At 36.5% G+C, this 144,179-nt stretch overlaps 5 protein-coding genes, 3 long non-coding RNA genes and 1 pseudogene across 14 annotated transcripts; 5 read left to right on the forward strand and 4 right to left on the reverse strand.

Moving 5' to 3' along the window:
• Positions 1–43,350: 43,350 nt before the first annotated feature.
• LOC147497569 (uncharacterized) lies at positions 43,351–45,817 on the reverse strand. Of its 2 annotated transcripts, XR_015197156.1 has the most exons (6): positions 45,772–45,817; positions 45,380–45,642; positions 45,203–45,299; positions 44,923–45,093; positions 44,740–44,844; positions 43,351–43,515 (listed from the first exon to the last, which is right to left on the reverse strand). It is a non-coding gene; the product is annotated as an uncharacterized LOC147497569 (long non-coding RNA). The 2 variants fall into 2 exon arrangements; XR_015197155.1 differs by lacking the exon at positions 43,351–43,515 and having other exon boundaries at positions 44,289–44,844.
• Positions 45,818–50,743: 4,926 nt separating this feature from the next.
• Positions 50,744–56,826, forward strand: LOC147497570 (Adenine nucleotide alpha hydrolases-like superfamily protein). Of its 2 annotated transcripts, XM_086560008.1 has the most exons (5): positions 50,804–51,101; positions 51,671–51,787; positions 56,082–56,206; positions 56,285–56,403; positions 56,596–56,826. In XM_086560008.1, the coding sequence occupies exons 1-5, from the start codon at positions 50,921–50,923 to the stop codon at positions 56,702–56,704; spliced, it is 651 nt and encodes a 216-aa protein (XP_086416134.1). In that variant the 5' UTR covers positions 50,804–50,920; the 3' UTR covers positions 56,705–56,826. The 2 variants fall into 2 exon arrangements, with proteins under 2 accessions (XP_086416135.1, XP_086416134.1); XM_086560009.1 differs by lacking the exon at positions 51,671–51,787 and having other exon boundaries at positions 50,744–51,101.
• A 2,509-nt stretch (positions 56,827–59,335) lies between these two features.
• Positions 59,336–63,176, reverse strand: LOC147497571 (uncharacterized). The gene is made up of 2 exons (XM_086560010.1): positions 63,040–63,176; positions 59,336–62,954 (listed from the first exon to the last, which is right to left on the reverse strand). The coding sequence occupies exon 2, from the start codon at positions 62,916–62,918 to the stop codon at positions 59,604–59,606; it is 3,315 nt and encodes a 1,104-aa protein (XP_086416136.1). The 5' UTR covers positions 62,919–62,954; positions 63,040–63,176; the 3' UTR covers positions 59,336–59,603.
• Positions 63,177–69,349: 6,173 nt separating this feature from the next.
• Positions 69,350–70,597, forward strand: LOC147497572 (uncharacterized). The gene is made up of 2 exons (XR_015195176.1): positions 69,350–69,786; positions 70,026–70,597. It is a non-coding gene; the product is annotated as an uncharacterized LOC147497572 (long non-coding RNA).
• Positions 70,598–71,994: 1,397 nt separating this feature from the next.
• Positions 71,995–75,099, reverse strand: LOC147497573 (ADP-ribosylation factor 2-like). Of its 2 annotated transcripts, none has more exons than XM_086560011.1 (7): positions 74,894–75,099; positions 74,569–74,729; positions 74,407–74,477; positions 73,930–74,049; positions 72,648–72,766; positions 72,405–72,486; positions 71,995–72,266 (listed from the first exon to the last, which is right to left on the reverse strand). In XM_086560011.1, exons 2-7 carry the CDS (start codon positions 74,714–74,716, stop codon positions 72,261–72,263), a joined length of 546 nt encoding a protein of 181 aa, XP_086416137.1. In that variant the 5' UTR covers positions 74,717–74,729; positions 74,894–75,099; the 3' UTR covers positions 71,995–72,260. The 2 variants fall into 2 exon arrangements, with proteins under 2 accessions (XP_086416137.1, XP_086416138.1); XM_086560012.1 differs by having other exon boundaries at positions 74,842–74,985.
• An 85-nt stretch (positions 75,100–75,184) lies between these two features.
• LOC147497574 (uncharacterized) lies at positions 75,185–79,184 on the forward strand. 3 transcript variants are annotated; one of them, XR_015195175.1, is made up of 4 exons: positions 75,185–75,976; positions 77,201–77,329; positions 78,070–78,197; positions 79,047–79,184. It is a non-coding gene; the product is annotated as an uncharacterized LOC147497574 (long non-coding RNA). The 3 variants fall into 3 exon arrangements; XR_015195173.1 differs by having other exon boundaries at positions 77,201–78,197; XR_015195174.1 differs by lacking the exon at positions 78,070–78,197 and having other exon boundaries at positions 79,047–79,182.
• A 4,581-nt stretch (positions 79,185–83,765) lies between these two features.
• Positions 83,766–104,279, forward strand: PDF1B (peptide deformylase 1B). The gene is made up of 6 exons (XM_086560015.1): positions 83,766–84,008; positions 84,195–84,333; positions 84,430–84,622; positions 86,059–86,169; positions 92,558–92,620; positions 103,989–104,279. Exons 1-6 carry the CDS (start codon positions 83,816–83,818, stop codon positions 104,130–104,132), a joined length of 843 nt encoding a protein of 280 aa, XP_086416141.1. The 5' UTR covers positions 83,766–83,815; the 3' UTR covers positions 104,133–104,279.
• Positions 98,626–103,519, reverse strand: LOC147497576 (polygalacturonase At1g48100-like). Of its 2 annotated transcripts, none has more exons than XM_086560014.1 (7): positions 102,365–103,519; positions 101,463–101,594; positions 101,140–101,370; positions 101,013–101,057; positions 100,725–100,932; positions 99,509–99,699; positions 98,626–99,229 (listed from the first exon to the last, which is right to left on the reverse strand). In XM_086560014.1, the coding sequence occupies exons 1-7, from the start codon at positions 102,704–102,706 to the stop codon at positions 99,170–99,172; spliced, it is 1,209 nt and encodes a 402-aa protein (XP_086416140.1). In that variant the 5' UTR covers positions 102,707–103,519; the 3' UTR covers positions 98,626–99,169. The 2 variants fall into 2 exon arrangements, with proteins under 2 accessions (XP_086416140.1, XP_086416139.1); XM_086560013.1 differs by having other exon boundaries at positions 98,626–99,239.
• A 32,512-nt stretch (positions 104,280–136,791) lies between the features above and the next one.
• The window catches only part of LOC147497577 (pyridoxal 5'-phosphate synthase subunit PDX1-like), an 11,225-nt pseudogene continuing 3,837 nt past the window's right edge, over positions 136,792–144,179 (forward strand).

Raw genomic sequence — 144,179 nt, forward strand, 5'->3', positions numbered from 1 at the left:
CTTTTGATGGCCCATAGAGCACGGTGCTCAAGTTCAACCGCGGATGATGGGTTTTCCAAAAGCGAGGCGATCTGGAGGAGACATCCCTATAGGTGTCTTAAAAGTCGCTCTCAGATGCCCACAAGGCATCGATAATCGTAGAGACCGATCTTTCCTAGATAGATTGACATTTTTCCAAAATGGATTTTATTTCTCGATTAGAGACTTCTACTTGACCACTGGTTTGAGGATGATACAGAGTTGCCACTTTGTGCGTGACTCCATATTTCTTTACTAATGATTCAAAAATTTTATTGCAGAAATGTTTTCCCCCGTCACTAATTATAGCTTTTGGAACACCAAATCGAGAGAAAATATTTTCTTTTACAAACAAAACGACCGTTTTATGATCGTTAGCACGACATGCCAATGTCTCAATCCATTTTGACACATAGTCAACTGCTACATGTATGTATAGGAAGCCATGAGAATTTGGAAATGGACCCATGAAGTCGATGCCCCATACATCAAAGATTTCCACAATTAGAATGGGATTTAAGGGCATCATATTGCGTTGAGTAATGCGACCTAACTGCTGGCAGTGATTGCATGCTTTGCAATGCTCATGTGCATCTCTAAACAAGCAAGTGGCCAATAAAACCACATTGTAGAACCTTGGCCACGGTTTTCTTACCACTAAAATGACCACCACAAGATTGTTCATAGCGTAAGGATAACATATCGTTGTGTTCCCGGTCGGAATGCAACGGGCGGATTAGTTGGTCCGAACAATACTTGAAAAGGTAGGGATCATCCCGCAAATAGAATTTTACAAGATAGATAAAACTTTTTCCGGTCATTACTGAGACCAAGATAAAGGAACTTCCTCGGTAACTAAGTAATTTACTATGTCTGCATACCAAGGGGACGAAAAATAGAGTACAAGTGTTCATCTGGAAAGGAATCACAGATAGGTTCGGTATCAGTATCAACATCAATCGACAAGTCTTGATAAATGGTCTGCAACCACATTTTAAGCTACCTTTTTATCTCTAATTTCGAGAGTAAACTCTTGCAAAAGGAGAATCCATCGGATCAACCTTTGTTTTGCATCTTTTTTCGCTAACAGATAACGAAGTGTCGCATGGTCAGTGTAGACAATAGTTGGAGAACCCATTAGGTAAGGACGAAACTAATCTAACGCATATACAATGGCGAGAAACTCTTTCTCGGTGGTGGTATAGTTACGTTGAGCTTCATTAAAGGTTTTACTCGCGATAGTAAATGACAACCGGCTTATCTTCCTCGGCGTTGCCCTAGTATGACTCAATAGCATAGTCGCCGTCACATTAATTCAAAAGGTTTAGACCAATCGGTGGTTGAATTATGGGAGCGGTAGTTAAAGCAGTTTTAATACCTCAAAGGCTTGTTTGCAACCTAAACTGAAATCAAAAGCGGCATCTTTAAGCGGGATTGGTTAAAGGTCTAGCAACCTTTGAGAAATCTTGAATAAATCTCCTATAGAAACCTGCGTGTCCTAAGAATGCGCGAATGTCTCGAACTGTTTTTGGTATAGGAAGTGAAGCAATTTTTTCTATCTTAGCTTTGTCGACTTCGATTCCGTCCTTTGAAACGATATGTCCTAAAACTATTCCTTTAGTAACCATGAAATGACATTTTTCCCAATTAAGAACAAGGTTTTTCTCTTCATAACGTGTAAAGACTTTTTCAAGATTTGATAGACAGCTATCGAAAGAATCTCCATAAATTGAGAAGTCGTCCATGAATACCTCCATAAACCGTTCAACCATATCACTGAAAATATGAAGCATGCAGCGTTGGAAAGTACCAGGTGCATTGCAAAGGCCAAAAGGCATTCGTCTATATGCAAATGTACCAAATGGACAGGTGAACGTTGTCTTTTCTTGATCAGCAGGGTCGATGACTATCTGAAAATAACCTGAATAACCATCAAGAAAACAGTAATAGGCATGACCGGCTAAACGTTCGAGCATCTGATCGATGAATGGAAGTGAAAAGTGATCCTTACGAGTGACGGCATTAAGTTTGTGATAGTCAATGCATATTCGCCATTTTACTGGGATACGAGCGGAAATGCATTCATCTTTATCATTTCGCACAACTGTAATGCCAGATTTCTTTGGAACCACATGTACAGGACTCACCCAAACACTATCAGAGATAGGGTAAATAATACCCGCATCTAGTAATTTTAACACTTTCTCTCGGACCACGTCTTTCATGGTAGGGTTTAGGCGACGCTGTGGTTCACGCGACGTCTTAGCATTTTCTTCCAGGTGTATGCGATGGGTGCACACATTAGGTTCAATGCCTTTAATGTCATCGAGGGACCATCCAATAGCAGAACGATGTTGTTGAATGACATTAATTAAACGAGCTTCCTGATTGTCAGTTAATTGTGAAGAAATAATAACTGGGTGACGACCATCGATCAAGTCGTGCGTATTTTAATTCGAAGAAAGTGGTTTTAATTCAGGGTGGGCGGAGTGGGTATTAAAGATTCTTGAGGAAGGTCATCATCCATGTAGTAAATAGATTGATGATCATCCAAGTTACTTGACATCACCGCTGTAGGGTCAAATAATGGTATGCGACTCTAATAACTCATTTACTTCTTGTGTGTAATCATCGCCCCTCAAACTCAGATTAAGCTAAAGGAAAGAAATTGGTACACTTCATCTTCGTGAAAAGAGTTTGTGAAATACTCTTTGCGGAATGTCTGTCAACCCCACACCTCACCATCAATGTCAGACTCTGGAAGTTGTTTCATCAACTTGAACACATTCACCTCGACCGAAAGATTTCCGAAGGACATGGTCATGGAACCATCTCTACAGTTAATAAGAGCATTAGCAGTGGTGAGGAACGGACGTCCTAAGATGATAGGAATGGAATCACATGCAACTTCTGTATCCAAAATAACAAAGTCTACAGGATAGAAGAAATCTTGGACTTTTACAAGGACGTTTTCCACAATTCCTTTTGGATACTTTATGGAACGATCGGCTAACTGTAGAGTCATAGTGGTAGGTTTGAGCTCATGAAGACCTAGTTGTTTAAATAAATAATATGGAAGTAAGTTCACACTAGCTCCTAGGTCTAGTAGTGCAGTAGCCGTGTATTTGTCACCTAAGGTGCATGAAACCGTTGGTCTACCAGGGTCCTTGTATTTTATTATACCATTGTGTTCGGTGATGGAGGGAAACTGTTCAAATGAGGAACGCTTTGTTGAGGAACATTAGTTCTCCTTTTGTGGTGCACATATCTTTCAGAAATTTTGCATGTTTTGGTAATAATTTTAAGGCATCGAAAAGGTAAGTTGATTGTTAAATTTTGAAAAGTCTCTCAATTTCAAAGAAAAATTCTCATCAAGTTTATTCTTTGCCAAGCAGCAGAAATGGTGCCTTAGGGCGGAATTTGGCAAAAGGGTCTACTTGCTTGTTTCTTACATTCGGAGGTGTTGACTCTGTTAAATCTGGGGAATCTTCCGTAGGTTCATTATTAGAAATAGATTCCTTGGAACCCTCTTTTTCTTTTGGTTGATCATCTGGCATACGTATCTGATTGTCTACAGTTTTTCCAGATCGTAGAGTAGTGATTGCATGCACCTCACCTTGGTTGGGGGTGCTTGTACCAGGGGCATTGGTCAGTTCAAAGGCTGTGTTTGCTGGTTTATTGGAACTACTTGTGTAGGAAACACGCCTTTCTGACTCTTTTCTTGCGCCAATTGCTGAAGTGATTGTTGGATAGACGTTAAAATTTGAGACTGTTGGTTCATGTAAGCCAAGAAAGTCTCATTTGTCCTATCCGTAATGGTTGGCGCAGGTTGTGCAACAGGTAGTAGTTCTCGATTATTGCTTAGAAGTTGTTGATTATAGTTGGGATCTGGATTATCTGGAACAAGGCTGCGGTTGGTTTGATAATTAGCATTGGAATTATTTGGAAATTGACCTTGTTGGTATTGTTGATTATTTCCTTGGCGGTATGGAATAAAATTGTTGGTAGGGCGAACAGGTGGATTAGCGAAACCTGGAGGAGCCCCCATTTGTTGGTTATTTTGGCGCCAAGCAAAATTCGGATGTTGTCTCCACGGTGCATTGGGAATGTTGAATGCACATGCCTCTTCCGATTGTTGAGTAGGGGAAGCATATAACAAGGGACAATATGCATCAGGATGGTCAGGACTAAGACAAAGGACACAAGGGGCAATGTCAACGTTCATGACTGGTTTTGGTAGTTGATCGTTTACTTGAACTGCAAGGGCATCTACTTTTTTAGTTAGGGATTCTATCAAAATTTTTATTTCGGGATCGGGTTTTACCTCAAAAATAGATGTGGCCTTTGTAACATTGTCCTTTGATGACCTAGACGACTTCGATGTTACCCCAAGTGTACCCTTTTTTGCTTGTTTTTCAAGAAAAGTATAAGCTTCAAGAGCTCCTTTGTCCATGAAGCAACCGCCGTTCATTATATCAAGAGTTTCTTTTTGATGATCGAAAAGACCATTAAAGAATGAACGAACAAGGACGACTTTTCCCGTTGGTGATAAGGACATTCTAACGTAAGATCGATAAAACGACTCCATGCTTCTCAGTAAAAGGATTCATGAGGATTTTGACGAAAGAATTGAATTTTCTGAAGCATTTCAGTTGTTTTTTTCTGAGTGTAAAACTGAAGCATGAAAGCCTGAACTAGTTTATTCCATGTGTCTATGGATTGTGATTGTTGTTCTGCTAGCCAGATTGACGCTTTTTCCGCTAAAGTGAATGGAAACAGTCGAAGCAAGAGTTGTTCCTTAGAGACTGATGGATGATGAAATGTTGTTGCCAATTGTTGAAGCCTACGAAGATGATTGTACGGTTTTTCGTGCTCCAAATCATGATATATTGATAACAAACTGAAAACGTTTGGTGGGATACGAAAATCACCGATAATGTCCTCAAGTTTGATGCAGGAAGAAGGTCCTTCCTGTAATGCAGTATAGAAGTCCGAGAGGGCTTCTCTGGCAGAGTGGAGGATCGTCGGCCATAATGACGAAGTTGATAGCGACGAAGGATTGTGATGAAGGTAATTAGCAGAAGAAGAACAATTTTTATGTGAGAACTTACGCAATTGCTTATCGTATTTTTTTCGACGATAGGTTTGTTCAATTTCTTTAGTGGAACCAAACCTTAATCTCATGCAAGCATAAAATTAGATCTTACTTACAGAAGGAATTATGAGGACTCGAATTTTATTATTATCTTAAGCATTAGGGTTGAACAACATATGCCTAAGCTGCTGCTAACGTAGCAGGGAAGTTAGGAATACGTGTGCATAAACCAACGGCCAGGTCACAAGAGAGATATGAGGGAGGCTTTCCGCGTGCAAGCACGGTTCTAATTAAGTAACCTCAATCTTTCAAGTTTCCTAGACACCATTGGAATATGATTTAAGATTTATGGAATTAAAATTTATGCAAAGGTGGTATTAATTTTAATTTAATTTAATTTAATTTAATTTTTTTTTATTTTTTTTTTTTTTTTTTTTATTTATTTTTTTTACTTTTAAGATTTATGCAAGGGTTAAAATACAAACATGCAAATATGATCTACTCATACAATACTAAGTGCAGTAGCATGTGAAGATACTCTACTCATACGTATAGCTATACGAATAGGCAAGCTTGTGTCATCGATAAATATTTCCATACGCATGAGGGCAAATATACATCAAGAATAATGTGATATGTACGCTAATTTGTAAATCGATATTACGTAAACGTATATCAACAGTAACAGGCGAATTTGAATCACTCATACGTATCTATATACATTGGCATACGAATACAGTATACATACGCAGAATAGACGACAAAACTAAACATGCAAAGTATTATACCTAAACTAAAATACGACTCTTGTATTGCATAATAAATCGATTTCGACAATACTCATTGAGATTGCGAATGTCCTATAGAGAGCAGCTTTACCCCGTAGGGTTTAGAAACAACTTACCCAACTCAGATTTTAACCCTCGTTGGAATGTTCTCCTCTTTCTTGACAAAATCGACTTATTAGACAAGACCGTGTACGTATACGTAGAGAAATATCAAACATGTAACAAGAAACATTTATACGTAGAAAGACATATACCCATGCAATACAGTACCATTAATATGTAAATATACATTCATATGCAATTCATGTCCGTGTAATCGTATATAAATATTTACCGGTATACGAACTTGATTCATACATAATTCAAGGCTAAAACTTAAATAATAATCCATAAATATTTTCTAATACTATATACATGGCATACATGCAGAAAAAACATAAAAAAAAATTACAATAATACTGAAAATTGGAACCTGTAGCTTCCCGCGTTTTCGCCCTTGAACTGAAACAAACGTTTCAATTCGTCGACGCGATAAATCCCGAAGGATTATCGAATTTTTCAGGTACAGGGCCAAATATTTAGGCCTGGAAATGGATCAAGGTAGATCTGCAGATGCTGGAGGTTGAACAGGAGCAACAACTGAAGAAATTCACCCGCGGACGCGGGTCCCACTCGCGCACGCGACTCCACAACCGCGCACGCGTGTCCAGTAATTCAGAATACTTTCAAATTTTCTCAGAAGTCTTATAATCGTCTGTATTTATCTCTCCCAGTCCTAACTTTTGGCACCTGAAAGTGGAACGAATTTTTTTTTCGATTACAGGTCAATCGCGAGGCAAAAATACGAAAAAAACAACAAAAAAAACATAAACGAACGAAAAGGAAGGGAAGGAAAAGAATGGGGGTTCCCCCTTGATGCAACTTCCGATCTTTAGCACAAGTTTTATGGCTTTAGAACAGCAGCGGCGCCATTTGATATATGCTTGGAGAACACTAATTAGAGTTTGAACTCTCTAAATTAATGTAAAAGCAATCAAGATTCCTTACTCACGATCTTCGTTTCGTAGAGTTTGAATAAGGATTCGAACTAACCTAAAGCTTAGAACAACTAAAAATTAGATGTTACAATAAAGGGAAATTAAGGAGTAAGGATATAATATAAATGTTAGATTTTTCCTTCCTACACAAACATTAATAAAAACATTAACAATGAAAACATGCTCTTAATACCGAAATAGAAATTTGAAAGAGAAGTTGGAGAGTTAATCCTCCTCATGTGAAACTATCATTAGTGTTGATTTGAAAAAAGGTTTTGATTCTTCCTAGACTCATAGACAAGTCCCTAATGGAAAAATAGATTTGATCCCTAGCATGCATGGCTCACTAAAGAGCTCATACATGCTAGCAAGTGAAACCAAACAATGACTTATCTCTAAGCTCATTGCTTGATTCCTAACTAAACTCTACACCAACTACCATTTTGGGGTAGGATGTAGAGTTAGTTGTTCTTCCTAAACCTACCAAACCAACAACAATTGGTTTACCCTCACATGAGTTGGATTAACTCCCCAAAAGGAAGTTAGCTCATGATCCTTGGGACAAGGATTTATAAACTAAGAAAAATACAAAAGAGAGAGAGAGAGAGAGGAGAAAGATGAACAATCAAACTCACTTCTATTTCTTTTCTAGAAGAAACAAGTGTTCCTCCATTAAAACTATTACAAGCTTTTTAATAAAAACTAAAACTAACCTTACATTTCTTTCACTAAGGAACTAAAATAATGCCATGTGAGGAAAATAAGTCAAGGGAGTAAATGGGGTGTCCCCCACCCTTGTCTAATTTCTTCTCCATTTGAGAGAAATCTCATTTCCTCCCACGTGAATTATCAAACCACATTAATGAATTTTTATCCACCACATTAAAACAAAGTGACACCTTGCCTTTTTTTCACTATTAACACCTAATCTAATTTATTACATGCAAGGTGTCAACTTTGCACCAATAATTTGTTATCTTTGTCTTGACATGCTCCATGATTGATGACTCATCCAATCTTGTGGCCCCGCATAGTGGGTCCATGTGCAGTCCAGTGGCGGTCCGGTATTTTGGGCAGTGTTACAATTTCCCGCCTATGCGTAGAGTTCATCGCCCTGATTGTCTGAGCATCTCTCGTCGCATTCGAGTCCCCGGTTCGAGAGGTAGGAGCTTTGGAAGTTTGATGCTTCGTGTGGATTTGGAAGAATTCAGATATCGCCGTTCCTCGTGGTTTTTATTTCAGTTTAACCAATATTTCCATGTTTACTGCAAATACCTGCAAAAGTATGAAAACATATTTATTTCATGATTATTAAACACATAATTAACCAAATTTATATGTCTCAATGGGGTTTCATAATACACTTTTGGGTGCTTATCAGTAATCATGATGCGTGAAGGCGTGCTAAGCACGCATGTGAGAGGGCATAGCAAACACGTGCCAGTTGGGAGAAAACACATGTTAACACCAGGAAGTGAGAGAAGGAGGGGCCGCAGATCAAGCAAGTTGATGATATCTCGGACCCCTGAACAAAGTTCTTCACTGGGTTCTGGGGGCCGAGAGGGGGCATCTGTATCTACCAAATTCATGACCATGAGGATGACATGTCCCATAGACCGAGGTAACTTAAGGCACCAGAGAGTGAGAGCACAGGATACAGGCCGCGACACTTGAGGCAATAGTGGACAGTTAGCGATCATGGGGAGGGAGAGGTGGAGATCGTGGAATCGAGAGACGGTTAGCGGTTAGGTAGTATAAAGAGAAAAGAGAAAAGAGAAAAAAAAAAAAAAAAAGGGAGGAGAAAGGCTTAGGATTTTAGAGGTGAGAAAATCTTATCATACAGAAGGTAAAGGAGGTTTCTAAATAAAAGTCATTCCTTTCCAGCTTAGAAGTTCGTCTATTGTAGTCTTATTCTTCTTCTTTCTTGAAATTCAACATACATACATCATATCTTTCAATAATCCAAGGATCATGAGCTAAAACTCTCCAAGGTGGAAGGTTAATGATGATCATGTGAGGATTCGTATATGTTTCTTAGAAGTAGGATTAATTGCTTTGAACTTAGGACCCATGTAGCACCCTACCCCAAAATGGTAGTGTCCGACCAAACTTGAGGCCTGGAGGTTGAGAATGACTCGTGTGCGCCACCCTTTTTATGCCTGGGATAGCCGCGCGCGCGAGTCCTATTTGACCTCATGTTCCTCTAATTGACAGGAGTATGTTGTATGAATCTATGAGTTGAGATGGTATTTCAGAGATAAAATATCAGTTCAACTCCTCATGCTAGTAAGATGGACTTAGAGATGAGTTTATCTCGCTAGGGATCGATTCTTAATCTGTTTGGGATTTGTTAATGAACCCAAAATGGATTATAAATTGTAGTAATCCGATTCTAGAAGAAATATAATGAGACCTTGCATGAGTAGCATAACCCCCTACCTTTTCTCTCTTTTGATTTATCTTGTCAAACATCAATTTCGATATATTTTCGTGTGTTGCATGATAAGTGTCCGATAGGAATTAAAACAATCAAGACTTAGCATATATCAAAAGCTTACTCACTAGTTTCCTAAAGAGCACAATAAAGTTGTAATGTTGTCCTAGACTTTAGGTTGGAACGAATCCCTACTAGAACTAAACAAACGAAGAACCATGAGTAAGGACTTGAGTTAACACCGAACGGAGAAGAATCATCGACTCTTTACACCGCAAAAAAGGGTTAACATCAAATGGCGCCACTGCCATTCTAAATAACAAAGAACCATTGATTACAAATAGGAATTGCTCCAAAGGGAAACCCCAATCTCATTCCTTTCTTTCATTTCATTTTCTTGAGTTTTTCATAATTTTTTTGAATTTTCCCGCATTTTGGTACTGATCCGAGATCTGATTTTTGGTGGCACTTACAGGAAACAAAAGTTAGGACCTGGAGCCTAATCTATACAATGACCTAAGACTTCTGTGAAAAAATTGGCTTACTGTACACAATTACTGCGTGTGCGCGATATCTAACTCGCGTCCGCTAGCACTCCCTCGCGCGCACTGGTTGATGTTCTCTGTACTTGATAGTTTTTCAACAGCAGGACCTACTGGTCTTTCTCATTCTAGGAAAAGGCCTAAGTTTCTACAATTGTAAGAGCTACTTCACAATTCCTTTTGGTGATTCGGGACGTCCACGGGTTGAAACGACTATTTCATTTCTTTGGCAGACTTGCGGGACGCTAACAGGTTCTAATGTAAAATTATTATTGTATGATTCACATGTGTTATCTATTATGTCGTAGGTAATGGACTATTATTTGCGTATTAGGTTTGAAATATGTATAAATCATGTGAATACGCCTGTTAATATATAAATTCAGTTAAGTGATTATGAATTGCATATTAATGTATATATACACGCCCGTGGTACTGTTTTGCATGGTTATATCTATCTATACGTATAGGTGACTGTTGTTGCATGTTTAGTATCTATCTACGTAGGAGTAAACTATCTTGTTTAATAAGTCGATTTTGTCATTAAAGAGGAGAACATTCCAACGATGGTTAAAATCTGAGTTGGGTAAGTTGTTTCTAAACCCTGTGGGGTGAAGTTGCTCTCTATATGACATTCGCAATCTCAATGAGTATTGACGAAATCGAATTATTATGTAAAACACAAGTAGTATATTAGTTTATATATAATACGTTGCATGTTTAGTTTTTACGTATCTACTACGTCTTTGCCTATTAGTATATATGCGCGTACGTCTAGTCTCTTCGCATGCTACCGTATCTAGATACGCATGAGTAAATACAATTTGCATGTTAGTGTAGATATACATATACATAATATATATCTACCTATTAGCCTACATATATGTATTACTGATGTGTATTTGCATGTACGTATCGAAGTATTTATTGATGATACAACCTTGCCTATTATTATTTCTATACATATGAGTAGAGTATCTTCACATGCTACTATATCTAGTAATATATGAGTAGGTTATATTTGCATGATTGTACTTAAATTCTATACGTATGAGTTATATTTGCATGATTGCATGATTGTACTTTCTCCCTTGCATAATTTTTTTTTTTTTTTAAAAAAGGGACCTTGCATAAATTTTAAATAATAATAATAATAATATTAATATGTAGTGGCTTTATCCCTTGCATAAATTTTAACTTAAAAAAAAAAAAAAAAAAAAAAAAAAAAAAAAAAAAAAAAAAATCCCATAAATCTTCATCATATTCTAACGATGTCTAGGAAACTTGAAAGATTGAGGTTACTTAATTAGAACCGTGCTTGCACGGAAATCCTCCCTCATATCTTTCTTGTGACCTGGATGTTGGTTTATGCACACGTATTCCTAACTTTACTGCTACGTTAGCAGCAGCTTAGGCCTACGTTGTTCACTTCGAATGCTTCCGAAAATAATAAAATTCAAGTAATAATAAGTTCCTTGGGTGCATATAAGATCTAATTTTATTCTTGCATGAGATTAAGGTCTGGTAATAATAAAGAATTTGAACATACTTATCGAAGGAGAAAATACGATAAGTAATTGCGTAAGTTCTCACCTCGGCATAGTTCTTCTTCTATTAATAAAAATCATCAAGATCCCTTGCCGCCATTAACTTCATTCGTTATGGCTGACGAAACTTCACCAGCTGAGAAGCCCCTTTCGAACTTTTATACTGCATTACTGGAAGGACCTTCTTCCTGCATCAAACTCGAGGATATTGCCGGCAATTTTTGAATCTCACTTAACGTTTTTGGATTGTTAAATATATCATGGTCTAGATCATGAGAAACCGTACAATCACCTTCATAGGATTCAGTAAGTAGCCACAACATTTCACCATCCATCCATTTCTACCGAACAAGTCTTATTTAGGTTGTTTCCTTTCACTTTAGCTGATAAAGCCTCAGTTTGGCTAGCAGGACAGCAACCACAATCCATAGAAACATGGAATAAACTTGTGCAAGCTTTCATGATACAATTTTATACTCAGAAGAAAACTATTGAAATGCTTCAAAAAATCCAATTCTTTCATCAAAATCCTCATGAATCCTTTACGAAAGCATGGAGTCGATTTACTGATCTTCTTTTAGAATGTCCTCATAATCAGCTTGACACCGCTGTCCTTGTTCGTTCATTCTTTAATGGACTTTCCGATCATCAAAAAGAAACTCTTGATATAATAAACGGCGGTTGCTTCATGGACAAAAGAGTTACTGAAGCATATACTTTTCTTGAAAAACAAGCAACAAGAGGTACATATTGGGGTAACACTAATTCTTCTAGGTCATCTAAGAACACTGTTACAAAAGCTACATCTATTTTTGAGGTAAAACCCAATTCCGAATTAAAAAATCTGATAGAATCCCTCACTAAAAAAGTAGATGCTCTCACAGTTCAAGTAAACGATCAACTCCCAAAACAGGTCATGAACGTTAACACCTCCCCGTGTGTTCTTTGTCTCAGTCCTGACCATCCTGATGCTTATTGTCCCTTGTTATATGTCCCCCCTACCCAACCATCAGAAGAGGCATGTACATTCAACATTCCTAATACACCTTGGAGACAACATCCGAATCTCGCTTGGCGCCTGAATACCCAACATATGGCTCCTCCAGGTTTCGTCAATCCACCTGTTCAACCACCCAACAACTTTATTCCATACCACTAAGGAAATAATCAGCAGTACCAACAAAGTCAAAATCAGTTTCAAAATAATTTCAATGCTAACTACCAAAACAACCGCAGCCTTGTTCCAGCTAATCCCAGTTCTGGCTATAATCAACAACTTCTCAGCAGTAATCGTGAACTAGTCCCTGTTGCACAACCTATGCCATTCGCTACTAATAGGACAAGTGAGACTTTCTTAGCTTACATGAACCAACAATCTCAAATACTAACGTCTATTCAATAATCACTTCAACAATTAGCGCAAGAAAAAAGTCAGAAAGGCGTGCTTCCTGGTCAAGCAGTTCTGAACCCTAAGCCAGCAAACACTGCCTTCGAACTCACCAATGCACCTGGTACAAATGCTCCAAACCAAGGTGAGGTTAATGCAATAACTACTCTTTGATCTGGCAAAACCATTGACAATCAAATACGTATGCCAGATGATCAACCAAAGGTAACCGGAGGTTCCAATGAATCTGTTTCATATAATGAACCTACGATGGAAACACCAAGTCCAACAAAGTCAATAACTCAAAAATTGGGAAACGAGCAAGCGGATCCCTATGCCAAATTTCGCCCTAAGGCACCGTTTCCTGCTCGTTTGGCAAAGAATAAACCTGACAAAAATTTTGATGAAATTCGAGAAACATTTAAGAATTTGACAATCAACTTACCTTTTCTCGATGCCCTCAAACAATTGCCAAAACATGCAAAACTTCTGAAAGATATGTGCACCACAAAAAGGAGAACAAATGTTCCTCAACAAACATTCCTTATCGAACAGTTTATGTCCATCACCGAATACAATGGTATAGTCAAAAACAAGGATCCTGGTCGACCAATAGTTCCATGCACATTAGGTGACAAATATACGGCTACTGCGCTACTAGACCTAGGAGCTAGTGTGAACTTACTTCCATATTATTTATTCAAACAACTAGGTCTTCATGAGCTTAAACCTACCATGATGACTTTACAGTTAGCCGATCATTCCATTAAGTATCCAAACGGTATTGTGGAAAACGTCCTTGTAAAAGTCCAAGACTTTTACTATCCCGTCGATTTTGTCATTTTGGATATAGAAGTTGCCTGTGACTCCATTCCTATCATATTAGGACATCCGTTCCTAGCAACTGCTAATGCTCTCATAAACTGTAGGGATGGTTCCATGACCATGTCCTTCGAAAATCTTTCGGTCGAAGTTAATGTGTTCAAGTTGATGAAACAAATTCTAGAGGTTGATAATGATGGTGAGGTTAACCTGGTTAACACCCTTGTACAAGAATATTTAGCAAACTCTTTTTCTGACGATGAAGTACACCAATTTCTTTCTTTTGGTGATTCTGAATTTGAAGTTGATGCTTATACACAGGAACTAAACGCGTTATTAGAGTCAACACTAATTGACCCTACTACCGTCCTATCAAGCGACTTGGACGAACATCAATTTGTTTGTTCTATGGAAGGCAACTTTCCTCAAGAATCTTTAATACGTACTCCTCCCACCCCTGACTTAAAGCTGATTCCTTCGGATTTATAATACGTACATCTTGATCAAGATGGTAGTCACCCAATTATCATATCATCACAATTGGCTGACGATCAGGAATCCCGTTTAATTAATGTCATTTAAAAACACCGTTCTGCTATTGGATGGTCTCTCGATGACATTAAGGGCATTAACCCTAGTGTGTGCATCCATCGCATACATCTTGAAGAAAATGCAAAGAAGTCGCGTGAACCGCAACGTCATCTAAAAACCACCATGAAGGATGTGGTACGGGAAGAAGTTTTAAGGTTACTCGATGCAGGCATTATTTACCTTATCTCTAATAGTGTTTAGGTGAGTCCAGTATACGTTGTTCCCAAGAAGTCTGGCATTACAGTTGTGCGAAATAATAAAGATGAATGCATCTCCACTCGTATTCCAGTAAAGTGGCGAATATGCATTGACTATCGCAAACTTAATGCGGTCACTCATAAGGATCACTTCCCACTTCCCTTCATCGACCAGATGCTTGAACGGTTAGCAGGTCATGCATATTACTGTTTTCTTGATGGTTATTCAAGATATTTTCAAATAGTCATAAATCTTGCTGATAAAGAAAAAACAACGTTCACCTGTCCTTTTGGTACATTTGCGTATAAACGAATGTCTTTCGGCCTTTGTAATTCCCCTGGTACATTCCAATGCTATATGCTTCATATTTTCAGTGACATGGTTGAACATTTTATGGAAGTCTTCATGGGCGATTTCTCAATCTATGGTAATTCTTTCGATAGTTGTTTATCAAATCTTGAAAAGGTTTTTGCACGTTATGAAGAGAAAAATCTCGTTCTTAATTAGGAAAAATGTCATTTTATGGTTACAAAAGGAATAGTTCTATTTTCAGTGACATGATGTATGTTTCATATTTTCAGTGACATGGTTGAACATTTTATGGAAGTCTTCATGGGCGATTTCTCAATCTATAGTAATTCTTTCGATAGCTGTCTATCAAATCTTGAAAAAGTTTTTGCACGTTGTGAAGAGAAAAATCTCGTTCTTAATTGGGAAAAATGTCATTTTATGGTTACAAAAGGAATAGTTCTAGGTCATATTGTTTCAAAGGACGGAACGAAGTAGATAAAGCTAAGATTGAAAAAATTGCTTCCCTTCCTATACCAAAAATAGTTCGTGACATACGTGCGTTTTTAGGACACGTTGGGTTATATAGGAGATTTATTCAAGATTTCTCTAAGGTTGCTCGACCTTTAACAAATCTCCTGCTTGAAGATACCGTATTTGACTTCATATTCAATTGCAAACAAGCTTTTAAGACCTTAAAATCCGCCCTGATTACCGCTTCTATAATTCAACCACTTGATTGGTCTAAACCTTTTGAATTAATGTGTGACGCGAGCGACTATGCTATTGGAGCTGTCCTAGGGCAACGCCGAGAGGACAAGCCAATTGTCATTTACTACGCTAGTAAAAATCTTAATGAAGCTCAACGTAACTATACCACCACTGAGAAAGAGTTTCTCGCAGTTGTATATGCCTTGGATAAGTTTCGTCCTTACCTAGTTGGTTCTTCCACAATAGTCTACACTGACCATGCAGCGCTTCGTTACTTATTAGTGAAAAAAGATGTCAAACAGAGGTTGATCCGATAGATCCTCCTCTTGCAAGAGTTTACTCTATAAATTAGAGATAAAAAAGGTTGCAAGAATGTGGTTGCAGATCATTTATCATGACTCGTCAATGATGTCGAACCCATCTGTGATTCATTTCCGGATGAACACTTGTATTCCGTCTTTTCGTCTCCTTGGTACGCTGATATAATAAACTACCTAGTTACCGAGGAAGTCCCTTCATCTTGGTCACGTACTGACCGAAAAAAGTTTTTATCAACTGTGAAATTTTATTTCTGGGATGACCCTACCTTTTCAAGTATTGTTCAGACCAACTGATCCGTCGTAACATTCCCGACTAGGAACACAATGACGTATTATCCTTCTGCCATGAACAATCTTGTGGTGGTCATTTCAGTGGTAAGAAAACTGCAGCCAAGGTTCCACAATGTGGATTTTATTGGCCAACACTATTTAGAGATGCACATGAACATTGCAAGGCATGCATCCGCTGCCAGCAGCTAGGACGCATTAGTCAACGCAATATGATGCCCTTAAATCCAATTTTAATTGTGGAAATTTTTTATGTGTGGGCATCAACTTCATGGGTCCCTTCCTAAACTCTCACGGCTTTCTCTACATATTAGTAGCTATTGACTACGTGTCAAAATGGATTAAGGCAATGGCATGTTGTGCGAATGATCATAAGACTATCGTATTGTTTGTAAAAGAAAATATTTTCTCTCATTTTGGTGTTCCCAAAACTATCATTAGTGATGGGGGGGAAAACATTTTTGTAATAAAATTTTTGAGTTATTAGTAAAGAAATATGGAGTCACTCACAAGGTGGCAACTCCGTATCATCCCCAGACCAGTGGCCAAGTATAACTCTCTAATAGAGAGATTAAATCCATTTTAGAAAAAAAAATTAATCAATCTAGGAAAGACTGGTCTCTCTGATTATCTGATGCCTTGTGGGCTTATAGAATGGCTTTTAAGACACCTATAAGCATGTCTTTTACCGCCTCATTTTTGGAAAACATTGTCACCTATCGGTTAAACTGGAGCATCGTGCTCTATGGGCCATCAAAAGCCTAAATTATAATACCAATGCGGCCAGCGAGAAGCGAAAATTACAATCAAATGAGCTTGAGGAGATTCAGAGTGATGCATATGATCTCTCGAAGTCTTATAAAGCCAACATGAAAAAAGTGCATGACAAGCACATATTGAGAAAAGATTTCAAAATTGGTCAAAAAGTTTTGTTGTGCAACTCAAGATTACATATTTTTCAAGGAAAATTAAAAACTCGATGGTCTGGTCCTTTCACTGTCTCTGCTGTCACCCATTATGGGGCTATCTCTCTGAAAAATTTAAACGATAACATCAAATTTCAAGTAAATGGCCAACGCCTTAAACATTATCATGAGTTGCGATCTCCAGATGTCGAAAAGACCCTTCTCCAAGATCCAGTCTATAGAGACTAATAGATTTGTTGGTGTACTTCCTTCCATGTGTTTAAAATAGGGAAAGTACACCATCAAGGTAGTCGGGCCCTCTTCTATTTTCTTCTCTCAAATCTCCTAGAGTGTGTGGTTGCAAGCGCCGGAACCTTAGTCCACATAAACTCTATTTCATAACTGAGTATAAATGCCTTTTGATAATCGAGCAAACGTGCCTTCTGGTAAACAATGGGTACCAAAAATTTCCCCTCCTTCCTTCTCTTCCCTTTTCTATTCTCTTCCTCGCGAACTTTAGCTCATCATTTGGTGTAAATCTCACCCATCTCGAATAGATAATGGTCGTAGTACTTTTGCTCGTAAGCGATGTGCACGAAGGATGGGGTGGTGTATTCATTGTCAAACACCTTTCTGTCTAAGTCTTGAATTACTATCTGATATTAGCCGATATAAGGTATATTTTTGTCTGATACCAGCTGAGCAGGATAAACTTCATCGTCACCCAATTGCTCCCACAAGTTGGGATACGTCTTGAGGATCTGACGTTAAAAGACTCACATTCGTCTTAAGGATCTGACGTTAAAAGACTAAACATGTATATACTCATGTCTTTTATTTTTCCCTTTGCACTAAGCATTATGCACAAAGAGAGTCGTGACTTGCAACATTGGATGTTCCCTAATTCGGACAGTCAATAGATTTCACCAGGCCAACCCCTAGCAGTTTGCTATTTGATTGCATTTCGGGGCAGTTTGAGGCTATTCCATATGTATTAAGGGTAATATTATTATTAGACTATTGCACAATGGTCAAAGATGGTACTGTCCTGAACCCTAGGCCCCCAAAACATAAAGGTTAAGCCACAGTCTGGCTGGATTGGGTTCGCTCTAGAGCCGACATGACAGTTACCTGAATTTACTGTTTGTGGTGATTCTTCTGCACTTTCAGTGTTGTTGACACATTCATCTCCCCTTGTACATTTGTACATAAAAAAAGGGGGCGTTTTGTCGTTACAAGACTCAACCCCCAAAAAAATTAAATTAAATTAAATTAAAAAAAAAGGTTTGAATGTGCACTTGCCATTTTCCATTGAATGGCAATTTTAATGCTGATCATTTTGGCACCTCAGTCCTTCCATTTGGAGTTGAAACGAATCGAGATTTCAAATTGGAAGTTTCGAACATTTCGGGACATAATGGGAATTTCCAAATTTTATATGGGCTTGGGCCAAAAATTCCAAACCAACCCAAGTCACATGCCCAGCCAATAAAGCCTTCACGCGATACACACCACGCGTCAGCCTCTTCCAATTCTTCCCCCTTAAAATCCGGATCTTGTTCCCCTCTCAAACCCTCGCGCACGCGGTACCCTTAACCTAAATTCGTCTCGCTCACGCGATCGAAGCTTCACCAAATAAAAATATTTTCCTACAGCACCTTATATTCAATTCGTTCACCCCATATACACCTTCAGAAAATAAATTCAATCTCTCTATGGCCGGAAATCGACTGAGTTTAATATGGCTTATTCATGTATTTCAGTTTGATATGATTGACTAAGTTGATCTAAAGGTAGTATATAAGTTCCAGGATAACACACCAAGATGGCCGAAATGAAAACTATTGATGTTCCAGCTGATAAGCACCCAAAACTGTATTATAAAACCCCGTAGAAACGTAACATTTCGGTTAATTTTGTGCTTAATAATCATGAAATAATCGTATTTTCGTGCTTTTGCAGGTTGAAGCAACCAACGTAAATATAATGATAAAGCCAGTATTTAAGCACGGAATAGGGAGTATATATAAAGCTTTCCAGATTAAGCCATGTGAAGCCCAACAAATTCGGACTAAAGCCTAAATACTCAAACATGACAGAATCAAGTAAGACACGGAATTACGTGCATAGAAATAGCAAGCTTCCGAAGCTCCTATCTCTTGAACCAGGACTCCGAATTCGGCAAGTGAGCTACTCAGACGATCAGTGCGCGACGAACTCTACGCAAAGGAGGAAAGTTGTAAAAATGCCAAAAGACCAGCCCGCCACTGGACACAGCATGTGGACCCACTATGCGGGCCTACAAGATTTGATGAGTCATCATGCAAGTCAAGACAAATGTGTAAATAATTGGCACAAAGTGGACACCTTGCATGCAATTAATGAAGTTAGATGGAATTAGGTGCTAATAATGAAAAAATGCAAGGTGTCAAAATGGTTTTAGTGTTTAGATAAGAAGATAGTTAATTTTGGGGGTTCATGGGAAGGAGAAGGAATTCTCTCATATGAGTAAAGAGAAAGAAAGCTAGCATTCATTCCATGTTTTTAATGTAATTTTTGCCTTTTTAGAGCTAAGCCTAGTGCAATAGTGTTAATGGAAGGTAAAGGAGGTTTCTAAATAAAAGTCATTTCTGCTTTCTAGCTTAAAAGTTTGTCTCTTGTATTCTTATTCTTCTTCTTTCTTGAAATTCAACATACATACATCATATCTTTCAATAATCCAAGGATCATGAGCTAAAACTCTCCAATGTGGAGGGTTAATGATGCTCATGTGAGGATTCGTATATGTTTCTTAGAAGTAGGATTAATTGCTTTGAACTTAGGACCCATGTAGCACCCTACCCCAAAATGGTAGTGTCCGACCAAACTTGAGGCCTGGAGGTTAAGAATGACTCGCGTGCGCCACCCTTTTTATGCCTGGGATAGCCATGCACGCGAGTCCTATTTGACCTCATGTTCCTCTAATTGACAGGAGTATGTTGTATGAATCCAGGAGTTAAGATGAAATATCAGTTCAACTCCTCATGCTAGTAAGATGGACTTAGAGATGAGTTTATCTTGCTAGGGATTGATTCTTAATCCGTTTGGGGTTTGTTAATGAACCCAAAACAGATTAGAAATTATAGTAATCCAATTCTAGAAGAAATATAGTGAGACCTTGCATGAGTAGCATAACCCCCTACCTTTTCTCTCTTTTGATTTATCTTGTCAAACATCAATTTTGATCTATTTTCGTGTCTTGCATGATAAGTGTCCAATAGGAATTAAAACAATCAAGACTTAGCATATATCAAAAACTTACTCACTAGTTTCCTAAAGAGCACAATAAAATTGTAATGTTGTCCTAGACTTTAGGTTGGAACGAATCCCTACTCGAACTAAACAAACGAAGAACCGTGAGTAAGGACTTGAGTTAACACCGAACAGAGAAGAATCATCGATTATTTACACCAGCCGTGAAATAAAAATAGATAACTCCATCTTCGAAAGCAAAGGTGAAGCTGGCTTATTAACCTGTGAGGAGGTACAATGAGAAATGAAGACTAAGAAAATGTCCTAATAGTATTGGAGATTTCAAAGGATTACTATGTTTAGCCATTGTTCTGAATGGAGTATTATGACATACCTTGTCGATTCCAATACATGTTAATTGATCAATCTATACCAAACATATAGATACCTAACACCATGGTTTCCAGAATATGCAATAACAACAACATACTGTTAGTTAAATAATCAATAAGTTTAAAAAAAAAATGGTCTTCTCATAAGTTTTCCCCCATTATCCTTTACCTTCAGCAATCCCATAAAAGACAGGCGGCGACAAATCAAATATTCCCCATCCATTAGCTTGTGTAGTGAATTCTATTATCAAAGAAAATAATGTATGAAGACAACTTCTACACTAATTTTCATTGATATCATAAGAGACAAATAACTGAAAAATAAAGATAAATACAGAAAATTAATACGGCCGTGATTTACATGCTTGGTACTTCAATTGTTAAAAGGCATACAAATGAAGCATCATAAGCTAGTAAGTGGTTAGGTTTTGTTTTATTGTATCAATAACAATAAGATAAGTAGAAGGCATCTTCCAGCTAGTCACATCCACACCCAGGGAAAGAATCCACAATATCCATGACTGTACACCATATATGACATCTGGTTATATAGAGCAGCCGACGCATTGTTTCTACATATTTTATTGCGTCATCATAAAAGATTGATACTGACATTGCATTCTAGCCTCTGCTTAAGATAGTTATATTTAAGCCAAGAATAAATGGAACACCACCTACTCAAGAACCTTTATCCAAGGTTGACAGGTGGTTGTTGTAGTTTAAAGCACGTGAAACTGCAACATAAAACTTTTAAACCCAAATATAAAACAAAACAATTAGAATATATTAAACCACTTACATATTCGAAGACGGCTTCCAACTTCTGAATTAGTATGAACGATTAATACATGTTAGGAGCCAACATGGATGACCTGTATAAATAAGTCTGTGCTACACAATGCTTCAAGGAAATGGACCAATAGATGGACCCCAGAGGAAGAGTCGAATCTCCTTGATCTCTTCTTTGGTGGGAATATCAATGAGATTGGAATTCTCCTTCTCAATGATATTTTTCCCACAACCTGTTCATCACACTATGATAAAATGTAAATTAGTATCAAGAATAGATCAATGTTACAACTAAATCATATTTCGTTGAATCAAGCAGTAATGTTGAAGGCATATGCATGGAACTTACATTGAATGAGTCACTACTAAAAAAGTGACTTTTAGCGTCCAACATTTTGCTGCGGCCAGTGTCATCGTGGCTAGTTCCCACTTTTTGCCATGACAAATAGAATTGATGGCAAGAGGTTCCCTTTTGCCTCAACTGTGCCTTTCCATGACAAAAAGTTGCTTTCTTGCAACTAATTCAACTTGGTCGTGGCTTTAAGTCATACCTTTTGCCACGAGTGGGTATTGGCCACGACTTCAAGTGGGCATTTTGTGACGATAGTGGCAAGAAGCTTTTTAAGTTAGCAATATTTATTTTCTGAAAGAAGAAAACGTGAAGAAAACAAATTCCCGCGGTCTGTTTTATTCTTTCCCTCCTTTTATTTTGGTGAAAAAATTGAACCCCAAAACTTCTGAAATATAACAAAAATAGAAATCATAATTGAACCCCGAAACTCCTTCACTGCTTCAACCGCCTTCTTCACTGCTTCCGGCTCCTTCTTCACTTCTGCATCCTTCTTCGCTGCTTCTCAGGTATAATAATTCTTTCTTCCCTGCTAACAATTCTTAATTGATGTTTTGGGTATTCAATATAATAAATTATTAGAAAGTCCTAAGAAAAATTGTTTTGTGGTTCATTATTTCAAATCTAAATCATGTAGAAAAAGTAGTTAAATTAACTTGCAGTCTTATATCGATCCCTTTGTTTACTGTGTTTGTAGATATGTAACATTCAATCTTTCGATAAACTGGATGTATATATGAGTTTCTAATCCTTTCTATATTATATGTGGGTAAAAAGTATGACTTTGTAAGTTTAAAACTTTAGCCTTTATTTGATTAGCGGGTAAAGTTCATACCTTGTGCATTTATATTATTAGATTAGCTTGTTGTAGATGATTTTTAACCCTCCTATATTCGTTTTTCTATATAGATGATTTTTGTTGTCAAATTGGAAAGTTTAATTTAGTTATGTTTGTACAAATTGTATGCCTATATCATAATTATATACTTTGAATGTTTAATGAAGTTGGGTTAATGTCAGCAAGTGTGAGTGATTGCATGCTAGTTATATTTAAATTGATGTTGGTCATTTAGATGAGAATTACATCTATATCGTTTTGCTCTTTGTTCTTTGCTATTTTGTTTGCGCTCAAGTACATGTTTTTAGGAAAGAACCCTTAGCTATTCATATATCCTTGCTTTGTGTCAATTTTATCACTTTTGCTTAGTGCTTGAATGTTGAATTGTTTTTATCTTTAATTTCTTTACTATTAGTACTAACGTCAATTGTTCCGGTTAGGCAAAGATGGTGCATTCTGAACTTCTGTCACCTCTAGAATATCTTAGTCTTTTTGGCTCTTGTATATTATGATTATTATCCTTAAGTAGAGCATCTATGTTAAACTAGCTTGTCTGGTAAGCTTCCTATTATCAAACGTCATAGACGTTCAGTCCTTTTTTGGGGCCTCAATTGGTTTTGAGTCCAACTGAAATTCTATTATCCAAATGTTATGTGTTTGGGCACTGAACAATAGAGAGGAATCCAGCTAGTTTCTTTGTTAGAGTAAGTTACATGACTAATTTATATCATTGTGTTATTTGTGTAGCTTGTTGTCTAACATAATTTTTATACTATACCATCTAGGCGTCTAGGTGTTGATGGCATATTTAGAAAATTTCAGTAGCATAATGTCATTTTGTCCTAAATGGAATGATTGTGGACTAATTTGTTTTGTGATTGTTGGTTTGGTGGTGTGAAATCTAGCTTCTTGGGTTATGGTAGTTAAATCTACTTTCCCGTTACTTCTAGTGCTCACTCACTTTAGTTGAGTATTGGTTAGGTACTTAGGTATGTTTATGGTTATCACATGCTTAACTGATGTCGTTTGTTAGTTTGTTAGAAAACAACGTATGTACCAGGACGCCTAGATATTAGTTCACCCCCGATCTCACCTCGCCATGAATCGAAATACCGAGAAAGAAAAAATAGCAAGTACCAAGCATTTACATAATTGAATTTGTGAGGCTTTTTCAATTCATTGAATAGATTTTTGAGTATATTCTTTATTCAAATCGATTATTAGTAGAAACCAACTTTTCAATAGGTTTTGGGATTTGGTTAAAGAGAAGAGGATATAAGGAATTAGAACAGGTAATAATAAGAACCTTTTCTAGTGTTTTGGTTTGCTGATTAGGTAGTGGTCTTGTTCTTGCCATCTTTATGAGTTCTTGTGTTTGATCATTTTCCTGTGCCTAAGTATTTTTTTTGTTGTTACTTAATGTATGTAGGATATGATATTCTTGGTAAACAAGCTATTGTCTTATTTTTTTTTTTTTCATGTAGTTGTTGTTCTGTACTTGCTACTTAATGGATAAAAGTTGGATGGATCCGACTGTGGGAAAATGTAGTCGTAGGTATATACTTGGTTGTGAGAAATTTATTGAGTTTGCTTGGAATAATCGAGTCAAGGAACTTAGTGGTGAGATTAACTGCCCATGTGTTAGATGCATTAATCTTTTGCTATGGCCTAAAAATGTAGTGGAACATCATATAAAGAATCGGGGTATACTACGAAGTTATGTGCGTTGGACAAAGTATGGGGAGAGTGGGTAGGTGAATACTGAGTCCAATGAGGGTGATGATATGCATGCAATGTTGCAAGATGCATTAGGATTTCAGAACATGGTTAGTATAGACAATGACATACCACCTGGTCTGAATTCAAATGAGTCTAGTTCCAGCGACACTCATACGGATGAGCCAAATGAAGAAGCACAAAAGTTTTACAAGTTGTTGAAGGAAGCAGATACACCCTTGTACCCGGGCTGTACTAAGAGTTCAAAATTGTCTTTCCTAGTACGATTGCTTCATGTAAAGTGTCTTAATGGCTGGAGTAATCATTCGTTCGACGTGTTGCTTGAGGTATTGAATGATTCACTTCCAGATGACATCAATATGCCCAAGAATCATTATGAATAAAAAAAAACAACTTTGAGATCTTGGGATGGAGTGCATTAAGATAGATGCATGTCCAAATGATTGTATGTTGTATTGGAAGGATAATAAACTGGTCATGGAAAAGGATAACTGTGATATATGTGGTGAATCAAGATGGATCATGACTTCATTGGAGTGTACAGAGAACGGAGTTAGTTCATCTACAAAACCTAAGAAAAAGGCTACTAAGGTTTTGCGATACTTTCCCATAAAACCAAGACTTCAAAGATTATTTATGTGCTCAAAAACTTCTAAAGATATGAGATGGCATGCAGATGATCGTACGAAAGATGGTGCTTTGAGGCATCCAGCTGATTCCGAGGAATGGAAAAGTCTAAACATAAGATATCCTTCATTTGGTTTAGAATCTCGCAATGTTAGACTCGGTATCGCTAGTGATGGTTTCAATCCTTTCGGTAGTCCTAGTTCTATTCATAGCACTTGGCCTGTTGTATGCATTCCGTATAATCTGTCGCCATGGATGTGTATGAAGCAACCTTTTCTTATCATGGCATTGCTAATTCCTAGCCCTAGTAGTCCTGGAAATAACATTGACGTGTATTTGCAGCCATTAATTGATGAGTTAAAGGAGTTGTGGGAAAAGGGAGTTGAGACGTATGATGCCTCTTCAAAACAAAATTTTAAAATGCATGCAGCTGTCTTATGGACTATTAATGACTTCCCAGCATTTGCTAATTTGTCTTGATGGAGCACTAAAGGAAAACTTGCATGTCCCTCATGCCATGAGGAGACTTGCTCAAAATGGTTGCAAAATGGGAAAAAGTTTTGTTATATGGGAAGCCATAAATTCTTGCCACTTGATCATAGATATTGAAAGAATAAAAGTTCTTTTGATAACAATACTGAAATGGGAGTTGCCCTAAGTCCCTTTACTGGAACTGATGTTCTTGCTTAATTAGATGGGTACAGCCAAATTACATTTGGTAAGGCGGAGTGTGATAAGGTTGGGCAGAAGAGAGGTCGAGATGATAATTATCTACCACATAATTGGAAGAAGATCAGTGCATTTTTTTATCTCTCTTATTGGAAACACCTTCGTGTACTTCATAATCTAGATGTCATGCACATTGAAAAGAACAGCGGTGAGAGTTGGCTAGGGACATTGCTGAATTTAAAGAAGCAATCAAAGGATAACTTGAAGTCAAGGCAAGATTTGGTGTTAATGGGTATGCAAAAGTCACTTCATCCAATAGCTAAATAAGGTAACAAATACTATATCCCCCCTGCGCCCTATACCTTGTCCTTGACTGAGAAGAGGAAGCTTTGTCAATTCTTGAAAGGTATTAAAGTTCCAGATAATTTTTCATCAAATATCTCGCGACGTGTTCCGGTGAAAGAATGCAAAGTACTTGGCCTAAAAAGCCATGATTGGCAGGTTCTAATGCAGCAACTTCTTCTAGTTGTAATACGTGGAATCTTACCTAAGGAAGTTACATTAGTTCTTGTTGAGCTCTCTAATTTCTACAAGTAATTATGTTCGAAAGTATTATGGGTTGCAGAGTTGGAACGTCTTGAGCATCAGATTGCTGTCACACTATGTAAAATGGAAATGATCTTTCCTCCATCATTTTTTGATGTTATGGTGCACTAGCCTATTCATTTAGCTGGTCAAGCTAAGCTCGTTGGACCCATGTACTATCGTTGGATGTACCCAATCGAATGGTCAGTATATAAGATAATAGTAATGGTTACTCACTTGTATGTATTTTGTTAAAATTTTGTTTATATTTTATATTTATTCAGGTACTTATACACCTTGAAGAAGTATGTTCGTAATAAAAGCAGACAAGAGGGATCTATTGTTGAAGGGTATCTTGCTAATGAATGTTTAACTTTCTGCTCAAGATACTTAAATGTTGGGATTGAGACTAAGTTCAACTGGCCAAGGAGGAATGAAGAGATCCAAGTTGTTGGACCAGATGGAAAGTTTTCTATATTTTCAGGAAATAGTCATGCTTTAGGGAAGGGAATGTTTTGGACTCTAACAGACGATGAGTGGGAACAAGCTTGTTTGTATGTGCTAATCAATTGTGAGGAAGTGGTATCGTTTGTTGAGTAAGTCCACCTTATTGAAATCGGTCATTTATTAAAAGAAATATTATTTATAAACCTGTCATATATACTCATTATAAATGAAACAATATTTTGTATAGGAAGCACAAACAAGTGATTAGGGATGAGCTCGGGCGGCGGTCAAGTGCTAGGAATGTGGACCGTATTCATAATGAACGATTTGGTAAATGGTTTGAAAATCAAGTAAGTGTTAGTTGTATGTATGTAGTTAGATTGTGTACGTATATCAGTTTATGTATATTTCTGTAAATTATTAGTAAAACAGATGTTGTTAACGTAGTTTTTATTTATTTATTAATAAATATCGATCATTAATTCAAGATGCTGTTAATGTCTACCTCGCTCAAGCTAAAGCTCAGTCTGCTAGCTCAAGTCGCAAGTCAAGTAGTGTAGATCATTGACAAACAGAAAGGAGAGTTAAACTGATAAGGATAAGCCTGAGGTAGGTGTCGTCAGGAAGTCGCTTCTCCTATCCCTTTGCCCTCTATTCTTCCTATAGCTTTCCCTGTGGTCCTTTAGATTCCCAAGTAGAAATCCCTGCTCTCTGGTTTTGCAGTGAACGGAATAACGTCAACGAATGAGCTTGTGGTTCACCGAGACGCTAAACCGGTCTGTCATAAGTGCCCGAAAGGGCCCTTGATTTTCTGCTTTCCTAGGGAGCATCGCATTCAGGTCGTTCTGTTGGCAACTGCCGTTCAGGCGGGACAACGAACAGTTTATTGTCTCCCTCGTACCCATAAAAATGGGAAGATTGTCAGCATCGAACCTTCTTGCAGTTCTACTACTAGATGATTCATCACCATTGAATTTAGATTTAGTAGTGGGTTCCTCAATGGATCACATACTGTGAGGAGGCTAGTGGACTCACTGTTAGCTCAGTGTGGCTGCTGATGCTAGACCGGCTTATGCTCGCCGTCAAGCATTATAGGGAGGAAGAAAGGGGAGCAGTCTGTCGGTTTCGATACCGGCAGTGCAGTGATTACACATGTCTTCTGACAAGCGGGAGTTGGTTAGGAGCCAACCGTTTGCGTGGGGTCTCTCTATGTAACCTATAGGCTGTATAGCATAGCGGGCTGCTATTGCTAGGTAGTCTGTTTGTCTACGTAGCTTTTGCAGAGTTATTTGTACACTGCAGCCCCTGACGTTAGGAATGAATACGAAAGACGCGGTTTGTTACCAGCAGTCTAAGTTTTTAAGTTGAGATCCTCCCACTTCTAGCTGATCACCCCCTGTTATGTCTGTATAGATTGAAACTTCCATCAAATGTAGATTCACAGAATTTTCAAACTTCCCCTTCAGTTATGTTATACACATCACATCAGCCAGCTGAAAATTTAATGTCCTTATCTGTTTATGCAAGAGCGTGTGTTTGTGTACGTGGAAAGAGAGAGAGATACCATGATGCTACTTCTTCAAGTGCAAAGAGAACCCCGCCAACTGGAGCACGGAAAGCAGCGGCTGCACCACAAGTGATCAAGTCCCGCCAATCACGGTCATTTTTAAAGTATCTGAGCCATTTCCATGTCAAATGGTACTTGCATGATCCACCCTGACCAAGTAAATTGGCTATACAAGCTCCTGTATGCAAGGATCAAAATATTGAATTCGGTGAATAAATCGATGTACCCAAAAACCGATATATATCGGATATATCCAGTTTTTTTGTGACCAGTCAAAATTTTGTTTTGTATGTTGATATATCGGAAATATCATCGATTATATCGGAAATATCGTCTATTATATCAAATATATCGACAATATATAGATCAAAGTCAACAATATTTGGTCAAAGTCAACAATATCGGTCAAAGTCAACAATTTATATCATATATATCAGTCGATATATATCGTTATATCATAAATTCCGATATATATCAGAAAAAAAAGATTCAATATTCGGTGGATATATATCGGATATATCGATGTCGGTGTACCAAAAAAACGATATATATCGGCGCTATTTTGTTCCTTGCCTGTATGTACCATAGGCCTCTCCTTTCCCACAACAAACCCGCCAGCAACTCCAAAAATGGAGCCAAAAATCTGCAAGATTTGAAGCTTTATAATTAACTACAAAACAGTGACTTAACTAGGCAACTTGAAACTCATGGACATTCAGAATCTAAAGAACAACTTGCTCCACTCCTAGGATCAACTGAATACGTTAGGAAAAACTGAGAAGACATACCATGTACGGTGTGCAGATTTGCTATTTATTTAGGCCATGAACATTTCTTCGTCAAAAAGACAGTGAATTTTGGTTGTGTTTGCAATTTGGTCAATCGTTGTCATTCCGTTAAGTTTTCTCATCAGAATAATGATGTGGAAAACCAAAATTCATATAACTTTTCCATACTCAACGGATTAGCAGTTACATAGTGAATACAATTCTTAAAATTTAAGGCAAGTAATTTGGAAAAGCCACATATTTAAGCCACAAACACACCTTTACAAAGAGAGTGCTCGGAGCCAATATAGCATTAGCATCCACACCATTAAGGCTTTCACCTCAGGTATACCAAGATTTTAGGAGCCTAAGACTTTAGGTGCAACTGAGCACTCAAGTCAGTGACTTAAACCGGCCCTAGGTCGGGGGGTGTCGTTGCACTAGAATCGTTAGTACGGATTCGCAACCCCATTGGTAAATATGCGTTCAATAAAATGGGAAATCCTACTATAGTAATGCCAATAAATCACATCCTTGTCTCTAGTGCTCCCTGCATTCAAAAAATCCTAGTGGCTAAAATGAGAAGGAGACTAGAGCTAGGAGACTGAAATGAGAAGGTACAACATCTTCTCTAGTACAGCATCCTTGTCTCTAGTACAACATCTTCTCTCTTTCCTCCATTCCGGTGGCTGAAATGAGAAGGAGACTAGAGCTAGGATTAAGTTAAGGGGTAAAGGCTCTATCAAAGAAAGAAAAGCAAACCATAAGCCTGACCCGTCTGATAACGATGACTTGCATGTTTTGGTAGAGGTAGATAACCAGAAATCGCTGGATGCGGCAGTGGGGATGGTTGCAAAGCTACTAATTCCAATAGCTGATGGAATGAACGAGCACAAGCGTGCCCAGTTAAAGGAGCTTGCTGAACTGAATGACAACTAGTGCACCACATGCGGAGAATAAGGGCACCACCTGTCTTTTTTCTCTTAGGTGTACTGCTTAGCAAAGCAAACGGTAGGTCATAGACTGGAGCAGACGGACCCTGCTACATTGTGATTAAATATCTTCACTGCACCACCTCTCACTAGTGACGGGGCATCCTATATATTTCTATAAATTATTAGTAAAACATATGTTGTAAATTTTCTGCCCCCCTCCCTCCCTGTTAGGATTTTTAGTTGGACTGCTCCTCTTCTTATTTTGCTTTATTCTTTCAAGTCGATGTACCATCTAGCAGTTCAACATTCTTTTAATTCAAAGTCAAATATGTATAGGTATTAAACTAATAAGATGTATCCATGCGTATATTAACTTTATTTCTTCTTATTTGAATAGGTCCAACAAATGAAAAAGGATGGGGAGTTGGTCAGCGAGCAACTTCTTAGTTTAGCATATGGTCCCAGTCGATTTGCTTCCTGTTTCATGGGCTGTATTGCAAGTGGGTATAGGTTTCACACAAAAGTTTGTGAGTCTCGAAGAAAAACTCAGAATAGTGGAGTTTTTGTATCGGCAGAAACATCGAAGCTTTGCAAGCCGAAAAGACATGAATCCGTGACCGGTAGTGTTGGTTATTATGGTGTGCTGAATGACATAGTTGAGTTGCGTTATTGCAATGAGAATAAAGTGTTTATGTTCAAATGTGATTGGTGGGATGTTATGACTCGCGCAGGAATAAAAGTAGATGAATATGGTTTCACTACTCTAAACTTTACACGAACCTTAGCTACAAATGAACCATTTATTCTAGCATCTCAAGCTGAACCAGTTTTTTATCTCCAGGATAATTTGGACGATAATTGGCGAGTTGTGTTGAAGACTCTTCCAAGGGACTTGTATGATATAGGTTCAGTAGTTGAGCCGAATCAAGATAATATTTCTTACATGCAGCAAGATGTAGATAACATAGTTGACAACACACACAACATTAACGGTTAGACTAGGAGTGAGATTGATGGAGTAGAAGTTGTTGTGAATACTGTTGATGAAGATGTCGTTGACGTTGATGAAGACTTCATCAATGATAGTGATTGTGATGAAGACATCATTGATTATAGTGACGAAGATTATATGTAGTTTGCATTTTTTATGTTGTTTTTTGTTTTGGGAGTGATTATTATGTGATTTTAGTTTGCTTTGTTTCTCGTCACCTATAATGTCATATATATACAAATATTTTTCAGTAGTGACCTTTTTTTGTAACTTTTTACTAACAATTCAAGATGGTATCACTAAACAATGTCATATATATCAGTTTCTACTATCTTCCTTGATGGATTTAATTTGACGAATTGCTTTCTGTGACGATTTAGACAGGTGCAATGGTAAAACGACTACGAGAAGATCCCAGTGGTGGCGGTAAGTTTAAATTTACGTGAACCTTCGATCAATTTCATTATTGTTTGATGTGTAATTAATGTGGGGCATATGTGGACAGCTGGAACGTGGGTTAGAGGCACGTCTACCCTTCCTAAGGTATTTGACCAACCAAATGGCTCAAAGTTGGAATTGTTATGGAAAGACAAACAACCAGTGGGGCCTCGGAAACATCCAAGCTTGTTCTCTGAATCTATTGGAGTATTAATGGCAACGTCACGTCGATTTAACTGGACGAAAAATTGGGAGCTCCAAGATGTAGGCCACAAACAATAGTTATGGGATAACATTAAGGTATGGACTTTTGGAGTTGTTGCACATATACTTGTTAATAGAAAAACATTGTATGTTTCATTTCTTAGTAGAAATATGATTCCTCATAGTATAGACATAAATGCAGCATTGCTTAAGCTTTTTGTCTCTCATTTTAGGATTCATGGGAACTTGATGAGACTTGGAAGGAGCCCACTTTGGGTTCAATTTCCTCGGACGAATTCAGAAACAAAAAGAGTAAATGGAAAAGGAAATTTTATACCCCCTACACCACATATGAAGAGCGTGTAAGCCATAGGCCACACCAACTATCACAACAAGAGTGGGTTCAGCTTGTGGAGTTTTGGGATACTCCGGAGCACCAAGTAAGAGAAAGTGTAACATTTAACTTATATATTTTTACATAGTATAATACTAACTAATTTCAATTCTTATGCATTATGTATTATGTGTAGGCCATTTCTGAACGTAACAAGGCTAATCGTGCTAAGCAAATAGCTAAGCACGCTGCTGGAAGAATAAGTTTTCCTCAGTTTGAAGAGATAATGGTACGTATGCTTATTATTTTTATATTCCTAATATGGTATTGAATTAGATTAGTAACAATTAGTAAATTTCTTTATGTTTGGTTAGAGTGAGGAGCATGGAACACCCCCTTCCCTAGGAGATCTTTTTGTGAGGACTCACACAAGTTCAAAAACGCATGACGCTCTTGATGATCAATTAAGAGATTACATTGTATGTATCAGTTTGATCTTAGTAATGGCTTTAACTTGAATATCCTAATCGGTTGTATTTAATATAGTATATGTATCTTTTTCCTAGAATATGTAGGAGAAAATGAATCACCTAGCAGGTAGAGATGAACATAGGGGCACAACTACCTCTCACAAATGAGATTTAGGGAAGTGATGCCTCCAGAGCGGCATGGACGTGTGAGGTTGAGGGGACGAGGTGTAACACCAACCAGCTACTTTGGCTCCTGATTATCTTCGGACAATCAGGTGAATGACCTAGAAAACCAAGTGGTTGAAATGAAAAGAGTAGCAGAAGAGAAGGAGGAGGAAAGACAGCGTGAGATTGAAGAGATGAGGAGGCAAGCACAGGATAAAGATAAGCAAAGGGAACGTGAAATGGATGAGATGAAGAGACAATTTGATGCACGAGATGCGGACATGGAAGCAGGACTAATGCAAAAGCTCTTGGAGATGACTACAACTCGTTCGCGTCTTTCTTCCAATTAAGTAAGTCAATCCTTAACTTGTCATCTGTCCTGTCCTCTGTCATATGTCCCTTGCTTGTTTCTTGTTTATTTGTCTAATCCTATTTTAAGTTTTATCAATTCCCCCTCTTTCATGTTTATCCCTTTTGTTAAGAAGTATGCATTGAATATATGATTATAGACCAGGTCTTACTTCAATAGAGCCCAATAACACGATTGAATTCCCTCCAGCTAGTTTACCTGACATATTTTCACTACTTAGGAAGGCAGATAGAGACATGTGGGATTCCATATGCTTCTCTTTAAACATGAGAAGTTCAACATTCACGGGAATACTTGATAATGTGCCCCTTAAAGTTCGGGAAATTTCTTCTTCATTCCTGTTAGTTTGTTTGTCATTTGAGACCATCACCATATCGGGGAGCACAAAGACCATAGTCTAGCAAACAAGAAGATGGACATTTAGCTATGTTTTTGACCATGAACATCAAGCTGATAAAAACTTGATAACTATTGTCAAGTCGAGATAGACCAGTCTACACATAAAGATTTTTCATGGGCGTTGGATTCTCATGGATGGGGATCTTGGTCCACAGAAGCAATTGTCTACCCCCGGGCTTGCAGCATGCGTGCAAACTACTTTCTTTTTAGAATTTTTTTAAGTAGTGAGGATGTTGAAGTTTTATCACACACACATATATGGCAAGTAGCTTAGGTGGAATGGCACTGAACTTAAGCAACACTAGCTCAAATGAGGCTTGTTTTCTGATCTCTCATTCCTTTAACTCTTTAAGGCAAGTAGCTCTTTATCATGATCACTACCTTCTTACTATCATGATCACCCTATATTTTGTCAGTAGTTAATTAGTTTACAATGTATTTACCTCTAAACCATTCTAGAGTCTTTGATTGCCTTAACTCATAGGTCTTAATTCCCATTGATGTACGTATTCATTAATTTGGTATAAAACTTGTTTTGCTGGGTTTAGATGACATGGATTGACTGTTGTACTCATTCTCTTTTCTGGTGCTGCGTTTGCTCATTCTTTAATATCAGTGGCTTTGAATTACCTTCCAATTCAATTTTTGGTCTTATTTTGTCGGACGACTTGGACTGTTTAGAGACGTTAGAATAATCCTCTTATGTCTCAACTTAATTATTGGTAATTCAAACTCTTTTTTCATATGTGATGCCTATGTTCTTTTGCCTTCTAGTGGATGCATTTTTGAAATTTGAATATATAGAAGTTAAACTGGGGCATTATTTTTTTGGGCAGCATATCTGAATTTTGAGAAATTCATTTCTTCATTTTGCACCTGATATCACCCTATTGATTATCATTCAGAATGTGTGTTGGTTCTAATGTAAGCTTTGTACAGGGGACCAAATGCTCTCGAGCAAAGAAAGGGAATATGAGCTAAAGCCACTAGATTATATATCTTATTTTTTTTTTTTTCTGTTCATGGCTTGATACATGTTGGACATGGCTACAATCTAATCATTGATTGGTATGTGTAGGCTCAGAAGATATATGGTAACAAATGGCCAATTTTGCGAAGGCGGTATCAGTCAGGTATGTAAACATGCTTTCTTGTCTATGGATGTTTCTTTTCTACTTGTGCCTTGTAAACCACTAATCTACAGAACTTTGTTTCATAGACATTTCGAAAGTTAATTTTCTTCTTCCATTTAATTGTCTAACAGATGGCTAATTCCCCCTATTTCATGTGCATCCCTTTTGTTTTTGCAGAATTGATGGTCGAGGAGGCTGAGCTAAATATTGTAGGAATGCATATGCACGATCAGTTTCGACATCACGAGGATTTATTTTTATTTTGGTCCAAACGTAATATTGGCTGGATATATAGTAGCTAGGGTTGTACTTGGTTGACTTTTGTACTTCATGATGGATTTTTAGTGAAGTTATTTTGTGGTTTTTTATGTTTTTTGCTAGACTAATTACTCTTAAGAATATAAGGAAAAAATTGTTGGTTTATATTATATAGTATATTTCATAATTACCTGTTTCAATGTAGAATGAAATTTGACTTTGTATTCACTATCGTAATTTTATGTTGGTATAGTCTGGTTTGTTTATGCTAAATTTTGTTTCAAAAAAAAATAATAATAAAAAGCTAATTGCTGCAAAAAAAAATGCGGAAAGAAAGTGAAGCAACACTTCTTGCCGCGGCCAGTTGCTGCAAAACAAATTTAGTGAGTAATTGAAGCAACATTTCTTGCCGCGGTCTGTCGTGGCAATTAGGCATCCTTTTGTAGCGGCCACCACTGCGGCAAAATGTATTTTGATATTTAAAAAATAAATAATTAATTCAAATTTAATAAACATTTAGCAGCGACATGACGGCGGCAACATGTCTACTCTTTTTTTGCCGCAGTGGCACAATGTCGTGGCAAAAAACTTCTTTCCACACCTTGTACTGCCTCGGGAGTGGCTAAATGTTTTCCTGTGGCAAAACACTTCTTGCCATGAAATTTATACTTTTAGCCACCGGTTCTGACCGCGGCAAAAACGTGTTTTTTTAGTAGTGAGTATGACATCCATATTTTGACTCCCTCATGAAAGCCAACACTTAAAAGAGTCTGCGGAAACACATAACAAAATGGTATCACAAATCTATCAAATCGTATTTCCAATCGAGATGCAATAATACCTAAGAACACAAATTAGATTATAGATTACGATGTTGAATCTATTTAAATGCAGCGGTTTTTTACCAAGAAATTGATGGAATCAGATAAATATTTCTCCTTGGAACTATGTACTCAAAATCCTTCCTAATCATTAACAAAATATTGATTTGAAAAACGGATTCACTATGAAATTGTCATGACATATAAAGTGAAAGAAGAACTCAATTATTAATATGTGTGTTTCCATTATAAGAGAACATTGATTGTTTGGTTCCTTACCCGAGCAAAATAAGGCAAGAGTTCATGCTTAAGAGTTTTACATACCCCAACTATGTAATCCATTGGCTTAGCCAATATATCAAATAATGTATTAGCCTAACCTTAATATATCACATGCAATATATCAACATTTGTCTAAGTCTACATTAGCTCAGTAGACCTCTGGTACAATTGGAATAGTCACCAATGGAATATTAAGAGAGTAATACCTCACATTTGGGATAAGATGTGCACTTGTCGTACATTGCACTTCAACAGTACAATAGAAATGAACATTTTGAATACTAAAATATGGTCTTGTTTAGAGAGCATCTTTACTTGAAAGTCAAAATCATTATCTCAGTGAACAAAAATATTTGCCATAAAGAGATAACCATGTCAATTAATAAAATGCGTCTTAGAAATAAACGTATGATCTAAGCATTTTCAATACGCATTTTCACCACCAACTTCAAATACAAACCGTGTGATCTACTATGAACATTAAAGTAGATGAGAAAAGAAAATGAAATTAAAAAATAATCAGAAAGAACACAACATTGCAAACCAAAAGGCAAAATTCTCATTGGTCACAACTCGCAAGTGTAGAAAAGTTTTAATTCCTTCATTCGATATATACAAACCATGGGGACAAATTGGATTGTTTTAATTGAACAGTTAAGTAATACTCAAAGATTCTAGATTATTCATTAATTAAATATTTTCATACCTTGAAAGTGTCTTCATCAGTTCGATCGTCTTCTATGTACAATGAAACAACGTCAGGGCCATTTCCAAATCCTAGAGTATTAAGTATACAATCCAGAGCATGACCTTTTTCCCATTTTATAGATAGGCGTATCTCTAAAACCTATTAACAATAAATACAAAATGAACAGTTGTGTACACATACCAAATCAAGTCAAAATAGAATTTACCTCGACAGTTATTCCAATGGCACAAAAGTAATTGGACTCTATATCAACAGTAGTTGTATTAAACATTCCCGTCTCTCACCCATCCAAAGTTCTATCTAAAGCTTTACTATGCTAATAATTAACCATTTTAAAATTAATAAAGAAGCATACCTAAGAGGACTAAAAAGAATAGACAAAGCAACACTATTTTCAATTTAGAACTATTTCTCAAAAGAACTGATAAGAGCCCAAAACTGTAGTTTTAACTCTTTAACAGTCATACTTTTAGACCAATTATGTGAGTAATAATTAAGAGTTAACACTGATTACGTGTTTTTATGCATTTCAGGCTTCAAAGTCCATTATGTGCAGAAATGTGCCACTTTAGCGAGATAAAGGAGCAAAGGTCGGTTACTAAGGAGTTCTATGATTAAAGGCCAAGATTCAAGAAGACAAAGCCTTTCTAAAGCCAAAGCTGAAAAGTCAAAGTCAACACGGGCGTAAACAAAGACTCAAAGTCGCTAGAACTTCTTCCGAAGGCCAGATCTTTGGACTCGGACCTGAATGGGGCCTACTTTATGTCAAAACGACCGGCTCGGAAAGAGCTTTCCAATGGTATAAGCCTTGACCCAATCAGAGGAGCAAAAGTGGACAAAAAGTCTATGGAAGCCAACTGCAGCTGAAGAGGCCTTTTTGGACTGAAAGAATTGGGTTTTGGGCCTGATTCTCTGGCCCAAAACATGGCTCCAAGCCCATGCACGATTTTTGGATCTGAATGTATAAAAACAAAAGCTTAGCTCTTTATTAATGGTAGATAGTTAGACCTAGATTAGATTTAGATTAGTTAGCCTCTATTAATGAATTCTAGATCTAGTTTTTCATGTAGATTAATTAAGTTTAGTTCCATTTAAATTATTGTATTAGATTAAACCTTTGAATCTTATTCTTCATTTTGATTAGATCAATAAAGTAGTATTTTTATCAATTTCGATTTTTTTTCATTTCCATTTCTAGATCTAATTTCAATTCCTGTCCTTATTTCATTTTAGTCATTAAATTAGATTTCATTATTGCTTAATTAAGTAAATTTCAATTCTTTATATCATGTTTAGTTTAAATATAATCGAAATGATTATGTAATGATTCTCGGCTAAACCTCCATTAGAGGGGGTTGAGAAGCCTTGATGAAAGCTTGATTCGAATATCGTGAGAATCGCCGTAATTTCCTTTCCACTCTAGAAACGATTAGTTCACCATGAGAATGGGTTTAATCGCTCACATGCTAGTTATGAATTGGTAGGAATGCCATGTGTAATTAGGGATTAGAAAGAACCAAATTGTTCTGCAAAGCGATTCATTCGATTACTGACGATTAAATCGTTAATAGGATTAAGTCAAGTTAAGGTGGAATCAATCCCCCTCTAACTCCTTATCATAGAATCAATGTAGCATTCCCTTAGTTATTCCCATCGTCGACTAGTTGCATTTCGTGGATAGTTGCATCGTAGTCTAGTTGCCTTTTTCGTAAATCTCTCATTGACTTTAAGTAGAGTACTTACTCGTGAGAACATAGCATGCGGAAGGACTAAGAGTGGAACGAATCACTCTACTCCACTATATCTCATAGGATTGAGAGTAGAATCTTTGATAAATTAGGCACATAAGATCGTTTTAGTTTTACTTGCGTTTTAATTTCATCGTTCATTTTATGAGTAGACTATATTCTTTTTATGTTTAATCAAGAACATCTGGCTCAATAAGTTTGAACACAAATATATGAAATTCTAGCTCGATCTACAACAATATGTCTTTAAGCAGTTCTTAGTTACTGAGACACACATATCAATACCGTCAAAGGTTGATCAATTTTGATTTGATAGAGTTGAAAAACATGGATTTGCATTCAACAGTTAGAAAAAACTTATTGTATTAAAAACAAGAAGAGGAGACTGATTTTAGATCTCATAACTCCATCAAGAAGAGATAAGTTCCAGATAAGCAAAGGACAAAATTGATTAGCCCATTGGGTTCCTAAGGCACAGAGCACACTTCCATTCAAATATATGAAGCAGTTTGTTTCTTCATTGCCCAACATTCTACACCAATGACATACATGCTCGAATTACACCTCCACTTCAACCAAGCTCTTCTTGTATGGGTAACATCTCCCCCAGTCTTCCTATTTAATGAACGATGGACCTACAATATCGCAGATTCGAAGGTGATCACTTTTAAACATTATTTCCCCATAGTTCTTTTCAAAGCATCGCTTCCCCTAATGTTGCACTACGTATTTCGTTGGACTCTAAAGCATCTATCTAATCATCATTTTCTTTCCTCATAAAATCAAGCAATCAACTAATACTACACCAACTGCAAATAGCATGCATAAACCAAGGGACCTCTTTTTGGGTGGGCAGTCAACTAAGTGTGTAATGTTTAAAACTTCATCAGTTTCAATTCTTTCCTCGTAAAATCAAGCAATCAACTAATTAATAGCATAAATCCCATCGAAGTAAAACTATAGAAATTTTGAAAAAAAAATTGTACCTTTAAATTTGATGATTGGATTATTGTGTACGTGTTAAGGAATAAAGAGTATGCACTTGCGAACATCTCAGTTTGATGATTAGAGAACATCACCATGGTGAGATTTGAGAGAGAGAGAGAGGCCATGAGAAAAGGAACGGTTTTAGAGTTAGTCGTGCAAACCTTTGTCATTTGGGTTTTCTACGTGAAGAAGAAAGATGGGTTTTGTGGAGTCGAGTTAAACTTTCTTGTTTTTTCTCCATTTTTTTCGTAATACAAATTTTAATTATTTGAGGCAAGAGCTAAGTGAAAACATTATATCTAAAATTTTAATAAGAATTCTCAATTAAATAAGAACAGACTTGCTCAAAATTGTAATTTACAGACCTTTGTCCACACCCTACGAAGGAAAATTAACAATTTAAAAAATAAAATAAACAAATAAATCGTACCTGTAATCAATTGAAGGAACTTCAGCAGCTTTTTCGAGATGTATAGCTCTAGATAGGGTTTAAAAACTACAACTTCTTCAGCATGACACTGCCTTTGAGCATTTGGGGTAAGATTGATGTCATGATTTTTCTATTTAAGAAAGAATGACTCTACATTGTTCCTATTTTTCTTTGAAATCTGCTTCACCTTCACTTTCTCAGCATCTTGATTTGAGATATAGAGTTCCGGGTGGGGTTTAAAGTAGTGGGTTTTAGCCTTGCATCGATACCAAGTTGCTTCCATATAAAGGAATCTCCATAGATCAGGGTGTTTTGATTTGTTGGATTTTGGAAGAGTAAGAGATGGGGTATGTAGTATTGTGACATGCATATGAGATAGATAGATGCGATGGGAGATGAGAGAGAGAGAGGTAGGGAGGCCAAAGCGTACGAAGGGTTTAGTTAATCCATCAAAGTGTTTTTTACTTCTATTTAGTTTTTTTTTTTCTCGACAGTTTTTTTCTCCTGATTTCTTGTAATCCCCCTGTCGACGTGGACACCTTCAGAGCACTCGAAAAGGAACTACTATATATATATAAAGATATGAACGTTGCACTAAACTCTTATTAGTATAGTAATTCCCGCTGCAAGCGTGTACGGTTCAACCGTGCAACATTTGTTCAGGGTGTGTGTGGGGTGGGGTTATCTCTCTTCCCTTAAAATTTTGAAAAACGTGTGTTTTTGTACAAAAATGTTTGAAAATCATGCGAAAATGCATTGTTATTGCCCCGACCCCCTTGTGTTTTTTGACATAAAATTGAATGAGTCACCCAAGTTATTATTAATGCAACTCATATGAAATACATCATTTAATATATTTTTTAAGAAAAATTCAATAAAAAAGATCTTATTATAACTCTAAGTATAGTATTGGAAAAAAAAAACAATCGCGCATGTTTTAATTACTAAGTATATATATATATCGGGCTGGCTACGTCGACATACAGAAATGACATATGGAATTGACATACGCAATCCAAAAGCGGATTTGCACATTGCTTTAAGGGCTGATTTTTTGTAGATATTATCTCCCTACCATGGATAGTATCTCCACAAAAAATCAGCTCAATCGGATGTGTCTAGTCTTATCAAAAGAGTGTTAAAATTCTGGACCGTCAGATAAATTTATAATTTGAACTCAATTTTTGGTAGGGTTAGACATGTTCAAAGGAGTTGATTTTTTGTGGAGATGATCTCCATGTTGTGGAGATCACATCCCCATAAAATTAGCTTTTAGTTCATTATGTAAGTAGGTAGGATTGCGTATGTCAATTTCGTATGTCGACGTAGCCAGCCCGTATATATATATAGCCCGGCTCCTAAAATAACCTTAAATACGGACCAAATCTAAAATAACCCAAAACTTCACTTATAAAATGATTTAAAACCTAATCTTTTGTAGATATGATCTATTAACCACAAATAATATTTCTACAAAAATTCAACTCGTTAGGACAAACGTGCAACAAGCTGCGCCGCAAGTCTTTTTTAAATGGCAAATTTTATCCTCCTAAATACAAATTCGTTAGAACTAGCTGTCATTACGTTGCAGTGCATAACTTTCTGCAATTTCTTAATCAACAAACTGTTGTGCAAAGAAACCAAAAGTGTCAAAATTGAACGGAATAAAACAATGTTGATTAACTCTACAAACTTTCTTGTGTTTCTCAATTTTCTCTGCTGCTGTTCTAGTAGATATTTCTCCTACCTCAAAGATTTCATTCCTAAGGCTAACTCCAATGGTTTGGTGCACCAAAACACCAAACCACAATAGCACAGTAGATACAGTTAGTGGGATAGCGAAATCAAATCCAATGGTTTATTTTTCCAGCCGCCAGTGACAATGGCGTCCAACACAAAATATTAAATATCGGCTAATACACATGGTTTATGTTAGTACACGTGTTATCAGGACAAACGTATTCATTCAATAATGTTAAATGTACACATTAGACACTAGAAGTGCGAGAAGTAGATCGTTTAACAAACCTATTTAATTTGCAATCATGCGAGAAGCTATAGAAAGTTAAGCTTTAACCAATCATCTATTTTTTTCAGAACCAATCTAATAATATAAAGTTTGATGTCTCGTCATTTAACAACAATGATATGAGACTTGATTGGATCAAGCTTTTCTATTTTTATCTACAAGTTGTACCTCAAGTTGTACACTTGTGCGATGTGTGCATGATTGTTTATTGAGGTCATCGATCAAAATTAGCAATCAATAGAGTTATTAGTTTGGAAATGAGTTAGATTCTACATTCTGTTGAATTCTCATGCGCCATTGTGAGTGGCGTGTAAGTTATTATTTAAATTAAATCACATTCCTAACCGCCACTGGCTACGGCGTGCAGACTAATTTGGATTTTTTTGATTGCCCGCCATTGGCAATGGCGTACAGAGCATACGCTATAACGTTAAAATTGACTGCAAAAATAGAGAAATTTATAGAGATAGCGTTGGCGGTATAACGTTTTAACATACCATTGGATCATATTTTACGTTAAATTTGGTGTTTTGCCGCACCATTGGAGTTAGCCTAAGCCCTACCAATAGAAAGACTCCAGTTACATCAACACATGCATGCCTCTCAATTTTTTTTTTTTTTTATTTTTTTATTATTATTATTGGCAAGACTGTTTTAAATTAGATCAGTAATAGTAACTCGAATACTTCAGATGATTGCGGGGTTCGAATCCAAGACCTCTGGTATCATCACCCAATAATTTTACCAAAAAACTTATTTTGAAAATTTAATTGTTGATAAGGACAAGTATACATTGTCTTCGCATGTGAGGACGTTTTTTTTTTCCGAATAAACCGTCTGTTGATGTTTGCGTGTGAAGACGTACATGCTACACTATGTCAAGCATTTTGTTTTTACATTGGTCTGCCCCATTTAGGCTTGCTTCTTAGTTCTTACTTCTTGGCCAAAATAAATGATTAGGAAATAATAATTAATGAAAATTGTTGTGGGCAGCAATTATCTATTCTAATTTCTACCTATATATGAGGGGCGTGAGGAGCCGCCGGTTAAGCCGTTCGTGCCAGTCTTTTTGTTAGTTTCATCTTTTCCAGCCTGCCCCATCCAAAAACAAACCCTTTCGGCAACTCTTTATTTTTTTTTGTGTGTTTTTTTGTATTTTTTTGGCCCACATGCAACTATATCGTAGAGGACTAGTGTACTTAAAGAAACTAGCAAGATGCACGTGCTATGCACGCGATGTTAAAAAAAAATTGCCGAAAAGTGTAAACATAATTTTACTTCGCCATTTTTTATTAATCTTCAAATTGGGTTTTTTGGAAGCTAGCAAATTTTGAGAGAAAGCACACAAATTTTTTTTGTAGGAGAGTGTGTACGTACGTGTGTTGTGTCTTGAACTCTCAATAATTAGACCACCTAATTAAACGGGAAACCTGATTCTACTAACATGTTGTGACAATATATGAAACTTTAGGATCTCTCGATTAACAGCAGGCTAATTGATTTAGATGAAGTATAGTAAATAAAGAACAGTTATAGAAAGGCATAAAGCAAGGTACGTACAGATTCAAGTATGAATGAGATTTCTTGATGAGTAGCCGAGTAAATGTGCATACCGTGGTTGGTCCTCAGAAGCCTTGAGAGGCCCTTAGCGGTGTCTTGACTCTTTCCCAATCGATGGGGACTTGGACCCGAGAGTTCACAAATGCGTAATTGTTTTCAATAAGTAATCCCTTGGCTCTCCATGTGAGTTTTAATAGCATAAGGGAAACCTTTTACAAAAGATGCATAAAAGGACCCAACAATGAATCAGGGATATATGTTTTTTAGAAACCTGTGGTTGGTCCTGCAGCACCAAGCATGTAATTCTTCAATCAATGTAGAGTTCAAACTTGCTAACATAAAAGGAATTTAAGAGGAACTTTATAGTACTTCTAAGAAATTAAGAGCCGAATATTTAGCTACTGCCCAATAAGTTATTACTCAAACGATGTAGTGATTAGAGATCACAAAGAAACCAAAAATATCCCCATCACCACTGACATGGCCTTGAATCTGAATAAACATCGAGCACTATGCAAGGATTATCTATGTAGATACAATGACATTAGAAAGTAGATATCCACCTTCACCTCAGTGTGCAAACCATACTGTTTACATACGCTTTTTGGAGAGCATATAGATCAATGTATTCATATGATAAAAAAGGTGAGCACAAAAAAGGCAGTGCACAGTCTACATCTTCATAGATCATATTAAACAATTTGTAACAAATGCCAACACCTATTAGCATATGCACTCAGGGACCTCACTACCAATCTGGAATAATATAAAAATTATAAATGTCTAAAGGTGAAACGTGATAGTTTATAACTTTCAAATTTGCTAACTACAAACTTTTCTTCATTCGACACTATAACAGTTTCCCATAATTTGTTCAACAATGTAACAGAACCTGCCTTTAGCACACTTCAATCATATTCATAGAATAATTCCAAAAGATGTAAAACCTATTTGTTGCGGTATTGGGCTAACGCGTACAGTTCTTCTCACTTAATTCCAACGAATGAACATCACAAAGAAAACAAAATCAACTACCAGGATAGGCTGAAAACACAATTAAAAAAAAAAGGTAGAGCAAGAAAGAAGACCTGCTTTCGAAAGGCTGCAGTTTGGAATCTAGCAAAGATCAAATATGTCAAATCTAGCAAGTCAGGAACAAATAGGTTATGGCTACTTATCATACCTATTTGATCTTTGAAAGTTTACTGGTGAGTTAGGAATTAGACCTTATAGAAAACAAAATAGAGAGAAATATTGATTTGCTCTAATCAATTGGTTTGTCGGATATCCAATTTGACTATTGCCATGAAAACAATCAAGACTCCATGTGCTACAGGCAAAATAGACTGAAGCGAGTAACCCGTCAGAAACAAATAGCAGTAGAATTTGAGAAATATTAACAACACATGCGATGTCCCCTCTCCTTAACGTTATTACACCTCTGATAATATGATATGGCTTCAATACAACCAAACAACAAAACTATTGTACGGAAGAAGTAACATACTTGTGAGGAAATAGCTTGAGTCACTGTATATTCAGTTTCAGTCTCGAACTGCCTCCACAAAGACTTGCATTGAACTGGTGTAATTAGCACATCCTTTGGGGAGACCTAAGAAAACTTTTCTTTAACACAATACTCAGGAACTATGACCTAAAGACAAAAACATAGAAAGAAAGAATATAATACTTCTTCCCATGTGTTTGAGGCAAGCGGATCTGCAGAGATTCCTACACTGCTCTGTTGAGACCCAAGAACAGAAACAATTCCATCCATTAGAGAAGAAAATAGTACATTCTCAATCTTATCTGATTTGTCTTCCAAGCGTAATGCGACCATTACAAACAAAATCTTCAAGGACTGCAACACATTAATAATAATTTTCGTTACAACAAAACCACATGCATATGATTATGAAACTCAAAATCCTGTGCCTAAAGGTATAAAATAGTATTCAGAATAGTAATACCGCAACACGTGTATCTTTTGTTATTTTCCTACTGTTTTCCTTCCCAGTCCAAACCCTTGGCATTTAATCATTGTCATGACTGAACACTGTTGAAAACCTAAATGTAAAAAAAGATGGTTAAAAACAAAATAAAGGAAAATGAAGCAGATACAAAGTTTATAGGATGAAAATAGGTACCTATCCTACATTCGGATCAACACCTTCCCAGCTTCTTCTTTTGCTTTTTTCTCCACAAGACTTCTCGCGAATTGCCATAGATCCAGAACCATTCCATTATAAGTCACTTGGTCCAACTCAAAACCAGAGAGGGAAGTTGAGAACTTTGCAAGAGCAGACTCAGTTTCACATCAAAGTAATCTTCTAATTGATGCCCAAGTGTCTCGACCAGAAACATCTAATAGGGATTCCACGGGTTCAATGAGTGCTTCACTGAGTTGTTTCTACAAATCATAAAAGCATCATTGATGAATTTTCAGTTCAAAGTAGCAGGTGTATCAAGGACGATATTTCTATGGGTTCAACATGCTTTAATTGGAGCAATTACAAAAATGAAATCTTAGGTACAACACCTAATATTTGGCTTTCAACTCTGACAATTAATTTCTCACTATGGACGATGTCTTTGATGTGCTTCTATATCACGTCAAAGTTTTTCTCGACTTTTGTAGGATCCTAGTTGGCTGTTGTATGGCAAAGATCCGAAATCAAAACACACATGAGCTGGGTATTAAGCATGTATATCGGCAACACAACAAACATAATTTAATACTTCAAAGGAAACTTTTTCAGTTGGACATCACAACTCATGGTTGTAAAGAAGTTTGTCAACTGTCTATAGCCCAAGAATGAGCATTATAATTTACCAAATTGGATAACTGTAGATTTGAGTTAAGCCCACCTGCAGCTCCTTTATCAAATTCAGACATGCAAGACTGGGTAGACACACGAACTAATGCAACAAATGTTTCTCCTTTGTTAAATGAAATTTCTAGTCTTTTCTTAAAATGCTCAAAAGCTCTAGACCTTAGATGCCCCAACATGCACTGGTGAGCAAGCTGCACATACAACACAATACATAAACATCAGTTATTACAGGAAAGACAACTTTAAGCTACAATGCACAAATCCTTATTAACACACAAACCTTCTGCGTTATTTTTTTTTAAACAAACACGTTTTTATATTGAGTTCCCGTAGGGCCACAAGTAACACAAACCTTATTTACTCAGCAATACAAATATAAAAATGACAGAACTCATGTCATTTTACTCTCGATGATAAAAGCGAAGATCACAATGCTGAAGTTGGCTGAAAACTAATAAAATGTTGAACTATTGCCAATGACCACATTATATCTTGTTGCATCCATAACTCAATTCTGACTCCTTTAAATGACTCCCTGTCTCCCTTCCTAACTGGACACAGTTGAGTTTTTATAACACATCAATTTTTTATGATACTGGTTTAAGTAACTTACTTTCTTTACTAACCTTAAATTTGTAATTTGCACTTCGGAAGTATGGTTTCAAACATGAATCCAAATAAATCTTCTATTCTGCTCTTGGAAAAGGGCACTCAAGAACCCAGTTAAGATACGTTGTGGTTAGTAGTCTGCCATCCTCCAGGGTTGTGGTTACTATTCTGGAGTACTCTATCCACCACAATGTCTTGTACTCTCATCACTTAATGTTTCATCCGACCTCTTCACAACCTTCTCACACTTTACTAACTTGATAACAACTTGATCTCGTGTTTGGCTATAATTTAATCTAGAAGATTATCAAAACTGTCTTTTAGATTACACAAAATAAAATTGATATTATGAAATCAAAATGTTTTCAAGTCTACACAACTATTTTCTTAATTTCAGAGGAAAAGGGCATCAGAAAACTTAAATCAGAACTCTAAATTTCTGAGTAAGCCCAATCTCTGTCACACAAATCCCACAAGTTAACAATGTCAGCACATAAGCTCACAACATTATCTTGAGACCTAACACTCTGAAAGAAAGGTCTGTCACAAACCAACATTACAAACAGAAAGATTTAATAAATGAACATTTTTAATATTGCCAAAAACATGAAAGCTTGATATTGCATTTTTAGTCATTTTAGTCATCTATTGAGTGCCAGGACCATTTGTTTGGTAAATCAAAGTTTGGGATGGTACTATATGTCTTTGGTCACAAGAAAAAAGAGAAGTATCCATCATGAATATATTTCATTTCAATTGGAAACAATACCAACACCGTTTCCTATCCGAATTAATCAGGATACATGCATAACAAAATTACCAGTTTCTATTGGAAGAGGACTAAGAAAGGTTACCTACACGAAATGTACAAATCAATGTAATGAACATATAAGAACTTCCTGATCTGTCACTCCACTTACTTGGACACGCATCAGATCTCTGTCAAAAGAGGCTTAACTGTATTGCCTTGCGATCACTTTTCTCAACACTTAAAACTTCACTTTTTTGCCTCGGTAAACCTGAGACACTGATACTTTTCTCCACTGACAGTGATTGGTTATCTTGAGTTGATGCGGTGCCCATTAAAACACTCTTCTCTTTCTCAAGGTTATCCTTTTTCCATCTTCAATCTTGCCTCATGTCGAGCAATCTCAGCCTGGTAGGTTACACAAGGTTTGAATGAAGTACAGAAGTCATAAATGTGGTACTTAGAAAAGTAAGCAGAATCAACATTTCATTTCAGTACTCACAAAATGGAAATACTTGAGCAATAATTTGAAATTATCATAAATCGATAAAAATTGAAACACTAATTGTTGCTTCCTTCCCAAGTCCTAATAAGGAAACTATTTTTAACAATTTGTATTGTGAAGCCGAATAAGGAAGATGAACATAATAAGGAGAGAATGAATGGAAAGAACCTGAGCGAGAGGAAACGGAGTAGTCACCTCTTGCCAACGGAGGAAGATAGAGAAAACAATGGATTAAATCATTCAATTAACTTGATAGAGCTTAAATTTCTCAAATTTCTTCTTGGGTGATGCTTTGGTGAAGAAACGAAGTTTCAGGAAGACTCAGAGAGGTGGATATTCATGATGGACCATGCGGATGTTTTAGTCTGTCAAGGGAAAACCAAGTTCACACCTTACGAAAAATGATTTGTTTAACTACATATATATACGAAAAGTATATATATAGAAGAATATCTTCTCCTCATAGATGGGACGATTCAACATCAGCAGATTATTGTTGCTAACGTAGAGTTTGAGATTGAGAGGGAGACGAAAAGGGAAAGAATTAATATATTTATGGTAATTTAAGTCTTAATTTATGACTAATAAATATAGGCGTACAATTCATATAGTCATATAGTGCGTGCATTTGGTTTTCAACCTGAATTTACACGAATCTCCTTTGTGAGTGTGTTATAACTTAAGGGTATAGGACAGTGGGTAAAGCCACCAGCTGGCACGACAAAGATTAACTTCGGATGGAGTCAGTAAATGCCGGGGAGCGAGATATGGGGAGTCTTGAGAAACCATGAGGGAGCACCTTTGATTGTGTTCATGGGTAATACCAATCTCAGTCGAGTGATTATACAGAGCTAAAAGGGATCGGCGGGATCGATAGCGACTTGCTACATGAACCGTAAAAAGGATCATGTTGAGTCGGACTCTTTCTGAAAGCGAAAATGTGATTAATCGAAAGGAGGACTGTCCTTGGTATTGTTGGGACCTAGTCGAGTCCATTAGGAAAAGCATGCGTCTCTTTGAGACAGTGGAGGTAACTCATGTATACAGGGAGATTAATAGAGTAGCCGATTGGCTGGCAAAGTCTAGTACAGAAAGGGATTGTATATATCCTGGTGTGAGGCTAGGTACTGTTTTTAACACTCCTCCACTTGTCTATGAGCTGTTTGTAATAGTGGAAGAGGATGCAAGAGGTATGATGTATCAAAGAGGTTAAGCTAATACAGGTTGGGGTCTGCCTAACCCCTAGCTGTTTCAAAAAAAAAATAACTTAAGGGTATAAATGGAAATAAAAGTCGAAATGACGGAATAGTCCTTTTTAAAGGCATTGAATTTTTTTTTTTAATATCTAATCAAGGGTATTTAGTGGTAGATAAAAGGTTGGTCTAATTTAAAAGGTCAGGTTAAGTATAGTGTACTTTACTAATAGAGATGGTCAGAAGAGAATCATAAATCGAGGCAAAGCAAAGTCTTACGTCAATTTGAGTGGTGATTTGGTTTATGCACCCAGAAAACACCAGGCTAAATTGAATCGAGATGGATTGTATATCTCAAAAGTTGAAACTGACCGCAACTCGACTTAGAGTGTGTTTGTTATAATAGAAATACTATAGAAAGGAAAAGAAAATAAAAGTTGTCTACCTTTTCCATAGTTTCTAAGGCGTTTGTTTATCCATGGAAAGAAAATGAGTTTTTTCATATAGAAACAAAATCATGGAAATGGAAAAGGTTTTGTGTCTTTAGCTAACTCCTAAAAATTTTGTGAAAAAAAAATGAAATAGATAGTTAGGGACTTACTACTAGCACACCCAACAATACAATTATTCATTTCCATAACTTTTGCAAACAAATATGATTATTCATTTTTCCAGTTTTTACTTTTTTTTTTCCAGTTTACCAAACACATACTATTTAAAATTATTTCTTTTCCATTCCATTCTATTTCATTTTATAGTAGACCACCCATTTTATTTTCTTTCTTTTCCATTAGTTAAAATTTAACAAACACACCCTTAGTGAGTTTCCTTGTTAGTAATTCGGGATATAACAAAAAATCAATATAGGAATAATTCATGAATTATTCGGTGACTTAAAAAAACGATATGGTCAAAATATTCGATCAAAAATTCGTAATACGGTAATTATACGGTATTTAATTAATACGTATTTTAAACGTTTGGTTGCAAAAATTTGTGATATTATATTAGTAAATATTAATAATAGTTGTCATTCTTTACAACATAACAAACATATCTAAACAATTTAGCTACAAAAATATTGAAACCAATTGAATGGTCCACATATGTGCTTTCATTTATTTGTTCTTGGATTGAAATTACCGTTCAAATTTTAAAATACACACACACCATGACATGACAATTTAAATATTGCCCAAAAAAATATAAAAACAAAGTTTTTTTATTAATTTATCACTAAAAATATAAGAGTGAGGGACTTAAAATAAAAGTTAAGACATAAAGTACATAAAAAATAACAAAAATGCAACCGAATTTTCATTTATTTTTTATTTTTATTTTTTTTAGCCAAATTTTTGAAAAATTCAATAAAAATTTGTATTATTCGTTTCAAGAAAAAAATTCATGAATTATTACGAATCTTTGGAATAATCGAAATTACGTTTTGCGTTTCAAAAATTCGATCCGCTCAGTGAATTGCTAACAATGGTGAGTTTGAGGGCGAATATTTCGTAAATATTTCTCCAATCATTGAGGTTTTAGAAAGTGGACCGCACTGAATAGTAGTATCACTCATCATGTGGTCACAAATTATTCACAAAACGAGGGGTCACATCAAATGTCACATACTTCTCTTTCATACACCGCCAAAAAGTAACCGTACTACTTGAGCAATGACCAGTACACCATACACAACATCCCACTTGTCCCTATATAAACACACTTAAAAACGCGGAAAAACATTTCAGAAAATCAAAACATTGGAAAAGAGACGAGAGCTAAAAAGTGAAGAGAGAAAAATGGCAAACACCGAACCAACTCGGATCATGATTGCAGTGAACGAGTCATCGTTGAAAGGTTACCCTATTCCTTCAATAAGTAGCAAAAACGCATATGAATGGACTTTGAACAAGATTATTCGGAATAATGTTACTGGTTTTAAGCTTTACTTGCTTCATGTTCAAGTTCCTGAAGAACAAGGTATTGTTTCTTGATTAGGGTTTCGTTAATAGTTTGTTTGGATTTTAGTTCAAGATTATGTGGGTAATATGTTTTCACTTTTTAGATGCATGCTTTGAATCCCGATAACTTATGAAATAGAATCCTCTTGTCACCCAATATGTAGGAGTTAGTGGCTATGTTTGTATACCTGCAAACTTGCAATCTTTTTCTTGTCATGATGTAAACTAGGACACCGGTGTGATTCAAAGGCTTGGTAGGTAGTTGTGACTTGCGACACCAAAATCCCTACCAAAGCTTATCACTACAAAAGAAGCTTCAGTGGATTATTGGAGGTGGAAGCCCCTAGCAAGCCCTTACAAACCCCTGTTTTAGTTGAAATTATAAGAAGAATTTGCAAATTTGCACGAAATACCAAGCATAGTCAGCGTTGCAAAATTTTGACATGGTTTCATGTCAAAGGTCTTGGAATGTGTGTGTAATGATCATTCAATGTGACTGGACAATGGTTCCCTGCCTATGGGATCTGCACGCCAACTTTTTGTATGATACAAATCTTTATGAATTATCTTGTGCTCGACTGCACTCAGGCAGACAGAACCAGATGATGTTATCGGCACTTCATACCAAGGATACATATATGTCCGTGATAAAAAGGGAGACTGAACGTGCTCGCCTTCCCATTGAGTCAACTGTATCCAACCAAGGTTATATTATATCTGTATATCCTTAGCTGTCTTTAATGTTCAATAATATAAAGCACATGCCTATGACTTTGCATTCTTTTGCTTTGTTTTGGACAATGGATATTTGGTGTACTTCTACTTCTATTTTAATGGTGGGATACCTTGCCTGTATGTATATATGAAAATTACATGTGGACATGAAAAAGGATTTTAAGAAACTCTTCCTCTTCATCCATATATAGATAACTGTGTCTGGTAAAACCAGGCACAGCCAGCGTTCCAAAACTTTTGCATGTTGTCGTATCAGAAGTTTATACAAGTTATGGTTCTAATGCTTGAAATCACATTGGATTGAGGAAAAGAGACAGGCTAATGAACATATAATGTGATCAGACAGTGATTCCCTGCCTATGTGATCAGTATGTGAACTTTTTGTATGATACAAATCTTTATGTATTATATTATACTCGACTCCATTCAGGTAGAGAGAACCAGAAGACAGTATCGACATTTCGTCCCAAAAATAGAGATATGCCCGGGTGAACAAGTGGGACTGACCTCGCACGCCTTTCCAGTGGGTCAACTGTGTTCAGCCAAGGTTTTAGTGTTTCTATATACTCTTAGCTGTCCTTGCCGTTCAAGAGTATATAACTATATATGCTTATGACTCTACGGTCCTATCATTTTCTTTCTTGGACAATGATGTTTGGTGTACTTCTGTTTGAATGATGGGATCCCTTGCATGGATGTCAGTACGGGGATTTGGTAGGCATGGACATTTAAATGGATTTTAAGAAACTCTTTCTCTTCATCCCTATATAGATCATTGTGCTTGGGAATACCAAGCACAGCCAGCGTTGCGAAACTTTTGCTTGGTGTCGTTTCATAGGTTTATGAACTGTGGTTGTAATGCTTGAAATCACATTGGATTGAGGAAAAGAGACAGGCTTTGACACTCCTGCAGCTAACAAACATATAATGTGATTGGACAGTGGTTCCCTGCCTTTGTGATCTGTATGCGAACTTTCTGTATGATACAAATCCTTGTGTAATATCTTGTGCTCGGCTCCATTCAGGAAGAGAGAACCAGAAGACGGTTTTGGCATTTTGTCCCAAGGATAGAGAGATGTCCGAGACTCCAAGGGAGGCTAAATTTGCACGCCTTTCCAGTGACTCGACTGTGTTCAACCAAGGTTGTAGTGCTTCTATATACTCAACTGTCTTAACTGTTCAAGAGTATATGTGCTTATGACTCTGTCTACCGCTTTGTTTCTTGGACAATGGATATTTGGTGTACTTCTGTTTGAATGGTGGGATGCCTTGCATGTACATACACTATGGAAATTCGGCATGTCTTGACATGAAAAAGGAATTTTAAGAAACTCTTCATCTTCATGCATAAATAGATCGCTCTGCTTGTAATACCAAGCACAGCCAGTGTTCTGAAACTTTTGGATGGTGTAGTTTCAGAAGTTTATGTAATGCTTGAAATTACATTGGATTAAGGAGGAAAAGAGACAGGATTCACATTCCTGCAACTAATGAACATTTAATGTGATTGCACAATGGTTCGCTGCCTATGTGCTCTGTATGCTAACTTTTTGTATGATACAAATCTTTATGTTTATCTTGTGCTCGACTCCAGTCAAGCAGAGTGAACCAGGAAATGGTATTGACATTTCATCCCAAGAATAGAGATATACCCGTGAGAACAAGGGGGACTGACCTCGCACGCCTTTCCAGTGAGTCAACTGTGTTCAACCAAGGTTGTAGTGTTTCTATATACTCTTAACTATCTTTACTGTTCAAGAGTATATATGCCTATGACTCTGCATTCCTATCATTTTCATTTTTGGACAATAATATTTGGTGTACTTCTGTTTGAATGGTGGGATCCCTTGCATGTATGTTAGTATGGAAATTTGGTAGGTGTGGACATGTAAATGGATTTTAAGAAGCTCTTTCTCTTCATCCATAGATAGATCTCCGTACTTAGGAATACCAAGCACAGCCAGCATTTCGAAATTTTTGCTTGGTGTCGTTTCAGTGGTTTATGAACTATCGTTGTAATGCTTGAAATCTCATTGGATTAAGGAGGACTAGAGACAGGCTTTGACATTCCTGCAGCTAATGAACATATGTGATTGTACAGTGGTTCCCTGCCATTGTGATCTGTATGCGAACTTGTTTTATGGTAAAAATATTAATGTATTATCTTGTGCTCGACTCCATTCAGGCAGGGAGAACCAGAAGTCGGTTTTGGCATATCGTCCCAAAAATAGAGAGATGTCCGACTCCAAGGGGGGCTGAACTTGCATGCCTTTCCAGTGACTCGACTGTGATGAACCGAGGTTGTAGTATTTCTATATACTCTTACCTGTCTTTACTGTTCAAGAGTATATGTGCTTATGACTCTATGGTCTATCGCTTTGTTTCTTGGGATGCCTTGTGTGTATGTACATTATGGAAATTCGGCATGTGTGGACATGAAAAAGGATTTTAAGAAACTCTTTATCTTCATTCATAAATAGATCACTCTGCTTGTAATACTAAGCACAGCCAGTGTTCTGAAACTTTTGCATGGTGTAGTTTATGTAATGCTTGAAATTACATCTGATTGAGGAAAAGAGACAGGCTTTCACATTCCTGCAGCTAATGAACATATAATGTGATTGGACAATGGTTCGCTGCCCATGTGCTCTGTATGCAAACTTTTTGTATGATACAAATCTTTATGTATTTTCTTGCGCTCGACTCCATTCAGGCAGAGTGAACCAGAAAACGGTATCGACATTTCAACCCAAGAATAGAGAGGTGTTTGTGACAACAAAGGGGACTGAACTCGTACACCTTTCCAGTGAGTCGGCTGTGTCAATCGAAGGTTGTATATACTCCTAGCTGTCTTTAGTGTTCAATAGTATACGTGCTTATGCCTCCACGGCCAAATCATTTTGTTTCTATGACAATGAATATTTGGGATGCTTCTGTTTGAAATGGTTGGATAGTTGGATTGGATCCCTTGCATGTATTTACATTATGGAGATTTTGTATGCGTGGACATGAAGATGGATTTTAAGAAACTCCTCTTCTTAATCCATAGAGGAATTACCACTGTGTATCTGAAGTTGTGTTGTCAGGTGTGTATTGGGAATTTGGGATCTGGGGGCAACATAAACATATGGATAATGAGTCCTATCACTTATCTTATCAGCGAGGATTGCTTCAAATTCGTCCTTCCTGAACAGGGTGGGAATTTACGTTTTCCCTTAGTATGGAATTTCTACGTGAGTACCAAGTGAAGTTCGAAAGGCCTGTGTAATCGTGTTGGTCTTGTATTCTTTTAAGTTTGAAGAGACGCAAATAAGTTATGTTGGTTTTGGTGTATAGTTTGTATCGACTTCAGCTCTGTTGATGCTGAAAACATCGAGTAGGTTATTTGTTTTCCGTTTTTCCTCATCTCTTTCCTTTCCCTATTTTGATATCAAGACATATGATAGTTCACCCGTAAAAGAAAATGAGGGGTTCTAACTTGTTTTGACTCGGCATGCCCCCCTTGAAATAGTTGTAGATAGATTAGAGTGTTGACAATGTACAGTTCTCCCTAGTATTACTGTTGCTTCCATTGGTCGGTTTTATATAAGTTTGTTTGGAAGCATTACATAATTTGATGATAAGATGGTAGGGGTTCGCAGTGCACAATCTTCAGGAGCATGGTTATGATTTTACTTTAATAAGCATCTATACATATTTATATATTATTTCTTTGTGTGGTTGACAAGATAGATGGTAAGGCTTGGCAGATCACATTATTCAGGAGCATGTTTATGCTTCTATTGATATTTTAGTTTTATTTCTTGTGCTATGCCATGATACTTTGATTCATTTGTACTCAAAGTTATTAGATCTTTCTTTTGTTGGATATTTATAAATCGTATTTGCCTAGCCCACACTATCAGTGTTTAGAGGATGTTGTGATTGGTCCAGAGAGTACACATGTTATTTTTTGTTTTTATTTTTTGGGTTAATTAGTATTACACCCCTCCACTAGATGGGAAATTAGGGTCTCCCCCCTAATGCACACAAAAAAAACACGGTCAACTGGCTCATCTAGTGGGGGGGGGGGGCGGGTAATACTCATTAACCCTTTTTTTTTTTGTTGAATTTTCCGGGAAGGATTCGTATCTTGATGCTTCTCAGTCATTCCAACCTACTTAGATTATTGGAGGTCGACATACGCCCCTATCATTTTCGGATATACACCCACATTTTCCCTCAATACTAATGTTGGTGTATCATGCTTACTTTTTTATACTAGGTTCTAATGATATGGACAGAATTTACGCGTCACCTGAAGATTTCAAAGGGCTCATGAGGCACAAGGACAGGGCAGGAGGGGTTCATTTGCTGGAGTACTTTGTTGGGAGATGTCACAAAATCGGGGTACCAATGAATTACATGGTCGACTTAAATTCCTTTCGTAGTGAGCTTTGTTTTTCTAAACTACAGGAATTTTTGTAGCTTCTCTGTGAGGCGTGGATCAGGGTAGGTGATCCCAAGGAAGTAATCTGCAAGGAGGCTCAGCGATTTCTGCCAGACTTTTTGGTTCTGGGATGCCGTGGACTTGGTCCATTCCAAAAGTATGTTCTGGAAACCAGTTTTAATAGCATTTGTGATACTATATTTTAAACGCATTGAATAATCTATATATATTTTGTAAGATTTCCAAATTTTAAGCTTTGGATGAGAAATTACGACTCATCCACTCATCAGAAGCCAATGTCTTAATGAAATATATCTGTAGCACTTAGTTTGGTGAAATTGCTGTGCAGGGTGTTTGTTGGAACTGTCAGTGAGTTCTGTCAGAAGCATGCAGAGTGCCCTGTGATCACAATCAAGCGTGACGCAAAACAGATGCCAGAGGATCCTGCTGATGATTGACTATTGTGTTTTTCTTATTCTGTTAGACACAACATTGATACCACAAAGCAAACACTATGAGTGAAAGACGGAATAGATAAAAACATATGATATATGATAATGACATCGATTGTTCATTCGCATGCTCCTGGTTTTTCTTAACACTCTTTGAGCAGATTTTATTATTTCTAGTACTTCACCATGTGCAGTATCTTTAAATTCTCTGTTTTCATCAGAGCTTGCCAGTTTGCACAAAGTTAAGATTGGGATTTAGTCGGGGTATGTTACTGGAAAACAAGTAAGGTTGCAAGTGTCTACTGTTAAAAATTTACAAAAAATATGGCAATAACACCTACTACCTGAAGTTCGTTTTACTTCACCATCAAAAAAAAAATAAGTTCGTTTTACTTCAGGCTTTGTTGGACTGATATCGTAAAGGGAATTGCAATCCCTTTTGTGCCATTTTTGTTGGACAGCTAAGGATCTAAAGTTGAATCTTTTAGCGGTAGTTACAAGTTACAACTGTATACAGAAACACTTTGCGATGTCTATTTTGCATATTTATCAAGCTGGTCGTCTTTCAAGATGAGCAAGCGTAGTTGTAGTACACGCGAGTATAATGACGTTCGTAGGTGTCTTCCATGTTTACCATTTGTCAAAATTGTGTAAGGTCATTTAAGTAAAACAATGCTGAGGCTGAGTCATTGCCTATTACTGATAGTTGGATACATGGATGTGATCGACGACCAGTCCCCAGTCTATGACAAAAGTAATTCCCAGCAAAACCTTCAACATTACTTGGCATTACGTTCTTCACATTTCATTTAAGTGCACTAATATTTGTGCAGAATGAATGGTTGCACAGAAGAATTCTTCCATATGTTCACCTATCTAAATAATCACCATGGACATTTCACATCACCAGTCATTGGCGTTCTTATCATCTGAGAGATGAACATACCACGGCTTTCTGTTTAATGAACGAATGTAGAGGATTGATATCCGAACGAAATATTTTAGAACTAAAGCTATGAAAATCTGAAGCCAATTGCAATGTCATTAATTAAGAGAAAAACCTAATACAGATTTGTCCATGATAGATTCAACTACCCAATTGTATATATAGTTTGGATTAACAATGCGAGTAGGTAACAACGTAGCAACTTTGGCGCACTCTACTCAGGTGTGTGAAAAAATGCTAACAAGGGATATGCACACATGCGATGAAGATAAGATTTCAGACAAAAAAATGGAGTCGAACAAAATGCACTCGCATAGGGAGGGATAGACCGATATACAACCAATATTCTAGACTGTACCCTCTAGCAGTATAGCGCTTGTATGCATCAACAACATCAATATAGGGGATGTTGACTTCTGAGCGCTGCGAGGACGAGCAATTTTAAGCAATGAATTCTATAATAAGCTGCTTAGGGAAAGGGTCTTCATAGTAGGTAGACCAAACAGCGCGCAAGTCTCACCTCCTGTATGGAAGAGACTTCATCATAATCAGTAAAGGGTAGCAGATTCCATCATATTGTCCAGACCAGTACCAGGAGAGACTCGTGAAGTGCCAAAATCCTTGGCACATATTCTATGGCCGAGAAAGAAATACTCAACACCTTCTACAAAGAGAAAAACGTAGAGTCATCTAGGAATTGGAAAAGTTACAGACGTATGGAGGTCCACGTTCCAGAGACAGTGGATTGAAAGTTTCAGGAAATGTATTAAAAAGAGGTTGGGTAAAGAGGTTTCAAGGAGCCATCTTTTGGAATTGTAGAGGTTTGGACGCCCAAACTCTACAAGTTGTTGAGTGTGGGTATTGGGAGTTGCATGATCTATGGGAGGGAAAACTTACGTGAGGACAATGCATGATCTAGGTTCTACACTCCTTTCATTCAATTTTGAGTGTGGGCCTGTTAATAGCATACACAGTTTCGCACATAAGTTGAGAATTTTGAAAGCTCGATAAGTTTGTCAACTGTCAAGGCGTTTGGCAAGTTGTTGAATCGAAGGCGAGCTGATCCAGCTTGGGGACTAGGTTCATTTTGTTATCATTTTCGTGTGGATGAATGCTAGCAAGCTGCACACTTGAGATTGTAAATGTAAAATCCCAATAACTTGTGTTGCATGCTAGTTAACCCATCTTCCTAGTGGGGGTTAATACTAGTTAACCCTTGACAGTATTGATGTAGTGTTAACCCTTTAAAAAACAAAGTTGTGGTACAGACCACAGACGGTCATGCATGCAAGCAATCTGACATTAAACTGAATGATAACTTCTTCAAAACATATTTGGTTCCTATTCTTATAATTTGCTTGATGATGAACCATGACCACCTATATTTTCGTGTTCCAACAGAGAAACCCCAAAAACAAAATAATTTACAAATTAAGAAGGGTAATAAATGTATGAAGCTGTGTGAGGGGAGGGGAGGTCAAGTCCTTCAAATAATGTAATGGAAGCAGAGAAGCCTCGTGCAAGAACTACTAGATTACCAACACATTGATAATCCACAATGCATAAGAGACGATGAGCCTCAACTCCCTTACCTAAGCAAACCATCTCGCAGTGCTGCACACGAGCAACTAGAGACATACAGTTTCATACATTGAGGATTTTTTTCTACAAACTATCAGGAAATTAAACTATGAACAAACTGAGATCAATTTTGATATAGAAGTGGGCTCCACAAATCAATTCGTATGTATTAAAAACAGCCAACCCTTGCACAAAATACAGCACATAAACAGATAAAAGCTAAAGAACCCCCATGTACGATGTGCATATTGGTATATTGAATGTACAACAACCCTGTCGACATACAAACACAATCCTACCTATGACTCGAACAACAACAGTTTCCTATAAAAAGAAAAAACAATAAAGTAAGATTTCGATGTTTCCTAATCTTTAAGGCTAAGAGGAAGATGACTCTACCATCAGTGTTACCTTGTTCAGAAGGTCTTTAATCTCACCATCCAAGTTTGCTTTGACCTCCAATGAAAGATTAGCCCACGACTTCTCCAGTACAGATGTTGTCATCTGAAGATTTCCCCTTACTAGTTCCAGTGGAGGCACCTCACCAACCTGTGACCCCAATGCAGATTGGTTTCGCTGGGTATTGCCTCCCTCCATCGATGAAGGCAAGTGATCATCTTGCTGATGCGAATTTCCAACAGTTTCTGAAGCCCTAGAAACTACTGAAAGATAGCGAAGCCGATAACTAACCACAGCAGACCCAAAGGAGTTTCTTATCTTTCCAAAATTGTTGTATGCTTCTTCAGCATCAGAGCTCCTTGCAAAGACAACTTGTGCACAACCAGAATCTTCAATTACCTTGGTCTCTGACTCTCTTATATCTCCGAAAGTGCTAAATGTAGTAATCAGCCCTTCTTTTGAAGGTAAGGATACCCCCTCGGCAAATGTCAACAGAAGAGCAACCACAGATTGCACTCCATTATCTTCCACATTAGGACTCATCTGCATATCTGATGTGCCACCAGCATGCTTTGAGTTCATTTTTGGACTTCGTAGTGTTTCATCACCCTTCTTTTTCCTTTTCTTCCGCTCTGTGTTACCTTCAGACTTTGGGTGGCCAGTCTCATAGGTATCTTTTCCAGGTAAGTCAGCTTCAGTGTCCAAAGAAATTCTCTTTCTACTGCCTCCACCGGCAAGGTACTTATTATAGATCTTGAAATCGGATCCGTCACGATACACTGAGCTTCTCATTTTTGTAAAGAATCCCTTGATACTGTCATCAGATTGGTTCTCCGTTAAATACAGGGGATCCAGAGCTGCAGAGCGGAAGTCTGAGAGCATCTCATGAGCAGATGTATTTCCTTCCTCAAGAACGGGCTTCGTGGGGAACTCTTTCAGCTTTAGAGGACTTGAGCTACCGGAGGGATTACCTACAGAGTGTGAATCCTTTGACAGTTCCTTCTGAGAAGGCTCTACATTACATCTTGTAATTGTGTGGGAAACAGTAAACTGGTCTGCAGTTCTCACGAGACTCTCCTCTACATGAGAAATGCTTGGTGATTCCTTTTCTGTTTCGTTGGTAGATACCAAGTTCCTGTGCCGTTGGCCAAGGTTTGTGTAGGGAGGTGACAAATACTTACTCTTCTTACGTTCCCTCAACGACGAGCCAGATTTGATACCTGTGCCAATACCAAGGACATCATTTTCGACATTGGAAGCTTTGTTCTCTCCTGCAGCAGATAGTGCTCCTGAAAGTTTGGTCTTGTTGGGCATCTGAGACAGAGAAGTCTGTTTACTACCACCTGCACCTTCTGTAACTATATCACTGCCATTTCCAAGGTCAGACTGCAGACTATTCTCTACTATCCTGGATTCTGTTGTTTGCTTAGCAGCAGGAGATAATTCTTCAGCTACATTCTTCTCATCTCCAACATCCTTACCCTTGTGAGTCCTCTTTTCTCTCGATTCTGAGATTGGTTCTCCAGAGAAAGTTAGTTCTTGCACTACATGATTGGCATCCCCCACCTTAGGATCTTGGAACGTATTTCTTGTCATAGGACCTATGGTTTGTTTGCTAGAGATCGGCGCTTCTTTAGCTACATCGTTAACATTTCCAACTTCAGAACGCTTACTTCTCTTTCTTGTCCTCGATGGCATTTGTTTGCCAGAGAGAGTTGTTTCTTCAGCTACATCACCATTATTTCCGAATTCAGACCCTTTCTTAATTCTTCCATTCCTGGTTGAAGGTGTTGTTTCGACGGAGATAGTATCTTCTTCAGCCTCATTATTTACAATCCCATCTTCGGTATCAAAATCTCTCTTTCTTGTCCTTGATGCCGATGTTTGTTTATCAGAGTCGATCAATTCTTCAGCTGCATAATTGTTATGTTCAACTTCAGAACCCATGTTCTTCTTCCTCTTCCTTGGTCTAACTGTTTCTTTGCCAGACTTGCTTACTTCTTCAGTCAACCCACCGATACAGGCTTCATCATGCTTGACATTCGATTCCCCTGCCAGAAGCTCAGCTATGCTTCTCTGCTTCTTTGTTTGAAATAACTCAGCCTCTGTAATCCCATGAAATCTCCGGGATATAGTTATACCAGTTTTTCCAACCCCCGAGTCTACTGGCAAAGAGAGCCAGTCTGCTTCCACTGGACTTCCGGATAGATCTGCCTTTCCACCTTCAACATTGTCTTCACGTCTTATCCCATTCCCAGCACTGTCGTTGAGATCTAAAATACCAGTAGGTTCATGGTACCTTGGCAATTGACCATATCCCTTTGCACAATAAAAGGCAGACAAGCGACGTTTAAGAACTACTAACTCAAGCATATTATCCATAGAAACACCCTGAGCAATAGATTTGAGATCTTCAATAAACTCTGCAGGTTCAAATTCAGTAACTGAGAGGCCCTCAATTCCAGCATAAGGTACAGCTACCCCCTCCTTGATTCCAGCATTCGTGGCAACCGGCATAAGAGTTATCTGTTCCGATGCCAAACAAGAACAAGCCATTTCGAAAACTACAAGTCTACCAATCTCATTCACAGCCTCCTTTACAGCTCTAAGAAAGTTTTTCGAGCTGCCTTGATTCGCAAACTGTTTAAAATTCTCCCGAAAAGGCTTCAACTGATACGGATAACACCAAGCAAAAGTCCCATCCCCAAAACACACCACAAGGAGACTGTTTCTCCGTTTGTACTTTTCCGCAGTTGCAGACGCATCTAACGGATTATAAATCTGCCCAGGCCACCATGGGTGACTCTTAATCTTAACCCAAACCAAATCACCCATAGAAAACCCATGTTCTAAATCACCTGTCTCCTCTTCTTCCTCATCATCCCCATCTTCGTCCACTTCTTTACTTTCTTCATCTATGTTCTGGCTTTCTTGCACTTCATTATTCAGCCCATTCGACGTACTACCCTTGTCTCTAACCTTACGAGCTGAACGCCTAATCGAACGGACATTTTCCCCTACAACTTTCAAACTCTTAATTAACACATCACCCTCATTAATCCCTTTGGCATCCTTGAACGACTCTACACTTATTTTTTTCCTGCCCCTCTTTTTCCGAGTGTGGTCAACAGAAACATTCCCTATTCCATTCCGGTCCATCTTTTCAACTACCTTCACTTGTGTTTCAACTAGTGAAAGTGGTCCACTACTATTTTGAAAAGGAACATTTATTGAAGGTGAGTCTAAACCCTGATTTGAGCTTGAAACCCTAGATTTGTCACTTAGGGTTTCCATTTTCTTTTGTTTTGTTTTGTTTTTTTAACAGCTCAGCTGAAATATTAAAAAAAAAAGATAATTAATGAATAAATAAAGTATTTCTTTGATAATAATAAGAGGATATTAGTAAATAAATTACCTGAGACGGAAGGAAGAGAGCGAGGATGGGTTTGGTTTTGGTGCTTATCTTTTGTTACAAGTTTACAAAACTAGACAACACTTTTGACCAAGGTATTTTTTTATTTATGCCCGATATTATTGGGCACTGGAATTTGTTGTCGATTCGATTAAATATCTGTTTGTCGGTAAAAGGAAGTGTGCTGTATAGATGGTAAATAAAATTGTTAAATTTCTGGAATGTACACTTGGTGAAAGCTCGGAGCTCGTACGTACCGAATAGTGGTCCAACCTTTCTTTTCACTTTCTTATCCAATCTTTTTTAGTTTGCTCCAACAAGATTCGATTGCACACATTCTTCTAAAAAAACGCTAGGGTAGCGGGCAGTGGGAGAGCGCTAGGCATTCTAGAGCGGTTTTTTTTTCCTAATATAGATAGTAATACACAATTACACACATATGCTACAAGAAATGAAGAAAATCATTACCATAACTCAAAAAATAAACACAAACAAAGATATTTATTACAAAAATACGTAATAGTTGAAGAATATTGACTTCATATAAAAATAAACTCTTTGTTATAGTGGCATAGACTTAAATCTTTTAAACTCATTCAAATTTTAAACCTACACGGGCCTTTATTTTTCGACATTTAATCATTCAAAAAAAAAAAAAAAAAAAAAAATGACTGCACCGCCTAGACCCGGCTAGCTTGCCTAATCGGTCGGTCTACCGATTTTTTAAACAATTAGGGCCTAAGCGAGTCAGTTGGGCACTGCCTAGTGCCTAGAGACCGCCTAGACGGCCGCCTAGACCGATTTTTAGAATAGTGCTTGCATATAAACTAAGTTTGGGCTAGCTTTTTAATTTTAGTGGGCTTCTAAGATCAACTGCTTTATTTCACATGTCTATTTCTACGAGGAAGATTTTGTTAGGGTCTCCCTTCCCCACACACACCAAATACACTAAAAAAAACACACTGTCAATCCAATTTTGGGGAAAACCCTAATTTTCCATCTAGTTTTTTTTTTTTTGGTAATACTAGTTAACCCTAATCTAAATGACATAATGAAGGTTTTTACCAGCGACATTGGCGGAGAGAATGAAGACCAAGTGATAAAACGTTAAATTCACATTTTGGTTTTTTTACTTAAGTCCGAGGTCCAAAGTCTAAAGTCCGAAAACCAAAGTCCAAAGTCCAAAGTCCGTATAGTCGTCCGTTTAGTCAGGTTACTTTATTCACGTGGGTTTGGTAGGATAGGTCGAGTAAGGGATCGTTCAAACCTTAGGGTTTGACAAGGTTTATAACTGAATTTACAACTTTTGGTGAGTAGGATTTTAGGTTATTTAGTTGGTTTAAGTAAATTAACGGTAATGCAAGTAATGTAAATAAATAACGGTGATTTCGACGTAAATAAACAAAGATAGAGAAACAGGAAGAGAGTTAATCGTACTCATGCAAGAATAATTTCCAACAGTTTATACTACCACATCACTATAGCTCTAATCCGTCTCGAGTTCATAGACAAACCCGAGACGACGTCGAGTATTGATCCCTAGCGAAATACATGCATCTCTAATCGCATCTTACTAGCGTAAGGAGTTAAACTAATATTTCATCTCTGGAATATCATTTCAGCTCCTGGTTCGATTCTACATCAGCTGGACAAATTGGAGAGTCGACACCATAAAGTCGCTACAGATATTTTAGGTCTCATGAGACCGTTCGAGCATCGGCCTCCAAACGTACAATCTTAATCATTTTGGGACCGGATGTATAATCTACACCTAATTACTAAGTAGTGATTCTAGAACATTAAAGTGTCAATCCGGATTCTCACACGAGCAGCATAACCCTCCCCCTGAGGGGGGGGAGGGGATTAGCTCATGGTCATTGGAGGAATAATTAAACTTGTTGTATACAATAAATAAGTAAATGCAGAACAGGAATTAAACTTGAAAAGAAATGACTTTTATTAAGAAGAAAGACTTACAGTACTGAAACTGCTGGAAGGGAAACTGACTGAATGTAAACTACGTACCTACTGGAATGAAGCTACAGATGATAAACTAAAACTAACTAACTAATGAGCAAAAGCTTGAGCGTAAAAGCTGGAGAAAGAAATATTGAAGACCCCCCTCACATGTATATAGGCTGGTCTCCCCTCGTGAAGCCATTTAATTTGGTTTCGTCTTTTTCTTCATTTTGTTTTCTTCTTGTTTGTATTTGGTCCAAAGTTTTGTTTACGAAACAAAACTTTCATTTAATGTTTTGTTCTTTTGTGCTTTGTCTTGTCCCTTTGCTCAATTTAATTCAAACATTGAATTGATACGTCTCTTTTCCTATTGCAAGGTGGCACAAAATTTTGACCATCACTTGCCACCTGCCTATGCTGACTCGTCATGCCTTTTGGGCCCGCATAGTGGGTCCACGTGGCATGTCTAGTGGCGGCGGCGATTTTGGCATTTTTACAACTTTCTGTCTTTGCATAGACTTTGGCCCCCTGGTTGCTCTGGCAGTTCACTAGCCGACGTCGGCGTCCAGGTTTGAAAGATGTGAGTTTCGGAAGTTTGCTGCTTATTTACATGTGGACCCGTTCCGTACTGATTTTGTTCCTTTGAAAACTTCGGCTCTAGTCAGGCTTTGTTGGGCTTCACTGGGGCTGAGTAGGAAAACTTCAAGAATTCTAGTATTCCCGTACTTCAATGCATGTTTTATTATCATATTCATGTTAATCGCGAAACCCGCAAAAAGTACAAAAATATAATTATTACATGATTATTAAACACATAATTGACCAAAATGTCGCTCTCTGTTTAATATTACAGTTTTGGGTGCTTATCACACCACCCCCAAACAGCACTTTGCTTGTCCTCAAGCAAAGAAGAGACTTTAAAATGATAAGTGGCCAAAAATGTGTTGTCCTAAGCTAAGTCTCATTTCGTAGAGTGTGGTTGCATTGACCGTATGCAACAAGGCCTTGAACCACTAGAAATTCCCTAGTGGACGAGTTATAGCCTCGTGAGAGTTTTCCAGAGAAGATACTCATAAATTTTATTTATACTACAATGACTCAGTAACAAAGGCATGTTTCCTTAATTCATCTCAGATATCTATACATCTCACTAGCGGGGGAAACAAGAATTAATTCTTTCGAAATTCAAGTTAATATACATACAATAATTAAAACATCTACATATGAGCATGCATGCAGTGATCTTTTACAATGAAATGTACGAAAGGGGTCAAGCGTTTACGATCCTTTGGATAGCGTCCTTAAGTAGGTTCTCACAGGTATGTGTCGAAACACAATTTCTCTCTTATTTTTCCACTCAAATTTTGCTAACTCCGGTGTGCAGTGGACACACGTTTCCTCACATACTCAATGACAGTCAGAGGAGCCGAGGTCGAGAATTCACATCTACTACTTATTATCATACCTCCCTACTCCTAATTGAGCTAGAGGTCTTTTTTAGGTTTTATGGGGCTTAGGTGGTAGTGTAAAAGAAAATGGAGTGGACAATTCAAAAATAATAAGTATGACAGAATAAGGTCTTCGAGATATTTATACTAGAGAAATCCTTATTTTCTTTCCTGCTTCTAACATGGGTTTCCATACTTGGTTTTTTTAAGCTTTTGTATTCCCTTTTGATTTGATTTTGGGGAAAATTCTAACTTTGATATTTCTTTTGATTTTTGGAAACATATTTCTATTTTTCTTTTTCTTTTTCTTCAAGCGGTGTAACCCGATTTTGATTTGTTACAAGTTTTTCTCTTCATTTTTTCGCACTTCATCTTATTTCTCATACTCATCATCTAGGTAGGCTTATTTATTTGTGGTTAATAGATGGGTAATGAATTTTTGGTGAAATAGAAAGGGTTAATGAAAGGTTCAATGGGGCGACTAGCGGTAATTTTTTTTTACAGGTGTGAATTTTTGGCTATATTGATCCAAAGAAGGCCTAAACTCTCGCCTAGAATTCGGGTAGTGATCAAGTAAGTAGACGTGTGAACTTCTCTATTCGGAAAAACTACTCCTCTGTGTCATTACTCACATATCACACATTTTGAGGCTTTTTGGTCAGATTCTTACAGGATATGGAAACTAAGTTGTCTAACCGTAGGTCCCAGAAACTTACTGTTGTGTACATTTAATGATAGTCAGTGCATGAATGCTCATGAAAAGATGTAAAAACTATTCCATACGTATTAAATTAAGTTTCTAAGAACAAGTCCTAATTCTGATGCTAGGGTGAGATTTCTAAATATTTTTCATCACAGAAAAGAAAATGAGAATTTGTTACTAAATACGTTTATTTAGACATAAAATAAAACTATATACAACTATGAATGCTTAATTTTTGCAAAAGGTTCTTGCCACCCCCAAACAGTCGGACGTTGTGTCCTCAAAGTGTTAAGAGAAAGAAAGAATATACCTGAGAGGCCTTGAGCAAAAATATAGCTGACATCTTCCACATAAATTTATTGTAACATACTATATATTATACATCATAAAAGTGAAAGCACACTGTTAGGTTATTTATTTTTCATATCAAAATGTAAAACAAATATGTACATCAACTCACATTACCCCAATTACGAACTGGGGGATGGTCCATCCTTGCTTCATCTCTGTAGAAATGTCATTCATTTGCGTCACGCCAATCTATCATAGCCTTCCAGACTTCGCTCCACTTCCTCTTCCTTGAAGTGTCCAGATGAGCTATCATTTTATCGCCATCGTGGAAGCAACGAACTTTCTTTAGATACCTCGCGGGCTATCGCCATACCGAATCGCAAAAAATGAATTATCTTGTTTGTTGGACACATAAAGTCTACCTTTACCCAGTCATGAAACGTGCCCGCAAACTGTGGGAAGTACGTCATCATTATCCTGCATATTGTAACTGGCAAAGTGATATAGTGCTGCCGAAAAGACCGAGCCCTCTTAAGGTTCTCAATTACTAGGTCTGTTATGTCGAAGGTGGTATGTTGCTGGGCCAGGGCATGGAACGTCTTACAAGCTGATTTTGAGGCAGTGGAAAAATGTCAATCCCCCATGATGTTCAGAAGAATAAATAACATGGTAGTTCCAACATTCATGATCATACTGGCTAGTGGAATAGTGTTGTCTAGCCATCGGCCAACTTCTACACGTTCAATGACTTGGGCAAGGCCATCGCCATAACGGGAGACAAAATTTTCCCAAAAATAGCCATTAAAGTTGTTTTCTATCATGTATTGAATGGGAATGTCTGGCTGAAAAGGAGGAAGGTCCAAAGCCATAGCAACTGCGTGGAAGGGTGTTCTCATTGATAATTTCTCATGTTGTTGAGGTATGAACAATGATTGTTCATAGTCCAATAGGTGTCCTCACTTATCCTTCCTCATGTTGTTGAAGTATGAAAAATGATTGTTCATTCCTATTTGACTATGAACAATGATTGTTCAATCAGTATGAACAATGTTTGTTCATAATCCAATAAGAGTATAAACAATGATTGTTCATAGTCCAATAGGTGTCCTCACTAATCATTCCTCATGTTGTTGAGGTATGAACAATCATTGTTCATAGTCGAATAGGGGTATGAACAATGATTGTTAGTCGAATATGGGTATGAACAATGATTGTTAAGTATGAACAATGTTTGTCCATAGTCCAATAAGAGTATGAACAATGATTGTTCATAGTCCAATAGGTGTTCTCACTGAGCATTCCTCATGTTGTTGAGGTATGAACAATCATTGCTCATAGTCGAATAGGGGTATGAACAATTTTTGTTCATAGTCCAATAAGTGTCCTCATTGATCATTCCTCATGTCATTGAGATATGAACAATCATTGTCCATAGTCGAATAGGGGTATGAATAATGATTGTTCATAGTCCAATAACTGTCCTCACTAATCATTCCTCATGTTGTTGAGGTATGAACAATTATTGTTCATAGTCGAATAGGGATACAAACATTGATTGTTCATAGATCAATAGGTGTCCTCACTGATCATTCCTCATGTTGTTGAGGTATGAAAAAATGATTGTTCATTCATATTCGACTATGAACAATGATTGTTCAATCATTATGAACAATGTTTGTTCATAATCCAATAAGAGTATGAACAATGATTGTTCATAGTCCAATAGGTGTCCTCACTGATCATTCCTCATGTTGTTGAGGTATGAACAAACATTGTTCATACTCGAGTATGAACAATATTTGTTCATAGTTCAATAAGGATATGAATAATGATTGTTCATAGTTCAATAGGTGTCCTCACTAATCATTTTCATGTTGTTGAGGTATGAACAATCATTGTTCATAGTTGAGTATGGGTATGAACAATGTTTGTTTAAAGCTTAATAAGGGTATGAAAAATGATTGTTCATAGTCCAATAGATGTCCTCACTGATCATTCCTCATGTTGTTGAGGTATGAACAATCATTATTCATAGTCGAATAGGTGTTCTCACTAATCATTACTAATGTTGTTGAGGTATGAACATTGATTTTTTATAGTCCAATAGGTGTAATTTTACTTCTATTCTTGACTTCCTTCTCCAATATTATTTATTCACACAATCACATAAACACAACCAGAAGAGTCAACAACGTACACAAACTAAATAGCAAATCTAGTAAGCAACAATTGTAACTTTTTGTATACATTTTAGCTTACAACTTCAAAGATCATGCTAATAATTCTTCAACACAACTTACAAGAAGCAGAACAAGTTTAGCTCCATGTTCATGGAAAATTCTAACTCAGGTAATCATTCCTTGTTATTAGATTTGTTTGTCTCAACGTTAGCAGTCTTCTCCCTATAAAACTCAATCTTGAACTCATCCACCTCATCAATAATCTGATTCAATAATTCTTTCTCCACCTTCAAATGTCTTCACTTTCAATCCTCAAACAATCCTGATTATTCCGAATAAACAAACGACATTCAATCTTTACTCTTACGGGGATTCAATGTCATTGGTGCATTACTTGTTGGTAATCAGAATAATACTTGGGAAGAGAATGTGCATAAAGCTGTGGAATCCGCTCGTAAATTAAGAAAGCCACTTCGTCATGATGATGATGACCACGTCAGTGGAGCTTTTGCAGATTTGAGTAGTGGAGAAATTCGATATTTTGTTTCTTCCAATCATGATTCGACTATAATGGTTCCTATTACTTATATTGTTTATAAAGATTCATCCCCTGAAAATTATCGTCGTCGAATGGACGAGTTGTGGAAACGGGTCGAGATGATGAATCATTGTCATTTTCGGGTGTACGAAGGAGCTAGTGACCCATTTGATGGTGAAGGGTAAACTTGAACTTTCCACATCCCGGTCCTTGTGAGTGATTATGAATTTTTTTTTTGTTTAGAGAGTGGTTTTTTCGTCTGTTTTGTCCTTCAAAGTCACCGGGTGCCAAATTTTTCTGAATTCCGATCCAATATTTTTCCGAATTTGGCAATGAAGATATCCGAAATTTTGATATCCGATTTTTCTGAAAAATAATTGGGTCGGAATTGGATGTGTTTTCAAAATCTGATCCAAATTATGATTAATTTCCGAATTTTTAACATATAGCAGTCTATTTCATATAATTACTAAATTAAAACTACATATAATTAACAAACCAAATAAAAATCGTAGAGAAATAGAACATTGTCTTTCTCACAACTTGACAAAATTAATATTGTCATTCTAGTACGTGTCTCAATTTTTTCCATCTTCGTATTTACTGAATTAATACATTAACGTAAAGAAAAAACTTGCTGAATGAACATGTTAAAAGGTCTAAGTTGTTTACTGAATTAATACATTCAAAATGATTGCTAAAGGTGTGTTTGTTAACTAGCAAATTTCTAGTGGGAAAATATAAGATTTGTCAGTATTTTCCTACTATAGATTTGCCAGACAAATCTCTAGTGAAAAATTTTCAATTTGCCAGTGTTTGTTTGCAAAAATTTATAGTGGAAAAATATGAGGCAGAGAGATTGAGAGAAAGATAGACCGAGAGTTTGAGAGAGAGAGAGATTGAGAGAGAGAAAAAGAGACCGATAGTTTGAGAGAGAAAGAGATAAGAGAGATGAGAGCGAGAGAGAATACATGAGAAGAGAGCAAGTTGATCGAGCGAGAGAGGTGGTAGTGAGAAAAAGAGAAGAGAGATCGAGAGGGAGAGGTGTTTCTATTTTTCCTGCACTAGTGAAAAAATACCGAGTGGCTAATCCAACTTTGGGGGGAGGTATTTTCTATTTTCCCACTTCTAGTGGGAAAATTTGATTTGCCGGCTAATTCTAAATAGTATTTGCCATTGCCTTTAAATACATCCAAACACTGGCAAATGGTGTTTCTAGTGGGAAAATACAATTAGCCACCCCACCCCCATTTACCAGTTAACAAACACACCCTAAATGAATGTATTAACACGATAAAAAATGATTATCCTAAAAAAAAAATTGATTATATAATTCAAATTTATAATTTACTTCACACCCTAAAGGCCTAAATTAATGTATTAACAGAATAAAAAATTATTATCCTAAAATAGAATTTGATTATATAATTCAAATTTATAATTTACTTCAATATTTTGTTGATTCCAAAATTTTCGAAAATTTTCTGATTTTCCAAATTCGAAGTCACCTCTTGAGTCTTGACCCTAGTACAAACCAATGATACATTTTATTGGGTAGATTTTCATGGAAAACTTTTCCACGAAAAAACACTCCTTGAGAAAATTTTCAAGAACGATCAAACACATAGCCCTTGCTAGCTTTTAATTTCAATTTCACAAGGGTTGACATCAAGGTGAAAACTTTGCTTTGTTTCAAACTGTCAAATTCTCCAAAGAAGGCCCATTTTATTAAGAAACCAAGTAAATTGAACAGTTGATACCGGTTGAGCAGAATGAATGGTCGGCCCAAGTATTATAACAGTATCATCCTAACAATGATGAATGAACAATAAAAGCAAATCAACAATAAGAGAATCCCATTCAAATATAAATGTACCATTAAATAGTTTCAGAGCCAGCTAAAAGGAGTACGATCACCCATATGAAAGCTTGTAAGAATACATTAACACATTCTCCTATTACAGCAGGATTAACAAAAGGTCTGAAGAAAATGATCCTCTTTCAAGTTTGTAATCATCACGGCAATGATGAGTTTGACTTGTAAAAACCTAGATAACATCCACCCCTGCATCCAGAAATCCATCACCATGATGCACTCACCTATCTCAAGCCTGTAAACAAGATCAAGTTAGCAACCAGATACAAAAGAGAGATGAAACAAGTACAACACAACAACAATATCATTTAGTTCATAAAATGAACAGTTATTTCTTTACTAGTTTCAGGAAAGAAACATTTCAAGTACTTGCCTTATTTGCAATATTGTTGGAGAGCCAGTCCAATCCCTCATAGAGGCCCTCCCCAGAGGTTGCACATGTACTCTGAATGTACCTATAAAATCGATTAGAGTTGATTAGACTCTTCAAGAAAACCTCTTTTGACATAAGTTATGTACAATCTGCAATTGCCCATCTAGTGGACAACAATAAAAAAAAAATACAAAGAAAGCAATTATAATACAAAATAATCTAAACAACAAAACAAAAGTTTACCAGTGGCGTTGGCGGAGAGAATGAAGACCAAGCTTATCAGTTATCTCAGCAGCATTCATTGCATTAGGAAGATCTTGTTTGTTGGCAAATACTAGTAACACAGCATCTCGCAACTCATCCTGAAAACAGATATTCATTTCGTATCATTCCAGTTAGTACAACATCAGATTTGGTGCATTGTACACCATTAGATGATTCTAGTAGATTAACAACAGTTTACATGATAATTTAAACAAACAATGATACAAGTGGATTTACCAATCAATGAAAGTTGTTCTTCATTTCCATACTAAGAGTACAAGAGAACAAGGTTGACAAGGTTACAGAGTAGAAATGACTTCTATGTATAAACTATAACAAAAATAAATCAGAAGATTCTCTATATCAAAAAATCAAACCACCATTAAGATGAATCTCACACTACTTTTAGAGAAGAATATATAAGAAGAAAATTTGAAATCCTATCGGTGAGTTGATTCTAGTGGGAACTTTTCCTACTGGAGAGCTCCAATCTCCAATCCCACCCAAACTCTTCCACCAACCCTACTTAAATTTTCCCACACAATGAACAGTTCCCACAAAATGAGAACCTTATAACTGAAGTGGACTTCAAGTAAAAAGACAAATACATAACAATGGTCTAACCAGTGACACATTCATGTGTATGCCACATCTCCATTCACCACCTGCATACGCGACATAACAAAGTACATGTGATGATGAACCTAAGATTAATTTTTGTGAGGATAATCTCCTCGTCTTAAAGATCATTTCCATGTAAACTTTTACAGAGTCACACGTGTGTATGTGAGAGAGGAGTGTAAGCAGAAGTTTTGTCTAGAGATTGATTTATTGGTTAGAAAATCAAAACAGATAAAAATCTATGAAAAAAATTAGCATGACTTCCAAAAATAAACAAAAGACAAGGCAGTAAAAGTTTTAGGAGGTCTCATGATCAACTATCAAACAATGAACTGTCTAAGGCCTTAACAAATAGTGCGAGTAAACTACAACTTTTCGGAGATCGTACGATCAACTATCAAACAACAAACTGTCTAAAGCCTTGACAAATAGTGCAAAGAAACTACGAGAAAGAGGAACCAGGTCATCTAATTCAAAATACTAAGTAACACCTCACAAAAGCAACTAAATAGTAGCAACAGGTTTCATGACCAGGCAATATATTTCAAAACTTGTGGGCTATATAAAGCAACATATTTCGGTGAGAATAAAATGTCTTTATGCAGTCATATGATATAAGTAGGCTGCGAAAGCGATTTACCTCATTCAACATCCTGTGCAATTCATCCCTTGCCTCAACAACTCGATCCCTGTCATTACTATCCACCACAAAGATCAAACCTTGGGTGTTCTGGAAATAGTGCCTCCACAATGGACGAATCTATAAAAGGATAAACAGGCAAAATTATTATCACGTGAGAAAAAGTACAAAGTAAATACACATATACGGGGATAATAAAAGTAGTTAGCATGCTATTAAAAATGGTAAATCTTATTATAGTTAAAAACCACGATGGGCTACTCTCCAAATTACATTAGCTAAACAGGACTTCGATTTTCCTTCTGTTGCCATATGGATCAGTTGATCAGCTAACAGTATTTTGTATACAGTCATCCATCCAGAAGGGTATTCCATTTCACATTTCAAGGCCGAAGATCATATATATTGGTGAGTAAAGACTCTTCCGCCGATTAATGATGTTTTTGCAATGTAATATGAAGTAAGTAGAAACAATACCTTGTCCTGACCCCCCACATCCCAAACAGTGAAGCTGATGTTCTTGTATTCGACAGTCTCCACATTGAAACCTGCAAAAATAATAATTTCACAACGAATTAGATAATTTTTTTGTATATTAACTTCCAGATCTTTAAGTAATAAAGCGAAATGAGTACTCACCAATGGTAGGAATAGTTGTAACAATCTCTCCAAGCTTAAGCTTATACAAGATAGTAGTTTTACCAGCTGCATCGAGACCTACCATGAGAATACGCATCTCTCTCTTGGCAAATAGCCGGCTAAAAAGCTTAGTGAATGTCAGCCCCATGTTTCAAAATTCCCTACAGATCCCCCCCCCACAAAATTCAACAACAAGTCAGATCTCAATATAATAATAGATCTATACAAAACAATCAAATAGATCAAGCCAATTTGCAAAATTACAAATCTAACCTTTAATTGATTCACGAAATAAAATTAGAACAGATCTAAGGATTTGTATTACCTTTGGAAGGACAGAGAGAGAAGAAGAAGAAGAATATTTTCTTTTCTCTCGCGAGGTGAGGGCGTTAATTGAGGATTGGGGGAATGAATGGGAGAATGAATAAAAAGGCAATTTAAAGATTCTTATTATTTTTATTTTTGCTAATGACTAAACTACCCACCCGTGTGTACGGTCTGCGGGATCGGGTCAAATTGTTTCTTTTTTTCTCCGCGTTGGTTTTAAGCTAACAGTAGGAATTAGATCCTTTTTCCTTTTTTCAATTTTAGAATTTTTAGACGCGTTTTTTCTTTTTAGTCGGTTCAAAAAACGTGGTCTAGGATACTAGTCGGGCCCTAGGGATTTGATTAGTCAGGCTAGGCGATCTAATTGGCTCAATTTTTATTTTTTATTTTTTTTCAATCAATTAAAGACCAGTAAAAAACCCTTTTTTTCCTCTAAGGGGGGACATCTCAGCTTTTATACAAGTTCAGCATAAACAAAAATGAAATACACGCCATTTTTGCCTATTTTCAATAATTCGCCTGTAACAATAACCCAAAATCAAAACCCAACTTTGACAGGAAAAAAAAACCCCCAAAATTCCAGTTGGAGAATCAATGGTTTTCCTTACTCAAAACTCATTCTTTCTTCCATTCCCACCCCCTTCTCTCTCCAACACTACCACAGCAAAAAGTTTTCTCTCTCAGACCACCATCTCTCAATAGCGACTTTTATGTTCAAAGGAAACAAAACGAATATCCAATCTGAAAAGACAACGACATATGTCCCTTATGCTTTTTTAAATACTCAAACGCCCATTGTTGAACTGAAGAAGACACGGAGATGAAAGTTTCTTTCTTTGACATTGATTTTGGGGCTTAAAGGTATGATTATTTTTCCTCACACTTGCACCCGCTATTTCACTTAATGAAAGTGCACTAAAGCATTTGAATAAGATGAGATCTGATAAAAATGAAGATTTATGCCTGAGAATTGGAGTTAAACAGGGTGGATGCTTTGGCATGTCATATACAATGGAGTTCGAGTATAGAACTAATGCAAGAAGTGATGATTCTGTAATGGAATACAACGGTTTTGTGAATGGTATGCCTCTGGCTTCTTTTTAGAGGAGTTTTAGTTAGAAGGATCACTATTAACATGAGTAATTATAGATTTTAGTCTGGCAGTCACGTTCTTTCTTTCTAGAAGACTCAATTCTTCCTTTCTAAGCTGTGGAACCTGTAAACTAATATAAATCTCCTCCATATTTTGTCTAGATTGGTATATTTCTCCAATATATGAGTAGGTGTACAATCACACATCCAACCTTACTGTTACTGTATACATAATACTGATTCTAAGCATTAGGTTTATGAACTTTCAAACATGTGTTGTTGGGATATACTGTTTTTTTAAAAACTTTTGGTAATCGTCAATTTTGTTATACTACTTTTTTCTATGTAAATTGATGTAATCAAGTGACATGGGTGATTATCAATGTTTAAGTGTAGTTGCATTTCCAAGTCACAATAACTGAGGAAGCCTGGCAAGAAGTTACCACAAGTTCAACTCATCTACCATTTTTTTTTTTTTTTTTGTGACAGAGGTAAGTTACTCTTTGGTTAAGTCTTCTAATTAAGCTGTATAATAGGGATGTTCAAATTACTTATTGGGTTTAGAATTTTTAGCTTGATGATTAGAGGACGGTGCAGACATTTTCGAAACCGATATGCCACTACTTGCTCATCTATTTTGGGTTATTTATTTTTATTTTGTTTATATGTGTTTAATGATGACAGTATTGAATGTAACAACACTATGTGAAGCGCTGAACAATTTCTCTGCATCAATCCTCCTTAGTGTGCTAGATATGCTACTAAAAATAAAATTATGAGTTACCACATTGTATTGTCACCCGTTAGATGGCATGTTATTCTTTAATTTGATCACTTCATTTTTTATATAAGCATAAGATTTGAGTGGGATTTCAATATGGTAAAATTTAAGAATAATAATCTTATGCTTATTTCATGCTACACTTTGTAATTGATTTGATAGCAAAAGAAAAACCTTCATACCTCTCTCTCTCTCTCTCATCTCTCATCGCCACCATAGCTCCTGTGGCAGCTTCTACCCAACTATTTATGAATTTTACAAAACATTATAGTGGGGATAACATGACATTTTGCTGAGTATGCGACAAAAAAAGGCTATATGCTACATGACAATTATATTTAATATATGATTTTTGCTCTACCAGTGACTCGTTTCTTTTCTAGAATTGTTGCTTTACTAGAGAGCGTTATATACGACATGGGTATTTTTTAGGTAGTTGGGCGTCTTTGAGATTATCAATGTTTAAGTGTGGTTGCATTTTCAAGTCACAATAAATGAGGAAGACTGGCAAGAAGTTATCACAAGTTCAACTCATCTACCAATTTTTTTTTGGTGACAGAGGTAAGTTACTCTTTGGTTAAGTCTTCTAATTAAGCTGTAGAATAGGGATGTTCAAATTACTACTTGGGTTTAGGATTTTTAGCTTGGTGATTAGAGGACGTTGCAAACATTTTCGAAACCGCTATGCCACTACTTGCTCATCCATTTTGGGTTCTTTATTTTTACTTTGTTTATGTGTGTTTAATGATGACAGTATTGAATGTAACAACACTATGTGAAGTGTTGAACAATTTCTCTGCATCAATCCTCCATTCCTCCTTAGTGTGCTAGATATGCTACTAAAAATAAAATTATGGGTTACCACATTGTATTGGCACCCGTTAGATGGCATGTTATTCTTTAATTTGATCACATCATTTTTTATATAAGCATACGATTTGAGTGGGATTTCAACATGGTAAAATTTAAGAATAATAATCTTATGCTTATTCCATGCTACACTTTGTAATTGATTTTATAGCAAAAGAAAAACCTCCATACCTCTCTCTCTCTCTCTCTCTCTCTCTCATCGCCACCATATTTAGTTCCTGTGGCAGCTTCTTCCCAATTGTTTATGAATTTTACAAAGCATTCTTGCGGGGATAACATGAAATTTTGCTAAGTATGCGACAAGAAATACTATATGCTACATGACAATTATATTTAATATATGATTTTTGCTCTGCCAGTGGCTCATTTCTTTGCTAGAATTGTTGCTTTACTAGAGAGCGTTAATTATATATGACATGGGTTTTTTTTAGGTAGTCAGGCGTCTTTGAGATTATCAATGTTTAAGTGTGGTTGCATTTTCATGTCATAATAAATGAGAAAGACTAGCAAAAAGTTATCACAAGTTCAACTCATCTACCATTTTTTTTTGGTGACAGAGGTAAGTTACTCTTTGGTTAAGTCTTCTAATTAAGCTGTAGAATAGGGATGTTCAAATTACTGCTTAGGTTTAGGATTTTTAGCTTGATGATTAGAGGACGGTGCAAACATTTTTGAAACCGCTATGCCACTACTTGCTCATCTATTTTGGGTTCTTTATTTTTACTTTGTTTTTGTGTGTTTAATGATGACAATATGGAATGTAACAACACTATGTGAAGTGCTGAACAATTTCTCTGCATCAATCCTCCTTAGTGTGCTAGATATGCTACTAAAAATAAAATTATGAGTTACCACATTGTATTGGCACCCGTTAGATGGCATGTTATTCTTTAATTTGATCACATCATTTTTTATATAAGCATACGATTTGAGTGGGATTTCAACATGGTAAAATTTAAGAATAATAATCTTATGCTTATTCCATGCTACACTTTGTAATTGATTTGATAGCAAAAGAAAAACCTCTCTCTCTCTCTCTCCACCATATTTAGCTCCTGTGGCAGCTTCTACCCAATTGTTTAAGGAAGCTAAATATTGGAAACCCAATTCTATATTACACGTTCTTCTTGAGAAAACCCCAAAACCCCAAAACTCATCAACAAAATATTCTTCTTCTCAATTATAAAAAACATACGGCAACAGAGAGATTCCTTTACCTTCTTCTCAATTAGGGTTTATATTGAATAGAAAGGTTGGAAATAGATGAACTTAAAGGCCTTTGTGCATAGTTGTTTTTCGTTGGCCAAAACTAAAGGGGTCATGGGTGGTTTCATTGTTATGGCTAGCCGTGGTTTTGTAAGAATGGTACCTGGTATATGAATTCGTTTGCTTTTTTTCCATTTTGTAGAAACATTTGTTGCTTTGAAAAATGTGGAATTTAATGGATGTGCTGAGAAGTCCGCAAAGAGGAAAAGGAAGTATCAGTACAAACTACAGAGGTATCATACAACGTCTATGGGAGAGATGGGCAATAGAAATCAGGGACCCCAGGAAAGGTATCAGGGTGTGGCTTGGAAGCTTCAACACTGCTGAAGAAGCTGCAAAAGCTTATGATGCTGAGGCACGCAGGATGCTCAAACTCGCGCTATGAAAGCAAATCCACAGAAAGCACTGCCTACTGGCAACCACACCTTGTAGAGGCCAGTGTTCAAAACTATCTCGCGTTGATTATTTATGGGTGGATTGTGATAGTTATTATTTACCGGAACGATACCTCTATTAGCATTATAATTATTATAACTACATTGACCTTGTGCTTGACTTGTCGAGGTTTAGCTTTGGTTGTTATAATTATTATAATTACCCCGATCCCCGTCCTTGTTGTGGTGGAGCTTGGTTATAACCGCGTCGTTGGCCTAACATATTGATTATTGTATCAGACACGTAGGTATGACTTGTTGGTTATTTCTCCAACCGGTTGGGATTTTGTCTCCAAGGGCGTTATGTTCACTATTAATGGAACAAGAATGTTCATAGGCTATAGGGCGGTGGGAGCTCGGGATGCTCATGACTCCAAATGAAACTACATAGATTTGAATTTACATTCATGACGGGGATAGGTTTTGTTGTACGTAAATGGCCTCTACCTTTTTGTGAGGGATTCAATTAGAGTTTTAAGCTCGGGATCTGATTTAACCTCAAACATACCGTAGCCTTAATCGTTGAAGAAGAACTAGCGAGCGAGTAATCGTCACTACCCCAATTATTATTGGCGCTAGTCCGATCTTCTAAAAATTTATATGCCTCTCGAGGCTCCTTTTACTTAGGAAACTACCCCCATTCATTATGTCTATGACTTCTTTATGGTGGTGTAGAAGTCCTTTGAAAAAAGGCAATTTAACTAATGTGTCTTTTGCTAGGTGATGGTGTGGACACTCTATAAGGAGATCGGTGAAACGATTCCAAGCCTCCGAAAATGATTAATGAGGATTCCGTCGAAAAGAAGTGAATCTTGGAAAGCATTTCATCCGCTTTTAGGGGTGGGTAAAATGTTCCATAAACAAATTGAACAAGTTTGACCTACGAGTCCACGTAAATTAGGCCAGGCAGCTTAACCAAGATGCCGCCTTTATCGCCTAAGGTGAAAGGGAATACCCTCAATTTAATTTGTTCCGCACCAACCGTAGGATGGTGGAATGTTGTAAGGACTTGTTCAATCCTACTACGCGTGTGCCGATAAGGAAACGGGTAACAAATTAAATATATTTGGGGGATCTTGGAAATCCCCATCGGGTCCGCTAGAACGATGCAAGATTTAGGGCTATCGCCAAGGCTTTATAAAAGTCGAGAGAGGAGTCTCTCTTTCTTCATCCATAATATCGTGGTGTGTGTGAAATAGTAGCTAGAGGTGTAGTGGGTGGGAAACTAGATAGACTTGTTTGTTGACGTTACGTGTAATTACGTTAGTTGTTTTTCTTCGACCGGACCTTAATCTCATGCAAGACTAAGTCGAACTTAACTAAACATGTAACACTCCAAACAATTCGATATACTAGTAGAAACCTCTAACCGAGATCGCGAGGTGTAAGAAAGGAATACCGATAAAATGTCCCTGCTTCGCTTATGAATAGCGTCTTGTTTACGCGTGTTCGTAAAACAACAAGTTAGAACACCGAAAAACTTAAAAATCGGGTTCAAAACAAACTGTAGAAAAACCGGAAAATTTTGCTTAGGTGCGGGTGCTGCGCATATAGGGTGCGATCGCTCCCTAGTCTAGTAAGTGAAGCTGGTCGCGCTTTGGTATGAAGGCTGGTCGCTCGAGGTCCAATAACCGAGGGGCGGTCGCTACTGGGTATGAGGGCTGGTCGCGCGCCGGGGTCCAGAGTATAAAGCGCCGCCTCCTTATAGGCGCGGTCGCTACTCAATGTATATTTTTGGAACTTTTTCAACGCCGAAATGGACAACCACGATGAATCAAACAAGGGTGGGTGGGTTTAATGGGAGTTAAAATGACTAATTCTACTATGAAAACAATGCTAAAGTGCAACTAAGATGGCAGCGGCGCCATTTGATAAATGATAAAAATGAATAATCTACCTACGAAATGAACGATGAACTCAAAACGTAAGTAAACTAAAACTATCTTATGAGCCTATATGTTTATCAAAGTTTCCTACTCTCAATTCTATCGAAATAGAGTGGAGTAACAAATTCGTTCCACTCCTAGTTCTCTAGCATGAAATGTTTTCTAATCTAATTAATCAGTCTTAAGTCTAATGAGAGTTTTACGAGGGGGAATTATACTACGATGCAATATGAAAAGCAATATGTTGAATGTCACTACGAAATATATGGAAATACTAATGTTCTTGAATCTAGATAAATAATTAGAGGGAATTGAATCCACCTCGAATCCAACTTAATCACCTAGAATAGATCATTTGTAATCCAATTCTTACGCTCTTACGGTAAGAATTGCTCGTTTTAATCCCTAATTAACATGGCATTTCTACCAATTATAACTAGCATGTGAGGTCGTCCACTCATTCTCATGGCGAAACACGACCTTCTAGAATGGAATAAACTCTACAACGCTTCTACACTATACAACTAAGTTTTCATTAACCCCTCTAATGGAGGTTTTAGCCTTGATTCATCAAACCATCATTTTCCATTGAAATTGAATACAACATATTACAAATATTCTAACTTTATGAAATTTAACTAAACAATAATCGAAATCTAATTAATAACTAAGAATTGAATGATAACAAGAATTGAAATTAGATATAATAAATTGTAAATGACAAAAATCAAAATTGAATAATAATAACTATTTTATTTATCTAATTAAATGACAAACAATCATTCAAGGAATTAAATAAAAACAAGATATGAAACTAATTAAATTAAACTAATTAAATCTAAGGAAAACTAGATCTAAAATTAATTAATGGAGGCTACTAATCTAATCTTTAATCTAGGTCTAACTATCTACCATTAACAAAGAGTGAAGCTTTGGTTTTTATACATCCAGATCCAAAAATCGTGCATGGGCTTGGAGCCATGTTTTGGGCCAGAGAATCAGGCCCAAAACCCACTTCTTTCAGTCCAAAAAGGCCTCTTCAGCTGCAGTTGGCTTAAACAGACTTTTCGTCCACTTCTGCTTCTCTGATTGGGTCAAGGTTTAGACCATTGGAAAGCTCTTTCCGAGCCGGTCGTTTTGACATAAGGTAGGCCCAATTCCGAGGTCTGAGTCCAAAGATATGGTCTTCTAAGTTCTCACGATTTTGTGTCAAGTTTTCGCATCAACTTTTTCAAATTTTGACCGGGCTTTTAGAAAGGCTTTGTCTTCTTGAATCTTGGCCTTTAATCGCGATAACTCCTTAAGAAACCGACCTTTGCTCATTTATCTCGCTAAAGTGACACATTTCTCGCACATAATTGACTTTGAAGCCCTGAAATGCATAAAAACACGAATCGATTAACTCTTAATTATTACTCACATAATTGGTCTAAAAGTATGATGGTTAAGGGGTTAAAACTACAGTTTTGGACTCTTATCAGATGCCTTAGATTATATTCAAGCATTTGATTACTTTTGTATTAACTATTAAGTGGATCCACAGATCTACAAACACCCCAGCGTTTTGAGTGGATTACCCTACCACCAAGTTGGTTGTTGAACGCCTTGGAGGGGGATAAACCATCTTTACATCCTCTACTTTCTAATATATAACATTTATAGTATGTTGACTACCGAAAAAAATAGGGAAACCTTATTGGAATGTATATTATAGGCACATAGTCTGATCTTTAGTGAAGTTGTTGGGGCGAGCATTGAACTATCAATGTAGCATGCTCGGCCGCAGGCGGGCTAATTGGCTAGTAAATAATTAAATGTTGAAAATAAAAAACCCGTAAAGACTTGAGATTTTGAATGAATTTAAAATACTAGAGCCCAATCTAAATTCTATGCTACTATAAGAAAGATAATGTGTTTCTATATCATGAAGTCACTCTTTGGTCTCCTTATTTAATTGGAGTAGATTGCCTTCAACCTTCTTCAATTGTTATGCCTTTTTGTAATCAAGTGAGCGGAACGAATGTTTCAGCGGCAATGAGTGTAGGGTACGTGATCCAAAATGTAGTTTGGTAGGTTTATGTCTGTCTGTCCTCAATATCTCACTTTTTCTCTTTTTCTCCCTCTTTCACTCTCTGCCACTCTCTCACATTCCCTCCCCTCCTTCACTCTCTCTACTCACGCCCCTACTGCAATGTAGTATACTAGTAAGTACTTATGTTCGTGTTTATTTTTTCAATTGTGGTAAATGTTTGATTTCTCCACTTCTTGTAATATGGTGTGTAAATAACTATATATTATAATATATTTATTAGAAAAAAACTGTGTAACGCATACACTGTCTAGGCGCTCAGCCACTGGTCGACTACTGCCTAGTATTTTTTAGACCATTACCATAAAGTATTAAAGTAATGCAGTTTGATTAGAATGAAGCCCATTAAGCGGCTTTGACTTGGTCTTTCATTCCAAGTAAGTTTGCTATAAACGTTGTATATGAAGCCCATGGACCTATTCCTAATGGCCCATTCCCTGTAAACTAGGCAGCCGAACTCCCGCTACCCCCTTTCTATCTGCTTTTACTACCACCGAAAAAAATGGCTCGCGCTATTTTTCTCCAACAATCCTCCTTATCCAACAAACTTCTCCCTCCCTTCTCTCACCACGCCAGCTTCCCGCGCCGCTTAAGCCACCGACATCTCTTCTCACATACCCGACTAATCTCTCTCAAAACCATGGCTCTAGCAAAACAAACTTTTTCTTCCTCCAAAAAAGACCCACTCGCTTCACGTAAGTAACAAAACAAAAAAAAAATCATAATTCTAACTTACTCCCTCCCTCCCTCCCTTTCATCATTTATTTAATCACGTGACTATATATATATATATATATATATATATATATATATATATATATATATATATATATATATATATATATATATATATATATATATTTATTATTTTTTTTTTGTAGCATGTGATCTTGTTTTTAAGTCCCCACTTAAAATCGTGGAATACCCGGACCCTATATTACGTGCACCGAATAAAAGAATCGGTACATTTGATGAAAATATCGAGAAATTAGTACGCGAAATGTTTGATATTATGTACAAGTAAGTAGTTTGGCATAATGTTTTGAAATTTTGGTTATAGAAAAATGTTTAATGGATTGATAATTTAATATAATGTTTTGGTTGTTTTTATGACAGGACTGATGGAATTGGAGTTTCGGCACCTCAAGTTGGAATAAATGTACGACTTATGGTTTTTAATGAAGGCGGTGACCGTGGCGTGGGGGAGGAAATTGTTCTTATTAATCCTAGGATATATAAGTATTCGAAGAAGATCGCTGTTTTTAATGAAGGGTGTTTATCTTTTCCAGGGATTTATGCTGATGTTAAGGTACATTGTTTTTAACACTTAAACTTTGTTACTTACTTATTATTAAGACTTTTATTAGACACTGTAGGTTAGTCATGCAGAAACTAGAAGATATTTAAGGTGAAGTCTTAGTTTCCTTACGTGGTTTGTCTGGAAGCATGCATTTTTGTTCACTAAGACTAAATCATGTATATTTAATTTTGATCTCTATCTCCATTGCATAATCAAATTTTTATATTTTAGTTCCCTTTGCGTCTTCCTGGAAGATACAAAATTAGAATCTAGAGGAGGTGTGTAGTACATATTACATTCATCACCTAAACCAGAGTTTTTAGCCGTATAATCCGCAGCTCTGTTGGTTCCTCTAAAACTTCCACCTTACTCTGAGAAAGCATCTGCGTCCTTTCTTGAATCTTTTAGATTGCTATAGTGGCACATAGAAATGCCATTCTTCAGCTTTAGTTGACCTCTCGTTTGAGCAATGTGAGTGAATTAGATCGGTTCATTAATTGCATTGCGTCTACCCAAACCCAGAAATCACTTTGAAACTGTTAAGAGAAAGGATGGTCAAAATACAGGTGTTTTGAGTTCCCTCTCATTGTTACCAAAGCAGCATATAGAATGTGTCAGACCACCTTTTTTTGACCAGTGTATTTTGAGTGGGAAGACTCCCGGACAGCTACTGCCAGCTGCAGAAGGAGTGACTAGGCACAAGAACTTTATATGCTACAAGCTTACTCCATCTTACTTCATTTCCAATATTCTTCAAAGCCATGTAGGCTGATTTAGAAGAAGTTGACCAGAGTGTGATGGTATTCAAATGACCCGTTCAAAGTCTAGCATAGAATTTATCACTGTTAGGATCTTATGTTTCAGCTCATATTTAGGCATCCTTGTCACCTTGTTATTCCAGCAACAATTAGTGATTGAATCACTAACACATGAACTGTTGTGTGGGTTTAGGTCTTTCTATCCCGAGTATGCTCCACCAATTGCTTCTCATCACACCAATGTTAAGGTTTGGTCCCTTTTAGCCAACAAATGTCTGATTATTTATTCTTTAGGTTTGATCCCCCTTTAGCCACCAAATTTCTGATAATTTAGCCAGTAGGTTTGTTCCCCTTTAGCCATTTAGGTTTGTTCCCCTTTAGCCGTGTAGTACCTTCTTTGCGTGAGCGAGTATAATCTCTTAATTTTTTATCCTCTACCCATTTCTGAAGCTTTCCGTTCTCATGCTCTGGCATTTTTCCTTCTTGAAGATGTCCTTAATGGAAAAATTGCTTCATAACAGGTCAAGTATGATAATTTTTTATGTTTTCTCCTGATGTTCTATTTTGAGTTGACCATGGTGGTTTTATTTATGTTAAAACAATCTTCTCGGTTTCATAGAGATTGAGTTATCACAACTCAATGACATTTAAGAATGACCTAGACTGCCTTTTTTCTTAACATTGCAGAGACCAGAATCTGTAAAAGTAGATGCTCAGGACATCACTGGGGCGAAATTTACTGCTAACTTGTCGGGCCTTTCTGCACGCGTATTCCAGCATGAATTCGATCATTTGCAGGTACCTTTTAATTGCTCAATCTCCTTTTTTTATCATTTCTCTGTCTACCAAATTTTTGGGCAGGTTTTTGTGATAACAGATAAAAAAAACCATTCTGTAAATGTTGTCAGGTTGTTCTTATGGCTAACTTAGCTGTAGGCTTTAGTCCACTCCCTTAAGTAGCAGTATATTTGCAGTCCCGTTGACCATTTGATAATGTTTGCGTGCAGAGTTTTCCTTCAACATAATGTCCTTCATTTATATTAAATGTATATTATACTGTGTCCACTAGTTATATGTTATGACTTACAACTGCACACATTATTCAGTGCTCTTGCAAGTGATTGTTGCCATCACACTGACCAATTTGGAATATCCTTCAAGAAGTGTCATCACCAATCGACCGTTTAACTTCTTAATTAGCCTTGGCCAAGATAATAATTTCTGATTCCATTGCTGAACCCTTATACATGTCTAATTTTAGATTTCCGCTACACAGTTGCGCACTTGCGCCTAAAAGTAAAATGCATCTTTTTGTAGAACTTGACTATTCCAAGCTAACCCCTACTTCAATCACGAAAAGAAGTGAGCTTGACTAATTGTTTGGTGTTCTAGTGGTACTTCTGTTTAACAGAAAGTAATTGTATACTTTTGCTTGACTTTTATGATTGTGCCATTTATATGTTGTGCATAATAACTCACACTATTTTGCTCTTTGTAAGTTCTTTTTGATTCTCAAGTCCAGTAGTTTGGGTTTCATACTGGCCATTGGACTGAGGCTGTTTGACCAAGCTGCGCAGCTTCAAGTCACTTGTATATGTCATAAGAACTCAATTCCTTGGGTTGATTAGCGTTTCTTTTGCTTTTCTATCGCTGAAAGTTATTTTATGGAGTTTTCACTATTGGTGGAAGTGCTTGGAAGTATGTAAACAGTGTAAAGGACTCCTCTATAAAATATGTTCAGTTGAAAGAACAGATAATAAGAAAATGAATTGCAGGTGATCCAAAAGATATACCATTCGTCAACAGGAAGAGCTGAACATGAGCTAGCAACGGTGAAACGACTTGTGAGTGGAAGCAATAGGACCTCTCTTGAACCTTGGGCTTTCGCAGTCTCCTTACTAATTGAGATATTCAAGCGTGGACTGAGTTAACAAATTGGTTAAACAAATAGGAAAAGGATAGTAGTTTTTTATGAATAACAACATGGGGTATTGCTTACGTAGCAAAAAACAACAACCTGGGGTATGATGTCCGCGACTCCCCTCGATTTGTAATCCAATACACATGATGCTTGAGATGTGTAGAACGGAAATTCAACATTGAGATTGCTAATTGGCCACAGAAGAAAGATGGGGTAAAAAAATTCCATTTAAGGTGTGTGATTATTCATGTGGACCTTGATACTTGGAAGTACTCTTACTACCGCCGACCTAAGAAAGAGAGTGAATAGCATGCCTATTGTGTGTATCATGTGTGGAAGAGAAGAAGATAGTTTCAATCATTGTCCTGAGACAGTCAGGGTTATAAGGTACTTTATAGTACTACTTCAACCTGGTCCTAAAGTACACAAGATATTTAGCATGACGTACTTGAGGCCTCTAGTGATGCCAGCTGGCTATCATACGTCAGCTTTTAAAAGTCAAATCGTCTAGTACAGATATCTGAAAATTTGCTTTCATGTATATAAAGTTGATCGTAAAATCAGAAAGGAAATACTTCTCCTCTGTAGCAACTCGATCTGTTTTAGAGTTAATAAACCTTCGTTTAGACTCAATTATTAGATATATTCTTTAGGGATTTTTATTACTTTTCATTGCTTTTTCTATGTTATTTAGTCTAGGTAATGTTTTTGTGTAGAATTTTAGTTACAAATTTTAGGTATTATTTTATTTTCCTTTTTCCATATTAGAATTAGCTTCTAAAGTTTAAGCCTTCAAAGGCTACTGTAAAGAAACATGAGCAGTACAGTATGCTTTTAGCCCCATATCTAGGAGTCCAACTTTGTGTTCTCTCCTTATTAAGGAGAGTGAGAGCCCTGTGTAATTGTTCACTTTGCTTATATAAATATATCTTAGTAGTTTTCACTTGGTATCGGAGATTTAGGGTTTAGATCTATGGCTTCACGTTTTCTGGTCACTGGATTCCGGCAACCGGCAACTCTTCGTTTACTAGGTGATCTCTCAAACTTGGCTGATATGGCTGTGTTCATATCTGCAATTTAAAGAATGCTTTCATATATTCTAGTGATGGGTTATGGTATGATGTTCATTCATCATCCGTTATAAATCTTTGAGGTCTTGGTGCTCTGGGTTCTCTCGATTTGGTCGTCTTTGATTGGTGGTTTTTGTTCTGGACTTCTTGATTAGTCTGTCTATTATGGATATGTTGATGTTAAAGTAGGACATGAGATAATAAAGGAGATATATTATACTGTTAAGCAAGAGTTCCCAAGTGGTTATATACTTGGGCTTTGATGTTTTAATCTATGAGTCTTGGATATTGATTTGTACGTGCATGTTATGTGATATCCTCCTCTTCTCAAAGTGTAAAATTTGATGAGAACCCTTGGCGGTTTATCACTTGGTTGGTAAGCGAAGCAATTGATCGATGGTTAAGCTTTTTAGGATTTGACTCCCTTTTATGTTGTGGTGCCGAGTACTCTGGTGTTTCACCGGGTTTTTTATTCGCCCTCTTGTTGAGGAGCTTTTATATATGCTGCTGTCAATGACGATTTAGCTTTTCAAGGTTTGATTCACTTTTATGCCACAAGGGTGCCGAGAAATATGGTGTTTCACTGACCTGCTACCTCTTGTTGAGGTATTTTATTCGCTGCTATCGTTATTTTTTTGATGTTACCACTTTCTATCTGGTGCAAAAAATTACTATGTATGATTCTGGATTTGAGGGGGAGTTTAGAAAGTATTGATAGAGGCATCCTACGCAGACCACCAGTTTGAAGTTGGATTATGAGTGTTTGTCTACTATTGGGAAGTTGAAGCAGTTTCGGTTCACCATCTCTACTCTCTAAGTTATCAAATTTGGTTAAGTTCTTGTGCAATATCCCTCTAGTGATTTGGTTCCATCCAGCCTTTGTTTGTCTAGCTCATCCTTTGTTCACCGCCCTATGATGCACGGATACTGCTGTTTACCTATTGCACCGGTGTCCAGTGGGTATGATACTGGTACTGGTTACACTTTGGATACTGCTGAAATGCACTGTTCCATATCCTCACATAGCTATGAATAATACGAGGGGTGGGAAGTGGAGGGGGGGGAGTACACAAACATAGATGGAACAGAAGAAATAGAGAAAGTTGAAGAGGAACTCATACCTACTTCGTTGCTAATCAATAATCACACCACCACCTTATGTTCGAAATACTATTACAATTCTATTTTTTGCTAAGAATTTTATATTTAGATTCCCGTATCCTAGATTTAAAAAAAACGCCATATCGGTATCGGTACCGGTACCCTGCATCATAGTTGCCGCCTGGTTTTTGAGCTGCCTCTAGCATTTGTTGTTGGAGCTACCGAGGTTTACAGTCAGAGCCTTTGTTTCTGTTCATTGATATTGTTGTTGCGGGTGCTTGTTCAAGGAGGATGCTTGCTGCTGGAGCTTGGTTTTTAAATTATCTTATTGAAGGCCCCCGGGTAGAGGGAGTCGCGTATGGAATATGCTACCTTTTGCTATCTTATGGGGTCTATGGCTAGAGAGGAATAACCGCATTTTTGAGGGGGTGTCTTTGCCTAGGGAGAAGGTGGTGTTGACCATCAAGGTGCTACTTTGCTTTTGGCTGCGCATTTATGATGAGTTCCGGACGATACCTTTTGAGAGTTATGTCTATAGATGGGAGTCCATTATGCTATGAGGACTCCCATAGAGGTTTTTATTTTGTTTCTTTTTCTCTGGTTTCTTTCTCCTTTGGTTCTTTTCACCGTTCTTGTTTGTACGCATAAGGATATCTCATCCTTTTTTATTTTAATTTTAATATATACACCTTTACCGAGCAAAAAATAAAAAGCCCCCGGGTAGAGAAATATGAGCAGCACTGTATTGTTTTAGTCTTACATCTAGTTGTAGTTGGTAGGAGTCTAAGTTTGTGTTCTCTCCTTATTTAGGAGAGTGAGCCCAATGTATATGTTCACTTTTCTTTAATAAATTTATCTTCGTAGTTTTCCCCGCTACAAATAACCGGTAGACCTTGGCCAGACTTTAGAGTTGATTGATTTGAATATCGAGTAGAAATTTGTGGGCACTTTTTATTTGCAATTGCCAATGCATCACGACTTGGCAGAAGTCATTCTCACCAATTTGAAATAAGAATTTGAAGTAAGAATTTGAAATAAGAATATATGTAGAATACCATTATGATTAAGCTTTATAGATCAAAAAGGCAAATGGCACGTTGATAATACTGAACTTCAGATACGAATGTACCTTGTGAGGGTTAGTCCTTAGTCCTTACAGTTCAATTGAGAGAACTCTGAGGGAGAAGTTAATAATCAAGAATATGAACACAACATATCTTTGTTTAAGTTCTGTGATAATGGATTTACAGTTGACTATGAATACTCCAAGAGCTTCTGATACCTCTTATGTCGTAAGCTGCCCAGGGCAAGTTATTGTTGCATAAAAGAATTTCCCAAAAAGAAGAAGAAGAAGCTCCTAATGGTTCTTGCAAGTGTAGGCGCAATGACCCGTTATACAATTTCTTGTCCAAATTATGAGATTACAGATGTGATAAAATCAGAATGTTTCCATATGCTGCTTGTGAGGGAGGATACCTCGTCCTAGTATCTCCTTGTTTGGATGTATAAATAAAGCTATAATTTACGAATCAAATAAAGGAAAAAAAATGGTAATTTATTTTTATTTATTTATTTATTTTTATATCCATATGCCAATTGCAGAAACAAATAAACAGTAGTCTTATCAGTTCCATAGGTGTCCAAAGTAGTTGCTTCCTCTTAAAGGAACTTTACTAAATTTATTAGTGTAACTAGAGCAACCACTTTTGAAATCAGAGCCAGGAAACCTCTCAGGATTACATTACTGGGCATTCTTTATTGGAAATTTCTACTGGAATGATAATCTAATTTTTTATTATCTTGTTTTGGGTCGGAGGCACAGAGTCTATTGTATTTGGGTAGATTCTTAGTGCATTACTAAGGAGTACTTGGTGTTACTGTAATTGTATGTTGTTTATGGTGGAAATTGTTCCAGTTGAAAAATAGGAATAGCTGAGTGCCTGCTCAGCTCGTCAATACTGTTAGACTTGATCTGAACTCTTGTCAAGCAAGTGAGCTTGAGATTGCTAGGAGGAGAAAAAGTTGCCACCAGGAAACAGACAAATAGCTACCAAGGATTGATCTTAATCCTAGCCAAGGGAAAGATCTAGGGTTTAGATTGAAGGTTCTATTGGAATCTATAAGAATAGCTTGTAGGCTTTTGTGTTTACTCTCTATGAGTAAAGCTACCAAAATTTTTATAGGGTGGTGGGGTAGTGTGAAGCGAACCATTGGCCTGTGCCCAAGTCTCATTTGGTATGAAACCAAAGTAGTATCTTTTTGTTGTTCTTTCAATTTCTTATTTCTTTTATTGTTTTTAGATATGTAAACCTTAGCGATCCTTCCTCTGGATTCTTTAAGCCTGCACAGCTTCTGCACAACATTATACTCCATTAAATGTTTTATTTTTCATATCAATAACCATATGTTAATATATAGTTATAGTCCCACATCGGGCGTTTAAACCTTGCACCATAGTATATAAGATCATGGGACCTATTCACTCATTGCAATTGGTTTGAGTTGGATGCTCCAAATTTAGGTCCATATGAGCTATATATACAACCATAAACTGTGAATGTGTAGGCACCTTCTAAGTTTTAATGGGTTCTGACCCTAGGCTGGTGGAAAGAAAGACTTCAATTTTTCGCACCGTTATTATTGCGAGGAATTAAGGGCGGATTGTGATTTTAACACTGAATTCATTCTGGTAAATTTGAATAATAATGCAATCCACATTGTTTTACCTTAAAGATCATGATCACGGTTTCATCATATTGGTAGTTTAGACAGTCCTGCATAACCTTTGCCCCTTTTAACTCAACCAACAGTAAATTTATTTTGTTTTCCAAAGTTTCGCTTATAAGCTTCTTCTTTATCTAATATACGTTTCTGATCATATCCATGGACATGTTATCCGTGAAGCAAAGTACAACTAAATTTTCTCTTAGTGGGTTGAACATTGAAAAACTCTCACAACACATTCATTCAAGTTCATGCCTATGGGCTATGGACACATAAATAGATTATATTTCTTCGTATAAATTGGCTTCATATAACGATAGAGCATCATATTCATAAATAGATAAATTCTGAATCAGCTCTTGATCTGCAGGGAACTCTTTTCTTTGATAGAATGACAGAACAAGTGCTTGATAGTATTTCTGCAGAGCTACAGGTGAGTAGAAACATGTCCTTGACCCAAGTTATTTGTAATATTTGAAAGATGCCACCACCGTCGAATACATTGTAAGTTACTCATACCTGCAGTATACTGGTTTGGATAGAAAAATATCCATACCATGAAAGATGAACTTGATTCATGTGCTGTGTGCTAATTTATGATTACATATAAAATTGATTCATATTTGACGACCCTAAAGGATTAATATGCCTATATATCCTATGATTATGAAGTTCCTAAGTTCCTTTTAGGTAATAATCTTATCCTATTTGAAGAACCTTTTTCTCTTGTTAAAAACGAAACGTGCACCCTTTTTTTGTACTTCTGAGAATCGTGAAACCATCAATACCGTGGGACTCAATTTGATTCATGTGTTTCCTGTCGAGTATGATTACCACGTGCAAGTCATATTGGTGATTGACTCGTATGCTTCTAGTCGAGAATGGAATAATTCTGACAGCATTGATCCAGCCTGGCATAAAAGCTTCTTCCAATTGTTCTAGTAAGCAGCCGGTTTACCAATAATCCGCGAGGTGTACATGGATTTTTCATGCTGCTTTAAGTTGTGTTACCAATGTGATCTAGTTTTTTGGTGGAAGCTTCAGTAATGGCTATTGCAAAGAACTTCCAAAACAAATTTTCAGTACTTCTCAAAATCAATGAAAACCATAATGTTTTGGATCATTAAGCCCTATTTATAATGTAATTTATGCCTAATTTGGGTTTTGGCCGAAATGGCGAGTGTGGATCAGGACTTGTCTTACTACTGCCCACTTTTCAGTGCTCGTCAATGGAAGTCCTGCAGGCTTTTTCACTAGCTCAAAGGGCTTGCGACAAAGGGATCCCCTATCTCCCCTCATTTTTGTGTTGGTGGCTGAAGCTCTGACTAGAATTGTTTTGAGAGCTCAGGATAGGGACCTGATTTTAGGTTTCAGTGCATCACCTTTTAGCTCTCCGCTTCCCATCCTCTAATATGCAGATGATACTCTTATCTTTATTGATGCAAAGGATTAGCAAGTATTGAACTTGAGGGCGATTCTAATGTGATTTGAAGCGGTCTCCAGGCTTCATGTGAACTCTGGCAAAAGTATGATCTTCAGTGTGAATGAGGAACCAAATTTTCCTGATTTGGTATATCTAATGGGGTGCAAAGTTGGTACTCAGCCAACTTCATATCTTGGGTTTCATCTTGCTGCTCCATACAAGTCCAAAGCTCCATGGGTTCTAGTAATTGAAAGATTCACTCGTGGGTTGGTTGTTTGGAAGCGGAAATGCCTATCGCAAGGTGGAAGGTTGATTCTGATCAAATCCACCCTTTCGAGTCTCCTTATATACTATCTCTCACTTTTCACTATTCCTACAAGTGTAGCGAGTGTCCTTGAAAGAATCATGAGGGAGTTCTTATGGGGAACAACTAGTGATGTTGGACGCTACCACCTTATCTCATGGGATAGTGTTTGCATGCCGATTGAGCTAGAAGAACTTGGTATATGACGCATAAAAGGGATGAATATATCTTTGATGTGTAAATGGATATGGAAATTTGGAGATCAAGACTATGACAGTCTATGGAAGGAGGTCATTAAAGATAAGTATGGAGTGGATGAGCATGAATGGTACTCAAAGAAGGTTAATTGCACATATGGTGCGGGCTATGGCCAGGTAATATGAATTACAAAGATTCGATTGAGGCTCAAATAAGTTTCAATATTGATGTGATGGCTCGAAGGTTTTCTTTTGGGATGACAAGTGGGCCACGGGGAGACCTCTAAAATAGGTTTTTGGTGATGTGTTTGGGATTTCGGAAAACAAAAGAGGTACAGTTTAGCAGCATGTGGTTTGGGTTGATGGAAGGCAGTCATGGAATTTGTTTTTCAGACATTTTATTCTACAAAGAACTCCCTCGGGTCAGTGAGTTTCTTGGTCTGATCTCATGATATGGGGTGCATGATGAGTATGATTACAGGATGAGTTGCTAGAAGCCAAGAGACTTAGTGAGCATCAGTTGGGTCTTTCAAATGTCCCTCATAAGATTGTTTGGAACAAATTGGTTCCTACAAAAGTTTGCTTCTTTGTGTGGGCTTTTATCTGGAGAAGAACTTTAACAACAGACAATCTCAGAAAGAGGGGACAAATTATGGTGAATTGGTGTGTGCTCAAGAAGAAGAGAGTATCCAAAATCGTTTTTTGGATTGCAGCATGGCTAATAAAGTGTGGGAATACTTTCTTTCCACTCTCCACATTTTGCTCGATACTTCTCTTGGTAGGTTTATCCCCTAAGGGGATGTTGCTGAGTAAAACCATTGCTCACGGTATTACGTGGATCATTTTGCTGGAAAGAAATCAAAGGATATTTTTTGATAAGTTTTGTGATTTAAATAGTATTATTTGTAATTGCAAATACATCATTTGGGGTTGGGTATCTCCACATTCCTACTGTTAGGAATTTGAGTTTTGATTCAATTGTAATTGATTGGGAAGTTATAATACAACTTTGATGTAACTATTATAAGGGTAGTAACTGATATTCTAATACAATATTGTTTTATTGATAAAAAAAGGTAATTTATGCCTAATTGTAATTGGAAATTCCTAAATACGTATTTTTAAATTAATTTGGAAATCAACTAAGTAAAAAAACAAAAAAAAATTAAGCCAACAAATATAAAGATCTTCACGTCGAGCCATGCCGTCATAAATGTCATCTTATTCTCATTCTCCTGCATCACAACCCCACTTTGAAGATTCTTACGTAATTAAGAAGTGGATAATGTGTTTCATGATTATGGATTCCTAATTTGTTGTTATGTAGTTACTAAGAGTATATAGTTCTTAACATTTAACTTATGAATATCAAGATTTTTACTGCTTGTGATCAAACCTATGAATATCAAGATTCTTATTGTTTGTGAGCAAGTTGATATTCTAGTACATCGCCAAAATAATAATTTTAGAACTAGAGAAAAGAATTAGGGTCTTCTAGATATTTCTGATTGATTAATCGATTCCATGAATAATAATTGTTCAGAATGTCAAAATGTACTGTTCAGTTCCCGTAATTACTGTTTTCTGGAGGGATAAATAATTTTTCTATTTTACTCAAATAGAATGCATGTTTAGTAGGTATGACCGTGCATTTTATGTCCCTAGATTCAATTTTAACCCAGCATTATTTTTTATTTGGTGTTCTTAACTCATGTCTAGCATATCTTCTTTTCAGTTTATATCTTGTTTATTTTCATCCATTAACATGTGTTTCCATTAATTTGGTTTGTGAATGCCATACGGGAACTTGACAACAATGTCTTTAGGAAAATTTTATACAATAATTCATTGAACCCGGTTCTATTTTCCGCTTCCCCACAGGCCTTAGAAAAGAAATTTGAAGATGTGACTGGATTGCCAAGCCCTGAGAACGTTAATTCTCACATAAGAAAGAGAGTGGTTGCTGGATTTGGGAGGTCGTAATCTCATTTACAAGCTTCCCCCGGCAAACAATGTAATACAACACTAATATTCAGTTCTTATTTAATATTACCTTTATGAATGTATTTGTTAGATATCCCATAGTAAAGGTGGAGGACTAACATGCTACAACTTACTTTGCAAGTCCTTTTTGAATGACAAAACTAGTCCTTCTGAATACATATTCATTTGAACCTGCTATCATAACATCTCAATCCACTACTTTTAGTATCTTACGGAGCTAAATAGATTATTGCTCTAAAATGCCAACCGTGTCAAGGGCGAATGAGATTAAACTGTGTTGGACAGCCCCACCCGCTCCCTTCTGTTCTTCACCTTATTTGTTGGGCCACTGATGCATGCTTGCCATCATATAGGGTCATAGGGATGACAGTTTAACCCAACCTGTTATGCCCTACCCGAACCCTAGTGGGATGGTTTTGCGAAGTGTCTAGTTGGTTTCTGATACAGGTCTGTGATTCACAATTAAACCCGACTTAGGTTTTGGTCGGTTATGAGTTTTGCATTGCAAAACCCAAAGCCACCTCAATTATACATGCCCTTTCTTCATAGTCTAAGCCTTTGATTGAACTTCAAAAATTGAGTGTCAGCACGTGTACTAGTCTTCACCCCTGCTTAGCAGTTAGCACCTTGCTGATAGGTTATGTTGGGCCTTGTTTGAGAGGGAGAGAGTACTTGGAATGCTTTAGTTCCTAGAGATGCCTGGTTGCTCCTATACTTTTACTTAGGCATGCCATTTGATGATCTATCTAATAGGGAGAAGTTTTAGGACCCACACAAAAGAGACTACTAACTTATGAAACTTCTTGGGCGCCACTTTTGATATTCGACACAATTTGTATTCTGTTCGTGGAAAAATAGTAAATAGTCTAGGGTTTAAAGGGTTAAAAAAGCAATGAGAGAAAAATTATGTAAGGCGTGGCAAACGGCAATGACTGATTGGGCCACGTAGCAAAGAGAGAGAAAGTGTTGTATTTTTTCACTTTCAATATTCAAATTTCCACATCTTTTGGTCTGCAAGTTGGCTTAGGACGAACTTTATATTTTTAGAACTCTCTCAACGAGACCTTTCCAATGAGACTGCACATAAATGCCAAAGGGAAAATTTTATTGTGGAGCAGGTGAGCCGAAGTTTTTTGAACGCATGGCCTTTTGATTAGTGCTGGGTGGAACTGTTTGAGTCTACTCATTTAATATACTTATTTTCTCATCAAAATAAATAAATAAATAAATAAAGGTTTTGTTGATGGGTAATGCTCAACCCCCATGGAGCTGAGTTTTTAAGGAATAAATGGACCGACCATTTAGAAGTCCTATACTTCTAATTGCATCTGAAAGAATAAATGGACCGACCATTTAGAAGTTCTATTCTTCTAATTGCATCTGAAGTTTCAGCTCATATTGTTTCAACTTTTTTGATCCACATTTTTTGGGATTTGATGTTTCCGAATAGCTGGTCTTTTTTCTGTATGGGTGATTTCCATGTGATAAGGAGACTGCCCGAGGCAGACTCATTGTTTGGTGGAGAAATGAGGCAATGTGTAAAAGCCCTGTACATTGTACATATGCATGAAAATTGAGTTATACAGCTGTGAAAGTAAAGAAACATGAAAGTGCTTGAGCATATGAAGGAAACGATCTTCATATGAAGGAAAGTCGTGAACGAGATGAAAGAATAAGTCTCTAATTGGAGAGGGCGTTAAGTTGTATGGATGCGCTCTTACATTTAACTGGAATTAGGACTCACTTGTAACATGAGGATGGGCAAATGTTATGGCGGGTTTCTTATAGCCGAGGTAGCTCCTTGCTACGATGGGTGTGTAACCCTGTATATATATTGTAATCTTTCTTGGAAGAAATGAAATTTGAGTTTTTAATTGGACCTATAGTGTGCATATCTACTATATAACTATTTGTTGCTCAGCGATAACATCTGAGTTTGGAGAGACGCTTTGATTTGTGGAGCATTTCTGAGTGTTGATGTTTCTTCTTTACTAGGATCTATCCATTGTATTCCATTTTAGGTGGTTGTTTGAAAGTGCCTTTTATAGGAGGGAAATGCTTTGGACTAGCAGAATTATGAAGATAATACTCAATGAGATTTTTAGAGCTGTTAATAGCGTTTGTATTGCTCGTTCTTTCCATGCTGTTATTTGTTCGAAAACATGTGTATCATTTTTTTTCGCGGGATTGTGTCAGAGTGGTTTTTTACCTTTCCTGGTAATCCCTGTTATTTACTTATTTGCATATCTGGGTCGTGTTTTTGGCTTATAACATTTTTGTTTCAAATGCGTCAGTAGGACATATAACAGACATTCTCAGTTGATTGCTAGTAATGCTGGTTGTAATAGAACTCTGACATGGACTAATAGGTTTCTTAGGTGAAATGTGAATGGCCTACGTTAGCGCATGCGTGTGTCAAGTATGTTTGTTTCATTAGCCCTACTGGTAAATCTATTTGTACCCACCTACCAAAAAAAAAGAAAAGAAAAGAAATTTGGAAAAGGAAGAAGTTTCCAAACGCTGTACAAGCTGTAATATATAATGTAATGATAGGTTATACATCATAGCAAAGAAGCACATCTAACAAGAGTAAATAACTCGTCTATGTACTCTGAAGACCATTCCCAACGGAACCATAGAGATCTTCCACCCTAGTGTAATAGCTGTAGGTGTGCAAGGGGTCGGAGAATCACGACCGCACATAAATACACCATGCTTTCCTACTCTAGGCTAAACAAGAATCACGGTCAGATTGAATCTGATTTTTTGCTGGTTTTTCAACCTTCAAACAATCAATAGGAGGGACAGTGGGTGTGCGCAACTCTCCAAAAGTCTTCCAACAGAAAGGGTCATACAAATGGTATTTTTCCTGTAGAGGCTTTAGTTCAATGCTGGTTAAAATGACATCCATACATGGAAAATTGTCACTACATGCCAAGTGCACAGGTTTTACCGTATATGTCCCTCTTATTCTTTCATAAGTGATTCTGGATAGAAACACGGCCGATGTTTGATTCTGGCATGTCCTCTTATCACAATAGAATTGGTCTATCACTATAGGAAATTGAACTTCAGAAACTTGAATGTTCGAGAACAGCACATTTTCGACAGAACCTGAGCCACCCTGTGGAGGAAGCATTGTTAGTGGCTTTCTTGTAGGTAATGTAAGTTGCAACATTTTTTTTTAATATAGTAAAACACTTGGTCTCCTGACCAGTAAGGCAGTAACCCAAGTCGAATTGGAACTTGGGTAATTTTTTTGGTACAGTGGAAATGCTCCATCAACTTATTCTGTCTTTCTCGAGCATGCCCAAGTTAAGTTGAGGTCATTGACACACAAGGAGAAGAATCCTGTTTAAAAAAGGTAGCAATCTATTTGGTACCAAAGAATACCTGCCACGTTTTAATCCTGACACCATTCATGGTGTTGTGCATCAGGATATCTCGTACGGTGATGTTTGACACACAGGCTTTGGTGTTGTCTTTTCCTAGCCCACCAATGCTGATTCCATGTCCTGGTCCACAGTTCACATTGTGGATGTATACATTTGAGCATCCAGTTTGTATGGATACACAGTCATCACCTGCAATGTGCAGTTAAGAGATTTTCTTAGCAGAAAATTCTGTATAAGCCTAATGGCTCTAGAATATTGTTGTTTTCTCAGTTGGTATCTGCAGCCATGCGATTTAATTTTTAGAGAATTATATCTTGCTTTATTCTTTGGTTTGTTTGTTTTACATTGATGACATACTTTTAGGCCCCCCGTGTCATCGTTTGTTCTAAATCTAATCATATGTATTTTAGAAGATGTCATTCAACAGTGAATCTTTTCTCTTTCTGCAGTAATGTTTCATTACTCTAGGCAGTAGGCTTGAGCTTATTACACATAAAAAAGAATATCCATCACCTAGAATGCTAGATGTACTTTGGAAAATGTATGACTAGAAATGTCTGGCATAACCTAATTAACAAAGTCAGGCAGGTATTGGGATCTATTTGTATAAAAGTTCACGAGGGCACGTCGAATTGTTTGATTAGAAGGAAATATAGTGGGAACACTCAGAATTTCTGGTTAACAAAAGCTTTCTTGTCATACAAGAAAACAAGGAGAGTAAGAAGATGAGGGAAGAAAGAGAAAGTTACAAATTCTAAAGCAGTGTGATAGGGATTGAATGGAATGTGATAGTGTCGGTTGCGGGCCTAAAAGTAATTTCTAGATGAATGGCCTACAAAAAATTCAGGGGATGCAAGTGTTGCATATGTTATCCATAGGTAGAGCTTGAATTGTGAGGGTCATGCGAAGAGATGGCTACATTGCTTGCTACTTGTCAAGCAGTTGTTTGTTGAACTAGGTGATGCCATTCGGATAGGGTGGCAAGTGAGATGGAATTGTGCCCCCTTACCTTGTCTGCTAAGTATCAATCCAAGGTCTATCATATGTGTCAAATATTGTGAGGAAAAATAGTTTATCTGTCATCTTGTGTGATAACAATTTATGGCCCAGGTTTCCTTATCTATTTAGGTAGAACAATTTTCCTCCCTTAACCACAGGTCAAGGTTTGGAAGTGTTAGGAATGATGAATTATTTTCGTAAGGTTATTCAATTACCGCAAGCAATGTTGGTACCGCGGATCACCACATCTCGAGAGTTTTGGAGGTGAATTCCATCGGTATTAAGGCTATCGCCAGGGGAAGAGACGCTCATGTCGAAGACATCAACACCAATGCAGTTGTCGAACTTTAAATGACACTGGGGGCTGTTTATAATCTTTATGCCTGTGACTGTCACGTTAAAGCTCCCATAGAATCTCAGAGCCTATTCACAGAAAATTGATCAGTAATTTGGTTGTCTTAAAGTTTGATTGAAACACCGTGGTCATTCACTGCAATTCTTACTGTTGGTTTCATGCTCGGCATTTTCCCACTGAGCTTGCTGTTCATCTGTCAAAGATGATCACCAGAAAACAATGTGATTCCATGAACGTAAATATAATGTTGGACAAAGGAGAAAAAGTTTCTTAACTGGAGTATGTGAACTGTCGTCTATAGTAGTGTTGGTTATAGGGACAAGCATTTTGGTTTCATCATCTATTGGATCATCCAATGGTGAATCCTTCCACCAAATTGTGCCACGTCCATCGATTGTACCTCTGCCTTGAACTGTAATTCCTATAAGCTTTGTGAACAAAAGCCATTGGAACAGTCCTGAACCCCAAACTTTGAAATCCGTGGGAGCAATAATCGTACCATCCAACTGATACATTTAGTAAAAGACATCCATCAACTAACGCATCAACTGACCTCTGAATTGAATCAACTAATAGCGAATATTGGTTAGAAAGTTACCTGAAAAACAATGTCAGGTTGGCAGTAAGGACCCGAGAATGAGACAGGTCCGACAAGGAAGACGTAGTCTGATGGAACTAGGACTGCTGATGCCTTCACCTTGCAAGCAGCAGCCCACGCAGTTTCAAAAGCCTGGATGCATAGTTTGAATTAGAGACACTAATGTGAGCTTAATAGGATTAGTGTTCATACTAATTATGGTGAACTGGTGAAGTGTGTGCTTCTAGTTTGTAGGAACCTTTATACAATTATTGTTGGTTTCTTGTCCTACTGTTGTAACTATAATTGCTTTACCTTGGGACCGCTTGAGACCCCTTTGTCGTGCTATCATTTCTCGGAACTCTCTGTATCTTTCTTGTGTTTTTTCTGTTATTCCTTTTTCTTGTAAATTGTTATCTACTTATATATAATATTTAGTTCTTAGTATCACAACTCGTGTTCTCCAATAATTCACACTAATAAGGACAGCAGTGAAGACAATTAGATACATCTTATTTCTTACTTTTCCCGATTCTAAGTTACATTTTGATTAGAATGCCCCTTCCCAACAATTAATTATGTCTAAAAGGCACAAGTAGTGAACCAACTTACCCCTTTACATTTAAAAAAAATTACTTTCCCACTAATAATCTCATTGATGCTTGATCAACGGCCTAATGAATTGATATGCCCCCTGAGCTTTATTTACATTTACTATATTCTACATAGTCCACTTATAATTCTCATGCATGTGGTACTGTTGCTCCTGGAAATGTAACTAATCTCAGATAGTGAAAGAAAAACTTGTAAAAGCTTTAAAATCACTAAAAAAATTATTAACTAAAAGGCTCTCTTATTAAACATTGATTTATAACAGTGAGTGGGAATGCATGGTATCATTGAGGCAGAAAATAGGTAATCACCTTGGTGTCGTCCACATTTCCATCTCCCTTGGCACCAAACTTTAGCACATTGAATATAGCAGAATTTCTACCATTGTCTCCTTTAGCTGGTGGTGTCGGATTTTTCTTTTTCGGCCCTGTGTATGATGGTGGTGGAGACTTTGGGTTGCTGTTCCCTCTATTGTTCTGGTGATGGTTACTACCATGACTCTTTACTTTCTTCTTAGATAGAGAATCTGAAACAGTTTTGCTTTTCCTCCAATGCTTGCCTCTTCTAGCAATGCAGAGTTCAAAGGTTGATGACCACACCAGAAAGGCAATGAGAAGGATGAATGCGAAGCTTTTGAGACTAAAAGAACTCATTTTCAAGTGTTCAATGAGTGATAAAGGTTTGAGAAACAGAGAAGGGGTGGAGACAATGGGTCAGTTTAGATAACCAACACAAGGAGATGGTATTGTTTAAATAGCGAGGAGAACTGAATTCTCAAGCACATGAACATTTGTACATACACCAAGCATAAAAGTACGTGCGAGTGTATGACAATGATGTATGGCATTGGAATTTTCATTCTCCCTAGTTTTTTTCCTTTTTATTTCTCCATTTTCTTTTATTATGAGTTTCCTTGGCTGCAATTCATTCCCTTCCAGCAGTCTTATACTGCATGCTCGCTAGATATATGCCGTACACAACACATTGTATTGGTCGTGCATGGTCAATGTAATTGTCAACCACTTGAGGAGATTTGAGTTCAGCTTAAATATAGTATATATCGAAGATGAGGGTGATCCAAAGTAGCAGAGTTGCTGTTTTGTTGGTAGCAGCAGCAATTAACAAGTTATGAGTAGTACATAACAATTAGTTTACACTTAAAGGGGAGTTCGACTCCGGCAGCTGTGGGCAGATTTTTCTATGAGCTTAGCCGCGATTCCATAATGCCGCGTAAAAGTAAAATATTATACATGATATATATGCATTAAGCGTAATCTGTACTAAACTTAACAAGGGACTTGTTTATAGATTCAATTATTGATATGTCATCGCCTATTGATCTACCACCACTTGAATACTTTCTATGCAGTTCTTAGGAGAGAAAGGCAAGGGAGAAAAAAAGTTTAGCTTCTTTTATGTATTATGGAGTATGGACGTATGGTCACATATTTTACTTCTGGGTTGTGTAGGTATTTTTTTCCCCTCAAATGCATTGTTGTGATATTTCAATATTTCATGTGAAAAGGCCAAAGACAAACATGTGAGTGATGTAGAGTTTGTCAAGGGTCACTGATTATAACAGGCATTGATGGTCACATGCAAACGCTTCACGGGTGAGAGTTCTATGTTTGTCCTTCTTAACAGTCACAAATGCGATGACAGAAAATCTTAGCACAGGTTGTTGGAAGAAATTCACTTCACCTATATGCATCAACTGCTTTCCAAGTCCAACAGATCTCAATTGAAAAGAAAAAAGAATGTGAAAAAAGGGACCTATATGATTAACTTCACATAATTTCAGGGTTTCACCAGTGTACCATCTTTAGATGAGTGTACTGCTTCTCAATAATAGAGATTGGAATATTGGATTAGTAACAGATAATAAGTGTATTTTTTGAGTCTATTTTAAATTCTGAATGATGCTCTGTTACACAGGAACTGTTTTCTCTATCTATTTTCCAGCGCTATCAAACAGAGAAGAGACAAGCTGTAATTTGGTTACTGAACATTTTGCTTACTGGCTCGCCATATAATTTGGTAGGTTTGATTCTCTCAAGAAGCAGCTCTTGTTGTGACTGATCACAAGGGATTCAGAATCCATATTGTTGTTGTCGTTAATCGTTATCCAGTGTTGCTATTGTTATTCTTCAGTTGTAAACAACTAAACATGCATCTTGCATCCAACCCTTTCTTTGACAAGTGATAATTAAGTCTTATCACACAAAACATATTCAGAATCACGATTTGGGATTCTCTCTCTCTCTCTGTGTGCACCAAAAATAATAATAAAGAAAATCACGGATGGAACAGAAAGAGTGTAAAAGGACAGAAAATGATTATGTAGAAAGAGTCTAATATATGTGTAGCTCGTGGGGAAGGGGTTCAAATCAAACCCCACTAACGGTCCTGCGTATTTACAAATCCAATTTGTTAAAGAAAAAATTCTAACGTAAACAAAGGATATTCTACTATTTCTAGAGTTTACTATAAAAAAAAAAACAATACTATTTCTAAAGTGGAATGTATGTGTACTAGAATTTAAACCGTGGCGATGCCACGCGATTGTTATTATGGGTGAATTTATTGAATCAATCGTATGTTTAAACACCATTTTACACCAATTTATTTTTAAAAAATTTGGCATAGTTTCCCTATCTTTTTTTACATCTGAAATGAACCTGGATGACATCATATGAATTATAAATAACTTCACACGACAATGTACCAATTTAGTTATTTATAAATTCATTTTTCAAAGCATACAACAACTCAAAACATGTCTAAGAAGACAATGAAAAGAATTACAGAGCAACACTATGAACTATGACAATAACTTAACGAAAATTCCAAATCGTTATCAGTAAGCAATTCAAACCACACAGAATAAAAAATATACAGTAAGCACCCACATTAGTTATGATGGCACATGAAACTATATCCAGATCTAAGTAATAAGCAGCACAGATTAACGGTAAGTATGGATAGGTTTCTCTATTGATCAATGCTATTCATTCGTAATTTTGAAGTTGAAAAATAGAGAGGCTTCATTTCACATTCATCTGATTCCCTGCATTATCACACAACCAATTAAATAATGGCCAAAATTAATCAATATTCAAATTGTACCCCACAAAAACAGCAGTGTTTAGTCTTCACTAATCATGTATACTCCTTAACTTTCTAATGCATACACCTTTGATAGAAAGAGTGTGAGCATCCAACACAAATATTTTGGTGTCTAATGTACAATAGAAATTTTGAGTTGAATTGGTGTTCCTAGCTTGGACGTTTCACAATGTAAATACATGATACTATTGAACTAATAACTTTTTGAACTACATTATCTCAAAGTCATGCAAAGTATTAAAAATTGAGTCCATTCCTTGTGTGAGATAACTTGCCAAAACACTTATTTTAAGTTTTTGATAAGTTCAATCATACACTAATTTAGAGGCTCCATTCTAGATTGTAAAGTTGATTGATACAAAAATAAAAAATAAAAAATATAATAATAATAATAATAATAATAATAATAATAAATAATAAATACTTTAGCTAGCTTTCTCAAAGAATATGGTGGACTGTAGTCGCCCGTCGGTATAAGTCGACGGGGTAGCATAAGTGAATTGCTAAGAAGAAGGCAATAAGGTGACAATTAAACTAAGAATTAAGGACTCACATAAGAATTGGATGAAAACACCTTCTATTGTCATTAGAAAATATTTTTTATATGTAAATTATTTGCATGAACATAAAGGGGTAGATCTAAGATGATGATTTAAGATGTAATGTGTTATGATAACTATTATGAGCAGATTTGGTATAGGCAGAGCTTTAGAAGCTTAGGTAGGCTTTGGCACAACCTAACTGCCTAGAGTAGCCTTAAGCAAGGCGAAAAAACTCGAGTAGATTGCAAATTGTATTATTGTTGGGCCAACTTGCACCTAGAAAGTTGCAAAGGTATGAAAGCATTGGTGGGACTGACTCCAAGAGTTAACTGTGGAGGTGTCACGACAATCTCTTGAGCTAATTGGACTTGGTGGTTCTTATGCAATTGTTTGTTTATAACCTGTACATCATAAAATTAACGTACGGCAGAAAACAAACATTGTATATATGACAATCTAATACATATATACCTTAGCAATAATTTGGTCGGAATAACTGTAATAGTTGATTGTGGAGGTGTGACTACTACCTCATGAGCTGATTGGACTTGATGTGAAGGTATTTATGAGGTTGACGAATTAGCACTTATGCGCTCTCTAGCTCTATCTTCTTGTGTGTTGAGCCAACTTGCGCTTAGAAGGAGTAACACTAAGTAGAGTTGACCGTAGAGGTATCTCGACAACCTCATGAGCTGATTGGACTTGATGGTTTTCATGTAACTGTTTGTTCATAACCTTTATTTTGTAATTGGTGAAAGGTTAAATACATAAAAAATTAACAATATTAACGTAAGCATAAAACAAACATTTTATAGATTGTGGAGTTTTACAATTCATGTAAGAATAAAAGAAAAAAAAACCTTGAAAGAATAAAAGAAAAAAAAAGTTGAAAAAATACCTCAGCAAATGTAGCACGTTCACTGGTAGAAGTAGTTTGTGTCTTATCCATGCTGAGGAGAAAATGGAAAACAATAAAAATTTTTCGAGAACATGGCAGACTACAAAATATTGATAATCAATGACTTGTTGAGCAAAAAACAAAATAAATATAACTGCAAAGAGTTAAAGAAGACACTTTCAGTAGAAGATAATTGAATGTTAAAGATCAATGAACAACTTAAACTAAGAAATATTAGTTTTCTACTCAGCCTAATGAAGGCTAGAAGTAAACTTTGTGACAAAAGATGATGTTTCTACATGATAACCATTTATAGAATGCAACATAGTGAACAATCATCTCAATTTGCTTGGGTTGATGTCCAAGCATGGACACAATGGACACAATATATGCTCTGAAGAGCCTCCAGGAATATTATCATATAGGTTTTTTCTGTTAATGACTTGATGTAAAAATATAATCACTCTCAAATCTCAATAGGTTTGTTAGGAACAGAGAACTACATAACAGAACAATAACCAAAAATTTGAACAACAAAACAATTCTTCCTAATAGAACTTTGTTCTTATGAAGTGTAAACAAAGGTTAAAAAATTACACAATTGCACCTTTTATGGAAACTATGAAACTGAATAGAAATACAGTCATTGTCAACCTTCACTCCTATGTTTATGGAATGCAAAGAATCCATGGGAATCACATTCATACCATGCTAAGTTAAACTGTAAGTAATAGGGACCATGTGAGGTGCGTGGATACAGTTCATATAATAACGCCGGAATCAATTACAAATCACAATCCAACTTATTCTAGAATTACGTCAAGGTGCCTACATTATCGACAAAAAGCAACCATTCAAAGAAAAAGTAACTAAATACCTAGTTTGAGAAGTTAAGTAATGTGAAAGTAGAACAAAATATCAATTTTTAACTAAAAGCAATTTTTTCATATGAAATCAGTAGAACAAAATATAATATAATTATTTCGTTGAGAGGAAGGAAGCCCTCGCTAAACTTAGAGATGAGAGAGTGCATCGAGATAGAGAAAAAAACGTTTCAGGTATAGGCAATATGCAGAGAAGATTGAGTGTTAAAGGTATACACATTAATAAAAATTAGTGGAGAATACAATTTAATATGTGAAATCACGTCACTACACCTGTTGAAGAAGCTTGGAGTGGTGGAGAGAACTTGGAGCAATGGAGAAGAATCACCCTTGTTGAGTTTCTGGTTGTGGAGTCTCCTGTACGTTTGTTTCAAATGAAGGGTTTGAGTACGTCTTCATAAGTTTCAAACGAATGGTTGTTGTTGTTTTTTTTAGGGTCTTTGTTTCCTAATTAAAATCAACTTACTATTAACTCTTAATTGTAATATATATTAATCGTCAGATGTACTAATTATATAAAATTTTAGCCGTCGGATGTAGGCTTCACACAAAGCGCTTAAAAACCAAGTTGTTTTATTATATAGACTAGATTTTAACCCGTGGCTACGCCACTCGAGTCATTATGAAATGAACACATGTAAATTTAGTATTTTACAAGCTACACTAACTTTTACAACAGAGTTACCCATGTTTTCTGACATTTAAATTGAACGCGTTCGTGTCATTATGACACCCTCGAGTCCTTAACTAATCCGTGGTGTAACTCAAGTCACTATGGGTAACTTTAGTGATATAAAGGTAAAATTCATAAGAGTTTTCAAAAATTTTTTTTTGACATTTAGACAAAACTTGGAAAAATAGAGTTAACATTTTGATTAAAACATGAGCACCATAACACCACATCTGACAAATTTATTTTTCCATATACAATATAAGCATTTTACCTTCGACACATACAACACCTTTAGAAAATATAAGAGCTAAATATTTGGGAAACAAAATAAAAGAAAAAAAAATACATTCAACAGGAGCATCTTCTATGGTTCATAATATCTATTATAAGAAAAATATAGTTATTGTCTCAATATATGACCCAAAAATCAGGTTATCATTGTTGGCAAAATTGGCAAGAAGTGTGCATTAAGTCTTCTTTCATAAAATCTGTCACTCAAGTGCCTATAACAAAAAGACTATTTATTAGAAATCAATTATACAATACTCAAAACCTCCAAACTATATAAAAAGGAACCCTTTTCTTAATCACTTCAACAATTGGTTTATTGATGATTTTTGGTATATATAAACCAAACTTCTTTCCACCAGAAATCTAGTATAAAAGTATAATGCGGATAAACTAAACCAATGTAAATTGTCTAAGTAGAAAGCTATGACAACACAAATATTGGAACCACAGAATACCGAATAGAGAAAGACTTTGGTACTTTAGAGTTTCATAAAACCGTGAGGCAGAGCCAACCAATACACACAACCTTTCTTTCATCTCAAGCACCAATGAACTCTTAGAGCTCTTACTCTTACTACTTCATCCACTCTCTACAACCACGATACACTTGGTAACAATCTACATTTATCTCAGGAGCCAATCATTTACTTCAAGCTCGTATATTTCACTGGCCTCAATAGGCAAGAAAGGAAGTGACGCGATAATAAATAGGACATGTTTATAAATAGTAGTAAAGACGGTAACACTTCATAAAGTAGAATACACAATATAAATCAATATCTCGAATTGACAATTGGTCCAGACCATAGTTATCGTTGAAGTTAATGCTTTTACAGATGTCATCTACATTCATTATATATATACCAAAAAAATTATTGAGTCATGCATTAACTCAACATCAAGAATAAAAAATAATAAGCTTAACAACTCACAATACTTAGGGCTATCTCGCAGAAATGGAGATTTATATTACCTTTCAATTTAACCACCTTTATTTCCGTGGTATATTAACAATGCCAATGGGAAAGAAAGCTTTGTTAAGTGGAAAAAAATAATTTCAGCAAGCAAGTGTGGGACTCATGTCTTGGATCTCATGTTATTAGTTTGGCTCTCATGCTTGGTGTTTGTATGTTTTTAAGAAATTTCACTTTATGGTGGTTGAAACCCTTTTACTGCATATTCATGAGCTGACTTGCACATATTTGAGCTTTACAAAACACTGCATGTGCAAATTGCAATCGGAGACAAATATTACCTGGCTGGTTTTATGACACCATTGAAATAAATAAATAAAGAAAAACAAAATGAAATAGTTTACCTGCTTGGAGTTAAATGGTTTGAGCTTACAAATGGTTAACCTGAAAAAACAATAAAGAAGAGTAAGGGGGTTTTTTTCTTTGAAGTTCCAAACTTTGAGGTATATAGTTGGGAGGTGGCTCGGTACTAATGGGAAGTGTGAACATGTCAGAATCCCATTTTCTTGGTTCCAATTACATGCACTAAGGGAAAGATACAATAAAACTACTATATTTACCTGAAAATTTTAATTAAGTTACTGATCCAAGATGATTTAATGCGACTGGAACACTGAAATGGAAACACATAGTTAACAGAAAAGAAAAAAAAACAAAAAAGCTTAAGGGATCAAAAGCTAATAAATTAGCAAGCAAAGGGGAAGTAATAAAGTAAATCTTCCTCTTATCTATATTTCTTTAGCTATAACATATGAGGCATAAACAATACGTAAACATTCCATTGATTAGTTCAATCTTGCAAAAGAAGCGTTGAAGTCTCTGCACTCTGTACATACCGAAATGAATGTAGATTCTTTGTTGTTCTGTGCATAGAAATAAACTTGAACAATTAGAAGGAAATGACGTTAAAATGTACTTGCCTTCACAACTGTCGTTTAATCCCGAGGAATCTTATTCAATAGAAAAGATTTATTCACTGATATTTTACTACTCCAAAGGTCCATTTTGTACTCAAGTCAGTATTTTCAACCAAAAATTCAACCTTAGATTTTATACAAGTTTTTTAACAAATTAATCCCATATATAAACTTGAACACGTTCACTTAATGAAAAATCTGTACCTTTAACACAAATGTTCAAAAACAAACAAATGAATAAACCCTAATAATGAAGTAAATACCCACCAGGCGTCCATGCCATTATTAAAACTCTATAGATCATTGCCATTTTTTAAAAGGTCAACCATAAAGGCTTTAATCATAGTGTAGTTTAACTGTTTAAGAACATATTTAAGGGTAGAAAAATTAAGAATCTCATTTCGATGTAACTAAGAACTGATTTACGTCATACCTGAGAAAGGGAAGACAGAATAGAGCAATGGCAACAAAGTTTGCTTCATATCCAGTACTTGACAGAAAAGAGAGTTCTAGCAATCTGTTACACTTTAACCATCCAAGCTTCATGAACTATGGTAACTCCGAAAATCCATATGTCGTCACAGTAGCTACAGAGTCTTATTCCACCTGCTATAGTCTCCTGTACCCTTTCTTGACGCCCTCCTCTACGCCTTCCAAAATCACCAAACACTCAGCCAAATAGCTTGTTCACACCAATATTCATGTATAGTACCTAAAGTATGGCACTGCAGTTACACAGTAATAAGTGCGTTTTCAAAATTCTGATCTCTGAGTCCCTCTCTCTCTCTCTCTCATGCCCCCATGATTATAATAAAACAAAATGGAGAGTGAAAGGATCTTTAATTAGGATTGAACGATCCTACTTGGTATACCATTCGTTTGCAATAGTGTGACTTTTGATTTTTTATTCTTTTTTGCCCCTTAGATTGCAGCTTCCTAACCATTTTAATACTACCATCTTGGCACTGTAGTTTCACAGTAATAAGTGCAAATGGAAAAAATTAAACAGATTAATCTATCTAGATAAGAAATCTAAAAATGATCACAATGACCATACCCATATACACTGATTAAATGGTTTTAGATAGGGATATCATTATATAGTTACCATTACTGTTAATCAAAGCAAGCAAGAAATCAACTCAAATCGCAGAAAAATAGACCAACCTTAGATAATCACCTTATTTATAGATGATAAATTTGATCACTTTTGTGTTTTAGAAATAGAGCAGTCGTGTATCACTCAAGTGGATCTTTTGGAAAAAATCAACTAATAATCGTATTAAATCATGCTATGAGATCCGCAATGGAAATACTTCCATTGGTTCCTTGTAGATTTGTATTTGGAGTGGTGGAGAGAACAATGTGTCACAAAAATTATAATCATTAAAAAGAACGAAGAATAGAGAGGGTACTAGTTATCTCTAGTTAGTGAAGAAGAGTTGAAGTTGGAGTATTTGCTTGGGAGTATTTTTGTTTTGTTTTTGTGTGAAGAAAAGGGTTGTTTTTACGGTGCGAAGAGAAGGAAAAGGCAGGGGTGAAGAAAAGCTTTTCTTTGTTTCGGTGGTTTAGTTTTGTTTTGGTGGTTTAGTTTTTTGAGTGTCTTTGGTAAGAATTTTATTGTAAGTAGGATTCTTAGACTAATGTGGTGTAGTTTGTTTACCGTTAGATCATCCCAAAACTGTTTTCTCCCTGACCGCTTGATATAACAACATAAAAAGACCAAGTTGCTTTATTATATAGATGGAAGTTTAGTCTTTTGGTTTAAGTTTACTTACCAAGAGTTGGGGATTCAACCTACTTGGACTGGTTGGATGTGCGAGGAGAGTAGTGTAACATCACGCTCGCGCATCTCAACCCAGGTCGAGTCCACGCGACCTGCAGATGTAAGCGAATGAGATTGGTTTCCAATGCAGGGGTTTTTATTTCGGGTGGTGATTTTGTTGGCAAGTTTTTTTGGAGTAAGTAGAACTCTTTAGTTTAGAGTAAGTAGGACTCTTAAAAGAAATTGATTTCGGGTGCTGATTTTGTTGGCAAGTTTTATGACTCTTTAGTTTAGAGTAAGTAGGACTCTTTAGTTTAGGGTTTAGGGTTTAGGAGCTTAGTGATTCTTAATTAAAAGCAACTCCATCCATCCTCGGGCTTCCCATAACACCATAAACAGTGCCATCATTGTTATCTTAACTTAAGTACTTTTTGGTGGATTATTACCTCGTGCACACACTGAACTGCTTGTCGTTTGTACTTCATCAAGCCTCAAATCTTATATAAATTGTGCACCTTTTATCCTGGTTTTAGTTATGATCTTTCATCTGTCGTACAAGTCCTGTAGCAACCACCTATCATCCGATTCTAGCCATGAAGCCAAACAGTAGGAGGACTCTATTTGGTTGTGTATTTAGTAGGACTCTTAGAAGAAAGTGATTTATCACCGTAGGATCATTCCAAAACTGCTTTCTCCCAGACCGCTTGATATAACAGCATAAAAAACCAAGCTGCTTTATTATATAGATTAACTATTAGCCATCCGATGTAGGCTTCACACAACTCATTAGTTTATAGTAAGTAGGACTCTTAAAAGGTATAGATTAAAATTGAAAGTGGAAAAGAGGTAGGACTCTTAAAAGATATAGATTAAAATTGAAAGTGGAAAAGAGGTAGGACTCTTAAAAGAAGAAGGACTCTTTAGTTTAGAGTAAGTGGGACTCGATCTTAAAAGAAATTGATTTATCACCGTATGATCATCCCAAAACTGTTTTCTCCCTGACCGCTCGATATAATAACAGCATAAAAAATAACCAAGCCGCTTTATTATATAGATTATGATAATATACTAACATGGGTCTATGAGATCAAATCTCATTTGACATGGGACCTTTTGAATTTAGTGGGGCCCACTTTTATTATAATGATTAAATTTGATATGAAATTAATTTTTTTACTCCTTAAAAACACAAAAAAATTTAAAAACAAAATTACCAAAATACCCCTATGACAGACACTAAAACAATCAGACCCCATATATATATATATATATATATATATATATCTCTCTCTCTCTCTCTCTCTAAGCACGTGCTTTGCACGTTTGCATTAGACACGTGGGTTAGGAGAGAGAACAGTTAAAGTTTTTTTTTTCTTCACTTGCTAATCACCTATCACATTAAAATTTAAACTTGAGTGAGGTCACAATCTAGAGTTGCAATACACTTTGGAAGAGGCTTCATGTCTTGATTCCTAATAGCCCACCTAGCTAGTTCATGGGCCTCCCCGTTAAATAACCTACTAATCCAATGCATATGAACTATACTACAAGACATAACCTTATTAAGAGAAAGTTTTGAAGCTGTTACAATGGACTATAATTTCCATTCTAGGTTCTCAAAAGTAGTAAAAGGTGCCGGATTTGCTAGAGTTTGAATCACTATTTGATTGTCTCTTTCAATGAGAAAGCAATTTGCAGATAGAGTTCCAGCCAAGTGGATAGCAGTTTCAGCTACCACAAACTCCGCTTCTTCATCACTTCAAACTTTGAAGGTTCTAAAGACTACATCAACTGGCTTTCCTTCCATATTCCAAGCTATCACTCCTGCTGCACCTGCTCCTCTCCCCACTTCCCTGTCAAAAGAGACATCAAACTATATATTAATGCAATTTTTATTAACAACTGGAAGCGATTCAACCATATTCAAAGGAGTAGAGTTAAGGTTAGAGATACGAAGGGAATCCTCTTCTTCTGTGTCTGCTTTATATGCTTCCAAACATTTCTACCATATAGCCACTGCTCCTCTTATGATGCCCTATTTGTTGAAGTTTGTATGTTCGAACTTATACAAGTTCCTTGCTTCCCAAATGTGATGCATGACTATACAAACTAGAAGCCCTTTGGCTGCTATATCCTCATTCTTGTTGTGACACCAATTGACAATCTCGTCAAGCCACTGTCTTATGCTCCAATCCGAGTACGCTTTAACTCTCAAATTGATAGGGTTAGCGAACCACAAACTCTTTGTTCAATCACAAGTCAAGAAGATATGTATTGGTGTCTCAATACAAGATTCACATAAGGGGCAACTCATATCCCCTTATATTTTTCTTTCTAGCAGCCGATCTCCTGTAGGTAGAGTTTGAATATACATCTTCCAAATAAAGTGTTGCCATTTGCTAGCCAATTTCAACTTCCAAATCTTAGCTACAATTTTCTTCTGATAAGAAGATGAATGTGTACTCCAATCTTCACCAGAGGAAAAACTGAATGCAGATCTCACATAAAAAAGACCATTTAAAGAATGATTCCATATGAGCTTGCCACTCTCTACATCAGGCCTAATTGTCAAGGTTTGAATGAAGGGAGTTATTTGGGGTGGGAAAATATCATTCGACTTAGGTATATCCCATTGAGCACCGCCATCCAACATCAACTTAACAACCCTAATGTTTTCCAAACCATTTGGCATAACCATGTGGTCTTTAAGAACAATGGTTTTACCATTTATCTGTATCCAGGGGTCTTTGAAGACTGAGATCTCAGTACCATGTCCAATCCTCCAAATTAATCAAACCTTTCTTGAACTCATCGTAATGTTTGTGTACTCCTTTCCAGAAGTATGAAACGTTAGAGACAGGTTCTGATTTTTAACTTAGCCACTTATTACCATATATGGCTCTAAAAGTTCCAGCCCAAAGAGATGTAGTGTCAGTTGTAGCTCTTCAGCAATGTTTAGCAAGCAAAGCTTTATTCATATCACTAGCTTTTCTAAAGCCAAGACCCCCCCAAGATTTAGGCTTGCAGAGTTTGTCCCACCCGATGGTGTGGACCCCTTTAGTATCATTAGTACCGTGCCAATAAAAACTTCTGCATGCCTTATCAATTTTGTCACACCTATTAACAGGCAACATGTAGGTAGACATAACATATATAGGTGTTGCTTGGACAACAGATTGGATAAGAACTGCTCTATCTGCTTGAGCTAGAGTCTTAGCTTTCCATCATTTATTTTGATTTTTTATGAACTTTATCAACCAGGTAATCAAAATCATCATTCATTTTTTTTAAATGACTATGGGAACACTGAGGTATTTGTCCCTTTTGTTAAATTTTCTCATTTTCCAATTTTTTCTCAAAATCTTTTTATGTTTGAAATGCACATTCTTACTACAAAAGATGCTAGATTTATCAAAATTTATTTTCTGCCCAGATGCATCACAATAATCCTTAAGAATAGTTTTCAAGTGATCAGCTTTATCGAGAGAAGCTTTGGTAAAGATGATCAAGTCATCAACATAAAGGAGGTGAGTGATAGAGGGGGCATTCGTTCTAACTTTGATACCATGAATCTCACCTTTACTCTTAGCTCTTCCAACCATTCTGGAAAGAGCTTCAAAAACCAAGATAAACATATATGGAGACAACTGATCACCCTGTCTCAAACCTCTTTCGGGAAAAATATGCTCAAGAGGAGAACCATTCAAAATAACTCTAAAGGAAACATAAGATAAGCATTTATTAATCAAATAAATCCAGTTCCTATGAAAATCTAGTTTTTCAAAGATAGACCTTAAAAAGGACCATTCAACTCTATCATAGGCCTTAGCCATATCCATTTTGAGAGCAACCCATCCTTGTTTCTTTTATACATCCTTTTCATGTTATGAAAAACCTCACTAGCAAGACCCACATTATCACTAATATTCCTTTCTTTAATAAAAGCTCCTTGAAAAGGGAAAATGATTTTATGCAAATGATTCTTAAGTCTATTAGCAAGAAATTTTGAAATTATCTTTTAGGAAAAATTACATAAGCTGATAGGCCTAAACTTAAAAATATGATCAGGAGAAGAAATTTTGGGAATAAGAGTGATAAAAGTCTCGATGGGGTGCAACTCTCCATATCTAAATTTTTTTTGGACACAGTCTACTATAATGGGACCAACAATATCCCAACATTTATGATAAAAAACCCCATGAAACCCGGCCTATCTGGCCCAAGGGCTTGAAAAACACCTAGCTTTTTAGTGACAACCCAAATATTGTTAGCAGAAAGCACATGAGTAAGAATGGAATTTTCTCTGTCAGTAATACAGGGGGAAAAAAGATTTAGAATATCATTATTAGGAATAGGATTATCAGAGGAGAAAATATCATTAAAGTACTCATTAATCTCCTTCCCAATGTTGACTCTACCTTTTTTCCACAAACAATCTTCACCTTTGATTTTTTCAATGTAATTTTTTCTCCTTCGATAAATCGTGGACATGTGAAAGTATCTTGTGTTTTTTCCTCCCTTTTTCAGCCAATGCATACCAGATTTCTGCTTCCACATACTCTCTTCATTCTCAAGATAAGTCAACAATTTGTTTTTCAAAACCTTTGCCTTATCATAAGACTCTTTGTTTTGAGGTAAAGCAAGAACTTTCTCTAAATCGGTTTGAGTTTTCCTGATGTGAGCAATCACACTACCAAAAACTTTTTTATTCCACTGTTTCAAACATTTTTTTTTGTTTTATTCAATTTCAAGAAGGTACTATGATCAGGCAAATCATGGTTCATAGAATTCCAAGCTTTTTCAATCACAGGTATACAAGAAGCATCAAATAACCACATATAAAAAAACCTAAAAGGTCTGGAGCTATCATCAACAGTAGTAGAGAGATTAATAAGCAAAGACAAATGGTCAGAAGTGTCATTTGCAAGAGTTTTCACGACCATATTAGGGAACGACTCAACCCACTCAGTAGAAGCTAATTAAGACACGATCTAGTCTTTCCACAATATGATCATTAAAACTTCTACAATTAGATCACGTGAACTTAGGGCCTTCATAACCTAAATCCATCAATCCTAGATCATTAATAATGGTGGTTAGCCTTACAAGCATCCTCGTGTTTCTCAATCTTCCCTGCCGCTGCTCTATTAGCTGCTTCTCCCACCTCAAAGACTCCATTCCCAAGTCCTACCAACAGAGAGGCTCCAGTTACATCAACACATGTATGCTTCCCTTCAGACCAACTGTAAATCAATACATCCGCAGGCCAAAAATGTCGATCTTCCCTCATTCGGATCAGTAAGAAAATTGACAGGAGCCTCCTTCTTCACTTGTACCCCAGCCCTCTGAAATGCATCGCATAAAATGTCTCTAACATGATCATGTCGGTATTTGAAACCTGAAAAATGTCGACAATGTGCTGCATGGTCCCCGAAGGCAGCCAATCTACTCTTTTTGCAAACAGAGCATAAACCACCATCAGAGTACAAAGGAATCATGAGACGGTACCAGAGAATATAACGATACTCCATCGACAACATACGCTGTCCAAGCCCCTCCATCGGAATAGCAATTAGAAAATCCTTTGCGTGTTCCGATTGCAATCATCCCATTACTGCCTTTTAACGAGCTGATAAATCAAACTCCCTCTCGAGACCAACAACAATCTTACCGTAGAACACTTCTACCAAATCGTTTTGTGGTTTTGAGGGGACGATAACATTCACAGCCAGAGAATTGAGGTCAAAATTGGGTAGGCAGAGACTCAATGCACTGCTAGCAACATCAAGAATCTCATCCAAATGTATTGGACCATAACGCCTAAGAATGTGGTTCTGAAGCTCAGAAGTCTGAAAATAGGATGCCACAAAAGCAAATGTAGATATATCAGTGGCACAATAAATACCTAAACCACCCAGACGTAATGGGAGTGTCGATAAACGCTACTGTAAATCACCAAAGCCAGGACCATCAGAAACCACAATACCCTAGAGTACATTGCGGAGATGCCGATCAAAGGTCTGAGCTACCTCTCTGAACATGGATGGGGGATAAGTACGAATCGCGAAGACCAACTTAGAGAGCCCAACACAAGCTCATAAGAGTGCTAACTCATACTGTGGATCTTCTAATACAACTAAACAGTCTGTCAAAGTCACAACCTTGTCAATACGCTTGCGAGCAAGACCCAAGACAAAAGATGCATCAGTGCTAACTATACCTCCAAACAACTTAACCCCCTGCTGAGGATGGGACAAATATGAAGGAAAGATATCGGGAGTAAAACGATGTGGATCCGGTGATGGCCAAAATATCTTAGTTTTAGCCACAATAAGAACTAACTGTGAGAAGGTCCTTTTTCCTGAATCATACCCAAAGCTCTCACCACATGTTATGTATCCCTGATCAGAGTCCCATAATCTAGGTACCAAGCCTGTAGCAATAACTGACAACTGGACTGGATCCATAGAATCAGAGGATGCAACACCAGTGCAAATAGAAGGGGACCCAAAGGGTCGCCTTGTTGGACCCCAATAGCAGATCATATGTAGCCATCCCCCATATATAGCCTCGCAGGTTGACAATACAAGTACTCGACCCAAAGGACAATATCTGGGCATCGGATACGAACCTCTCTCAACATGGTGGTCTAATTAACCATGTTAAAAGTATTTTGAAAATCAACCAGCAACATAGAAAGAGAGGTATTGTCACCGTTAGCATACACCATACGGTTGATAGCGTACAAAATCGCCTCTGCTCCACTAGAAACACCCACCCCATACTGGAAATCCTGTAAGTACCCAACCATATCTCTGGAAACTCTTTTCATTGCAATCTTGGAGACCAGACGGTGCCAAACCATGCCCACAGCAATAGGACGAATACTATTATCTGACTTAAGAATTGGAGTAAGCAGAGCACTTGCTATGAATTCCGCTAACGACTGTGGACATCATCCCTGTAACTAAAGATTCACCACAGGGGTCAATACACCTAGCAAATTAGACAATATAGCTGTTGCAGCACCATTCATGGCATCCAACAAGTGTTGAGCTCGGAGACCATCACTGCCACAAGAAGTACCTTTCGGAAATGATCTAATGCATGACAATAGGGTATCTCTCTCTACCAATAAAGGGGGCTCAACAAAAGGAACAATTGGTCTCACAGGTGGTTGTCGCATTGGGTGCTTCTCCTCTAATGCTTGAATAGTCTCCGCCTGATGATGACAACACTTTTACTACTGCAGTAAAATGCCCATCAACAACTTTTTGTAAGCATCGATGCACATTTTGAGTGGTAACAGATCTCTGTGGTAGCTGGATTGAAGAAGGCTCTACTATAGACTCTAAGAGGCGAAACAGTCCACCAGGTTCGTTCTATATCGTCAAAGCATGGAGAATCAGTTTCTGCTGAAGGTTTTTCCTATTACCAGACCGATGTTCCAAATGATTCTGTGGTTGAAAAACCTGTAGAGTGCAGCACGAAAGAAGGAGAAGACAAACCCATGACATAACTAAACTAGGAGGATCAGCCGTAATATCCTAGAGAGCAGACTTCAATGCACCAGAAAAGGCTAAACGGCAAACACGTGGTATACTTTTCATATTGTGAAAGGGTATATGAAATACCCTATCAAGTAACGTCTCATCAAGAGAGGGAACAACACCCAGAGGCCTCAGGATAACACTAACGTCTCCTTGTGATGAGAGTGTAGGTTGCACAGTCCTAGGGATGGGAGGTGGTTCTGGTATACCGACAATAAGACTGATAGGGTTATATACTAAAATCATTACTTTTGTACTAACTCTAATTCTTTATATTTTGAATGAGAATCATATGGGAAAATGTTATGCATATTATATATGTTATTAGTTATATGCATGCGTATAATATTTTATGTTGTAGATAATATGGTGTGTGGTGACACACAGAAGGTCATATCATCAGTACCTTATAAAGTATAAGTAAACGTTCACAACCTAGATAGATTTGGACAAACTATTGGTATAGTTGTAGTATAATCTGGTATTAGTCTATCTTGACTACAGGATTACACTAGTACACTTTGTGTGTATTGAACATGACCAAGTGAGGTTGTTTCTCTTTATACTGACTATATAAGAGAACAAACACCTCTGTTATTATGGATGCTTGTCCTCTTAATCTAGATATAATAATGGGCATTTACGTGCATTGTACATTGCTTTAAATCACCAATGAGTGAGATTCATTTGTGAATCAACAAACTCGATGGATTGGGTAATGACATTGTATGTAAGAGGTGTTGTTGATTATAGAAGGAATTCGTGACCCGCAGGAAGTCGGGTTGATGATGTCCTCTTGAAGAGCTCATAAGGATTGTCATGTAAACCCTGCAGGTAGATTTAATCTGACATGACAATGAAGTTGAGTGGTACTACTCAATGATATAAGAAGTTAATTAATGTAATTGTCAATAACTTGACTTAATCAATGGGCATTCGATATCTTAAACACGGGGAGATCAACGGGCATATAATATGGAGCCCATAAATGTAATACATGTAATTTAGGATTAGGGCGGTAGTGCAACAATGGCCTTTAGTGGAATAAACCATTTGTTGACGGACTTGGGCCGTGTGTTCTGGGCAAACATGGGAAGCCCACGCCCGTCAGGAGACCTAACCCTAATTTCTCCTCATGGTCCCTGTTGTAGCCTATAAAAAGAAACCCTTCTTCTTTGGCCATTTTACTAAGGGTTTTCTCAAGAATGACAAGTTCCAAATTCGGTTATGATCTTGTGAGTGAGAGAGGCCAAGAGAGAAAGAAGGGGCTTGTAGATCGTTGCCCACACAACGTCCATTCTAAGATAGGAATACAACAGAAGATCAAGAGGTTGCTGATTCGTAGAGCTTAGATTCTCAGAGATATCACAACTGATCAAAGGTATGATTCTAAACAAAATCGTGAACACCCTTTATTCCCCTGCCATGGGTTTTCGCGGTTTGTAGTAAATCATTACATGAAACTATAACGGTTCCTACAAAGACATCCCAACTCCCAATTATCAGTCATTTCCGGTGGTTTTGTGATGCCTCCTGAATGACGACATGGTATGGTTAATGCATGCATGTTGAGACAGTGGCCACATATCCATTTGTTCACCGTTTTCAAAAAGTTAAGATGGGATAAATATAAACTTATGTCCTCCTTAAATTTATCCCGCAGTCTGTCTGTATCTCCCTGGCCACTCAAGTGCTACTTCTTAATGTGAGTTTCGATATACAAAACCGCAAAGCCGCCACCACCATTGGCACCATCTTTGCACTTGTCAAACTCACGAAAGGGGCAATGCACATGCTGCTTTAACAAACCCAAAAATAGATGAAACCAAATCTAAACCACAACAAACAAGAGCACTACCATAAATCAAACCCAAACAACAAACCTAGCATCGAAGCAAACCCAAATCCATCAAAATCAACAAACAACCATACCTAGCTAATAAATTAACCAAACCAAAGGTTACAAAAATAGCAAGGAAAAAAACCAAACCATCTAGACTTTTTTTTTCCTATGCTGTTAAGGTGGAGGAATCAGATGGATTGGAGACAGTTGTGGGGGTTCGGTTGTGGTAGAAGTGCTGGTGGTGGGAATGTGAACAAATCTATTGGTGGTGGATGGGGGATGGTGAGGGCGGTACTGGGGAGGTGTTGACGATGTTGCAGGATGGTGGTGAAAGCTAGAGGTACCGATACCGGTGCTGGTGGATAGTGGGTGGTGGATGGTTAGGTTGTTTAAAGGATGATGGTATTTGCTGGGTGCGTGTTGCACGAGAAGTGCGGCGTTGGGTTTCTTGCTGGGGAAGAACAACGTTCGGGTTTTTTTTTTGAGGATTTCTTTGGAGAAGAAGAGAGGGGAGAGGTGCCATTAAGGCGGTGGAAATGTGGAATATGATTATGAGGGGGCTGGTGGCAAGACACCGTTAGGTGGTGCTCCAATGAGTGTTGGTGAGCGCAACGACTCTAAATTGGACCGTTAAGGTCTGTTGTAATTGGAAACTAGAAGTTGCCTAGAGAAACCAAGAAATGAGGCTCGACCTTTTGGTTCTAAACCGGTTGAGTATAAACTCCCTCCCATCCGCCCATACCACATAACCTCCCTATTATTTAGGTCTCATTAAATAACCTCTCTATTTTCCAAAAAAGAGATAAAATCTGGTCCGTTTTTTATTTCCCATTTTATCTTATTTCCTTTTTTACCCTTTTGAGATTGAAAAATTCCCGACACCTAACATAATATATGTAAATGGATTTTTACATAGTCATATATATGTAAAACTATATTTACATAGTCATTGGAGCTATGAAAACTTAAATTTACATAGTAATTTTTGGGATTGAAAATTTCCCGACACCTGACATAATATATGTAAATGTATTTTTACATAGTCATATATATGTAAAACTACATTTACATAGTCATTGGAGCTATGAAACTTAAATTTACATAGTAATTTTTGGGATTGAAAATTTTTCGACACCTGATAGAATATATGTAAATGTATTTTTACATAGTCATATATATGTAAAACTATATTTACATAGTCACTGGAGCTATGAAAACTTAAATTTACATAGTAACTTGATTTATGAAAATTTAAATTTAGAAGAGTGTGTTTACAAGTCTGCAAACAAATAAGAAACTATGCATGATAAATTGTTTTCACATAGCATTTCTTTGAAATTGACCAATCTAACATCCGACAGAACGAACTCATGTAATTTTATACGACTTGTTAAAATGTATTTTTACATGAATTACTACAACCTGATATCCCATTTAATCTATATATAAATTTAAATTTACACAGTAACTTGACCTATGAAAAGTTATATTTTCATAGAGAAAACAGATCGATCATAACCTATGCAAAATTATTTTTACACGGTATATATTTCTTAAACAGAACAAACCCAACTATTTTACCAACTGAAAAGATAAAACAGATTCCCATTACATCATCTACCAACAACACATTAAGCCAAATCAACCTTTTTACATCCATAATTCTAACAAATGTAGTTATTACATCAAAGATCTAACAAATCCACCAAAAGTTGATTAAACAAAAATCAACTCATCATTTCTTGCACTCTTCTTTCAGATCACATGTTCTTTGTTGGGATATGATAAATTCTAAGCCTTTTCTCAAAATCTGCCACAAAACCAAGCATAGGTAATGTGGAAGCTCTAAAGGTCTTGTACGACTTCTGTTTGTTTATATTCTGTTACAATGAGAGAAAACTAATTAATAATAAAGATTATCTATGCAAACTTTAAAATGCATAAATAAATTACCATGCAAATTTAAAAGTTCAGAGTAAAACTATTATGCAAATTTAAGAATGCAGAGCAAAAATACTATACGTACTATACAAATTTAAGATTGCAGAATAAAACTACAACACGAACATGAAAAATGCAAAGTAAAATTACTATGCAAATTTAAGAATGCATAGTAAAACTATTATGCAAATTTAAAAGAATACAGAGTAAAACTATCACTACACATTACATAAACATAAAAAATCATACTAAAAATACTATGAAAATTTACGAATGCAGAGTAAAAAATACTACAAAAACATAAAAATGCATACTAAAACTACTACATACACAAACATAAAAATGCATAATAAATCCAAACTTGAAATTGCAAAACAATGAAAACTATAAAATACAGAATAAAATCACTAAACAAATGTAAATTCATATTTACAAACTAACTCACATATGAAAATTCATTTTAATTTTTCATACAAATTTATAAAAATATGATTAAATGTTGAAGATTCTCACTAGATTTGGTTTGTTCACCATAGTTTTTGGAGCAACCATCCTCTCAATTTCATCTCCATCTATTCTAGAACTTAAAGGTTTGATTTTTGTTTTTGTTTGGATTTTTAGCTTTTTCAAATTGTAGATCGAGTTCTTCATTTTCTCTGTTGTTGCTTTCATATTTTTTGTTGATGATTCGTCCACTTTATTCTCCTGTACTATGTGAATTTAGACTTGCAGGAGAAGATATTTTAGATATAAAAAGCTAGAGAGAAGGAAGTGAGAAGGAAGAGAGAAAATAGAATGATTCATGGGTCTTAAGTGGGGGTATTTTTGTTAGTTTTCTATTTTCTAAAAAGGAGGGAGGTTTTGTGAGCTGTTACGATTTGAAGGGGTTTTAATGGACCCGATTGTTAACCAGGGAGATTAAACTCAAATCTTGCTAGAGAAACTCCTGTGACATCACAGGAGCTCTAAACTCCTGTAATTCAATTTTATATGACAGAGAACAGTTAAAGTTACGAAGGATTAAAAGTACAAAGAGACAAAATTTGTTAAAAGGCATAAAGATACAAAAAGTGTGGGACACCATTATGGCTTCCCGGCTTGCTTGGGCAAGCCGCATTATATAGTGAAGATTAAACTATATAGAAGTTGGGCTTATCCTATTTCCTAAGAACACACTACTTTTGTGGGCTTATGCAGTTGGGCTTCAAAAGAATAATTCAATTAGATAATACATGTATACCAGGTTGGGGGCCCTATTTATCAGTCATCAAGTGGCCGGCTTTGCCCCATAGCCGGGCCCTGTTGGGAATCTGAGTCACCATGAAATACCACATACAAAAAGGGGCGCGGTATTGGCACCTCACTTTATGAGATTGGCACCCCTTTGGCAAAAAGTAAAACAATAATGGTTATTCTTTATAGGGTGAACTAGTATTACCCCCCCCCCCCCCCTAGATGGGAAATTAGGGTCTCCCCCCTAAATACACACAAAAAATTTCGGTCAACCCACTTTGACTTTTTTTTGTGTGTGTATTTAGGGGGGAGACCCTAATTTCTCATCTAGTGGGAAATCCTAATTGGCTCATCTAGTGGGGGGTAATACTAGTGAACCCTTCTTTATATGTCCTTTTACACTCCACATGCTTCATAGTTCTACGATATCGGGTTGTCGCGAGATCCCATATCCCATGGTAGGCAGTTGCCGTGAGATCGCACAATCCACGACACCGGATTGCAGCGAGATCCCATATCCCGTGGCAGGGAGTTGTCGCGGAATATATTTTGTTTTGTGTTTTTGTTTTTTTTTACTTCAAATTTTGCGTATTGAACACACACGACATATGTATACCTCATTTTCTTCTTTAAAACTTCTTTATACACTTCAAGAACAACACTAAAACCATGAAAAAAAAAGTACAATCGAGGCATACTTTTGCTATCTCGCGGCAAATATTTTCATATGTTATAAGAAAAACTTGTGATCAAATTAATGAAGAAGAGTTTTGATAATTAACACAAGCAAAGACTCCATTTTAGTGAAAAAACCATCTTGCAGCAACTCATTTTTTTTACTGTGGTTATTAAAAAAAATTTAAAAGAAAAAAAGACCCACGATAACAACCTTCTGTGGGATATGGGATCTCGCGACAACCCAATGTCATGGATTGTGCGATCTCGCAACAACTTCTTGCCGTGAATGTTTTTTTTATCTGATTAATGGAGGGGTGCCAGTACTTTTGAATTGGACAAAAGGGTGCCAATTCTATAAAGTGGGGTGTCAATACCGCAACCCTACAAAAAAGGCTCACATGATTGCCACTGATATCTAGTTCAAAAGATATGTACACACAAGATAAAATGAAATCTAATAAAGCATATGATTAAAAAAAAAGTAAGATGAAAATGAATCATAGATGAGATTTATTAAAATAATAATAATAATCCATTACCAAGAAGCTGCAATGAGACACTCCACCACACAACCAGTGAAAAGACAAAATCAATATTCTACTATATAAGACTACAAGTTCTGGCCTGCCTAATTCAGATGCAGAACATTACTATTGAAGCTTTCATATGCTTGGAAAGGAAGATTTTTTTTTGGCAAGCCTGTTTTAAATGAGATCAGTAACTCTTTTAGAGAGTTGGAAATGAAGATTTATTGTATAAAAAAGTTAATTAGCAATGTTTATGAGTAATGGGGTATTTTTTTTTTAGGCAAAATAGCAATATGAAAATATGGTAATAAATGTGGACGAAAATTAGAATAGTACAACATTTAGTAATTTTATTAGGTGTAGCATTAATTCCTAAAGGTCAAGTTTCTAGTCATATAAAGTTGTAATCATATCGCCTTAACAAGGGGATAGCTTTTGGTTATTGAATGATACTGATTTTAGAGTTGTGAACTCTTTATCTTGTGTTTTTATTTGTTAGCTATATATTTTGGATTTATCGCACCGTGCAATGCTCTTGGTAGTTTTGTTTTGGGTTTTGCTACTCCTATAAAGAGAGGGTCTAGCCTTCATGAAATGGCAGAGCTAGGAATCTCCTCCGCGGAGGGGGGGCGCGAAGCGGTGAGTGACAACATGTCGACAAATTAATAAAAGAACTACATACAAATATACAATAGCAAATTATATAATCTATAATTGATTAGAATGAATTACTCTAGTGTCGATTGTTTATAATTCCAGTTTGATTCATTGTGATCGGTGATGTTGATGTGATCGGTAACCAGGTGATGTCGTGATAGGTTGTAGCATAGTACAAAATATCGCGATATTTCTCGATATATCGCGATATTTTGTAAATGATAATATCTATCGAGATTTCGAAAAAAGATATGATAATATCTAGGATATGTAAATGATATATTCAAATGACTCAAGTGTAAATATCGACGATATATCCTAAAAAATCACGATATATTTACGATATGCCGATATTTTACACATATCACGAAATTTATAGATTTTTTATTCTAACAAAATTGACAATTACTCTTCAATTTCTCTTCTTCCTCACCATTTTACACTTAAAAAACTCAAAGACCTCAAGACATACTCATTTAGCTATCTTCCACTAGACTCATAGAGTCAAAATTTCGTCATCTTCTACTAATCTTATTGATCTAAGAAGGAGAAACAAGTTAGAGTTTGTGATTGGTTGAATTAAGAAGAGAAGAGAGTTGGAGTTTTTGTTAAGTTGAATAAAGAGGAGATTTAAGGCCTCTTGATGAAAAGGGTATAATTGAACCCCATCTTCTCTTTCTACATTTTTTTCTTTTTTCTTTTATTATTATTTTTTGAATAAAGTGAAAAGTTCATTTTTTTCTTATTTTTTGGATCTGATCTAAAACTCCAAAGTTTTGATAGACTTGAATTAATTCAATTCTATTTTATTTTTATTTTATTTCGAAAATCTGGATCAATCAATTGATAGATACTAAATATTCAAAAACTTTCTATTATTTTTTATAGAAAAACTAATTAACAATCACATTAATAATTTACTATCCTTATTTTTAATCTTTTTGTGTTTGAATCACTTTCTTACAAAGTTACAATGGATCATTTTGATTCCAAATACATCCGGAACTAAGAATCTTTGGATTCAATTGTGCTGTTTATTTTTCCCCTTTACATGTTGATATTTTGATATATTATCGACGATATTTTATATTATGCCGTGATATATCGTCGATTTTTACAAAATTATTTATGTAAGATATCGACACTGGGAGCGATATATCAACGATATATATCATCATTTCTTGGTTCGATATTTACCCATATCGTGATACTTTGTTCTATGGGTTGTAGACTTACTTGAAGTTCTCGCAATTGAGTTGTTGGTTCTTTGCAAGAATGAGAGACGGGCCTAACTATTAGTTATTTTCTTTTAATTTCTCACAAACTGTGGTATGTAGGCCTAAGCTATAATACTACTAAATTTTATTTTGTCACAAGTTCAGGGCGGGCCTATGCCCTGGCTTGCACATAGCTCTGCCACTTCCTTCATGGTGAAACAAGTAAAATAACAACGCTCATGACTAGTTTGCCATTAGCCACAACCATAAACTTTTCGACTGTTCTCTTTAAAAGTATACGTTTACTTGAATGCTCAGTTACTACGTACCATGGGAAATAAGCTGAACTATTCTAAATACTCAGGCCATTCTTGCTGTTCATCCAACATTTACGTTACAATAGAATTATAGTGACTTTGAAGCAGACCGATTTTTACATTTTAGATATAAACAAACAATGAATACTACTTGGTGGACAAATATTATGGTTGCTAGAGATGCTGATCAGGGCCGCCCTGTGTTTCAAAGGGCCGAATGCAAAGTATGAAAATTTGGGCTTTTGTCTGGGTTTCTAACATTATAGTGGGCTTTTAAGAGCTTCACGGGGCCTTTATTTTTTTTGTTTATATTGGAGCCCTATGCAAAGCCTTAGACAATATAGGCCTACGGTCGGCCCTGATGTTGATATACCTACAAGTCTACACTGACTCTTTTTTTTTTTTTTTTTCTATAAAGCAACTTCCAACTTCTCTCTTTCTTAGTCATCCACCTGTCTCCTCATCCCTCGGTCTCCCGTCTCCCACATGTATATTCCCAGTCATGTGGTTTAGGTATCCGTGACCATGATTCCATACTCCCCTACTCCCTTTATTGTCTTGCTCCTGGGCCAATCACCGCAACATCTTTTGCTTCCGCAGATCGTGCCACTACAAATGCCCCCTCTCGAGTCCACGAACACACACATGTTAGGTCGAGAATACTCATACTCTCTTTTTCCCTACGTCTCGTCTCCTATCTTGCTCACGTCATCACAGTGTGTATGCAGTCCCACATGACCATCACGCGTGTCCTAGTCAGTGTCTCTTCGTTTCTCATGCTTCCATGTGTCGTGCTTCCCGTGGTCCAATTAGTGACTCCTCGATTTCCATATTGTGGCTTTTACTATTTTACCCCTCCCCATCTTCAAGTCCTGCTCGATTCTTCTTTTCATTCGTCTCCTTATTTATTCTCAGAAGTTCATACATCTCATTAGCGGGGAATAAGGATAAGTGATCTATCTGTAACACAGCGGTCGGGTTTGTTATTTCGTTCGCATTTCAATAAAATTACAAAAATTTATTTATAAACAAAAACTAATTCGATCACGTGAATTTGTGAAAGTGGATTTAGGTGAGAAAATGATAAAAATAAACTAAAATAGACTTTGATTTCGGAGATAGAAAATCTGTTTGAGCGAATCCTATCTCTGTTAAAAGAGTTAGTCTCAATTTTTGATCCCTAATAATGATGAATGAGCGTTATTAGCGCGTGGAATCGATTTAGAACCCCATTTTTGGGAGAACTTACTCGGTTCCTAATCGTTATAATTATCGAAACACCCTCCCTAACAGAGATAATCCTCACTCGGGCAGAGTTTTTGCTCCGAGATCACAGAACTAAGGTGTTATTCTAATTAACAGAAAATAAAACTGAAAACAAACTGGAAATTAAATTCTTCATTACACTAGAATAGCAGTAAACTACTTTACTCCTACTGATGGAATGCTAACCATTCCATGAGAAAAACTAAAACTAGAACCTTCTATTTATAGTTTTTCTGATGGTCTAGATTCAATCCATCTAATCTAAATCTAACGGTTACAAATAAAATATAATATCCCAGGGAATATTCTCTAGAATAGTAATGGGCTTAGACTAAATAGTAACAGGCTTTAGGTTTATCTTCATATTCCAAACCGTACGACCATTTTTTGGAAGATAGATACCATTGTGTAGAGTTTTCTGCGTTGATCATTTTAGCTGGCCGAATGCTTGAATCAGAGTTAGGAGATGGAAGATATCGCCGTTTGAAATTTTCTCCTAACTTTCGGGCTGATTTAGGTCAGTTTGACCAAAATCTCTTCTTTAGCTGGCTTAAGGACTCAAGTTTGGATTCTTCAACTTGTTTCATGGTTCTCTGAGTCCATGAGCTTTGCTGGCAGTTTGGAGCTTTAAATGAGCTGATACTGAAGATTTCAAGTCCAAGTTTTATTCGGCTGTATTTCATGCTAAAATACAGGTTACGTATTGTATTTTATCGTTATCATTGAAACACAGGAAAACATGAAAATACAATTAATTTACATTTATTAAACACATAATTGACCCAAATTTAATGTCTCTACGGGGTTTAAAACACAGTTTTTGGTACTTATCAACCACCCCCAAACAGCACTTTGCTTGTCATCAAGCAAAGAAGAGACACTAAAGTAGATAAGTGGCAAAAATGTGTAATCCTAAGCTAATTCTCGTTTCGCAGAGTGCGATTGCATTGACCGTATGCAACAAGACCTTAAACCACTAAGAATTACCTAGTGGACGTGTTATAGCCTTGTGATAGTTTTCCAGAGAAGATACCCACAAACTTCATCTATACTACAATGACTCAGTAACAAGGGCTTGTTCCTTTAGTTGATCTCAGATATCTATACATCTCATTAGCGGGGAACAAAGATTAATTCCTTTGAAACCTACGTTAATAAATGTACAATAATCAAAACATCTACATATGAATATGCATGCAGTGAACTTTACAATGCAATGTACAAGTAGGGCCGTTTCTGGATCCTGAGGAGAGCGTCCTTAAGTAGGTTCTCACAGGTATGTGTCGAAACACAAATTCTCTCATAATATTTACCAATCAGGTTTTGCTTACTCCAGTGTGCAATGGGCACACATTTCCTCACATTCTCAATGACGTCCAAGGAAGCCGAGGTTGATCAATCACGTCTACCACTTACTATCGCACTAACCTACCCTAATTGAGCTTGATGACTTTTATTAAGTATTACGGGGCTTAGAAAATGGTTTAGAAGGAATGTAATAGATAACAAAACAATGAGTTAGAGAAAATATGGTCTTCAAATATATAATTACTGGAGAAAACCTAGTGTTCTTCTATTTTAAAACTGTTCCATACTTTGTCCTTTTTGGCTTTCTACTCCATTTGATTTTTTTTTTCTTTCATGGAATTTACTTTTTCTTGGTTTTGACAAAGCTAACTAGATTCATCAATCGGTGCCAACTAATAGAACGAATTTTCGTATTTGCATAGGTTTTTCTCTTCTCTTTTATGTTTTTCATTATATTTCTCAAACTCATCAGATATGGATATGGGTAAAGAAATAATGGTTGAAAGATGAAATGGCTAATATAAAGGCTCAACGGGGAAAACTAGGGGAAATACATTTTTTTGGGTTTGTATATTTTTTATTTGGCTATATCAATCCAAAGAATGCCTAAATTCTCGCCTAGGATATGGTATAGATATCAAGCAAGTAGACGTGTGATTTCTTTCTACTCGGAATTGCTTCATCCTTGGGTCATTACTCATATACATTTATGTTGAGGCTTTTTGGCTAGATTCTCACTGGATTTGGAATTATTTAAGTATTCTAACCGTGGGTCCCAGAAACTTACTACTATGTGTAGTCATTGACACTCATTGCATGAAAATTCATGAAAAGATGTAAAAATTATTGCGTACGTATTAACACAAGTTTCTAAGAACCAATCATAATTCTAATACTAATGTGAGATTTCTAGACAATTTTCATCGCATAAAAGAAAACAAGACCTTTATTACTAAATACGACTAACTAATTTTTTTTTTTTTTTTTTTTTTTTTTTTTTTTTTTTTTTTTTTTTTTTTAGAAAGAAAGAAAAATAAATAACCTAAAAATGCCTAAGTTTTGCAAAATGTTTCTCTCCCACCCCCAAACAGATGGATGCTTTGTACTCAAAGTATCAAGAGAGATAAGGAAAGAAATTACCTGAGAAACGTGAGCAAAAATTCGGCTGAAACTCAAGAAAATTGAAAATAGCACACCAATCAAACAAAACAACCAAAATACACACATATATAGACATAAAAATTTAGGTCGTTTATAGTCAGATTCCTAAGACTTTATTCAAGCATAAGGGTTTGTAAAAACCCTTGGCATTCGCACCCAGATGTTGGAATGATTTAGCAAATACAAATTATTTGCTAGAAGAATAAGAAAGAAACTCGCGTCGTTAATGAACATAACCTTACCAACCACCAAATAAGGTTTTTTATTGAAATACGCGAGGTATGTGGACTAAAGGTCCGGCGCTTACAACCACAAACTCCAAATTGAGGGCCCAGTTACTGTAATGGTGCATTTCCATGAGAAAAGAATGTACAGGAAAACACTGAAGAAAAGAGTCTTTTATAGTAAGATACTCGAGATTGGTATGGATGTATTTCATTATTGAGATTCATCAAGCATAAGAGTTTGTATAAACCCTTGGCATTTCGCATCCAGATGGTGGAATGATTTAGCAAATACAGATTATTTGCTAATATGTTGAACAAATAAACTCGCGTCGTTGATAAACAATACCTTACCACCCATCAGGTACTAAATTGGAACACATGAGTTATTTGGACGAAGGAACCGATGCTGACAACTATCCCTCCAAATAGAAGGCATGGTTACCTTATTGTGGCATTACTTGAATGTAACGAAAAATGAGTTGTTTAAAGTCAGATTCTCAAGACTTTATGTTGGGTCTTTTTAAGTCAGATTCCCGAGACTAGGTACGGGGGGGTCTTTTTATGTCAGATTCCCCTAGACGATACACACCCCCAAACAGGATGAAACTGGGGTGTCATGTTTCTCGATAAACTATAAGGTAATAGTTGAAAGAGTTAGGGGTTTAGCGAGTACCCCAAAAAAAATGACATTTTTACACACCCGTGTTGAGATAGAAAATGAAAATGCATCAGAAGTTGTTCTTCATGAAGCTCAGATAGGTAAAATAGGACAACTAGCATTTTGAAGATGTTCAGTTGAAAGATTGGTCTTAACAACGGAAATAATTGATTTATCTCTTGTATGCAAGGGTAAAGGTTTGTTACTCTTAGGTTGGTCTACATTTTGATTTACCGTGATGGTAGAAACTTTTTGAATGTAGTAGATTCCCTAAAAGTATGTTTCAGATACCCGATATAAAAGCATGTTTTCAAAGTTCATCATTTTTGCAAAATTATTAAGCAATCATAAAAATGAATTCTAATCATGCTCGTTAATTCAAAACATGCTGTCATATTATATCCAAAATAGGCTAAGATTGATTTTCGTTGAAATAGCCTAAAAATGTTTGGAGATTGTATATAATCCTTTGACAGGAGATTCAAGGGAGATATAAAAGAAACGTACCTTCCCAAGTTATGCTTACACGCACTTGGGTCGAAGATGACTTGAGTGGTCGTTGACCTGTTGACAGTTCGAGGTCAATGCCACTCACCTGTTATTCATAAAATTATTACAAACATATAGAAGCCCACAAACCAGGCTGAAATGAGGCAGAATGCCAATAAGTTACAAAGTTTGGGCCTTCGAGGGCTTGATTACACGAATACATTTACAAAAATAAAAAACTAAAATTATACAACACAATTAATTAGTTTTTTTTTTTTTTTTTTTTAACACTCACTTAGTGCATTCATCACTCATTTCCACTTGCATAATGCATTCAACATTCGCCAATTCTCCACCAGCTTTTTAGACTTACGTCCCCAACAAATTTGCTAATTAGATTTCCATTCCCAATTCTTCTATTATTAGACTTCCGTCCCCAATTTCACAGCCTGACTAAGTCAGCCTTCTTTGACTGGATGTCGTTTGGTTAGTACATGTACAATGTCAAATCTATCCCTCACCGTGTAAAAGAACCAAAATACCCATTGACTCTCACAAAATAAAAAACAACTAAATTGCCACGTGGCACCATCCTGCGCATTCAATCCAATGCACACAAATAGTTTTCTTAAATGACATCTACTACCCCTACCCAAGTAAAATTATCAGACTATCCTCATTCATTTTTACCTCGTCTGCCACATGTCATCATCTAATACACACAGAAAATCAAATGATCGAAAACACCTCATGCAGAACACGTTTTTAGTGAGTGATGATGCCATGATGACATCACCATCTTCTTCCCTAAAAAAAAAGGCACCAACAGAACTTTGATGCATGGGTATTGAAACCCCAAATTCCGGCCATCATAAATAATTATGTGCCGATTGGTGATCAAAACCTTAATATCACTTTATGAAGATTGAATCGGCGCAATTTTAGCAATATCAAACGATTAAATATTTAATAAGGAAAACACAGTTTCATGGTTTGGTTTTCAAAGCTCTACAATTTTCACATTACGACGAAGTCATTGGCTTGTATTGTAACCAAGTGATCGAAGTAATTGAAGCTTTAGTTATTGGGATCCATCAATTGGTTTAGTTAGTACTTGAGCTTTCTAATACATAGGTACATAGACTGTACATAGATCGATTAACATCCTGCTGAAGATCTCAAGTTTGCTTTTATTAGAAAAATTGTTATGTTTAGTTATGCTTGCATACATTTGCAAGTGGAGGTCCATGGTATCTCAGTAACCAGCTACTTAGGCTATCCGAATGGACACCAAATTTCTGTATTGAAAGGCATAGACAGTCCACGCACATCACTTGTTTGGGCAAGATTCCCAGGACTAAGCTTTGAGTACTGGGAAGTGGACATCCTCATGGCCATGGGGAGAACTCTCGGTTCCCCAATTCGAGTAGATGAAAATTCACTCCAAAGAGCCAATGGTTTCTATGCGCGTCTTAGTAGACATAGATCTATCAAAACCAGTCCCCAACAAAATTATCGTTGAAGTGGAGAATACTAACTTTGAATTCTTGCAAGAAGTTCAACTAGGAAAACTCCCAAAATTTTGCAGTCATTGTAAAATTGTTGGGCATCTTGTCACCGATCGATCATGAGTGTCGAGCACTTAAGAAAGATCTTGGTTCTGATCGTGAAAAGCACCAACACCAGCATCACCAGAGACGAATCAAGTGGAGCTCACCACCATGAGCAAAAGGTTAATAGAGAATTTTTATGGTGACTTATCTTTGGGTTTGGCGAACATAGGGTTTCAAAACCCAATTATGGATCTTCGTTCTCATATGAAGAAGATAAAGATGATGCCTGATGATATCATCATTAATCAGTTGGGCATTTGGGCTTACACTCTTATCTTTTGTTTTTTCTAGCCCACATAATTTCTACAAAACCTATCATTTTTACTATCATTTGGAGTGTTGTATACCATTGATTTGGTTAGTTAGGATAATAACACGTGGCAACAGAGGTAAAAATGAGTAAGGGTAGTGGGATAATTTTAGGTGAGCAGGGTAGTAGGAGTTATTTATGAAAATTATTTGTGTGCATTGGATTAAATGCGTAGGATGGTGCCAAGTGGCAATTTGATTGATCAAGAAATTGGGCCTAACACTCAATTTTGGAGAAAATGAAGTCTAGAGGACACAGTTTTTGGTGAGTAACTCAAAAGGACAAATTCTAGCAATTACATGATTTCAAATTTAGTAACCCTCAAGGACAAAATAAGTTGGCCTGACCATTTTATTTTTGGCCTGGATTTAAAATAAATATTTTTCAATTTTACCCTTTCTGTCATTTTACTATAAACAATGAGTGTTCATATCTTCTGTTGGTGAATGAAAAATGATTGTTCATATCCAAATAGGTGAATGTACTTTATACAATATATTGATGTATGAATATTGAATGTTCATACAAAAAGAACTATGAACATTCAATGTTCATACCTAATCAATGTTCATACCCAAAGACTATGAACAGTGAATGTTCATACCCAAAGGACCAAGGACTATGAACACCGAATGTTCATACCCAAATGACTATGAACATTGAATGTTCATACTCAATCAATGTTCATACCCAAGGACTATGAACATCGAATGTTCATACCTAAAAGACTATGAACATTGAATGTTCATACCCAATCAATATTCATACCCAAGGACTGTGAACATTGAATGTTTATACCAAAAGGACTATGAACATTGAATGTTCACTATGAACATCGAATGTTCATATCCAAAAGACTATGAACATTGAATGTTCATACCCAATTAATATTCATATCCAAAGACTGTGAACATTCAATGTTCATGTATGAACATTCAATGTTCATACTAAATATACCAGGTCGTTTCGTCTGGGCCAGGCCGTTAATTATTTCGCGTCAGGAGTATACTTGACATTTCATTTACCCGATCCATTTTTTATTTCGCGTCAAGGGTACACTTGAGAGTTACAAAAATAAAAAGATGTCCTTGAGAATTACTTTTTCGGCATTTTTGTCTTTGAGAGTTACTCTGTGTTGATTGATTTAGGTTTTGTGTAGGTCAATTGGTATTTTGGTTATTTTATATGGTGAGGGGTAGATTTGATATTGCACATGCACTGATGACATCCAGTCAAAGAGGGCTGACTTGGTCATGCTGTGAAAATGGGGACGGAAGTCTATAATAAAAGAACTGGAGACGGAAATCTAATTAGCAAACTTGCTGGGGACGTAAATCTAAAAAACTGGGAGCAACAGCTGCAAGAGCACTGCTGCAACAGCACACACCACCACAGAACATTACCTTCCCAGAACATCACCATCACAACAAAACATCAACGACACATGCAGCAAGCTGCACTAGCAGCCACCACGCACTACACCTCTGCACAAACAGCACTTGAACTAACTTCAAGCCACCAGTAACTCAAATCACAAGGCCTGCAGCAGTTCAACAAGCCACACCTCAGAGGCAAGCTGCTTCCAAGCATAGGAAAACTGCGTGATACAGGTCGGCAAGTTCACCACCACCATCAGTCACTTTCTTCTCCACCATCACCACACTTTTACAGCAATGCCAACGCCGTCAACAGAGAGCACACTCTCTGCTCACGACTTCACCATCGATCAGGCACGGCAGACACCACTGTCGCAATCCAGCACCACATATCTCCCCCTTCAGCAGGCAGCACAACAGGCACCACTAGCATCAACCTTCACCGCACCACCGTCAGTCACCCCCTCATGCTCTCCCAACAATCACCACCGAACAGCACCACCAAAACCTGCCACCATCAAAACCTCTTCACAGCACCACCACAACACTTTCTCAAAACAGCACCACCGATCACCTCCTTCATCATCCCAGCACCACCAAAACAGAACCGTCTTCTTCAATTGACCTCAAGCCACCATCACTTGAACTCAACGCCAGCGTCGTCTCAGGCAACAATCTTCGGCAGTTCACCTGCAACAAAAACTTAGAGAAAAGAAAAAAGAAAGAGAAGAAACCGAAAAGAAAAGAAAAGAGAGAGAGAGAGAGAGGCGCTGAGAAGAAGAGAGAATGGAGAAGAAAGAAAATGGAAGAGAAGAAAGAAAATGAGATGGGTGCAATTTGTTTTTTTTTGTAAAGGCCCATTAGGCCCATAACCACAAAAAATGGTGATTTTGGGGGTTTTTATATAAATATTGTTTAGAGGAAACTGAAAAATTGTGGAGGGAATAAATATGATTATTAGAGTGTTGTGACCAAATTAATTTATTTTGTAAATTTTATGGAAAACGCAGTGGCGCCATTGATCTATCTGTAACACAGCGGTTAGGTTTGTTATTTCGTTCGCATTTCAATAAAATTGCAAAAGTTTATTTATAAACAAAAATTAATTCGATCACGTGAATTTGTGAAAGTGGATTTAGGTAAGAAAATGATGAAAATAAACTAAAATAGACTTTGATTTCGGAGATAGAAAATCCGTTTGAGCGAATCCTATCTCCGTTAAAAGAGTTAGTCTCGATTTTTGATCCCTAATAACGACTCTTCATCTCTGAACGAGCGTTATTAACGCGTAGAATCGATTCAGTACCCCATTTTTGGGAGAACTTACTCGGTTCCTAATCGTTATAATTATCGAAACACCCTCCCTAACAGAGATAATCCTCACTCGGGTAGAGTTTTTGCTCCGAGATCACAGAACTAAGGTGTTATTCTAATTAACAGAAAATATAACTGAAAACAAACTAGAAATTAAATTCTTCATTACACTAGAACAACATTAAACTACTCTACTCCTACTGATGGAATGCTAACCATTCCATGAGAAAAACTAAAACTAGAACCTTCTATTTATAGTTTTTCTAATGGTCTAGATTCAATCTATCCAATCTAAATCTAATGGTTACAAATAAAATATAATATTTCAGGGAATATTCTAGGAATATTCTCTAGAATAGTAATGGGCTTGGACTAAATAGTGACAGGCTTTGGCTTTATCTTCATATTCCAAACCGTACGACCATTTTTTGGAAAATAGATACCATTGCGTAGAGTTTTCTGCGCTGATCATTTTAGCTAGTCGAATGCTTGAATTAGAGTTAGGAGATGGAAGATATCGTTGTTTGAAGTTTTCTCCTGACTTTCGGGCTGATTTAGGTCAGTTTGACCAAAATCTCTTCTTTAGCTAGCTTAAGGACTCAAGTTTGGATTCTTCAACTTGTTTCATGGTTCTCTGAGTCCATGAGCTTTGCTGGCAGTTTGGAGCTTTAAATGAGCTGATACTGAAGATTTCAAGCCCAAGCTTTATTCGGTTGTATTTCATGCTAAAACGCAGGTTCTGTGTGTATTTTATCGTTGTCTGTTGAAATCTGTGAAAACATGAAAATACAATTAATTTACATTTATTAAACACATAATTGACCCAAATTTAATATCTCTACAGGGTTTAAAACACAGTTTTGGGTACTTAACAATAAGCTCCTTTGAACATTGGATAACATATGTATAGTAATTTAATCATCTACATATAAATGAGCAAACATGAGTAATGAAATGCAAAAGCATAGTCGTTTCCGAAACTTTTGGATAGCGTCCGTTAGGTGTGTTCCCACAGGGATGTGTTAAAACATAAACTCTCTAATAGAATCACTCAAGTTTCATTCTCTCAAATGCAAATGGCACTTATATTCTTCACATACACGAATGACAACCAAAGAAAACCGAGGTCGATTGATCACATTTGCCACTTACTATCACACCATCCTATTCCTAGTTTAGTTAGAGGTCTTTTATTAGCGAGTTACGGGGATAAGGTGGTGGTTTAGAAATAAAAAGGGAGGGAAAAACAAACTTTGATAAGTTAAGAAATCGGGACTTCAGGATATTTGTAATTAGAGAAGAACCTCGTTTTGTTATTTGCTTATGAATTTGTGATTCATTCTTTAGCCCTTTGGCTTTCTGACTCTATATGATGTTGATTTTTGGGAGTTCTAACTTTGCTTTTGTTTCTTTTGAAATCGACTCCATTTGATTTTGAATTTTTGGGAGTTTTTGATTTTTGATAGGAATCTTTCTTTTCTTTTCTCTTTAAAGCAAGTAACTGTTCTGTTTTTGTACAAGGTCTTCTATTATCTTTTTACCGTTCATCCAACTCTCAACTCGTCAGCTCGTTAAGCTTTTTATTGTGTGTTGCAATGAGTTAAGGAATTGATGGCGAATAATAAAAAGGCTTTTAGAAGTTTTTGAAGGTTAAAAAAGGGGTAACTAGAGGAAAAATATCTTTTTGGATTTTTAATGTTTTTTTGGCTATATTGATCCAAAAAGGACATACATTCTCTCCTAGGATATGGCGTGGTGATCAAGCAAGTGAATGTGTGGTCTTTCTATCCCGACATTTTTTGTGTTATCACTCAATAAACATACAGATGAGACTTTTGGCTAGATTCTTACAGAATATGAAACTTAACTGTTCTAACCTTGGTGCTATATACACTCAAATGCGTATGCATGCCATTCATGAAAAGATGCAGAAACTATTGTACGTATATTAGTCTAAGTTCGAATAATGAATCCTTACGCTATTGCTATAAAGAGACTTCTAGACCATGTATTCATCATAGAAAAAGGAAACAAGATTTTTGGTACTAAACAGAAAACTATTTTTGGTCTTTTAGAAAATATTTTAAGAAAGAAATAAATATACTAATATATCTAATATAAGAAATGCCTAGTTTTTGCAGAATGTTACAATATGACCAGCTCCCAAATGTGCATTTTATTATCCTTATATTACTGCATTACAACCCTTTCTACACATAATAAAAAGACAACTCATAGCTTTTATTGCCTTTTTTAGGTTACAGAGAAATTCAGACCACTTATCATAAAAGCTGTGCCTTAGCACCAAAAGGAGCCATAATTATGCTTATTATGAAGACTCGAAGCTGCTATAAAAAAGTGCTGAAAAAGTCAAAGTCAAAGGTCAAAGGTCAAAGACTCAGAACCAAAGAGCTGAAAGTCAAGTCCTCAACTCAGAAGATCAGAGATAGATGTTCTTAACACAAAAAAAGGCTTTCTCTAAAACCTATCTTGATCAAGAAGAAATCAAAAAGCAAAAGCATAAAGCAAGGGTGAGGTGTCTCAAATGTAATGGTGAAGGGAAAATTAGTCATTTGCATTAAGTAGGGGTATAAGAACTAAAAGTTAGGGAGAGAGAATGCACCTAGACTTATTCTAGTGTCATGTAGGATTTTATTTTCAAGTCAATTTACATTCAAGTCATTTACTTTTTGATCTTCATTTTCAATCTAGTTATTTCTTCAAGTTTTTGTTCTTTATTTAATCAAGTTATTTCCTTCAAGTTTATTCTTTATTTCAATCAAGTATTTCCTTCAATGTTTGAGCTTTCAATCAATCTTTCAATCAATAGTTTTTTCTAATGTATTTCAACTAGAGTTAGAAAATAAGTCCTAAAGCAAAAGAAATCTACCTTCTGACAAGAGGATTAAATTATATGTGAAAATAGGTTGTTTAACATGCTAAAATCATTCTATCAATAAATATTATACTCTCTAAACATGTGTTGAAGATGAGAGTAATCGTGTTCTCTTCTCTTGCTTGCACGTAATTTAAGCTAATCTAGATAGAACAAACCGTTCACTAATGAGAGAATATTTTAATCTATGAAAATAGTAAATAATATACTAAAAACAGTGAATTAAATCGATGAGAATGAATATAGAGGGGGGAAAAATCCACCACGCGATTCAAGGGGTATTAGTTAGTCATTGAATTGATTTTCTTGGTCCCTAGCAAACCTATGATTATCTCTAATCATAGTTTTGCTAGTCTAAGAGATTGCATTCCCATAAATCTCTTTGATGGGATTACAAATCTCTAGTCCATTGTTATGAGATTCATCTCAAAATCTAATCCCAATGGACTTGAAATGCTTAAACAAATCAACAACTAATCTAACTACAAACATCCTCACGTGGCTTCATTAACCCTTCTAATAGAGTGGTTTAGCCGCGATTCATTAGAAGAACTAAATTAAAACAATAATGTAAAGACATAAGAATAAAGAGAATTGAATACTAAACTAGGCTTTTATTGATGGGAAATTAATGGAGGCTACAATTAAACTAATCTAACCTAAACTAAACTAAAGAAAGGGGGAGAGAGAGAACCCTAAATTACAACTAAACTAAAGAGGGGAGTAGCTAAGTTTTGTTTAACCTTAACCCTCTTTATATAGGAGAGGGTTAGGGTTATATTTTTTTGCATGGGCCTGGAGGCTAAACTTTGGGCCTCTAATGTGAGCCTAAAGTTCATTAGGTCAAATCTAAAAGGGCCAATTCTACTGAAAATTACTTTAGTCCATTTTCCATCCACTTTTACAGTTCTAATTGGGGCAAGACCGGGTCTATTAGAAAGCTTATTTTGAGTCGGTCATTTTGACATAAAATAGGCCCAATTCCAAGGCACGAGTCCAAAGATATGCCGATTTGAAGTTCTATTGACTTTTCTGTTCTTTTTCTACCCGGATTGACTTTGACTTCCTAGCTTTTACTGGGCTTGAAAAGACTTTTCTTCTTGATTCTTGAACTTTAATCATAGAACTCTTCTAGAAATCATCTTGACTCGTTTTCCATACAAAATGACATATTTAAGCACATAAACAACTTCAAAACCTGAAATACACAAAAACACGTAAACAATACTAAGTCTTATTTATTATAAACATAATTGGCCTAAATATAATACTATTAAGGGGTTTAAAATATACTCTTTGGTGCTTATCACACCACCCCAAAATAGCCTTTTGCTTTTCCTCAAGCAAAGATGAGAAATAAAAACAGATAAGTTGCCAAAAATGTGGTCCTAACTAATCTTGTTCCACAGAGTGTGATTACATTGACCATATGCAATAATGCCTTAAACCAATAGGAATTTCCTAGTGGATGAGTTATAGCCTCGTGAGAGTTTTCCAGAAAAGCTACTCACAAACTTCATTTATACTACAGTGACTAAGACATAAAAGTAATGTCCCCTAATTTTATCTAAGAATCTATACATCTCACTAGCATTTAAACAAGGATCATCACTCTAACTCCTAAATTAATATATGGATAATAATCAAATCATCTTAAGATAAACAACTATACAATTAACTATGCTATGAAATGCAATGGCCGGTCGGTTTCTAAAACTTTTGGGTAGTGTGCATAAGTAGGTTCTCACAAAAAATGTGTCAAGACACATAACCCTCTGATTTTCCCACTCAAGTTTGCTAACTCCAGTGTGCAGTGGGCACACATTTCTCACAATTTCAATGACAATCCAAGGAATCCGAGGTCGATCAAACACATCTACCACTTACTATCACACTAACTTATTCCTAATGGAGTTAGAAGTCTTTATTAGGTGATACAGGGCATAGGTATAACACCCCGTGTTTTTCTTTTACTTTTCCTATAATAATAATAATAATAATAATAAGAATAATGATAATAGGTTAAACTAAATATAGGATAACTATCAGCTTAGGGATAAAAGTCCCGTAAGTAAAAATAGATAAGTTTCAACCCTTATTTTCGGGGAGGTTTTAAAAAACAAAAAAAGGGGTTTCTCACGTAGAGTTTTGAGGGAAAAACATAGCGAGGGTTTTAGAAAAAAAAATGGAGTTTTACTGAAAGAAGAAAAGGTTTTGAACGAGGAAGATCGTCTTTTCGCGCAACAGTCGACTTCGGTCTTTCGGGATTTTTCCCACTTTCGGAAAGTTGTTTGGTTTATAAACAGTGAGTAGATATTTTACGTTTTTGATTTCTCGTTTACTGTAGATTTTATGATACGAGGAAAAAGATATATATGTATTTACTGTTCATACTGTTCGCCTGATACTCTGTTCAGTACGGTATGTTGTAGTGCTAAGTTACATATTGGATTTCGACGAAAGAACCAGTCTGGTCCGGATCCTTTGCGAAAAATCAATAGATCAAGCCATTAAGAATTTATGTAACTTACTTTGTATATCTAAGTATTTAATATGCGTTGTCGTATTTTAGATTGATGGTGATTGTTAGATTATGGGTGATGTCAGGTTTTAGATTCATTGGTTAAGTTGTTGGGTTGTGTGGGTGAACTGTGGAGTTAGGTGGGCTGTGCGTGGTGAAATAGAGGTGATTGTTTGAGAGTGGGAGTGTTGTGAATCTTGAACAGCCATTAATGGCGTTCAAGCAAGAACCAAACCGTCCGGATTTTGTGTTGCTTAAATGATTGGTTGTTTGATTTTGTTTTGAGATTATGTTGTTGGTGGTTTATGGGTTGTTGATGGTTGTTTGGGTGCTGGAGAGTGTGTGGTTGAAACTTTTAACAAGCTTTAATTGAGGTCGAAATTCCCAGATCTAGTTTAGAGGGAGTGGATGGAGTTAAGGGTTTTAGTTTACCGTTTGTTAAAGTTGTATGGTTTTTCCTCAGGAGAAAAACCGATATGATGAAGAAGGGAGGAGAGGTGGTCGGAAAATGTGAGCTGGTGGTGGAGGGGATGACCGAGATTTGGATCCGGTGCTCCCAGTCTCACCAATTCTAATTCTAATTCGGTTGGGCTTAGGCCTAAACATTAGTTTGTTTGTTGGGCCGGTTTCTAATTTTTGTGGGCTTAAGATTATTTTAGATTTGGGCCCGGGAAAGATTAAACCCTTTGGGCCTTAGTCTTTGGGTTTTTGGTTAGATTGACCCTTGACCAGTTGACTGCTGTTGACCAGTCAACCCTTTGATTGTTGTCCAGAGTTGATTTTTAACTCGGATTATGATTCGGTCTATTAGGATAGGTCTAGGGCTATTAGCATGCTTGTCTTTAGGCTAAGACCCTTCTATATACGGGTGTACGTGTATTAACTACTATGTGATATTTCAGCTTTTATGATATACGACGTTATGACACTTAGACATCGATATATTAATAACGC

The sequence above is a fragment of the Coptis chinensis genome, chromosome 5 (genome assembly GCF_015680905.1).
Source record: "Coptis chinensis isolate HL-2020 chromosome 5, ASM1568090v1, whole genome shotgun sequence".
In the NCBI taxonomy this organism is placed as follows: domain Eukaryota; kingdom Viridiplantae; phylum Streptophyta; class Magnoliopsida; order Ranunculales; family Ranunculaceae; genus Coptis; species Coptis chinensis.

What these genes read in the sequence shown, in the direction of transcription:
- LOC147497576 (XM_086560013.1), bottom strand. Translation starts at nt 102,706, where the DNA reads ATGAGTTCTTTTAGTCTCAAAAGCTTCGCATTCATCCTTCTCATTGCC. An exon ending in GAAATGTGGACGACACCAAG is followed by an intron (nt 101,595 to 102,364) that starts GTGATTACCTAT and finishes CTATGCATCCAG; the next exon opens with GCTTTTGAAACTGCGTGGGC. An exon ending in CGGTACCAACATTGCTTGCG is followed by an intron (nt 99,700 to 100,724) that starts GTAATTGAATAA and finishes TGCACATTGCAG; the next exon opens with GTGATGACTGTGTATCCATA.
- LOC147497573 (XM_086560011.1), bottom strand. Translation starts at nt 74,716, where the DNA reads ATGGGGCTGACATTCACTAAGCTTTTTAGCCGGCTATTTGCCAAGAGA. An exon ending in TACAACTATTCCTACCATTG is followed by an intron (nt 74,478 to 74,568) that starts GTGAGTACTCAT and finishes TTATTTTTGCAG; the next exon opens with GTTTCAATGTGGAGACTGTC. An exon ending in TGCACAGGATGTTGAATGAG is followed by an intron (nt 72,767 to 73,929) that starts GTAAATCGCTTT and finishes ATCTGTTTTCAG; the next exon opens with GATGAGTTGCGAGATGCTGT.
- LOC147497571 (XM_086560010.1), bottom strand. Translation starts at nt 62,918, where the DNA reads ATGGAAACCCTAAGTGACAAATCTAGGGTTTCAAGCTCAAATCAGGGT.
- PDF1B (XM_086560015.1), top strand. Translation starts at nt 83,816, where the DNA reads ATGGCTCGCGCTATTTTTCTCCAACAATCCTCCTTATCCAACAAACTT. An exon ending in AAAAGACCCACTCGCTTCAC is followed by an intron (nt 84,009 to 84,194) that starts GTAAGTAACAAA and finishes TTTTTTTTGTAG; the next exon opens with CATGTGATCTTGTTTTTAAG. An exon ending in ATGTTTGATATTATGTACAA is followed by an intron (nt 84,334 to 84,429) that starts GTAAGTAGTTTG and finishes TTTTTATGACAG; the next exon opens with GACTGATGGAATTGGAGTTT.
- LOC147497570 (XM_086560008.1), top strand. Translation starts at nt 50,921, where the DNA reads ATGGCAAACACCGAACCAACTCGGATCATGATTGCAGTGAACGAGTCA. An exon ending in TCAAGTTCCTGAAGAACAAG is followed by an intron (nt 51,102 to 51,670) that starts GTATTGTTTCTT and finishes GACTGCACTCAG; the next exon opens with GCAGACAGAACCAGATGATG. An exon ending in GGAGATGTCACAAAATCGGG is followed by an intron (nt 56,207 to 56,284) that starts GTACCAATGAAT and finishes GAATTTTTGTAG; the next exon opens with CTTCTCTGTGAGGCGTGGAT.